The 144,179-nt window shown below is 39.9% G+C and overlaps 1 protein-coding gene across 2 annotated transcripts; it reads left to right on the plus strand.

Annotated features, from left to right (window-relative positions):
• The first annotated feature begins 610 nt into the window (after nucleotides 1-610).
• On the plus strand, nucleotides 611-118,255 carry LOC121864114. Of its 2 annotated transcripts, XM_042363029.1 has the most exons (8): nucleotides 611-1,109; nucleotides 75,182-75,387; nucleotides 87,157-87,292; nucleotides 110,266-110,399; nucleotides 112,797-113,028; nucleotides 113,806-113,955; nucleotides 114,615-114,756; nucleotides 116,268-118,255. In XM_042363029.1, exons 1-6 carry the CDS (start codon nucleotides 1,034-1,036, stop codon nucleotides 113,877-113,879), a joined length of 858 nt encoding a protein of 285 aa, XP_042218963.1. In that variant the 5' UTR covers nucleotides 611-1,033; the 3' UTR covers nucleotides 113,880-113,955; nucleotides 114,615-114,756; nucleotides 116,268-118,255. The 2 variants fall into 2 exon arrangements, with proteins under 2 accessions (XP_042218963.1, XP_042218962.1); XM_042363028.1 differs by having other exon boundaries at nucleotides 114,615-118,255.
• Nucleotides 118,256-144,179: the final 25,924 nt, after the last annotated feature.

Raw genomic sequence — 144,179 nt, forward strand, 5'->3', positions numbered from 1 at the left:
AGAAGTTGTCAGTGAAGCTGTATTACCACCTCCCACAAAGGACATCCACAAAACTGAGTAAATATTGACAGCATCGCTCTCCGGATATCTGAACAAAGTCACATTTTTATGCTGAGGAACATCAGTTGCAGGAGGTTGTTGAACTTCGTTAAAGTCTTGAAGGTACATGTGTGTGTGTGTGTGTGTGTGTGTGCGTGTGTGTCTATGAATGGTGCAACCGTACCTGTCAACATGTGTCTTCAATTCAAAACAATTAAACATCAAGTTCATCTCAAATAATATATATGTGCTTGAAGCAGCACCTGGCCAGCTGGAGGCTGCCGCGGCGCCTGCGTGTGTCGCCTCCTCCTCGCTACCTGTGATGAGTTTCTTATTCTTCCATATTTCCTATTTCACAAACGGCAACACAGATAATAAAATAAGTCATAAAATCCTCAGAAGAGAGCCTCAACGTGAACGACGGCCGGCAGTAAAAGTCACGAATTCGTGATGTTCAGGTGATATTTGGTGGGTGGAGGACTGACACGGTAACACCTCCGTATCTGAGGGACTCCACGTGCTGGCACTCCAGCAGCCTGGCCAGCTCAGTTACCCCTCAGCGGTGGTGGAGGGACGTTACCTCTCTTCCTCTCGCTCTCTCCCTTCGCTCGCTGCATCGACGCTGCGTAGCGGTGCGCGCATGTGTTACGTTATTGTCAAGAGCTGTTTTCAGGATCTCAGTGCTTAGATATGCAGAACTGGTACCGATCTCTTTGATGACCATTTAATATATATATATTTTTTATAATAATTCACAACGACCAGGGATTAATGCACGCAATAAAATATCGAGAGGCAGTTTTGCAACATCATAACGATGAGATGACAGGATGGGATGTAGCTACAGTTCTGGAAGGGTTATTATCTGCCAGGTGGACACACAGTGTACAGTAACCAACAACTTCTGCCACAACAGACGATTAATGGGGAGACGATACGGACTTACCTGCTGCCTCCTCCCTGAACTAAACAAGAAACAGTGATAAACAGGAATATGGAGATCAACAGAGGAACTCAAAAATTAATCCGTTTGGTCTTATTGCCCGTGGTGTTCCTGGCCACCATAACAGGTAAGGACAACACCCAATACCTTTTTTTTATTTCTCTCCCCCATTTTCCGACTAATAACCAAAATAGAGAGACGCCATCATAATTCTTCACTCAAGTGTTCTCCTCGACCCTATTGTGTGTGTGTAGCGATTAATGTCACTCCCTGGTAAGTGTGGCAACTGCTATAACTTGTTGATGAAATAAGTGGTTGCGGATAATTACAGGTGTCAAGGTGGGGAGGAGGAAGGGAGGGTTCCAGTTAGTATTTGTACTTGTGAGAGACAAACTAATGGTGAAGGGTTATCAATTAGGCCAGCGGGACACCTGAACTCTTGTGTCCAGCTGTTGGTGCTCGTCAAGTTTATACACAGCAGCACAGGCAGTCGTCAGGTACTGTCCTTCCCTCAACCCTCTATGTCTGTGAACTTTTCAAGACCGTCCGTAAACTATTTAAACGTCTGTAAACTCTTTAAGGAAAGTCTGTAAACCCTTTCAATTTTGAAAGAAAAAGATTCATATCTTTAAAAAGTTTGTAAACTGCATAGAATTAAAAAAAAAACATGAAAACTTTTGTAAAATACTTAAAAAAAAAGATCGTTTATATCACTTTAAACTGTCCGAAACCTCTGTAAAGATCTTAAAACTTTATAAAGGTCTGTAAACACTACAGAAACTACAATCAACACCCCCTCCCCCGCCAAAAAAACCTGAACTCTTTAAAAAAAATTAACACAGTAAAACAATGATAAATTCTTAAAACGTATCTGTAAACATTGTAAAACATTCTCTAGGTTCCATAAACGCTTGTAAGCATTGTAAAAAAATGAGTCCTGGACTTAATCACACACATTGCTTGACGCGGGGCAAAATCTAAGCTACGATATTAGCAGGTGATTAAGAGTGTAGCTTCCGGCTGTGTCTGTTAAGGTTCACTGACTAGACTGACAGGTCATCTGCCTCAAGCGTTGACCACTAGGGTTTTTCTTTACATTAAAACAACGTTAATCAAATTTTTAACGTGGATATAAAAGTAGAGGTAGAGAGAGAATCGTATAAACGCAGAAAAAGAACAATAACACGAGTTTAATGGAGATAATAAAGTGCAACAGTATAATTCAATAAGGTCGATCATCCACGAGGAGATGGACAGTAATGATGCCCTAATCACTGTGAGAAATATACATTTCTGCAGTTAAATCTACCCCGATAGAGGCACAAATACAGAGATATTAGTGAGTTAACCTTCACCACACAAGGATAATAGTAAACTAACTTTCACCACACAAGGATAATAGTAAACTAACTTTCACCACACAAGGATAATAGTAAACTAACCTTCACCACACAAGGATAATAGTAAACTAACCTTCACCACACAAGGATAATAGCAACTAACTTTCACCACACAAGGATAATAGTAAACTAACTTTCACCACACAAGGATAATAGTAAACTAACTTTCACCACACAAGGATAATAGTAAACTGACGTTCTCCACACATAGATAATAGTAAACTAACTTTCACCACACAAGGATAATAGTAACTAACTTTCACCACACAAGGATAATAGTAAACTGACGTTCTCCACACATAGATAATAGTAAACTAACTTTCACCACACATGGATAATCGTAGGCTAAGTGCTACCATACATGGATGATAATAATTAGCAAACTTTCACCACACGTATATAATCAACACAGAAGAACAGAGACTGATTCTCTCTGTGTTACTACTGATCATATATTCATTGAAGTAATTTGCCACATCTAAATTGCCTGGATACACATGTTTGTGTGGTGACTTACCTATCACTTGCAGGCGTTGGTAGCGTGTGGCGGCTCCCCTGTGAGTATCTGTGGAGTTAATTGAAAAACAAACAAAAAACATTATCAGTTTTGTCTTCGTTCAGTAGAGATATAATGTTTGTTTTTTCAATATTTATTTTTTCTCTGCTTATGGCAGCATAAAATCACAAGTTATAATCAAGATTTCCTTTATTAATTATCGCCGACCTGACGTTTACTTCTCATCCGGCAAAATTCAGGAGAAAACATATAACCAAGAAAGCAAGAAATGAAAAAAATCCACAAAAATCACAAAACTTACATTAAGTTAATCTCCGGAAAATAAAATAAAATAAAAGTAAATACTCTGATAAGTGAAGCATATTATGAACTAATGTATATGTTTGTATTGGTGTTTGTCATTATAATCAAATCACTGGGGCATTTAGCGAGAGAGAGAGAGAGAGAGAGAGAGAGAGAGAGAGAGAGAGAGAGAGAGAGAGAGAGGACTTAAATTTAGCTATGTAAATGGACAGAAAAAATAGAACATTACCCCAGGAGTCAAAAGAGTGACTAGTCTGCCTTTCTGAATATCTTCTAATCTATTTAACAATATTTCTCCCCTTTTTTAATTATCCAATCATACCAAACATTTTTTTTTTATTTATCTACCAATTGATTTTTTCTATATATCAATCAAACTACTAATATATTCTGCTGTATGTCTATTAAGTATTGTTTAACTGTATTGTCAATATTAAGGAAGTGATGGATATCTTCCTTCATTGATGCCTTGGCTGTATTCTCAATGACTCTTGGTTAACGTTTACAGTGACTTTTTGTTTACATTGACTGTTTACGTATAATGTGAATCTCTGTTTACGTTTACAATGACTCTGCTTACGTGTACAGTGAATATTTATGTTTACAATGACTCTGCTTACGTGTACAGTGCTCTTTCTGTTTACATTAATAGTGCCTTCCCTTTTACATTCACAGTGACTCTACGCTTACAGTGACTCATTATGTTTACAAGTACAATAATTCTCTCTGATATGCTTTGACTCTTCAGGTTTACGTGTACAGTGACTCTCTGTTTACAAGTACATTGAATCTCTCTGTTTACGTTTACAGTGACTCTTCGTGTTTACGCTCACGTGACTATTTCGTTTACAGTGACTTTATGTTTACAAGTTCAGTGACTCTCGTTGCTTAGATATGCACTAACTCGCCCCGAATACATGTATTGTACACCTGAACGTAAATATTGAGTCGTCTTCAGTTCATGTTAATTAACTTGTGCTTGACACACGTACACTAAACGTAAAAGTACTGTAGAGAAACGTCTGAACTGAGTCATAACAAGTTTCTGTACACTCACTCGTCCTTGATGCATGTACTGTACACTTAGACGCCTGTACTGACCCATAGTATATGGTCCAGGACACACACACACTGTACACTGAGACTGTACTGGTTCGCCCTAAATGAAAAAGTGAAAGGTGGTCCCATAAGTATGACTGCCCGTTAAGGACAGTGTGGATATATTACAATGTATACTAAGCCGTCAGTACACAAGGAGACAGCATGGCCGGTACTGGTCTCGACCGGTGTCACTTCCCCAAGTTGTAAACTTACTGTAGATACCCATTTACAGCTGGGTGAACTGGGAGCACCCGGGAATCGAAACACCGACCCCTGGAACAGGAGGCGAGCGCTCTCGCCATAGATACATGTACTGTACATAAGAAATACATACAACAGGATCTTGCACTCATTACAGGTAACACAAAACAGGTACAAACTCCCACTCCCTAATTATTCCATTATTACGGCACATTTTTGTGGGCAGTGGGATAAACTTTGTAACGGAACTAATTTAATTAACTTGTTTCCTCGCTGATTAAACTCTGTCCTACACACGAACGAAAATGCCAATTTCAAATGAAACCAGTCGAAAAAAATGCATAGATTGAAACTGCATTGAACGGTGAAATTGATTCTGAGTATTGACGGAGAAACTCAACGGACAAGAGTGGTCGTGTAGAGGAGAGCTGAAGGTGTACAGGAGTGGTCGTGTAGAGGAGTGCTGAAGGTGTACAGGAGTGGTCGTGTAGAGGAGTGCTGAAGGTGTACAGGAGTGGTCGTGTAGAGGAGTGTAGAAGGTGTACAGGAGTGGTCGTGTAGAGGAGTGTAGAAGGTGTACAGGAGTGGTCGTGTAGGGGAGTGTAGAAGGTGTACAGGAGTGGTAGTGTAGAGGAGTGTAGAAGGTGTACAGGAGTGGTCGTGTGGAGGAGGATTGAAGATGTACAGGGAGTTGGGTGTATGGAAGTGTTCAAGGATAGGGATATATGAAGAGGTATTTGCAAGCCTACAAAGACAGGCATGTAAGGAGGTGTCCGGGATTAGGGGTGTATGGAGGTGTACAAGGATTGAGGTATGTAGAGGTGTATTTTAAGGTGTACAATAATTATGTGATGTAAGGCGATGCATTTGAAGGCATCTATAAGAGTAGGGGTCTACAGTATATATCATTGTGAAAGCGCTACTATATTACCTTACGTTTATTTTCCCATTGATCGGCGTTTTTGTTCATCTTGGGGTAAGGGACACAAAATCTTTCTACTGAACTTCCTCCGTCTCCACCAACCATGAGACACCTCAAGCATGCGTATATAATAATAATAATAATAATAATAATAATAATAATAATAATAATAATAAACGGTTTATTAATAGAGTTGCAGCCGGTGGCTGAAAATATACAGACTTACATTTGATTTAGACAATGATATAATATGCATTGAATACATTTACAGGGCTGTACAGTACATAAATCAGGAGTTGTTTATTATTTTAACAATAGATGGGATGGTGCTGTTCTTATATCTATGGGTGCGGGCTCTTATGGGCTGAATTTTGTTGTAGTGGCGGACTGCGCGAGTTGGGTGGGGGGCTGCAGGAGGTGGCGATGGAAAGGGTGGTGCAGTAGTCCCCTGCCAAACCTTTCCAGTGCTTGGTGGTGGAGGTCACTGAGGGATGGCATTTCCAGGGTGGAGAGAGCGTTGGTGTAGCTGGAGTATTCTGCACCGAGCATGATTCTGCAGGCCCTTTTCTGTACCTTCTCTAGCTGACGTTGTTGGGTGGAGTTGAGAGAAGACGACCAGGCTGGTGACGCATATACTGTACCGTTGTCTCATAACCTCAATGTTATTATACGAAAATTACACACACACACACACACACACACACTGAGGCCCTCCACATGGCATCCTGGATATTCTTGTTGCTATAAACCCAGTTTTATGATCCCCCCCTAACTCTCCCCTCCCCCCACCCCTACACGGCAAGTTTTATTTGAGGCGTCGTGATTTTGGTCACCTGGCGACGACTTACTTGAAGAAGGTGATGATGATAAGTCCTTTCTTCTTTCAGGGATATATATATATATATATATATATATATATATATATATATATATACACACACACACGAGTATATATATCCCTGGTCTCCCTACGAGGCACAGAAAAACTTTCTTTTAAGGAGAATACTGTAAATAATGGAATAAAGCAATATAGAGGTAAGAATAGGAAGGAAAACATTAAAATGGGGTGAGGGGGAGGTAGCGAAGACTTTATGTTAGTGTTGTGTCAGTATTCTTGATACACAGCTGCTTGGTGATTGCCGAAGTGGCAGTGTGAGTGTTAATATCAGTATTAGTGTCAGTGATTATTTCAGTGTTTATGTTAGTATTTGTGTCAATGTTAGCGTAAATGTCAGCGCCAGAGTGATTACTACTGTTAAATTCAGTTTATGTATTAGAGATTATTTAAATGACAGTGTCAGAGTTAATGTCAGCATCAGTGTCAGTGGGAAAGGAACAAGTGTTACCATTATTTACCCTTGTTAACAAGTCACTATTTCCTAAAGCCAGAGGCAAAAACAAATGAAAGTAAAAACCAAACAAAATATCGTAGGTACAACAAGCTCCAATTTTCTCAATAATTACTGTTGCCACCCAAGTGTTGTTTATATCCCCGCTGCGCTTTACGATTATCTTTTGTTTTTGTTGGTTGGAGTTATTTTTGCTTGTTTATGTGTTTACGAGATAAATGTTGAAGGTTTCTTTCATTCACTTGTGCTGGGTTTGTATTATACTTCCTGGTTTACGATAAGAAGAATGATATCGGATGCGGTAGAAGTGACGCGCTTAGAGTAAATTATTGGATTAATAAGTATAAAATAAGATGTACTGAAATTAAACTGGTTTGTGGATACGAAAGAAATGTAGGAACGAGAAGTGACGGAGGTTGGCTAAAGTGGTATAGACATATTGAGGGGATAGAAAGTGAAATATTTTTAGGTTAAATTGCGCAAATAAGTAAAGGATGGTAGGAGGGAAACATGATGACTAACGAGATGGAAGGATGGGATGAAGGAAGAACTAGAGATAAGGAGGAATGGATAGCAGCAGGAGTCGTGCATGATAAAGGGACAACGGCGCCAAGAGTTTTATGGAGCATGTCATTGCAGCTAGTAAATATGTGAAGGTGAGTGAGAGGAAATGCTGATAATGTTCTAGATCTCGTCCTCCCCCCCCCCCCCCTGCCCACGACCCCCTCTACCTAGTGGAGAAATGCTCGCAAAATTGAAAATATAAATAGAAGAATTATATATCTAGGCTAAGTTCAAGGAATAAGATACAAATATTCCATGGACGATCCTCATTCTTTTCTCTGAGGCAAAGGGTCTCCTAAACAAAGCCAGTCAGAGGTGGTACACACACACACATATACACACTACATCCTTGACCACCGGAGGGTAAGTCCTACCAGGCGCTGCTGCGCAGCGGCCCCCCCCCCCCCTTGGCTATGTGAGGCCCCATTCCTTAAGTCCCTCTTCCCAACCCATCCTCACCACCGGGATATCAACATAATCAAAAGTTACAATTTCGTTTCGGAAAGAAGTAGGACCAGTGTTGAACAGTAATGAACAGTTTTTAAGCCAGTGAATTCAGCATTAGACAGTACCTTAGTTCTGTGTGTGTGTGTGTGTGTGTGATTCAGTGGTTCTTGTGCTGTGTGTTGGCGAAGGTAAGTGTATAATATTTATAAAGGTGATGGTCAGGTGAGGCGTCGAATGTTGATGATAATGTTGGTGAGTGTTGGTGAAAGAGGTGGTGAACGACCTAAAATAAAGATCATGCCGTAACAAAGGATGTGGTAGTGTTTAAAAAAAAATGGTGATTGTAATAATAATAATAATGTTGTTCTAATTTATTCCCACTAATCGACAGTCCACGATATGTTTATACGGGCACAGAAAGTTCGGAGAGATTTTAGAGTTTTCGTTTCCAAGAGATGGGAGGAATTTTCTCTCGTCTGGAATAGTTTAGTTTGTATGCAAATTGGTGTGAGTTATCTATCTATATATATATATATATATATATATATATATATATATATATATATATATATATATATATATATATATATATATATATATATATATATATATTTATGTATAGAAAGAGAGAGATGTATGTAGATTTAGTTATTTATAACCTTGAGACGCCCACCCCTAGAGTTAAACTTAAAGCTGATTCATCTATCACGCCCACATGATATAATGGTTACCTCTCGTGTTAGAGGTTGACCGGTCCATGGTACACCGAGATGTGAATTAGTTTAAGATGTAGAAGCTGTCACAACCAAACTTTAAGTTAACGAGCTGTATCATCTGTATGAGGCAGTGTCAAGGAATAACCCAAGAAAACCGAACACCTGCACGGGTTAGTCATTACCCCAGAACACGACTCGCAAATTCATTAACACTCAGGTTTCCAATTACTACTGGGTAGACAGGCAAATTACGCAAAGAAACTTGCTTATAGTGTCACTCTGCCTGGGGATAGAACCAAGGACAACTCGGTTGTGAGGCGAGAATGTTGTCCCCTTAAACCACAGATAGTCTCTCTTTCTATCACACACACACACACACACAGTCTCTCAGAAGACTTAAAAAAATCAGCAGGTGTAGAACATTAGATATCGAAGTACTTGGGTACGTCTGACTGTCTTGGTGTTGCTAAGTTCTGGGAAATCATGTGAAGTGTTGGGGAATGATGGGAAATGTTCAAGGGTGGTGGGTATTTGGGGGAGTTCTTAGAGAGGTGTTGTCGAGTAGTAGGGACTCGTGAAATGTTGGAGTTTGTTAGGAATATTAGGGGGTGTTGGAAATTGCGAGGGAGTATTTAGGAAAGTTGGAGGGTGTTAGAGAGAGTTGATTAGTGTTGAGGAGTATTGGGTAGAGCTCGGGAATGTTGATTAGCATTGAAGAGTGATGGAGCATAACTGAAGAGAGTTAAAGTGTGTTGGAGAATAATGAGGAGTGTTGGAGGTGTGCCTAATGAATGTTGAAATGTGTTGGAGAGTGTTAAAAAGTATTAAGGAGTGTTGGAGAATGATGAGTGAAGAGAAGTGTTGGGCAGATATGATGAGAGTTTTGGTGTATTAGAGAACGTTAAATCTTTCTGTATAGGATTACAAGAGGCTTTATAAACCTTTAACAAAAAAACATGGAGAGTTAACAGGAAGGTGAGCCTTCGATGACAAGTTAAAATATTAACATAAGCTTCAAATTATCATTAATCACACCTTAGAAAAACGAAAGATCAAAAGAAAGTGTCGAGGCAGAATAGAGTTATACCCGATATCTTGTTATCCAGAACCTTGTTAACCCACAAACCTAATTAACCACAGAATCAAAATTTGGATATTTATGGTTAATATAATCGCTAATTTGTAAGTTATGAGAGGACGAGCAAAAATAATATAGATTTGAAGCATAAACACTGATTGAATTTATTCTCGACGGGCATTTAATAACAGCGAGTAAATCGTGGATATTTTCCCCACTTTTGGATAGTATCTGCTGGAGCCTGGCTGATATGTAGACTCCTGAGGTTGTGGATAAGACTTACTGAGATTGCAAATAAATAGTTTAGTAAAATGTTCTTAAATTGAAGGTCAGAGATTAAACATTCAGTTGAGAAAATTTGGAGCTTGATATCTACAAAAGACAAAATTCACAGTGCATGATATATTGAGATATGCAGTAATTGAATTTCAATGTCTGGTCATGTGTAAAGGGGCTAGGGTAAAGAAACAGCTTATTACTTTTTATGAGGAAATTATATTATCTTAAGTCAATAATATGATGTTAAACGAGACATACCGCACTCAGTGAAAAATTAATGAATATTAAAAATTACAGTTATGGTACAAATAAGTAAAAGGTCAATAAGAATGTATGTCTTCCAAATTATACACCTTAATTTTTATACACAGACACACTATAGATGTCGTACTTACACACACAAACACACACACTAATACTACTACTGTACTTTGCTGACACTCGGAATCGAGTATGACGATCATCCAGCTGTGATAGAATGATACGAGCTATTAGGGATGTCACCTAGGTTGGTTACTTTTGAGGTGACAAAAGAGGCCGATACGAGACCAGCAGGGTCGTAAACATTCGTTGCACATGTGGAGGGCTGCATCTAGTGCGAGAGGGTCTGTGGCAGTGTCTTTCCGGCGTTGGCGCTTGTCTGCCTCGGCTTGCAGTCGGGCTAACTCGAAAGTATTGACACCTTCTCGGGGTGTGCTTCTCCAAGCGTTACAATGTGGAGTAATCGACTCCCAGGTGAGGGGGTCGATTTGGCACTTTTTGAGGTTTGTCTTAAGACTATGCTTATACCTTTTCAATTGGCCGCCGGCGTTACGTTTACTATTCGTTAGGTGACTGTGAAGTAGCTGCTTTGACAGTCTCCTGTCGTCCATGCGGGTAACAGTTGGTGTCAGCAAAAATACTGGCATTTGTTCTCTTGTCTTCCCAGCAAACTCGGAGGATGGAACGTAGACTAGGTTGGTGAAAGTTTTCAAGTGCCTTGAGGTGCTTCCTGTATGTGACCCAAGTCTCACTGCCATATTGCAGGGTGGGGAGGACCACTGCCTGATATACATGCAGCTTTGTAGATAATTTCAGCTTCCTACAGCTGAAGACATGGTTTTGAAGTCCGCCAAATTCCTGAGATGCACATCTGATCCAGTGCTGAATCTCTTTATCGATGTCTGCGGTGGTAGACAGGTAGGAGCCAAGATACCCAAAGTGGGTAACATTAGAGAGGGTAGTACCGTTAAGCTGGATGGATGGTGGAGGTGTGTCTGAACCTTGGGTAGGTTGAAAGAGAATCCGAGTTTTAAGTACATTCACCTCAAGGCCGAAGTGCACATACACATCTGTGTAGATGCTTAGGATCTCCTGTAGGTCGTGTTCAGCGTGAGCAACAAGGGTGAGGTCGTCTGCATACTGAAGCTCAGTAATGGAAGCTGCCGACACCTATGTTCTTGCCTGGAGTCGTCTTATGTTGAAAAGACCCCCCTTCACCCGGTACTAAATTGGCACTGGCACTGGTAAGGAAGGCGGCCAAGAAAATGGAAAAGAAAGTTGGTGCCAGTACACACCCTTGTTTAGCCCCTGTTTAGATGGAAAATAACTCAGACTGGGTACCATTGTGCAGGACACTGCCGTTCATGCAATCGTAGAGTTGCTTCACAAGGGCGATGAATTTTGGTGGGCAGCCAAAATGGCTGAGGGTCCACCAGAGGGTTTCCATTTTGACCGAGTGTAAGGTCTTGGTTAGGTCGACAAAAGCCCAGTAAAGGTCACGACGTTATTCTCTGCACTTTTTCTGTATGTGGCTGGCAGCAAAGGTCATGTCAGTGGTGCCACGTGATGGTCTAAAATCACATTGAGATTATGGGACGTAGTTTTCCGCCCCCAGGAAAAAGTCTGTTTAGGAGGACTTGGGAGATAATCTTGCCAGCTACGGAGAACAGCAAGATCCCTCTGTAGTTGGCACAGCCTGACAGGTTTCCCTTGTTCTTATAAATATTGATGATGGAGGCGTTTTTAAGAGCTTTGGGCATTTCCTCCTCTTCCCATATATTCTCCAGGAGGGAGACTAGAGACGGCTGGTAAGTAAAGGTTCTCCTGCTTTATACACCTCGGCTGGAATTCCATCAGGCCCTGAGGCTTTGTTATTTTTCATCTGTTTGATTGCAGTAGCTACCTCATCCAGGGATGGAGGATAGCCGAGATGGGTCACCTCAAGATGGTGAGGGACTTGCTGGTTAGTCAGGACATCCTTCTTCGTCTTCAATTAGGGAGTTACCGTCGGATGAGCGGAGGGCGGCTGTGCCATGAGTGATTGGCCCATAAAACGTTTTAGTAGAATTGAAAATTCGCACTTCTTGTGTTGGTTTGCAAGTTTTTGCGTTTCACATGCTTTATTTTTAAGCCAGTCGTTCTTTAATCTGGGAAATTCTCGTTGGGACGCCACTTTCTTTTTGCAGAAGGTATTAGCTTTGGTCAGCCAGTCAGTTAAAGCAACACGTTTCTCATAGACGAGCACATTGTTTTCCGGGTCATTTTCATCAAACCAGTCCCGGTGTATTCTTTCGATCTGGCAGAAGGTCTCTCTGTGAGGTTTTGTCACGACAGTGTCGAGAATACCCCATTCGGCACTGGGATTTTGGTTGTTTGTTGTCGGGCTGTTCATCAGCTCATTTTCGAGTGTTAAAATCTCTTCTGGAGGCTTGTTCCTTCACCGTTTTGGGGCGAGGTGAAGTGAGAGCTTGGCTCTGACGAGCCGATGATCAGTGTCGCAGTGGTCTGAGCCACGCCTGGCTCGGGTGCGCGCGCACACACACACACACAGAGGTGCCAAAAAGATTATCGTCACAAATCTGTAATCTCAGATTATGACACCTTAAAATCTCTTTGTAAAATAATTGATATAATTCAGAATGATTAAGAGGTTAAGAATGTATCGATCGTAAAGTTTACGTGTGTCATACAGGGCGTTCGTGCCGTAGGAAGTCTCACACGGTACCTCCGTATATTGTTACGGTGTAAACATTTTTGACCTATTTTATCACGCGACTGAGAAAACTTTTTTCCTTCGACGTTGCGTTCCTGATGGTTGTTATCTTTGTTCTGAGTGTTGTTGGATGCACTCTCATAGTCACTGGTAGTAGTTAGATATTTACTGGTTGTACTCTGATAGTCACTGGTTGTACTCTGATAGTCACTGGTTGTACTCTGATAGTCACTGGCTGTACTCAGATAGTTACTGGATGTACTCTTATTGTCACTGGTTGTACTCAGATAATAATAATAATGGATGTCCCTCGAAATCGAGGATGGTTGGCCCTAGGGCCACCTAGGCACGAATTTGTTTAAGGTGTAGTAGCTGTCGTCAACACAACGGCCACACCCCACGTTAACGAGCAGCATGACCCAGTGTCTAGGAATAGTCCGCGAAGACTGGACAACTCGCTTACAGCCCTGGCTAACCATTAACCCGGAGCACAATTCGCAAATCGATTAACATTCAGGTCAACAATTGTTGCTGGGTAGACAGGCATCTGGCGTAAGGAAACTTGCCAATAGTTTCACCCTGCCCGGGGATCGATTCCAGGTCCACTCACTTGCAAGGCGAGCATGCTGACCATTACATCACAGGTCGCCTGCACTCAGATAGTCACTGGATGTACTCTGATAGTCAGTGGTGTGCTCTGATAGTCAATGTTTGTGCTCTGATAGTCACTGGTTGTACTGAGATAGTCACTGGTTGTACTCTGATAGTCACTGGTTGTGTCCTGATCTACCTGTGCCATTTACCATTACCGACTCATTTCATCTGATTAACGAGTGTAATTTGGGCGTCAATTTGAGGATCTGATGACACAGCGAGCACATCAGTGTTAATTACACGTGTGTGTGTGAGAGAGAGAGAGAGAGAGAGAGAGAGAGAGAGAGAGAGAGAGTATTTGCGTGTGTGTGTGTGTAAGTTTTTGTTCAGCTGTTAATGTTGGACCATTACACTACAGCAGGTGCCAAAAGGCCATTACAGTACACTGCAGATCAATGACACTCATTAACTACGTGCAAGAAGATGGCATTATGTGGTATATCATAATTATCATAGTCTATTATTTACCGTCATTAGTCATTGGTTATTTTTGTAGATTTATTCATTCATGAAAATACTCCTGCAGTTACTCACCACCAACGTAACCAACATGACGTTAGTACAGGCATACTTTATTAATGTACAAGATTCAACCAGTAAAATATACGTAGGGTAATTTCTGACCAAGTTAAAATAATGTTTTTTTTTAATTGTCTACAATAAATTATTCAATACAATACTCCACAACCATTCATTACCAACACAACACTATCAGTCGTTTTCATTGTGTAATAATCATTCATATAAATGCTACGACAATCATTCATTATCATATTACCACAAATATGACAATTCAACATTCATAAGCCCTCATAATTAATTCAATACAAAGTCATAATTTAATGAAAATACTCGGCAATTAGGCCCTAATAGGGAATTATACTAATATAGAGTAATAGAGAACACTAAAATACAATCAAAACTCGGCAGTGAGTTAAGGAAAACCTGTCATGATAACACAAAATCATTGTAGCATATTACCATGATTATACAGTGCCAACTTAACAGTGTCATGATAATACAGTGCCAATATAACACAGTGTCATGATAATGCAGTGCCAACATAAGTGTCATGATAATACAGTGCCAACATAGCAGTGTCATGATAATGCAGTGCCAACATAACAGTGTCATGATTATGCAGTGCCAACATAACAGTGTCATGATAATGCAGTGCCAACATAAGTGTCATGATAATGCAGTGCCAACATAACACACTGTCATGATAATGCAGTACCAACATAACAGTGTCATGATAATGCAATGCCAATATAATACTGTGCCAAGATAACACAGTTCCATGATAACTCAGGAGCAAGATAACACAGTCACTATAACACATTATCATGAAAATAAAGTTCCATGATAACACAGTGCAATGATAGCACAGTGCTAAGATAATACCACATTGACATGATAAATAGTGTAATGCAAAGATAACACCGTGCCAAAATATGGTGATATCTTAACACAGTGTAATGATAACATAATAACCAAAATAACAGATGCAATATAACGCAGTGTCAAGGGAACATATTGCCAAGATAACACAGTGTCAATATAACATAGTGCCAGTATAACACAGTACTAGTATAACACAGTGTCATGGTAGCACAGTGCAAGATATACAGTATCATCATAACACAGTGCAAGATGTACAGTGCCAAAATAGCACAGTTCAAAGATAATTAAGTGCCAAGATAACACATTAACAAAGTAAAACACTGTGCCAAGGTAAACATTACCAATAAAATACAATGCCCTGATAATATAGTGCCATGTTAACACAATGCCCTGGTAACACAGTGCCATGATAACACAATGCCCTGATAACACCGGGCCATATTAACACAATGCCCTGATAACACAGTGCCATGTTAACACAATGCCCTGATAACACAGTGCTATGATAACACAATGCCATAATAACAGTGCCATGTTAACACAATGCCATAATAACAGTGCCATGTTAACACAGTGCCATAATAACACAGTGCCATGTTAACACAATGCCATAATAACAGTGCCATGTTAACACAGTGCCATAATAACACAGGGCCATGTTAACACAATGCCATAATAACACAGGGCCATGTTAACATAAATGCCATAATAACAGTGCCATGATAACACAATGCCATAATAACACAGGGCCAAGTGTTAACACAATGCCATAATAACAGTGCCATGTTAACACAATGCCATAATAACATAGGCCATGTTAACACAATGCCATACAACACAGGGCCATGTTAACAATGCTATAAATAAATACAGTGCCATGTTAACACAATGCTATAATAATAGTGCTATGATAACACAATGCTATAATAATATGTGGGCCGTTAATACAATGCTATAATACAGTGCCATGTTAACACAATGCCATACACAGTGCCGGGCGATAACACAATGCCATAATACAGGGTCAAGTTAACACAATGCCATAATAATAACACAGGCCGTTAACACAATGCCATAATAATAACAGTGCCATATTAACACAATGCCCTGATAACATGAAAATATAAGAATACAATGCCCTGATAACACAGGCCAGTTAACAATGCTATAATAACACATGGTGCCATGTTAACACAATGCCATAATAACAGTGCCATGATAACACAATGCTATACAACACAGGGCCATGTTAACACACATAATAACACAGGGCCATGTTAATACGTTATAATAACACAGTGCCATGTTAACACAATGCCATAATAACACAGGCCATGTTAACAATGTTATAATAACACAGGCCATGTTAACACAATGCCACAATAACAGTGCCATGTTAACACAATGCCATAATAATAGTGCCAAGGATAACACAATACAATAATAAGTGCCAGATAATACCATATAATAACCGTGCTTATGCTAACATTAATGCCATAATAACATGGAAATGGCGTTAACAATGCCCTGATAACACAGTGCCATGATAACACAATGCCATAATAGCTGTTTCATGTTAACACAACACATAATAATAGTGCCATGTTAACACAATGCCATAATAACATGCCATGTTAACACAATGCCATAATAACAGTGCTAAGGCTAACACAATGCCATAATAACACAGGGCCATAAGTAACACAATGCCCTGATAACACAGTGCCATATACATTATAATAACAGTGCCAAGGTTAACACAATGCTATAATAAGAAAATAAGGTTAACATAATGCCATAATAACAGTGCCATGTTAACACAATGCCATAATAACAGTGCCATGTTAACACACGCAATAACAGGGCCATAAGCAATACAATGTCTCTGATAACACAAGTGCCATGATAAACACACAATGCTATAATAACAGCTATGTTAACAATGCCATAATAACAGTGCCATGTTAACACAATGCCATATTAACACAGTGCCATGTTAACACAATGCCATAATAACAGCTATGTTAACACAATGCCATAATAACACAGGGCCATAAGTTACAACACAATGCCTGATAACACAGTTAAGGATACGCAATGCCATAATAACAGTGCTATGTTAACACAATGCTATAATAACAGTGCCATGTTAACACAACAAACAGTAATAATATGCTGAAAGTTAACACAATGCCATAATAACACAGGGCCATGTTAACACAATGCCATAATAACACAGGGCCATGTTAACACAAATATAATAACACAGGGCCATGTTAACACAATGCCATAATAACAGTGCTTAGCGTTAACACAATGTTATAATAATAGTGCCATGTTAACACAATGCCATAATAACAGTGCCATGTTAACACAATACTATAATAACAGTGCTAAGGATAACACAATGCCATAATAACAGTGCCATGTTAACACAATGCCATAATAACACAGGCCAAGGCCACAATGCCATAATAACACAGGCCATGTTAGCACAATGTTATAATAACAGTGCCATGTTAACACAAATGCCATAATAACAGTGCCATGTTAACACAATGCTATAACAGTGCTATGTTAACACAATGCTATAACAGTGCCATGATAAACATAGCTATAATAACACAGCTGTTAACACAGTGCTATAATAACACAGGGCCATAAGTTAACACAATGCCCTATAATAACACAGGGCCATGTTAACACAATGCCATAATAACACAGTGCCATGTTAACACAGTGCCATAATAACACAGGCCATGTTAACACAGTGCCATAATAACACAGGGCCATGCTAACACAATGCCATAATAACAGTGCTATGTTAACACAGTGCCATAATAACACAGGCCATGTTAACACAGTGCCATAATAACACAGGGCCATGCTAACACAATGCCATAATAACACAGGCCATGTTAACACAATGCTACAACAACACAGGGCCATAAGTTAACACAATGCCATAATAACATGGTGCCATGTTAACATGAAAATGGCAAATAACACAGAAAATATGTTAACACAATGCCATAATACGGTGCCATGTTAACACAATGCCATAATAACATATGCCAGCGATAATGCATGCCATAATAACACAGTGCCAAGCGTTAACACAATGCCATAATAAATACGCAGCCATGCTAACACAGCGCCCCTAATAACAGGCCATGTTAACACAATGCCATAATAACACAGTGCGCCATGTTACCATAATGCCATAATACGATACAGGGCCATGCAATAATGCCCCAATATTAGGGCCATGTTAACACAATGCCATAATAATGACAGGCCATAACACAATGCCCTAATAACACAGGGCCATGTTAACACAATGCCATAATACCATGCGCTATGTTAACACCGCCATAATAACAGGTAGCCATGTTGGGCACAACAATGCCCTAAATAAATACAGGGCCATAAGCACACAATGCCATAATAACACTGTGCCATGTTAACACAATGCCCTAATAACACAGGGCCACAAGCACACAATGCCATACAACATGCGGGGCCATGTTAACAATAAATATAACACAGGGTCAACTTAACACAATGCCATAATAACACAGGGCCAAGGCGTTACACACAATATAATAACAGTGCTATGTTACAATGCTATAATAACACAGGGCCAAGTGTTAACACAATGCTATAACACAGCCATGTTAACACAATGCCATAATAACACAGGGCCAAGTGTTAGCTACAATGCCATAGTAACACAGGGCCATACAACATAATGCTATAGCACAGTGCCATGTTAACACAGCCACCATACATAAATACAGGCCACAGTGCCATAATAACACAGGCCAGCAAGTAACACAATGCCATATTTAACACAGGTAAAATATGCTAACACAGTGCCTAATAACACAGGCCGCTAACACAATGCCATAATAACAGTGCCATGTTAACAAAATGCCGCTATAATAACACAGGCCATGTTAACACAATGCCATAATAACACAGGCCAGCGTTAACACAATGCAAGCCATAATAACAGTGCCATGCACACAATGCCATACAACACAGGCCAGGCACAATGCCATAATAACACAGTGCCGCTAATAATGCTAATAACCGGGGCCATGTTAACAAAAATATAACACAGGGTCAACTTAACACAATGCCATAATAACACAGGGCCATGTTAACACAATATAATAACAGTGCCATGTTACAATGCCATAATAACACAGGGCCATGTTAACACAATGCTATAACACAGCCATGTTAACACAATGCCATAATAACACAGGGCCATGTTAACACAATGCCATAGTAACACAGGGCCATAAACACAATGCCATAACAGTGCCATGTTAACACACACAGTGCCATAATAACACAGGGCCATGTTAACACAATGCCATAATAACACAGGTGTTAACACAGTGCCTAATAACACAGGCCGTTAACACAATGCCATAATAACAGTGCCATGTTAACACAATGCCATAATAACACAGGCCATGTTAACACAATGCCATAATAACACAGGCCATGTTAACACAATGCCATAATAACAGTGCCATGTACACAATGCCATAAAACACAGGCCATGCACAATGCCATAATAACACAGTGCCGTTAACAATGCTAATAACACAGGCCACACAATGCCATAATAACAGCCACGCCATATAACACAGGCCATGTTAACTGCCATAATAACGCATGTTAACACAATGCCATAATAACACAGGCCATGTTAAATGCCATAATAACACAGTGCCATGTTAACAATGCTATAATAACATAGGGCCATGTTAACACACCATAATAACATTAAATGTTAACACAGTGCCATAACAGCCATGTTAACACAATGCCATAATAACACAGGGATGTTAACACAATGCCATAATAAAGAGAACACAATGCCATAATAACAGCTATGTTAACACAATGCCATAATAACACAGGGCCATGTTAACACAATGCCATAATAACACAGTGCCATGTTAACAATGCTATAATAACACAGGGCCATGTTAACACAATGCCATAATAACAGTGCCATGTTAACTAATGCCATAATAACACAGGGCCATGTTAACACAATGCCATAATAACAGGGCCATGTTACCAATGCAATAACACAGGGTCAAGTTAACACAATGCCATAATAACAGCCATGTTAACAATGCTATAATACAGTGTTAACACAGCCATAACAGTGCATGTTAACACAATGCCATAACGTTAATGCCATAACACTAAGTTAACAAATGCCAACACAGGGTCAAGTTAACACAATGCCATAATAACAGTGTTAACAGTGCCATACAGGCCAGACACAATGCATAATAACACAGGCCATGTTAACACAATGCCATAATAACACAGGGCATGTTAACACAATGCCATAATAACACAGGGCCATGTTAACACAATGCCATAATAACACACAAGCACAATGCCATAATAACACAGGGCCATGTAACACATGCCAATAACACAGCCATGTTAACACAATGCCATAAACACAGTTAACACAATGCCATAATAACACAGGCATAATAATGCCATAATAACAGTGATGTTAACATATGCCATAATAACGCTGGGCCATGTTAACACAATGCCATAATAACACAGGGCCATGTTAACACAATGCCATAATAACACAGGGTCAAGACATGGCCATGTTAACACAATGCCATAATAAACAGGGTCGTTAACACAGTGCCATAACATAAATTTAACACAATGCCATAATAACAGGCATGTTACACAATGCCATAATACACAGGGTCAAGTTAACACAATGCCATAATAACACAGGGTCAAGTTAACACAATGCCATAATAACAGTGCCAGCACAATGCCATAATAACACAGGGCCATGTTAACACAATGCCATAATAACACACAGGCCATGTAACACAATGCCATAATAACAGGGCCATGTTAACAATGCTATAATAACACAGGCCATAAGCAAACAATGCCATAATACACAGGGCCATGTTAACACAATGCCATATACAGGGCCATGTTAACACAATGCCATAATAACACAGGGCAAGTACAATGCCATAATAACACAGGGTCAAGTTAACACAATGCCATAATAACACAGGCCAAACAATGCATATAACAAGGCCATGTTAACACAATGCCATAATAACACAGGTTAACACAATGCCATAATAACAGTGCCATGTTAACACAATGCCATAATAACACAGGGCCATGTTACACAATGCCATAATAACACAGCCGTTAACAATGCCATAATAACACAGTGCTGTTAACAATGCATAACACAGGCCATAATAACACAAGGGCCATGTTAACACAATGCCATAATAACACAGTGCCATGTTAACACAATGCCATAATAACACAGGGCCATGTTAACACAATGCCATAATAGCACAGTGCCATGTTAACAATGCTATAATAACACAGGGCCATGTTAACACAATGCCATAATAACACAGGGCCATGTTAACACAATGCCATAATAACACAATTTGCCATCATTAACAATGCTATAATAACTTGAGACCATGTTAACACAATGCCATAATAACACAGGGCCATGTTAACAATGCCATAATAACACAGGGCCATGTTAACACAATGCCATAACACAGAGGTCAAGTTAACACAATGCCATAATAACAGTGCCATGTTAACACAATGCCATAATAACACAGGGCCATGTTAACACAATGCCATAATAACACAGTACCATGTTAACAATGCTATAACACAGGGCCATGTTAACACAATGCCATAACATAACACAGGGCCATGTTAACACAGTGCATAATAACACAGGGTCAAGTTAACACAATGCCACAACAACACGGGCCATGTTAACACAATGCCATAACACAGGGCCATGTTAACACAGTGCCATAATAACACAGGGCCATGTTAACACAATGCCATAATAACACAGGGCCATGTTAACACAATGCCATAATAACACAAGTCAAGTTGCTGATATAATAACAGTGCCATGTTAACACAATGCCATAATAACACAGGGCCATGTTAACACAATGCCATAATAACACAGTGCCATGTTAACAATGCCATAATAACAGTGCCATATTAACACAATGCCATAATAACACAGGGCCATGTTAACACAGTGCCATAATAACACAAGGTATGTTAACACAATGCCATAATAACACAGGGCCATGGTAACACAATGCCATAATAACAGTGCCATGTTAACACAGTGCCATAATAACACAGGGCCATGTTAACACAATGCCATAACACAGGGCCATGTTAACACAATGCCATAATAACACAGGGCCATGTTAACACAATGCCATAACTGAGTGCCATGTTAACACAATGCCATAATAACACACAGAGACCATGTTAACACAATGCCATAATAACACAAGGCCATGTTAACACAGTGCCATAATAACACAAAAGGCCATGTTAACACAATGCCATAACACAGGGCCATGTTAACACAATGCATAATAACACAGGGCCATGTTAACACAATGCCATAATAACCTGGGGCCATGTTAACACAATGCCATAATAACCTGCAGGCCTTATTAAGCACAATGCCATAATAACACAGTGCCATGTTAACACAATGCCATAATAACACAGGGCCATGTTAACACAATGCCATAATAACACAGGGCCATGTTAACACAATGCCATAATAACACAGGGCCATGTTAACACAATGCCATAATAACACAGTGCCATGTTAACACAATGCCATAATAACACAGGGCCATGTTAACACAATGCCATAATAACACAGGGCCATGTTAACACAATGCCATAATAACACAGGGCCATGTTAACACAATGCCATAATAACACAGTGCCATGTTAACACAATGCCATAATAACACAGGGCCATTTAACACACAATGCCACTTAATAACACAGGGCCATTTTAACACAATGCCATAATAACACAGGGGTCAGGTTAACACAATGCCATAATAACACAGTGCCATGTTAACACAATGCCATAATAACACAGAGGTCAAGTTAACACAATGCCATAATAACACAGACTACATATTAACACAATGCCATAATAACACAGGGTCAAGAGATTAACTTTAATGCCATAATAACACAGTGCCATGTTAACACAATGCCATAACACGGAGCCATTTTAACACAATGCCATAATAACACAAGGTCAAAGTTAACACAATGCCACCAACGCACGCACGGGGTGAGTTAGCACATGCCATAATAACACACAGTGCCATGTTAACACAATGCCATAATAACACAGGGTCAAGTTAACACAATGCCATAATAACACAGGGCCATTTTAACACAATGCCATAATAACACAGGTCAGTTAACACAATGCCATAATAACACAGGGCCATTTAAACACAATGCCACTTAATAACTGGGGCCATATTAACACAATGCCATAATAACACAGGGCCATGTTAACACAGTGCCATAATAACACAGGGTCCATGTTAACACAATGCCACCATAACACAGGGCCATGTAACACAGTGCCACTAATAACACAGGGCCATGTTAACTGTTTTCCATAATAACACAGTGCCATGTTAACACAATGCCATAATAACACAGGGCCATGTTAACACAATGCCATAATAACACAGGGTCAAGTTAACACAATGCCATAATAACACAGGGCCATGTTAACACAATGCCATAATAACAGTGCCATGTTAACACAATGCCATAATAACACAGTGCCATGTTAACACAATGCCATAATAACACAGGGCCATGTTAACACAATGCCATAATAACACAGGGTCAAGTTAACACAATGCCATAATAACACAGGGCCATGTTAACTAGTGTAAATATGACACAATGCCAAGAGAACAGTGCCAAAATAATACCGTGTTAATATAACACAGTGCCAAGAAAAAAATGTAGAAACAAAATTCACTGTGGAATGATAACTGAGTGCCAGGATAACACCTAACTCAGTAAAAGGTTGTGGGGTCCATGCGTAGAAAATCAGAAGAAACCAAAGACTTTTCTTATCAGCTTTATTATCGTTAATCTTCATACCATAAATTTAAGAGTCCAGAAGATCAGCTTTATTTTAAGTTTAGAGGAGTGCAAGGCAGAATTTAAGTTTATGCGGGCGCGGAGTCGGCTCCATATTTTTGTATAGGAGCGCTTGAGGTCTATACTTAAAATATATGAGTGAGCAATTATATTCTAATTATGAGTTTAGAAGTATGTGGAGGGTCGACTTACTTAAAATTTACGATTTTGTAAGGTCTACTATATCTTTATTTTAACAGCGTATGATGTCTTTACTTAAAACTTGAAAGAGATAGAGATCATATTTACTTAAAAATTTTAAGTTCACGAGATTGTCTTTAGTTTGAATTTAGGAAGCTCTTTGAAGTTGACTTTATCCTAAATTTAGGAGAGTGTGACGCCCACTTATGTGCCTGACAGGATTACTGACACAAGTTTTCTTATCTTTTAAAATATCACTGACAAAACTACTCAGTGTTAGTGCCTATAAAATTCTTAAGGAGACTTCCTTATTTTTTTTTGTCTGCGATGTGTCGGTGGGTCGAGGGAGGATGAAGGATTTGTGGAGGTATTAAAGAAAGGTGTATGTTGAGTCAGTGGGCCGTGGTAGGATGGAGGATGTGTGGGGGGGTCACATCGTGTTGCAGGATGTGTGGGAGGGATGGGGTAGGATGGGGATGAGTGGAAGCGTTATGGTAGGATGGAGGATGTGTGGGAAGGTCACATAGTGCTGTAGGATGTGTGGGGGGGGTTGTGGTAGGATGGGGATGTGTGGACGCGTTATGGTAGGATGGAGGATGTGTGGGAAGGTCACATAGTGCTGTAGGATGTGTGTGGGGGTTGTGGTAGGATGGGGATGGACGCGTTATAGGATGGAGATGGGAATATAGTGCTGTAGGATGTGGGGGGTTGTGGTAGATGGGGGATGGGTGACAAGTTATGGCAGGGGATGGAGGATGGGTCACATAGTGCTGAGATGTGGGGGGGCTAGAAAGATGGGATGTAGACGCGTTATGGTAGGATGGAGGATGTGAAGGTCATAGTGCCAGGATGGGGGGTTGTAGGATGGGGATGTGTGGACGCGTTATGGTAGGATGTAGATGGGAAGGTCACATAGTGCTGTAGGGACGTTGGGGGGTGTGGGTAGGATGGGGATGTGGGACGCGTTATGGTAGGGATGAAGGATGTGTGGGAAGGTCATAGTGCTGTAGGATGTGTGGGGGGTTAGGTAGGATGGGGATGTGGGAAGCAGCAGTGGTAGGATGGAGGATGTGTGGGAAGGTCACATAGTGCTGTAGGATGTGTGGGGGGGGTTGTGGTAGGATGGGGATGTGTGGACGCGTTATGGTAGGATGGAGGATGTGTGGGAAGGTCACATAGTGCTGTAGGATGTGTGTGGGGGTTGTGGTAGGATGGGGATGTGTGGGAGTGTTGTGGGAGGATGGAGGATGTGTGGGAGGGTTATGGTAGGGTGGAAGATGTGTGGAAGGGTTATAGTAGATTGGAGGTGTCATACTAAAATTAGGAGATGATTTTTAAAAGTCTAAGTTTAAAAAAAAATAGAGACGTCATGCGTTTGTCGTCATAAACGATGAAACATGACACATTTACTCGCGTCATACAACACTGAGAACACGGCATCATATTAACTAGGTGACCCGCGATGACACATAGCACATTTCTAGGGTCATGTAGGACTTGGGGATATTAAGTGACACATGAAAAATTTCCTGGTGGCAAATAGCACTCGGAAAATCTGGTGTGGTGTTGGAGGAAGTGTCAACACAGTTTGTTAGTGTCATCAGAAGCGTTTATTCTCGAGGCCCAGCGAAACTCTCGTTGTGAGTGACTGCGTGTGTGTGTGTGTGTGTGTGTGAGGGGGAGAGAGAGAGAGAGAGAGAGAGAGAGAGAGAGAGAGAGAGAGATCTTAAGGTGAAGATCGAGTTAGAGTGGCACAGGAACTATGCAGCACCGGGTGTCCAAGCTGGCTGATATCTCATTTTTTTATATTTTCCATTCGTCTCCTTAATGCCGACTGATGGGAAGAAAACAGTAAACTAAAAGCCCGTTAGAAATGCAGAGGATTACCTTCTTTTTTTTTAGCGATATCGGTTTATTCAGATTTATATATTTTTTTTTTTTTATATAATTATTACTGTAAGAATGGAAATAGAGAAGCATGGAAAATATTCTTGTTCATTTTTCGTGGGTCCTCTGTGCATAGATTCTCCTCCTGTCACTCTTACATATCACCCTTTTATTCATCACGCTTCTCTCACATCCTTTACTCTTTCACTCCTCCCTCTCTCTCCTCTCCCTCACTCCCTCAACCTTACACCTCTCTCTCTCTCTCTCTCTCTCACTCCACTCATTTCTCTTTTTCATCCTCACTCCTCACTGTTTCATTCCTCTTTATTGATCCTCACTCCCTATTCCTTCTTGACGCTCACTCATTCAGTCCTCCTCCTCTTCCCTCTCCCATCCTTTACTACGACTCCCCCTCCTCTTTTTCATCCTTTCAACCGTTAGTCTCTCTTTTTTTCTCCTCACCCCCTCCCTCTCCTTTAGCCCCATTCTAACCTCTAACTCCTCACCCCTTCCATCTCATCCTCTCACCCTCCGTCACCCCTTCACCCCGCCTCCGTATATAATCCCAGAAAACTTTTGTAAAAGAAAGTTTTGAAAGTTTGGAAAGTTCTGATTCAACACTGCATTCAGCTATTCACGAAATGTCTGTGAATGCTCCTCCGTGTCTGAGTAGCGTGTCGTTGGTATTGAAATAAAAAAGAACTGCATTCACACTGGGGCTGTAACATGTGAACCTAAGTTTTAGCTGTTGACATACTTACGACCGAGCATTTGCAAATTTTTCTCGAGCGAAAGATTAGTTTTCAATTTTTTTTTTTACTCTGCAATGAATTGGAGATAAATAATTGGTGCATTTATTAATTACATTGATACAAATACTTTTTATCGATAATATCATATCGTGGTAAGTTTTATTCTTCTATGTTATTCTAATTGATCTCTACTTTTGAATTACTTAATTCCATAGGGCCTTGGGAAGAGGAAAGGTGTCCAGCTGTATGTGAACATAAACTATCACTATTGTAACACTGTATTACGCGGATGTCAAATGAAATGGGTGTTTATCATGACAAAACCTGGACGCGTCTAGAACACCATAACAACTCACTTAAGGGGATTAGCAATTACGGGTCCATAACTTGTATATTAGGGCTAGTTTTAAGGGACTAGTTGATAATATTTAAAGGCTTACTGTTAGTTTTTTTTTTAGGGTCTAGTGCTTGTAATTAAAGCAATAGTTTTAGTAATTTAACTTCTAGTATTGAAGGAACTAATACTAGTAATTTGGGGCCTACTTCTAGTTCTTAAGGATATAGCGATAGTATTATAGGATCCCGTAATAATATCTACAGTAAATGTCTAATGCTAGTGTTTAATTTCTTGCCTTAGCAGAATTAACAGAAATGGACTAATTCAAAACAAGGTTGTTACCTCTGAGGTTAATTTGATCAAGGATAGTGAGAATATGAGAGAAATGACGGAGAAACTATGCATTGTTTGTGGTAATGCTTGACCTTTTACCTCTATAATAGTAATAATAATAGTAATAATAACGGCAAGAATTATAATCATACAGATGGATGACTGGAGGAGAAATTAAGCAATAACACCCGCGTGGGTTTTCTTAATTAAAAGGATCACTTCCTAGGGGGCCACTGAGGGGGTAAACGCATGACCCGCCTCTAAATAAACACATACATTTCTCTGATTTGTAACTTCAAATTAGTTTCAAAATTGCCTCATCTATCAAGGGCAACTTCCTCAATTAACCCACCTCGTACTACTGTACCTCGCAAGTTTAAAGAGAAGAAAAAGGTCTCGGGAGGCCACTTGAGAATTAGGAACTATTAAATGTCTTCATCAAGTAATATACAGAAACAGTAAAACGTGGTTAACCTCTCTCCTCCTCCCTGCCGCCGTCTGGGCTATAACTTATACTAATAGACTTGGGATATCTGGATGACTTTGTTATTTAACGAGGGATGGATGACTGGGATTAGTTGGCTGTGTAGTGATTATCTGGTCAGGTAAAAAAAAGAGGTTATTTAACGAGGGATGGAGGACTGGGATTAGTTGATAATTTAAAGAGGGTTGGGTGATAAAAAATGGTAGGTTGTGTAGGGATTAGCAGATCGAGCAATAAGGGTAGAGTAGTGGTATTTGTTGGTTGGTGACTGGCATTGGTTTGTCATTTACGGGTTAAGCTGATCATGTAACGTTCTTCTATAACTGGTTCAACTGTTTAGAAGATTTACGACTTTTTATTTTTACAGGGATTAGCCCACCCGGGCACATGTCAATGACTCACATCGGGGCCTGGGGGACGAAAATGTAATAGTAATAATAATAATAATAATAATAATAATAATAATAATAATAAAGAACCATAAAGAAATAGAAAAAAGAAAAAAGATCAGAAGTGAGAAACAATATATGTATGTTGTGTCGTCATAGTAAGAGAAACAATTCAGACTCTGAAATTGTGTGTAAATGAGGCAGAAAGTCGCATCAGCAACCTGGGACTTGGTCACAATTTTTGTGATGCCATGTGGCAGCAGGGTCTACCGTGGACAACACATTATGCTTCCAATATCTTCCCAGGCGATATTACCTCCCTGTTTGGTAGCTGCCTAATAGATGGCGTCAATAGTTATTGTGTGTCACATGCGTCCAAGGCACAATATCATTAGTTATGTTACATAAATTTATGGCGTGACTCACTAGTTATTGTGTCACATAAATTCATGGGGTGAAATCATTAGTTACTGTGTCATGATGGACAGGCTACTAAGGCAAAACCCAACAAACTGGGCTATCGGTAGTCCATTGCAACTCTCCCTCTCCCCAGTCCTTCCAACACTTGCACCACTGGATCAGGAAAAGGGGGAGCCAAGATGTGTGGTTGCAGCCTGCATTCCTGCCTCTCCACATAAATCAACTCCTGCGGAACCATCATGCAGCTCATCATACTACTCATCATCATCTAAACCTCTATACCCCCAGAAGTAATGTGGCGACGGACGAGTGGCGACGGGGACAGGCAGAGATGACTGCCGGGAGACTTTAGTCACAACTCTGCAAATGGGCGGCAACAAAGATGGTGGTTTATACATTGGGATCTAGGTAGCAGTGCAATCCGGTCCCGTCTGTGCAACTGAGCAGCCCTTTCGAGGACCCACTCTGCTCACCCCACATGGGGAGGGGTCTAGAAAAGATGCCCTAAACATAGCCTGCCTAAAGAAGCAACCTGACTAGGCAACCGTACCCAGTAAGGTCATCCTTATGCGGTCGGAAACACATTCATAATCACAGATCAAAACAAAAACAAACTATACATCCCTTTATGGTCGCTGCATGGAATGTCAGGGCCCTTCTGGATACTGGCACAAATGAGCGTCCTTAAAGAAGAACCGCCCTTGTGGTCGACTTACAGAACGGAGGTCTGGCTCTACCTTCTTATGGAAGGGCAAGCCTGCTGCAGAGAGAAACCGCCTTTATAGGGTTGGCTCTGCCATCCGCCAACGCATCCTACACAGGCTAAGTGAAATGCCTGTTGGGATCAACGAGCGCCTCATCACGCTCAGAGTCCCACTGAATCACTCACTTAATGCCTTTTTCATCATTTCATACGCCCCAACATTGGTTGCAAAGAAAGCCTTTTATGCCGACTTTGACAGAGTGCCCATCAAAATTCATCGCCATTGTGAGACAACTCCACGATGGCATGAACGGCAGTGCCCTGCACAATGGCATCAGCCTGAGTTCTTCCCAATCTAAACGGGGGTAAAACAAGGATGTGTAAAGCCACCAACTCTGTTTTCCATTTTCTTGGCTGCCTTCCTTACTCGTGCCAGTGCCAATTTAGCAGGCGGGGTGGACATCCAATACCCAATGAAGGGTCTTTTCAACATAAGACGACTCCAGGCAGGAACAAAGGTGTCGGCAGCTTCCATTACTGAACTTACATTACCTAGAAAGACGAAGAGTGCGGGGAGATATGATAGAAGTATTTAAGTGGGTGAAAGGAATCAATAAAGGTGATATAGATAAAGTTCTTATAATATCCGAACGGATTTAAGTTGGATAAGTTTAGGTGGGAGATAGGAAGGAACTGGTTCATAAATAGGGTGGTAGCCGAGTGGAACAAGCTTAGCAACTTTGTAGTAAGTGATGGAAAGCTGGAAAGTCTTAAAAGGAGGTTAGATAGATTAATGGATGATAGAGAATAGTAGTAACTCTCGACAGTAGTTGACATGCCCAGGCCAACCAGCCTATTGCAGACTCTCTCTCTCTCTCTCTCTCTCTCTCTCTCTCTCTCTCTCTCATCGCTAATAGAGAGGATAATGAGAAATAACGTCATAACTCACTCGACCATTACGAGGTGTCAGGGAGTGCCCAGCCCGCCTGGCTCACCCGTAAACATGGAACAGTTTTTATTATCAACAAATAACACGCTCGCCTTCATAATGGCGCTCCTCTCATCCGTGAGGAGGAGGAAAATGTACCGGCTACCATTCCCAGTCTGGCCGACATCATACTATCTTTCTCTATTTCGTTCTATTATATTCCTGTTTACTTCATTCTCAAGGATGTAAGTGACAACAAAATAAAAATAAAATATATATACGAAAATATATAATTAGTAAAACGCATAATTATTTTCGAATTAAAAGTTTCACAAATTTTCAAATGAATGAAGACAATAGAAAAACCACCAGGCAACCAGAAAAATATCTGTATTATATGAATATTGTAATGTTTGTACAGTATTGGGAATGAACCTTTTGCCTACAACTTTCACTAACATATTGATGAACACTTGACATCGTTTGCCCGTTCTTCTGCCCCCGATGGTGTTCGTTTACTAGACGAACATTGGTGTGGGTGAGTGAGGGCTAGTAAGCTACTTTTTTTCACGAGAGAGAGAGAGAGAGAGAGAGTGAGTGAGTGAGTGAGTGAGTGAGCGAGCTACTCTTGGCCATGCGAGTGAGTGAGTGAGTGAGTGAGTGAGTGAGTGAGCGAGCGAGCTACTCTTGGCCATGCAAGTGAGTGAGATTGAGTGAGTGGGTGAGTGAGCAATTTTTTGCCATGAAAGTGAGTGATCAAGCTCCTTTTAGCAAGGAAAGTGATTGAGTAATTGAGGTACTTTGGCCAAGAGAGTGAGTGAGTGAGTGAGTGAGCTACTCTAGGCTCGGAGAATGAGTGAGAACTCGTGAGCTATTTTTGACCAGAACAGTGAGTGAGTGAATGAATGAATGAATGAGTGAATAAATATGAGTGAGAGCTTAGTGAGCTACTCTTCGCTTGGAGAATAAGTGAGTGAATGAGTGAGTAAGTGAGTGAGTGAGTGAGTGAGCTACTCTTGGCAGGGAGAATGAGTGAGTGAGTGAGTGAGTGATATATTTTTGGCTGGGAGAGTGAGTCAAATAAGGGTTAGTGAGCTACTCTTGACCATTAGAGTGAGTAAGTGAGCTACCCTTGACGAGGACTGTGAGTGAATAAGTAGGCTAGTGAGTTACTCTTGACGAGGAGAGTGAGTGAGTGACTGAATAAATCGTTGAATGAATGGATAAGGTTTTGATGAACTTATCTTGGCGAGGAGGGTGAATGAGTGAGTGAGTGAGTGAGTGATAGCTAGTGAGCTTCTCTTGGCCAGGAGGTCACCATCACACTCGACACCACGACTAAGGCAGGATCAAGGCGCGGATTCGGTGGGACTTTCTATTTTAAGGACTGGGACTCGGAATTAGATCCAGGCTGGGTTTGGGTAGGTCAGGATAAGTTATTTAATCCGAGTCCTGAAAATGGCACCCAATTTGCATCCGAATCTGAGGCCAGATCCTTAAAATAAAAGGTTTCTCAAAGATGACGCCATTTGTACTGTGCTGGGTCGTGGCCTAGCGGTCATGATATAGTCGCTGGGTGACACGTTAGCCTCTGGTGGATGGCGGTGCGTCAAGATAAAGATTGTTGCATTGTAGCAATATAATGAACATGAAAACATTAAAAACCAAGAATTGCGTTTGTGAAACGCTCATTAAGTAATACAAAATGTGTATAAAGAAACTTACTTCCCACTGGGTAATTCTTGCATAATCCTGATAATAATCTTGTGAAGTACAAACAAGTGTAGATCAATTATCCTCATGTATACGCATTGGAGGCCATACAAATTAAATAAGATAAAAGCATACATGTTGTATGGTAGAAGAGTTTCCAGTCCTTTCTCTTGTTAGTCAAACATTCAGTAATCCATGAGATTAGACGGACAGCGTGTGACCTTGCTAGTCAGTCGGTTAATCAGCCAATAGACAGCTAACCTTTTAGATAAATAAATTGCCAGTCAACCAGTCTAGCAACCAGCAAGTCAAGCAAACAGACTGCCAAATTATTGGAACTTCTTAAGGTAGGGTAGGAAGGCAGGAAGTGGAGTGTGGTGATGGGTCAGGAAATCCGGCGAGTCTCAGGTGCTTTATAATGTTAATAACTAAACGTATTCATATGTCATTTAATCACAACTCTCTCTCTCTCTCTCTCTCTCTCTCTCTCTCTCTCTCTCTCTCATCAGTCACAGCAAACTCCAACTATTCTCAGTTATATATTTAAAAAAAATCTACAATTCCATTCATCGAATTGTATACCCTTTCTCCACAATTACAGTGAACTTCAGCGAGTCTCACGCCATTCAGTGTAAACAAATAAATTCATCAGTAAATCAATTCAACGTAAAATGTATTCCTTCTCCGCCATTCACCATCAATACTTTACCTTCAACCAATCTTGATATTGGCCAAGGCTGCTAGTGTCAATATTTACCAAGTCCTCCATTTCTATTAATTATTATTTTTCGCTGATTTTCTGCTTCGATTTTCATTTTATTTAATATTGGTTCTGTCTGTCTGTCTGTCTGTCTGTCTGTCTATGTGTCTCTGTGCCTGTTATTTCCTAGTATTTGCCAATGACTCTGTATTTATGATTTCTCGTCGACTTTCTTCTTCGATTTTATCTTTTCTTATATTGAATCTTGAGTATTTTTTACCTCTCTGTCTGTCCATCTGTTTCCCTGTCTATCTGTCTCTCGGTCTCTATTCTCCGTTCATGCCTCCTATTTAACGATTATTCTATGCTTTCGTCGACTCTGGTTTTCCTTAATCATCCTAAACATTGATTCCTTCTGGCCCTATCTATCTGTCCGTCTATTGATTAATTATCCTGTTTTTGCACCTGCCTTTATATTTATCCTTCTTACTCTTCTCTCTCTATCTCTCTCTATATCTTTATTTTCTTTTTCTCTCCTCCCAATAAAAACCCCATTCCGCCGACGGACCAGAAGGAGAGAAGACTGGGGAAAGAGAGAAACACACTGGTGCTCTGAGGGACTTTATCACCCTCGTATGGTATTTGGAGATTCCCCACATCCCGAAGGACTGTGGTCGTGGCCATCTCTTCCCCCCCCCACCTAAGCCTCATTTTTTCTTTCATTTCCACTTTTAACTGATATCTGGAGGCGGAACAACGGGAGATTTAATGTGTATCGACGTTTCCTTCTTAACGGATTTATTTTTGTTGTTAGTTATTAACTTTACAGTAAAAAAAAAATATTAATAATTTGAAAGCTCTTTTCTTCACGGGTGTCTTTTTCTCGATAACTGATTATCTTAGATGGAACAACGGAAGATCAAAGATTATCGAAGCCTCTATACGATTTTTTTTTGTTTTAATAACTGAAATAAAAATATATAAGATTTAGGTATATTTCGACGCTTCTTTCTTAGAGTATCCAATTCTTATTGCTTGGTTATCTGTGGAAGAAAATATGAAACGTTGAAGAATTTTCACCGCCTATTTTTTCCTACGATTGTCTATTGCTTACCATTCACTATCCAAAGGTGGCTACTCGAAAGATTAAATAAATGTCAATGTATATTTCATTATAACCTTGTTTTTCACATATTAAAACGCATTCTGATTTATTAAAGATATATTAAGTGTAGCCTACACTAACATCCCTCCTCTCTCCTCTCACCTGGCTTAATATATATTATATAATTTTTTACTCAATTTCTACCCCTCGTCATGTACGTATTTGCAAACTGCCTCCCGTAATCCACTTATCACTGGAGTATTTCATTAACAGGGGTGTATAGATAGTCATAAATATAGGTTTTAGAAAGTAATATCTAATAAAATCATTTTAAAAAGAATGTCGAAAATTGGTGAACAAGGACCAAAAAGGTTAGTTAAGTCTGAGGTACGATACCATGGAGTAAGTCTATGGTGGTTTCTAATATCGTAGCATCAGTTATTTCCCATATTAATCAACCTTCTTCTTGGACCAATTACCTTCATTTAAACTCATCAACTTAAGTCCCAGAACCAGTTATCTTTACCTGCTGTATTGTAATTCATTATCGTAAAGTCTTAACACTAAAATTTTTCACCATATCAGAATCCCAGAACTTCATATTCGTAACCCATGCACACACACACACACACACCAGCCAGTCAGTGAGTCCATTTGTCTACTGGTTGTTGGCTGCAGCAGCTATTTGTACCTCTCACACCACCGTCAGGGTCTTGGACAAGTGGCAGGCGCTCCTCAGTGACAGTTGGAAACCAAGAACTCGCGAAGTATTTTTGGTAAAAGCCTTAGGGGTTTCAATCGAACCTATGACAAGTATTTTATTATCTAAAATAACTTTTTTAATGATTTTAGTGAAATTCCCACAAAACTGAGACGAAAGTGACTTAAAAATTCAACCGAGAGAATAATTGCTGTAATTAGATTAGTTATTTCACCTAAAGCTTATAAATAATCTACGAATCATTGAGAAATCGGTGCCAAGCCCTGTTAACGGGATGCGTTCATCAACAACTCTCACAGTTCATCTGTTATCGGGAAGAAACGGCCGACAGAGTACAGAGATACTTGGGCATTAATAACACGTGGCAATTATCAATATCAGTTGGTAGTGGACAGACAGACAGACAGACAGACATATGTTATCACAAGAATCATCTGGTCTGTAGCTCGTCATTGGGAATCGTCTGATACAGCTCCGGTGAATGTTAAAGAGATAGGAGTGATGGTAGTGAGCGAGAAAGAATAATATCCATAATACTAGTATAGTTACTAGACCTATAATAATAATAATAATAATAATAATAATAATAATAATAATAATAATAATAATATCAATAATAATAATATCAATATCAAGGACATCAGGAACAGGAGTAATAACAATAACAATTACAGTAATGATTTCAAATTCATTCATTAAGAATGAAGAAAAAAATGACAATAAGCACTTGATTTGCATATTTGAAACTGCTTTGTAATAGAGTTGGCAAAATTTAGGACCAGCGTGGCTTAACACCCAAAAGCACAATAATTGAAAACAGACATTGTGCTTTTAAAGGCAAATGTAGCAATTCCTAGTTGGGAGAATTTGGAACTTATGAGTTACATTCGACTACCCCGTGTTCTGCCGCATCTCTTTGTAATGAACAATTAATGTGGTAATTTTTACTTCGGTATGCGAATACGAATTAAAACACTTGTTAGAGTTTTAGATCTTTTGTTTACATTCTCTCCTGTAAACGATAAATTCCTTGATAATATGTTTCCACAGGACACATGCATTGTTCTTTTCATTTAATATTATCTAGATTATCTAAACTTAGGTATTATATGTTGCCAAGGTAAATAGAGATGAGGATTCCTTGTGTGGTTGACGTGTCTTTGTTTGTGACGTGCAGCCCGCCACCACCTGCTACACTTGATAAACTAACTCCAAGAAGTTTTCCAGCAGTCTGTTCAAGCGGCCGTAACAGAATTCCAAGTATTATTATATCACGTTTTCCCCCTGAAGTGTTGTTTGGAATGTATAAAGTATTTTTTGTGTAAATAAGGTGAAGATAATGTTGTGTCCATAGAGTAAAGTAAGTATTGTTTAAGTATGAGGAAGAGGATGATCATTCTAAAGTACGTCTTCTTAAGTGAATATTGTATAAGTATAGTGATGATGGTAAGTGTAAAGCGTAGTCTTCATAGTGTAAAGTAATTATAGTATACTCATGGTAATGAAGAAAAATTTATATATAAACCAGACGCAGAATTTATCATTAAAAAATAAAAGTTTCTTGAGTCTATAAAGACCTACACAACTCAGCAACAAGCACGTCGTTGTCTGATAGTCACGCGTCCGGCGTGTCCTGGAGATGAACGTCTATCAAAGATGCTGTTGGATTTGGGTTCTCTAGGATTCGTACGCTATGTAGGAGCACAATTAACGTGAACGGCGACGCAAAACTGACAGCTATAATGGTTTCGAATGTGTATTGAGACTACGGGAACCAGAAACGCTCTATCATTCCTAGCCGAGAGACAAAAAATATAGTTTTAAAGAACTCACCTCCAGGACTAGTAACTGAGGATGTTGTAGGTGATGATGCTGACACTACTCCTGAACTACTCCAACAGAGAAAAATACCAGCCGACGACTTTTATTCAACATCTAGCAGTAGATTTATGGCCTCAATACACTTGGAAGAGTCTGAGGAGTCTGGGGTTCCTAAAAACTTACAAAGGATCTTAATAATCTTTTTGTAAGTACATGAATAATATGATCACAGGGTCTCAAAAGCTTATGATGTCTCAGAAGAAACCAAAGGATCCCAGTAACTTCTTCATGCATGGGACCAACAGTTACAATGAACTGAGCAGGCTGATGATAATTTTACAAGAGACTTATAAACTTTCAGCAGTAGCCTAACAAGCTTAAAAATAACGTTAAGGAAGTATTTTGACATCGCCCATTAGAGATCCATGAATATCAAAAGTGTTTTGAAAAGTTCCACAAGAGACAGAGTTCAAATGCCTGTTGACGGGTCCCTCAAGAGCCTTTCTAATAAACAGCGAGTCTCACCGTCACCTGAGGCTGGCGAAGGTCCTGAAGGGTGACGCAAGTGAGAAAGGAGGATAATTAAGAGTGTTGTACAGGTGTGTGGCCCGGGCCTCAAGGGACCATTGTCTTGGTCGACACCTGCTGTAGGGCGTCTCATGTTCATTTGTCAGCCAGGTGAAGGCGGCGCGCAGCGAGCATCCGCTCGAGAACATGAGTTCACTTTTGGTGTTGCCACCTGCTGTTCTAGGAAGGGGTCTTAGGGAGGCTTGTAATCCATCCAGGTAGTGTGCGTGTAGTGGGGTTCATGAACACAGTAGCTTGAGCAAACAACAAAATCTCAAACAAACAGATCTCAAATACGCTCGATAGTCGGTACTTTATTGACATTACTGGCTAGTTTTATGGTCTCTTGGTATCTGGCGTGTTGTGGTTGGGATATTCCTGTGAACTTTAAGTGGCAATTTTATTATTCTTGCATCATTATTTTACTAAGTTTACTGAACGTCGTTGTCATCATGTCTGCCCAATTTTGATAAAGATATCAACACTTTCCTCTCAAAATATTAGGCAGATTTTACGGCATTCAAAAGTTATCGTAAGAGTATTTGACGGATTTTACGATATTAAACCATTATTTGATTTCGCATCTGATCGAGTTTACGATTATCGCATTGATTTCATCGTCTTTAATAAATTTTGCGATAAGGTAACGTTTCAACGTCATTATATATGACCATTTTTACCATATCCAAATATCCACATCGTCGAAACTGACAGGTTTTACGACGATAAAATTGGTAGTTAATTATTATATTTGGCTAATTTTAAAATCTAATTTTCATCCTATATAATTGATTTTACGGAAACCAAATAATGTATTTTCCTTACCTGATTCATTGTACGCTATCATGTTTGGTTATCAATCCTATTTAACAGGCTTACCGATCTCACATACTCCACCTATCTTACCAATTTTGCCATATAGAATTCAATTTTACCTTCCATCTTACCAAACCGATTTCACGAGAGGAAATATTGCAATCGACTATCATTGACCGATTTTATGCCGTTATAACGATATAATTTCTTTCAACACATTTGACAAATTTTGCACAATCAAGTCTGTATTGTTGGTTGTGTTTACGCAAGGGGGCGCAATTTCTTTTTATTTTATAATAGTTTGTTTACCTGTAGAATTAATTAGCTCTCGGATATTTCATCGTTTTAATTAATTACAGTATTTGTTGATATATATTCATTTATTTTTGCTGTTGTTGCTGAAATGCGAATGTAAATGTTTATTCAGCTTTGATATACAAATACTTTTTTCCGTGTCATCCAATATTTTTTGCCAAGCTATTATCATTGTTTTAAAAAAAATCAATACAATATCTATTATTAATGCTTTCATTAATACTACTAATACTACTACTAATACTACTACTACTAATAATAAATAATAATAATAATAATAATAATTATTATTATTATTATTATCGCAATTACATTAATCAGAGTATAAGTGGACTACCTTCCAGACCTCAACACTTTCCACTCTACTGCTTCTAATCTAGACGTCTTTCATGTGTCTCAGATGATATTCTCTCGTCTCTCATTATCTTGTTACAGGGACCTCTTGGTCACACCTTCCCTACCTCCCCTCATCCGCCTCTTCCTCCATCCTTTTCTCGTTCACTGGCAACCCTCAGGTTTTGTCCAAGGCTAACTCATTTACTTTCGCTTCATCATATTTATTTTCTGTGTATGTGTGTGTGTATGTGTGTGTGTGTGTGTGTGTGTGTGTGTGTGTGTGTGTGCTTAGCCTCACACACGAGGCAGCAACAAACACAACACAACATTATATAAATGCCTCACACACAAAGCAGCAAGAAGCACAACCTTAACCTCGAGTCGTCTAATATTAATGAGAAATGTTGGAGTGGCACAAGTCGGGGATAGACTCATTATTAATTTACAAAGACCAACACTGAAGCGGAATTATGGCGTAATTCAGCATCATCTTGGTGGGTTAGTTCTTGTCGTCACGCCACCAAGTTTGGCCAGCTGCTTGTTGACTGTTGAGAGTGGTAGTGATGTGCCACCCCTCACAAGTTACACCAAGTTACATCAAGATTCACTGAGTTACATCAAGTTAAACCAAGATCTTCACCACTTTGGGGCCTTGCTTCTGTACTCGGTGTATTACCCCATTAAAGTAATTTTCCGTCTAGTTTAGGCTACAAACACACACGCTACCACCTCCCCTCCCGCACTAGATGCAGCCCTCTACATGTGGAAGACTCTGCGGGTCCCGTATAGACCTTTTTTAGTCACCTCAAAACTCACCAACCTGGGTGATATCCCTAGTAACTCATATCATTGTATCATAGCTGGATGATCGTCATACTTGATTCCGTGTGACAGAAAAGTAAAGTAGAGTAGGTATGTGTGTTGTGTGGTGATGTGTGTTGTGTGGTGATGTGTGGTGATGTGTGTTGTGTGGTGATGTGTGGTGATGTGTGTTGTGTGGTGATGTGTGTTGTGTGGTGATGTGTGTTGTGTGGTGATTTGTGTTATGTGTTGATATATGTTGTGTGGTGATTTATGGTAATGTGTGTTGTGTGGTGATGCGTATTGTGTGTTGTAAGGTGAAGAGCAGAAGCGTTTACAGCGCCCAACAGGGAAGCATGCTAAGTTCATGCTTGCCTTTATGTCTCATGAGTTAAGGGCGTAGAAGCCTGAAGAGTCAATGGTTTTATGTCATCAAGTTATTGGAAGCTCCAACAACTCCCTGAATACGAATTCGCAACTTTCGATTTACAACAGGTACCTACTTTGCTGCTAGGTGAACAGGGACTAATGGGGGCTAGGAAGTATGTCCAAACAACTTCCACCGGCCCGGGAATCGAACCCGTGATATCTTGCTTGCGAGGCAAGAGCGATACCGCTTCTACCACCGGAGCAACCAAAGGTTTCTGAGGAGCCAAAGAGTTCAGAGGAGCCAGGTGTTCAGAGGAACTAACAGATTCAGAGGAGCCAGGGGCTCGGAGAAACAAAAGGTTAAGAGGAGCCAGGGGTTCAGAGTAGTTAAGGGTTCAGAGGAGCCAGGGGCTCGGAGAAACAAAAGGTTAAGAGGAGCCAGGGGTTCAGAGTAGTTAAGGGTTCAGAGGAGCCAGGGGTTCGGAGAAACAAAAGGTTAAGAGGAGCCAGGGGTTCAGAGTAGTTAAGGGTTCAGAGGAGCTGGGGGTTTAGAGGAGCTAGGGGTTCAGAGTAGTTAAGGGTTCAGAGGAGGCAGGGGTTCAGAGAAACCAAGGGTTCAGAGCCAGGGGTTCAGAGGAGCCAGGGGTTCAGAGGAGCCAGGGGTTCAGAGGAGCCAAGGGTTCAGAGATGCAAAGGGATGAGAGGAGTAAAGTGTTCAGTTAGATGTTATCCTGGTGTTGTTGACGAGTTAGTCTAAAATAATTACTGTGTACTTCATTTTACAATTAATATCTAACTAATTCTTAGTCATTATCTCCAAGGAATATCACTATTGCAGGTAAATTTTTGTATTCTGTTCTGTCAAAAATAGGTGCCATTGCTTGGATAGCCTATGTAATAACAATTGGAAATTACCATTACAGGGAGACGGTCATTTATGGTGTAATCCTTAAATTCAAGAGAAATGAAGTTAACTTTGTGGTCCAGAAAACTTTATTAAAACATTTCATTTCATTACAACTTGTTGTAAGTAAATAGAGTTAAGTACGTACAGTCAACCAAAGATGCATCGACCCAACCCTGGCTCTCGTACTCGCAATTCTACCTGGCAACACTTGGTGAAGTAAGGCTGTATGTAATGGTGATTGGTGGATCTATTTTCGGGTGTAACACTGTCAGGATAAATATTTAAAACAATCCCAAGGTAACATTTTTATAATAATAAGCTATTCATTGTTATCTAAGATCATGGCAATTTTTAAAATGTTTGTATATTTGCTTATATAATGAAGAAATTATATTAATGAACTGGCAACTTCATTACAACCAAGGCTGACACAAGACTCGCACATCAAATTTCTTTCGTCATTTAGGCAAATATACGAATATTTAGAAACTTCTCACGCTCTTAAATAACAATGAATAATTATTACTATAAAAATGCTACCTTTGGTTGACTGTACATATAGTTGCGTATGTCTGGCCGTGTCTGAACTGGGGGCAACACAGTGCGATGCTACTGCACATATAGTTGCATATCCCTGGCTGTGTCTGAGCTGGGGGACAACGCAGCGCGACAGTGTTCTCGTATTGTTCACCACGATTAAAACGCTCCAATTACAGGTTCAATTTCGATGAATTTTTATCAGTTTTATTCTATTTCATTTCAAATTTTATTTCGGTTCAACTAAAGAATTCTGATGCTGTTGTCTGAGTGGTTATTTAATAATTCGTTAAATTATATTTTTTCTTTAAACTATAAATTTCGTCTGCGTTACTGACATGAATTTTGTAAAATATTTAACAAAAATTGGAATATTGCACCGGGGTAACTTTTAAATTAACATGAGAAACGATGTCCCAAAGAGAGAGAGAGAGAGAGAGAAAGCGAGGAGAGAGGAGCTGAAACGTACAGTCGAAAAAGTGGTCTCAATTAGAAGCACTCACAAGGAACTCAAAGTGAACACAGGAGCTCGTAAAGCGTCTCAGAGATCATACTCACGAGCACCGAAAATTAATGACGAAGGAAAGTGACCTGTTTTTCTCTATCTCAGTGTCAAATTATCCTTTTCTCTTTATCTACATTTCTCTATTTTCCCTCCTTCGTTCTCTCCTTTTTTCTTTTTCTCTTTATAGCAATGTTTCTCCTTCTCTCTCCCTCTTCTTTCTGCCATTATCTGTATCTAATTTTCACACTTTCTCTTATATGAAAATGGGTTCTACTACACCTTAACGCTACACTGAACAATAAAGAGAGAGAGAGAGAGAGAGAGAGAGAGAGAGAGAGAGACTAATATGCCTTATATTCTTCACTGAGCAAATATGATTGACAAATGGAGTTTGGCATTTTATACCATCACTTTTACCAATATGTCACATTACACGATTTGTATTTTTGCAAAGGTTTTATCAGTTCATTATAACATTATATGCAGGATTATTTTCATCTAACTCTACGACAATTTCATAGTATCTGCATGATCATTTACCTGTATACGCGCCCTTGTTGTTACTGAATATTTGATAATTTTTCTGTATATTCACGATAATATCTCTACTTTTTTTATAATTTCTCTACAAATGTACGGTATTTTTTCCACCACTGTCCGACATTATCTTTACCAACGTGCATTTTTTCTGCGTCTGTACAATAATTTCTCTACCGATACGATGATTACCTTACCACAGTGATGCATCAACAGCAACTTATTTTGTGACAGTAGACAATAATTCTGACGGACTCCGACAACAAACCAGAATACCGACTGGCCTCACACCATTTTATCCGGTTAAGGGAGAGCTGCAGAGATTATTGTATATTCATTTTCTCATTGATGTATTTCTCTCTCCCTTCGTCGTCACTTCTCTTGAGTCTTTCTTTCGTATTTTTCGCGTCCTAAGATAACCTCTTGTGGGGGGTCATTCAGCGTTATGAGAGACGTCGCACGCTAATTCAAAAGATTTCGGCAAAAAGTCAACAGGAACATTATGTCGAGTGCATTTTTGGGTTTAAGTTGAGAACACGTAATGATGACATATGATGTATTATGCATGCAAAGCCTTGCCTCTTTATGTTCTGTGTTTCTCAGGTATATTCAGAGAGTCCTAGTCATCCTTCCCTCCCCCTCTCCCTTCTTGTCTCCATCTCCCTCCCTGTTTCTTTCCCTCCTTCTCTCCCTGTCCTTCTCTTTCTGCCTCCATCTCTCTCTTCCTGCCTCTCCCTCCCTCGATTCACTATGGTTAATCTGCGTTACAAAAGCGCCAGGAAAGTGTTTCCTTGGAGTTCACAGACTTGCTGAAGGTGTGACTTCTTCTTGACCTTCATAGTCATCTTACCTGAGTTACAATATTATCATTATTATCATTTTATGTCATAGAGACGATCTTCATTTATGTCACACAAGTTCATCTCCTCCATGAGGACTTTAAATATCTTAGCTTTGCTGGTGAGAGTTTTTGTTTAAGGTGCTGCAACTGGTGAGGTTATCTACACTATCTCTGAAGTAACATGGACAGATGGATACTTGTCTAGATTTTGTTTTCTATATTTTTTTTTTCAATATTCTCAACAGTATAAAAACGTCTGCCATTCTGTCAGGTCAGGTCAGTTTATTTTAAATTCTATTTCTTGCGTATCTTTGTCCCATACGCTTATGCTTCTTCAAATTTTCTGGCGTCCAAAGTCAAATAAAAACACATACCTTGGGCCACAGCTCTCTCGTATTTTGTACACTGAAGGTGAAATATGAAACAAACAAACACTGACATCTCCAGCATAGGAAGGTTGACTGACTAAATGTTTATCATTATTTGTTAACTTTTACACAGGTCAAAGGTTGATAAGTTATATTAGAATTAGTTTTGTGTTAATTTACGTACCTTAACTACGTTAAAATCTAAAACACACACGCACGCAGTAATTGCACGTACAGAGGCGTGTGTGTGAACAATACGACTAATCAAGTGAACTGTGACGCCCAACCCAGCTCCTGCATGTTAAGTGGTAGCGTGTGTACACTGATGAGGGAGGCAGGGGAGCCGGGGAGGAAGAGAAGGGACGGGAGGGTGAGGAGGGGTGGTAGAGAGAGGGTGGGGCATGAGGGTGAGGCTGGGTGGTGAGGAGGGTGGGGTAGAGGGTGAGTATGGTAAGGAGGGTGTCAGAGGAAGAGGGGGGGGGGAGGTTGGAGGAGGAGGAGGAGGAGAAAAGAAGATGAAGAGGCAAACGGGCGGAGAAGAGGAGTGCAGAAGAGAGGGGGAGGAGAGGAGAGGAGGGAGGTGGAAGTTATGAAGGTGCATGATTAGTCAGCTAAACCAATGAACTAGAGGGAGATGAAGGTGAAACAAGAATATCAGGGAGAAATTGAAGACACTGAGGAAGAGGTTGAAGAAAGGGGAACTATGATGAGAAAAATAAGAAAAATAAATGCTTTTTTGAAGGAGAATAGCATGGTGACGAAGATAAATGACTCAACAGGGAAAGCAGAAGATGAATATGACGATGAAAAAGGATGATGAAGGCATACCATAGAATGAATAATATTATTTAAATGCAACACTGAAATTTGAAGGTAATACAGGTATAATGTAGCTAGATACCTTAATGAGAGACTCTGCAAAAGGCAATCAGTGTCCTTTCAGAGACATTAACATTTTATTTAAAAAAAATTTTCGGCATCAAACGACATTTTACTTTCTCTATAATTGCTCACAAGAGAACCATAATGGTCACCTGAACAGTTGTGAAGATTGAGCGCCATGACGACTATCTGTACAGGAAGAATGAGAGCCAACTGAACCACCCGTCAGAGGTGTAAAAGGTCGGACGTCGTCAGTACCACCGGTACAAGTGTGATGGAGGGGTGAGGGCCTTCAACACCACCTCTACCGGTGTGTATGAGCGGTTAGTGCCCTGCGCAAAATATCTTCAGGTGTGAAGTAGGGATGAGAGCCCCAGCACTGTCTACAGGAATGAAGGAGGGGTGAGGGCCCTCAACACTACCTCTACTGGTGGGAAGGAGAGGTGAGGGCCCCCAGTACCACCTTTACAGGTATGAAGGTAGGTGAGGGCTCGGAGTACCACCTGTACAAGTGTGAAGGAGGGGCGATAGTCCTTAGTATCATCTCTACTGGTGTGAATGGATGGTGAGGGCCCTCAGTGCCACCTGTGCTGGAGTGAAGGTGTAGTGAGGGCCCTCAACACCATATATACAGGTAGAGTATAAAGATGGAGTGAGGGCCCTCAGTACCACTGTACAGGAATGAAAGAGTGAGGGCCTTCAACACCATCTGTACAAGAGTGAAGGTGGGATGAGGGCCCTTCGCACCACTTACAGGTATGGGGGATGACGACACTCAGGACCACCTGGGGGACGTGTTAATGTATGTGAAATAGACATCTTTGGTAATAAACACGAAGTTCCAGTTATTAGTTCATGAAAGTTAGTGAAGAATTGTAGCGGGGTAGGAGTCGCCCGAGGGAGCTGTTTCAGTGATCAATTTCAATTTGTAAGTCCTACAGGACCTTACCCACGACGTACGTTAGTTTGTCTGGGTTAATCAGAACATCACGTATTAGCAGGGAACTTTGCTCTCTTCATAAGGTTGTTCTTTTTCGTCCTTTTTTATTCCGATTTGAATTGCTTAGCGCTCTCTCGCTCTCTCTCTGATAACTATACAGGAAAAAATAGAACACGAAGCTCCCTAGCTCTCTAGTGTAATTCACAATTTCAAGGGAAAGTAGTATACATGGATCACGTGCACCTACAGTGATTTACTTGCATACACACACACATATATATATATATATATATATATATATATATATATATATATATATATATATATATATATATATATATATATATATATATATATATATATATATCTCAGACTATGAAACACATGCAACAGGTTCTTAATTGCCAACGTAATAGATATGTATTCGCAGGTAAAGTGTAATACATCTTCATCGTCATAATGTAAATATCAAGTAATGAGCGGTAATTAACACGGGCTAATGACCTCTTTTAGGGGAAAGTATAAAAACTGTGTACGATTGTGTTGCTCATGTTAAAACATTTGGAGCATTTATCAAGCCTAGTGTTTCCTTCTGCAAAACGGAAATTATATATATATATATATATATATATATATATATATATATATATATATATATATATATATATATATATATATATATATATATATATATATATATATATATATATAATTGTTCGCCACGAGAGCTAGCCAGCGGCTGTAGCTGAAAGCGAGAGGAAGCACGCAGTGCTTGCACCTTAACACACACGCGCGCGCACACACACACACACACACACACACACACACACACAGACAGACACACACTACAAAAATAAAACATTCTTTGACTATCATTAAGTTGATTTGGTTTGTCCTTTGGGTTACATTATAAGTCATTTTTGGTTGCGTTCTCGGCCCAGTATCCGCTTTCGCTGACTGGCTCATTAACAATGTTTAATATCCTCTTGAGGAAAGAACCTTAAAAAATTTTGTCACTCTTATTTTCTGGAAAAGACTCAGACAAGTGTTTTATTATCTTCATTACATGACATATATTTTTTAATCCTAAACGATACGCCATTAACGCTGTTTTTACAGACATACACAGACACTTGGGTAAAAATAAAATGTATCAAAGTTGAATCCTTGTTATGAACCCTTGAGTCCCCTAACCTTCTCAGTGTCTCCTCTCTCCCTTTACCTCACATCCCTCCACATACACACACAGACACGTGCCTCACATATTCGAGAAATTATGCAAATATCAAATCATTAATCCAGGGCTCATCCACCAGCTTGTGTTTTATTAATCCTTCTCTCTCTCACCTGTAGTTAAACTCTCTCTCTCTCTCTCTCTCTCTCTCTGACACACACACATTAACCTCCTCTGTTGGTTAAGACACCACTAGGTTCATGGCCAGAGGAACACACACGTAGGTCACAGTTCCGGTAAAATTAAAAAAGCTAGTATCTGACCGTGTGAGGGTTATAATATTGTATTTGCTGTATTTTGCCGTAACGAATAGAATAAAATCGCCAGTAACCGTTCGTGTGAATACCTTTTGATACTGTTTATTACGGTACAAATCCGTAACTAAAAACAAATGTAGTAATATCCGCCCATGTGAAGTGGATAATAATATTGCCCTTTACGTTATTATTGTTTTTCCTCACATATATAAATAAATATGATAATATCCGGTCATATGCTCTGGTTTGATTTTATTTGGTAACATACAGAAACAGAGAGTAATATATGGCTGTAGGAGGGTGATCTGCCGGGTAGTTTAGCACCAAACGCCGGAAAGTTCAGACTAAAACACTACGTTGTCAATTTTTATGGTATTTCCCCGGAGTCTCAGCAGAAAGTATTTTTACGACAAAACTTCAGAATTTCTTATTGTTTCAACATCCTGAGGTAAGGATAAATGAATCTACTTACTTCTTACTACTGACTAAGCTCTTATTCTTATCTATCTTAAGATATATTTAGGTTTAGTTAATATTCGGTTCGGTTTTAATTGATTTTAATGATGAATTAGAACTGAAGTGATTTAGTGTTGCCTCTGATATAATCTTTCAACAAAGTGCTGTGAACTATTTCCTGTTTTGTAGCTTTTTATCTGTGTGGATGAAGTCGGCTTACAAAGGATTTGTTTCTCCTTAATATTCGCGTCAATGTTCTAATATGAGAGAGAGAGAGAGAGAGAGAGAGAGAGAGAGAGAGAGAGAGAGAATATACTGAATAAATATCGCATTTCCTTAAAAACAATGTTACTAAAATCAAACAAAAAGTCACCAATTTTTTGTAAAATTTATCTTATTCAATATATCACCAACCGTTGTCGTAACTCAATAGAGTAAATATACCATTTATGAAACTATGTATGTATGTATGTATGTATGTATGTAAAATAATATATATAATTTATTCTAATCTTTTGGTATTCTTTTTGCTTTCCCAGGTAAAGTGTGCGCGTGTACCACATCATGGAGACGGGCCAGTGATAGTTCATGAATGCGCTACGACGTAAAGGGAAATGGTCAATAGAGGAACTGTAAAAAAACAAGTTAGTCTAAGAAGAGCGAGAGATACGTTGGAGTACACGTACATATATGTGTGTGTGTGTGTGTGTGTGTGTGTGTGTGTGTGCGTTGTTTCTGTGGGACGTACAGTTTTCACGTATTAAAATTCAACACTTCCCTCGATACTTTTAATTTCCGATAACTTCAATACAGAGAACAACTTAAATTATTAACAAATGAATATGTGAAGAGAATAATAGGGAAATATATATATAAATGTAAATAGACAGAATAGATAAAAGGGATGAAATGCAGGACAGATGAAAGGTAGAAGCTTTTCCAGATAAAATATTTTGTCATCTGAAACACCAATATCCATCCGAGGTCTCTAGGCCAGTCCCCCCTCCCTCCCTCCCTCCCTCTCTCTCTCTCTCTCTCTCTCTCTCCCTTCCGACCACCCTGCACCCTCTCCACCTCCCTTCCCCTATGTCTCCCTCCCTCTGTGACACCTTGCCTCCTCCTCCTTTTTCTCCCTGTCTCCCGTCCTCCCTGTCTACACCCAAAGAACGTCCTGTCACCACTCTGTTGCTTTGTTCCCACGTCACACCTGTCATTGTTACCACTCTGTTCCCACGTCACACCTGTCATTGTCACCACTCTGTTGCTCTGTTCCAACGTCACACCTGTCATTGTCACCACACTGTTACTGTTCCCACGTCACACCTGTCATTGTCACCACTCTGTTGCTCTGTTCCCACGTCACACCTGTCATTGTCACCACTCTGTTGTTCTGTTCCCACGTCACACCTGTCATTGTCACCACTCTGTTACTCTGTTCCCACGTCACACCTGTCATTGTCACCACTCTGTTACTCTGTTCCCACGTCACACCAAACGTAACTGTGTTCAGATACACTATGAAAGTTAACAAGAAAAAACGATTATATAGCTACCAGTGGTGGATTGGACCAGCGAACAGAGGCTCATCAGTTAACTGTATATTTTAGGCACTGTGTGAGTGAGGGCGACTCAGCTGAAACACTAACAACAAGGTTACATTAACACCACTGTGAGTGGATACCAAGCAAACTTCTTTATATTGTTCAGGGATAAATGCAAAACCTACCCAAAGAGCGACAACGGCAACGATGATGATGAAAACTACGACGAAGGCGATACTTACACCAAGGTAGCGACAATATATCTAACTTTACTTCGAAAACAGAAAATCTAATTAAACAAAAAAAATACATAAATAAAAACTGTAATTTCGGTATATATCAGAGGTAGGTACATTAGGTAAGTGGGCACCTGTACCCTAGCCTCCAGTGTGAATGTTTTATCGTCATTTTAACAGTGAGAGTTTAGGGAATCCCCACGGGCTAAGGTTATTGTATTACACATTCACCAGAGTAACAATGAAGAGATTTGCAGCACCGCCGTAATCCACCTGTCTCACAGCGCCCACAAAATTTGCAGCTTAGTGAGCGGGGTAAAGTGGAGTATGATGCACAGGAACAATCATCCTGGACCTTAGTTCAGGTTCACAAAGGATCACACCCTGAATATTCCTCGTAACTGAATGTGTTTACGAATCCAACTAAGTTGGTAAATGAACCCAAACCCCTTAAACAACCTCCAATTGTTGCATGATAATTGCACTGAAGCTCTAGCTAGATACGTTCACTTAGCATCAATTGAGAGATATAATTAAGATTCAGGAGCTTTTAAATAACGCTCTTTAATTTTGTCTTCTAATTATTGCTTAAGTGAACGCAGCTAGTTAAGATAGAATCTCGGTATAATTTTCAAAGCTATTTTTTGGATATTATATTCGTGGTTTAATTCCAATCAACCAATTATTTGTAATAGCAAACGTTTTCAGGTAAGAGGAATAACATTCATCGTACGAATCTTTGTGAATTCAGAGTGGCCTGTGTAGTTACTGGTTCAGAGGTGAACTACATACTGTAAGTACCTGAGGACTGTGAGGATATCAGAGAGGGAAACTCTCTCGCTCTGGCGCTCTCTCTTATTTTCACTACCTCTCTTCCACCTCGTATACACTCTCTCTCTCTCTCTCTCTCAACACTTCTATTTCTCACATTCACCTGTCATTTCTCTTGCTTACTGTTTCCCCCTCTGTTCTTTCGTTTTTTTTCTCTCATTCTCTTCCTCTGTTTTGCTTTCCGTATCGCGTATTATTTCTTTCTTGTCGTATTGTTCTCTCGTTCTCTCCCTCTTACTTTCATGTTCCCTCGTTGTCTTTTCCTTTCCCTCGTTCTCAAGGTCCCAATCTCAGATACACTGTCTCCCGTGTGCCCAGGAAGCATAGATTCTGACATATAAGCGTATACCCACGACCATACATAACACTGCATGTATGTATACACATTCATTCGCAGGTTTAGACACCATCCTGCATACACGTAAGGGCACACATGAACAAACACATACCTACAGTAAGTGCGAAACTTTCTGTGCCGTGGGAAGGATCTTGTTGACGTCACTTTCAAGTCACAATACAGTTTACAAGACCGGTGTGGCGTGCTGAGATTATACTACGCTGAAAATGTTCTGGACTTACGTAGTTCGACAAAAACATCTTTATAAGCTTTAGGCGTGTTGAGATTAGCCCTCGGAATAAAATATTTGGTTAGGTTAGGTTAGGTTTTGATTGAACTGCGCATTCCCAGAACATTTTTAGCTCGTTACAATCCCAACAAGTGGCATAGGTTCCCCTCTAGCCACCGAGAATACTACCAGGGCCGGTATCCATAAATATTCCTAGAATATCCTTAAGAAAATTCCTAAGTTAGTAAAATTGCTCTCAGTTAAGAGTTTCTCCTCGGAGTGGACCCTGTGAGTATCTCTTAAGGTAAATTCCAAGCTGTTGCAAGAGAAATCACGTGATGCAAACACTTGAAACGTTTTCAAACATCGAGTCGTCAGCTTCAAGCAAGCCAATTTCCAAAAGAAAGCCCAACTGGACTGACGATCAAAGTTTAGTGTTGGTGCAGTCTGTTAATGAGAGGAATGCAGTTGTTATAAAGGGAATGTGTAGATAGAAGGTAACTTCGAATATGAGATGAGCTCGGAAACAGTGGCCGCTCACCTCAAGGTTTGCCTTCCCCGACGTACCCGAACTCAGAGGACACTGTAAAGTGGTGGTAAAATGTCCAATCCAAGTGCATGCAGGAAATTGCTGCGTTTAAAAGACGCAGCAAAATGCCACAGGTAAGGAATATATAGTTTGGAACAGACTACAGTATAATGGTGATCATCAACAGATCACTAGGCTATGATATACAGTAGATGTGAGCTATTCCCGCTTACAAATTCATAAAAAAATACCTATAGATGGTACAAATTATTACTACACACTGCTGTCCCTAGAAGGTCCAATATAAAGCACACACACACAGCATGGCGCTCCCACAGGTTACTTCCAAACGATTCACACCGAAGACTGACGTATATTACTCTTGCAAGACGTAAAATGCTCGAAAATTATCGTGTAGCAGCACCTTCGAGCCACTACTCCATCGGCATTTAAATTGTCCTGTTGTTAAGAGCTATAAATCTTGTACAGTATGATGTGAACTATGAAGCTGACGCACACCAGACGTATCGAACACACTCGCCTGCATATCTTATCAGCAGAATTCGGGAAGATATATTGCAGAGGAATTTTACTTCTATTTAAGTATTCAGAGCCGACAAAATCTATATTTATTTATTAGGGAGCTTTTTACAGACGACAGGAAACTCATGATTTTTTATTAAGCGTCAATTTCTTCTGTGGCTCATTTTCTGTTCCATCGCCATGGTTGACAACGGATGAAAGCCTTCTCTGACGTGTTTTACCATTCTCGCTCTGTCTGAAGAACAGAGAGAGCGAGAAACTCTAAATTAGCCATTATTTGGTCGAAGACTTTGCGTAGATGGAAGAGAAAGGTAAGGGTGGGGAGGAGTGGACTAGACTTATGTTTATAGGCATGCGGTCCTCAGTACTAGACCCGAGCAAGGTGTGGACGACATCGACAGGAAGTTGGTCTGGTGAGTAACTGAAGGAAGGAACACGAGACGGAGAATCTGTGAAGGATTTGGGAATTGCAAGGTAAGATACGCAGAATTTGGTGAGAAGTTGGAGGAGTAAATCTCACGATACACAGAACTTCCTGAATTATTGCACGACGGGAAATAGAAGAGAAATCTCGCGGGAAATTATGGCAGTGACTCGTTGAAAAGAGGATTTTTCGAACACACTTTGGGAGAGATTGAACGAGGCGAATGAACAGCATTGGATGAAATATTACTTTCTTTTTACATATCCTGTATATGAAATTTTATTATGAAGAGAATTTTAACATCTACAAAAATTTTGATATTCAAATTTAAAATGGAGAATATTGTCAGATTTTTTATACGTACAAATAAGATGAACTACAAGCAATGACTCGCCCTCTCAATACTCTCGGTAATGAAAAGATTGACATTGCATAAACAAAGAAAATAATGAGGATTATTGATGTAGTGAGTAACACCAACACTCATTCATATTACCATTAATCTATGTAATGAAACAAGGATGAAAAATTATAAGGATACTTCCATCTTAATAATCAACATATATTTCTATGGTTTCTTAAAACAAATATTATGTAAGTTGCGGTGAAATAATATGGTAAGGCCAACTTAATATACACGAAGTTCATGGAAACACTCGACGATGGATGGTGGAAAAACTAAGATTTCCCCCGAGGATTATGGATGTACTGGGAAGATACACAATGAGTCTTGAAGTATCGCGGGGGATAAGGTGAAACTTCACCTACAGACAGAGATGTGTCATGTGGCAGAGAACTTTGACTACGAGGCAACAGTCACCAAATGGCGCAAAGATCTGCGGCTCAACTAACGCAACACAGCCAGGGTAGCTACTTATGCATTAGGATAGTTAATTTTAAGGTAATAAAATGGCGGCGAAGGTGTGGCAATTTGAGGAGGCTGGAGGCCACGTTAAAAAAAAAGTTATATTAGTAGTAGTAGCAATATGTTTTTTATGCTAAAAAAAATCCCCCAAATCAATTTTACGAAGAACCCTTTGCAGGTTACGATAAACCATATAAATAAACGGTGGAGGAATAAAGTCCCGCTTTAAAGTGACCGCTGCTTGGCCTGTGTGTGTGTGTGTGTGTAGTGAATACTCTACCTCTTTAGTATTCAACAAAAACATTGGTGTAATATAGACTAGAATATGTTTCAGCGCACATTAGACCACGCCTACTGTTGGAAAGATACATTAATTCATATATAATTTTCTCTTAGTGTCTGGCTCTCAAGGTAATTTCTGAGTCTATAGGCATTTGGAACTAACATTTAACTTCAGATGCATATCTATATTTATAAACACAAGTCATTTAACTTGTGTCAGATTTATGGAAGATTTTTCTCTATTTCTACAAAAAAAGAATCACTTATCTTATAATGAAATGTCACAAGTCGCATAAAATTTATTTCTTCACAAATTCACGAAATCAATGTTTATTTTCTAAAAATTTTAATAAATTCCAATATCATTCATTAAGTCAGGAACTCTAATATATTGCACTAATTCACTGGACTGATATTATTTCACTAATTCAGTAAATTCCAATACTTATCATTAATTCACTGAAAACCAATATTTTTTGTTTTCCACCCTGATTTACCACCGTCGTTATGTCCCCATTAATATTACCGTAATTGGAGGCGGGGATATTTTTAGCCAAACCAGTAGTGGGAGATCAACAGGTAATTTTTATGTTATATTCCACGTTCAGTATTTTGGTAGTGATGTTCGGTGACGGTGTATGCCGAGCGGGGCTTAATACAGCGAACGTGTTATTTTATGGCGCTTGTTCTAAAATTCAATTTGGATGGTTGGGAAATAGACGAGGTGACAGATAGTTGGGAAATGGAGGAAAGGAGGGAAGATGGTTGGGAAATGGAGGAGAGGAGGGAAGGGGATTGGGGAATGGAGGGGAGGAGGGAAGGGGATTGGGGGAATGGAGGGGAGGAGGGATAGTTGGGGAATTAAGGAGAGGAGGGAAGGTGGTTAAGGAATGAAGGGGAGGAGGAATGGTTGGTGAATGGAGGAGGAATGGCTGGTGAATGGAGGAGGAATGGTTGAGGAATGGAAAAAAAAGAAAGGTTGGGGAATGGAAGGGATGATGATTGGTTGGGGAATTAAAGGGAAGAGTGATGGTTGGAAATGGAGGGGAGGGAAGATTGGGGAAAGGAAAGAGGAGATATAGTTGGAGATAGTTACGAGAGATATAACAAAAGCAATATTTTTAGAGGTCATGTTTTATAAACTGCCATGGAAATTATAGTAATAATCATCATTCTAGTAGTAATGCTCCACTACTACCACCACTACTATTTGGTTTTGTCTCCAACCTCCCATAACAACCATACCTTCTCCACACATTTTATTGCCTAACTATCCTAACACAAATTATCTACCCTGGCTGAATTAGTTAGTCGCATATCTATGCGGGATTCCGTGACTGTTGTCTCGTAGTCCATGTCAATGACTGATGTTGGTTTAGGGACCAAAGATCTTGTTTCCCCAAGACACAGGAGTGCAGACCTGAGCATGGAGGAGGGTGCTGCTTCTGTTCTGATAACACCTCAGCCAGTCTGGCGTAGAAGCACCTTGCATTAGGTCTCATTCCACCCGATGTTGTGAGAACCAAAGGAGTGAAGCTGCCTTGGTCCACATTTCGGATTCTCTCTGCTCCTACTTTATTCTTTTCATTCTCGTTCCTAGATGTATGAAGACTCGAGAGACAGGACACGGTGGCATGCGGCCAGAGGATAGAATATCCTGATATCAAAGAATGTTCGCTCGCCTCTCGTCCAGAATCCTCGATAACTGATGTCCACTCGAGCTTCGTTGGTTGTGTTAGCTGTCCTGTGAGTGAAGCACTCACCAACCAGTGTGGGAGGAGGGTCAGTTCCACAGTGACGTAGCATATCGCCTTCAATATTTTTGCTGTGAGGTCCCTTACTTCGTGCCTCATGCACACAAAAGCATTGGGAGGGCAAACCTTCTACTGGCCTACCGTACCTTAGAGCATTGGCATCTGTAAATTCTTGTTTATTGAGACAAACCATTTGCCCTTATCGGTAACGTAGTTAACCAGTACAACTACTACTACTACTACTAATAATAATAATAATAAATGAATGCATTCTTAGTTGATCATGAAGGGTTTAAAAAATTGACTTATAATCAAAGAAATAACATAAGTCATGGGGCAACTGATAATAAAAAAGCAGCGCAGCAATAAATCAAACATACACCATATATCTCGTGGCTTGAGAAGTATAGTACAACAGAGTGGCGGAAAGTAGCGGTAAATCTGGTGGAGACGTCCATAATCCGATATACGCCCAGGTCTCCATGTTGGTGGTGCTCACGATGAATAAATCAAGGTGTTGTGGGCGATGTCTCGGGAGGCACTACCAGCGTTACCGTCCCTCTCGCGATTTTGACTTCTATGCCGCCCTGCTACAACACCAAGGTTTCTCCTCTGAGGCGCCTATGGTTTTGGTCCTTCTTATTTTTGTCTCTTACCTACTGAAGTCAAGTCTTGGCTCTTCAGCGTCGCCGACGAGGGTCCAGGGTGTTCATCTGTGGCAAGGAGCTGTCCAGGGAAAAAGGTAGCCAGTTTGTTTATATCTTTATATATAATGTACCTCGTTCCTGTATTCAGAAAGACTACTACACATTGTAAACTCTAGCAAAATCTCCTCCATTGTGTACGTGTTCTTGCATAGATACAATATTACTATTTGATTATCTATGTTCGTATAACACTAATTGCTTCTTAAACTATTCCTACAGCGGCGCGACTCTAAGCACTCCTCCCTGTATACTTATTCCCATACGGCTTAGAACAATCCTCCACCCTAACACGGTTTTTAGGTAAATACTCATCTTTACGCACGGAACCCCTCTCACACGCGTACTCCCTCTCATCTACTTATCCCTCATACACACAATCCCACTCACCCACACTTCCTCTCATCCACATACTCTCACCATCGATCTCCACGTCTCATCATTTTTTACTTTTTCTCTCTCCTGCTTCGTCTTCATTCTTACTTACAACAATTATTTTCCATAAGAATATTTAAAAAAGTTATCAATAGAATAAACAAACTAGCACTTATATTATTCATGACATCTATGTAGCGAAATGTTTGAAAAGATAGTACGATTTTTGTGTCATGATTGTGCACCCAAAATAAACGTTTCAAGTTGTGTTGAGAGATTTATGCAGGTGAAGATAATTACATTATAATGCTATAGACATGTAGAGGACCATAGGGAATGGTCAGTGACCATAGGAAATGGCCGCCTTGGATCGTTGTGTTGTGGGGGAAGAGGGACGGTGTGTGAGGAAAAACGACCCCCGGCCACTCTGTTAAGTCAGCTGGAGCAGTTGAGGAGAGAGATAAACGTTTTAAAGGGGGAAAACGAAGCCCTCAGGACTGAACTCCTTCAGGTAGGTGTCCTGCCTAGCAGGACACTTGCGAAAGAGGGTCAGGAGGAGCAGGGGTTGAGAGTGGTTGTCTCCAAGGGGACTAGGGTCAGACTCAGGAAAGTTGACCAGGGTGTGGAGTGCAGTAACCCCTACCAAGTGATGGAGGAAGCTGGCGAGGAAGAGAAGAGGAAGGATGGTGTGGTGCCAGGAGAGAAAAGGGCAGTTGTTCAGACTCTGCCCAGTGGTAAGGTCGTGGTAGTTGGGGACAGCTAGGTGAGGTTCTTAGATAGGACTTTTTGTGCAAGAGATAGGAAACGTAGGACTAGGGTGTGTTTTTCTGGAGCTGGGATAGGGCATGTAGCTGAGAGGATAGAGAGGGTTTTGTCAGGGGAGGGTACCAAGCCAGTAGGGTGTCTTAGTGTAGGAGGTAACGCCATTATTATCATTACTATCAACATCATTTTCATCATTACCATTATCATCCTCATTATCATTATCATAATGATCATCATTTTTTTATCATCATTATAATCATCATTTTACTTCAATAATAACTCCCTGTAAGTGGCCATTTCCCTAGCGTGGCGTGGCTTAACAATACCCATTCAGCCACAGTAATTATTAATTAACCAAACTGAATAATCAACTATTAACCGTGATATACTATTAAGATGAGCATTGTGTACCTGGTCGCTGTCCATTCTCTCCATTAGAGGCTTTTTCTAAGTGGCGAATGAACGTCGAGAGTAGTGTGAGCTGATGAGCCTAGTGATGGTGAAATTGGTGTCACGTGATATAGGGAACAGTGAGATGACTTAGGTCTCGTTATATTCATGGTATAGTGAGATTAGGGATATGTTATGGTATTAATAGGTAGATGTTCGCATCGTCTGGTGAGATTAGGAACATACAGTATTCTGATATTAATAGGTAGATGCTCGTATCGTCTGGTGAGATTGGGAGACCTTGTAGAATCAGTGGTGAGATTAGTGCCAGTTTGTGAAATTAATTGGGGTGAGAATAGTGTCAGTATAAGATATTAAAGTCAGCTTGAGAGAGTAGAGACAGTTTGAGAGATTATTGCTAGCTTGAGAGATTATAGAGACCGCTTGTGTTAATACCAACTTGAGAGAGTATTGACAGCTTCAGAGAGAAGAACCAGCTTGATAGATTTGAGACAGTTTGAGAGGTTAGAGCCAGCTATAGAGATTAATACCAGTTAGATTGGGTTAGGTTATGTTAGGTTAGGTTAGCATCTAATATTTATGCTCTAATTTGGTAATTCAAAAATGTATTGAAATATATTAGAAACCAAAACTCATTAATTTCAAAAGAGCCAAACCTAAGCCTTATTTTTCCATATGATTATACGAATTTCATTAAAATATATAAATCATATTTTTTCCCTTTATCAGTATATAAGTCAGAAAACACTAAATATTTGTTTTAATTCGAATCTAATTAAAATAAACTTTTCATTATGAAATTTTACTTCTTGATCGATGTTTTAAATAACAGGAATATTGGTTAATTATTAAGTTTATAAGCGGACTTAAAAACTAAGAAATGATTTAAAAGATAACTACATCAGGTAAATGAATAAGTGTATGAGATGAGAGGGGAACAGACGAGCCTACAGTGAACCATCAGGAGGAGCAGATCAAGAGGTGGACAAATGGTAGTGTGGAAACACGACTAAGAGATGGAGCTTTATCTTAGTCGTGTTTCCTTCACTATCACCTTACCATCTATCCATTATTAACAATGTTCATGGTGAGCAGATATTAAGCTGGAGGGACGTGCTTGAGACACAAGCAACATCGGTCAAGACTGAAGACGTATTCAGGACAAAAAGACGAAAATAAAATTTACAAAATATAAGAATAACCAGGAGTAGATATATAGACCTAGATCTAGATCTAGATATATCTATATCTATATCTATATATCAATATATATATATATATATATATATATATATATATATATATATATATATATATATATATATATATATATATATATATATATATATGTGTGTGGGTGTTAGGTATGACTTGCTAGTGATAGATTTGTTTTTAAGGGCACGCCTCACGCAAGGCGCGGGAGATTAAACCCCAAGGCGGAAGCGCGGATCGGGTTACCCTCGTGTTGGTGAGACAGTCAGCAGGCACCGAACTCGCAGCAACCTTAGGGTTTAATCTCCCGCGCCTTGCGTGAGGCGTGCCCTTAAAAACAAATCTATCACTAACAAGTCTACGGACTTGGCGCACCCACATTCAACCACAACAATTTTTATTCTTTGTCTCTACTGTAGTTATCTTCGATTCATTCTTTATAAAAAAATGCTTGAAATATAACACAGTATGTACCGAAACATCATTAATCATAATTTTTTCTCTAGATGGCCAATATATTGTTTTATTTGAATACAGTTAGTTTTATTATACGTGGCATAACTGTTTATTAACATTCCCAGATACCATTTCCATCCCACCAGAGTTCTGACGACACGACACACTGCTTCTCCTATTCGTATGTAAAATTATTTACAATTAATTACATGCGCTATTTGGATCATCTTAGTATGATGATGATGATGGTAATTTAACTATTTAACAAGTAACATCCTGAAGTCCTGCTTGTAGGTGACATATGCTTCAGTCCTGAAAGACCTATAAGAAGATAGAAAATGTAAATAAGAAGAGGAGGAGGAGATGGAACTGGGTAGGAAAAAGAACAGGAGGAGGAACAAGAAGAGGAGGAGGATGAACAAGAAGAGGAGGAGAAGGAAGAACGGGAAGAGGAGGAACAACAGGAGAAGGAACAGAAGGAGGACGTGAGGATATAACAGTTGATTATGTTGCATAAAAAAGTCTAATTTTGAGAGAGTTGTCAAGTCACTACACACAAGATGATGTGAGGAAGGATCGTAAGGCCCTTACTGAGGACTGCTCTTGCCGTCACTGAACTAAACCCCTCGCCAGACAAGCGGAATCAAGGTGCTGGGGCAGGATGGAGTCGTCAGCGCTTGAGTGAGGTGACCAAAAGTTGAGGAAATAGATGGATGGTGGCAAGTTACAGGAGTTGGCAGTGCATTAACTCAATTTGTGGGAGGAAGTGTGAGATGGATTAGTGCAAGTTGCCGGAGTGTGGTGAGGTGTAGCTGGTGGGACCTTAGTGGTGGTAGTATTTGTGGTAGTGGTTGTGGAGGAGAGGGGAGAGAGGGGAAGAGGAGAAAGAGGGAAGAGAAGGGAGGGGAGGGAAAAGAAGAGAGAAGAGAGGGGAGGAGGAGGAAGAGAGGGAAAGGGGGGATGGTGGATGGGTGAGTGAACACAATGAGGAAGAAATGGATTGGCAGGGAGAGGAAATGGGGAAGCGATGGTTTGAGAGAGGGAGGAAATGAAGGGTTAGCACAAGAGGTGGGGGTAGGGGAGTGGGACGATTGAAAAAAGCAATAGCAAAGAAGGGATAAGAGAGATAGGCGGTAAGGATAGAGGGATAAGGGAGTAACAGGAAACGTACGAGATAGAGGAGAGTTACACATGATTGAAACTCTGCAAGTACTTAAAATGGGATGATACTGCACATTCATTAGTACAACTCTCTTGCAGACAGTATAGGAATCATGTCATTTAAACAAAATTCAAGCTTTGTGATCTCTCTCTCTCTCTCTCTCTCTCTCTCTCTCTCTCTCTCTCTACTTTCGCGGCTTTAATATCTCGCTAATGTCATCTAAACTATCCACCAGAGCAACTGTGACCCATTTCGCTTTAGAGTCGCGAAATGACCTCAGATGATTCCTCCTTGAAGCAATATTATGTGGCATTATGAAAAAGAAAAAGAAGAGGAGAAAGAGGAGAAGCGAGAAATCAGAATGAACAGGAGGAGAAGAGAGAAAAGGGGAAGAATGTAGAGGTTGAAGAAGAAGACGAGGAGACGATTCTAGAATGGCAAGTAGGAGGAGGATAAAGAGCAGGAAAAAGAAGTGGTGCAGGAATAGGTGGAAATGAATGACAAGGAGGAAGAGGAGAATAGTCTATTGACGACGAGGAGGAGGATGAAGAGAAGGGACAAGAAGTGGAGCAGCAAGAGCTGGAAATGAATGACGAGGAAGAAGAGGAGGGGGTAAGAGGAAGGCGTAAGAGGACACGAAGAAAGCGTTAAGGAGACGACATAGCAAGATGGGTGGTGGCGATGAAGTGACACACACACACACACGCACACACACACACACACACACACACACACACACACACACACACGCACGCACACACACACACACACACACACACACACACACACACACACACACACACAGGCACATCGGTGTGTAATGGTGTCCAAGATGCTTCCCTAAGGGTGTCGCCCATGGTAACACGCTCTCTTGGAACACAATCTGTTCAATACCTGAGACAACGCCTTACCAGGACCTTAGCTAAATCACCCAAGGGACACACACATAGTTTTCCTTTTGAGAGAAAAAATAGAGATATCAAGAAATATAGAGGGAGAGAGAGACTTAATATTCTTACCAGAACTGAGGCAATTTTTCAGTATGTCACCAGAAAGGAAACATTGTGGTGTATCCCCACTGGATATATCCAATACAACCATCTAGGTATTGGTATAAAAAAAAGATGATGATGATGTTAAGCTTTTGTGAATGTCTTCCAAGACGTTTTATTCGGATTAAGTCGAAAATTTGGTTGATTAAATATATAAATTTATTTATTTATTTATTTTGGAAAGGAGATGATTATTGAGTATAATCCACGCTGATAAACGAAATTTTCAAATCTTTGGGGTAAGTCATGTACAGTATCTCAAAAAAGTATTTGCCTGGATGGGTCTGATGCCTTCCGAAATTTAACTCGTGATGTCCCGGAAGGGTTGGTGCGCGTGGTTCTGTGGCGTACTGATCCTGCTACATATTAATTACGCCGAAATAAATACACATTGCATTACTAACCTTTTGTTAAACAATATACCAAAGTAAATGCGTGTCCCAATCTATCATCCGTGGTCTCTTAATTTTTTACACGGTGTGGACAGATACTTTTTGGAGATACTGTACTTACGTGTAGTAATATCCAAGCTGGCTCGTGATGGATCGGAGCTGGTTCACTCTTAATTTAAACTTTTGTACCAGGAATTGGTATAACCAAGCTATTTCAACCTGTCTGTGATACTTAACGCCAGGTCTAGGCGGATGACGCAGCGGGTTGGCCTATCAGTGCTCACGGTATCAAACCTTGACATGAACACGCGCACACGCCTGTACACGCATTCATGTATACATCCATATACTTTACTTATACACGCAAACGCATGTGCACGCTCACGCAGAACCATTCTAGCCAATGTGAATATCATCAATGATTCATAGACGCCTGGAATTTTCTCTCCACTTTTTCCTCTTTTGTGCTAAACCTTCACTAAAAGCTTTAGTTTAATCCCCTCCCCCTAGAGCTTCCTGTTATATTTGTTTCATATATGTTGTTTTGTATAGTTTTAGCTTTAGTTGCTTTAATTTCAGCAAATTGTTAACCACATTATCATCATTATTATTATTATTGTGTTTAAATGTGTGTTCAAGCACAAACATCAATACAAACCCTCGGTCCCAGTCATATATTATCCTCGCTGCTAAATAATAAAATAAAAATACACATATACGAAAGAAAATAAACAAGCAAACAATGTACACACAAACACACACATCCAATCTTTCTTGCACACACACACACACACACACACACAGACACAGACCGTACGACGATCAGTATTACCGAGAAATATTATAATATATGCTGAAGTGAAACTCAAACACACACAAATATAGCACGCGGACTTCATGTACAAGCAATACCTCGCTAGTCGGGAGTCGAACCTTGGACCTGTGCTTGTTAATAGGGATCGCTACCACCGCGCCACAAGGACAACAAAAAGCAATCCTAGGCTTTGTTATATTCCACACAAAGCCTGTTCATCGTGCTTGTTCAGCGCCGTGAACCTCCATTGGTTTTTGCCCGTGTCAACTATGTGGTCGGAGTAGCATTTTACCGAATCTAGCTTGGAAACACGAGGGGATATATATATATATATCAGTCCATATAGCACGCAGATTTTCTTATACAAACAATTCCTTGCCTGGCGCCGTGGTGGCGATCCATTTTCACACGCAGAGGTCCAGGGTTCGATTCCCGACTAGTGAGGGGTTGTTTATATATGGAAGTCCGCGTGCTATATGTGTCTGTGCGCGCGCGCGCGCATGCACGTGTTTTGTTCATTGATATCTTAACCATAACTTAATACAACTAAATAGATTACTGTACACTCAGTCATCAGGAAGTGAAAACTTAACTTCTCGTAAGTCGGGTCAATAATTCCTAATACCTCTCCTTCGTCCAATAAAACTCCCACTTTCTGTAGCTAGAGTCAATAATTCCTCGTCCAGTGACACATTGTCCATTACTCAGGTGTCCCACGGCGTCTCAGTAAGTCACTCTCTGATGGACAGGTAAGAACCCGCTCCATCACGTTAATGGTTGGTCACACGCCATCTTCTTGGCTTCACCTGTCCTATCCTCCACCCGACCTACACAGCTGTAGTTCTCCTGTTTTGGTGATTACTGTTGCTGAGTTATTGCTGCTACCGAGTCCTTACTATGGCGGTTATTGCTGGTGTTGAGTCCTCCCTATGGTGGTTATTGCTGGTGTTGTCCTCCCTAACTGTGCTGGTGTTGGTGGCGGTTATTGCTGGTGTTGGAGTCCTCCCTATGGCAGTTAGTCCTTCCTATGGCGGTCATTGCTGGTGTTGTCCTCCAGTCCTATGGTGGTTATTGCTGGTGTTGAGTCCTTCTATCGGTTATTGTGTCCTCCCTATATTGCTGGTGTTGAGTCCTCTGTTATTGCTGGTGTTGAGTCCTCCTATGAAGTTATTGCTGGTGTTGAGTCCTCCCCTGGTGTTGAGCTCCTATGTGCTGGTGTTGAGTCCTATTGACTATGGCGGTGTGTTGAGTCCTCCCCCTCTTCTATGGCGGTTATTGCACCTATGTTTGCTAGTCCTCCCCCTCTTCCTGTGCTGGTGTTGAGTCCTTGTTATTGGCCAGCTGGTGTTGAGTAGTTTCCTATGGCTGTTATTGCTGTTGGTGATTACGGTTGCTGAGTTATTGCTGGTGTTGAGTCCTCCCTGGCGGTTATTGCTGGTGTTGAGTCCTCCCTCCTTCCTATATTAGCTGGTGTTGAGTCCTCCTCTGGTGGTTGTGAGCTATGGCTGTGCGGTGCTGGTGTTGAGCCTATTGCTGGTGTTGGTCCTCCTAGTTATTGCTGGTGTTATATGGCTGGTGTTGTCCTCCCTATGGTGGCAGTATGGTTATTGCTGTGTTGCTGGTGTTGTCCCCTATGGCTGGTGTTGATTGCTGGTGTTGAGTGGCGGTTATTGCTGGTGTTGAGTGGTTATTGCTGGTGTTGATTCCTCCCTATGGTGGTTATTGCTGGTGTTGATTCCTCCCTATGGCGGTTATTGCTGGTGTTGATTCCTCCCTATGGTGGTTATTGCTGGTGTTGATTCCTCCCTATGGTGGTTATTGCTGGTGTTGAGTCCTCCCTATGGTGGTTATTGCTGGTGTTGAGTCCTCCCTATGGTGGTTATTGCTGGTGTTGAGTCCTCCCTATGGTGGTTATTGCTGGTGTTGAGTCCTCCCTATGGTGGTTATTGCTGGTGTTGAGTCCTCCCTATGGTGGTTATTGCTGGTGTTGAGTCCTCCCTATGGCGGTTATTGCTGGTGTTGAGTCCTCCCTATGGTGGTTATTGTTGGTGTTTTTCTCGTCTTATAACAGAGTATTTAGTGTTGTTGTTCCCTTCCCCCGGTGTGGTCACTGTTGTTATTATCGCTGCTACAGTTGCTATGGAGGGCTTGTGTCTTGGTGCTTCTGTTCTTTGTTCTTGAGGTCTTGAAAGAGATAAATTGATTGATTGTTGGAGTTGAGGGCGAGAGGGAAAGTCCCCTCTTGATGATGATGATGATGATGATGATGATGATGATGATGATGATGATGATGATGGTTATTTTTATTGTTGTTATTGTCGTTGCATCTGTTTTTCTTATTGGTGCTGTTGCTGTTCTTGTTGCTGCTGCTGTTGTGTTTACTGTTGCTACTTCAATTTAGGTTGGAATCCGTGGGTTTAATTTACTTGGTTCCGGGTGAATGGGGAGGGAAGAGCTGGTTACTCTTGGTAGAGCTTTCCATTTTGGTGTTTGGGGGTGAGAATATTGAGGGGGTCGGGGGTAATTTTACGAGTATAGGGAGTAGATTGTTGAGGAGTAGGATCTCTTCAAGTACTGCCTGAAAGCAACCTCGGATAATAGCATTCATTGTGTCGGTCTGCATAATTTATACATGTGTGGGCCTTGAGTATGGATTCGTGGTCTAAGAATCTTCTGGCATTGTCAAAAATATTCTAGAGAGAGAGATATATATTAGTAGAAATGCGCACATGAAACGATGAGAAATATTTACTTGAATTATTAAGATGACACACTAAGGCACTTTTCACGCTGTACTACTCGGGGTCACTACCCGCCTATAGTTAAGCAATATTTAATTTGGCATAAGAGGGATACGTGGGATGAGATATCGCCGGCATCAGCACGATGCAGTGATTTAACTAAGGGGAGGGCGTTTATGTACATTCCCGGTCAAAAGTCCTGTGCCAGCCGGCAGTTTTGGCTAACCCGGTTATGTGGCATCCTCGGAGAAACACACGCACGAACACACATGGCGAGTGCCAGAAACCCCGATTATGTGAACAATCTACTATATGGTATCTATGTGCATATCCTCTATGAACTACACAATTTACCAATGATCAATGGTAAAATGTTAAAGACTGTATCTTATTCTGTATTGCTTTTAATTTAACATTATTAATGATATTGGCTACTGTCAGTTAGTAGCTAAAACACAATTCTTCGATCACTCATGTCTACCACACCATAACTTTAGAGTTTTAATATAATACTTATATCTATGTAAAACAACCGTGCTGCCGTCGGCATGCGTAACGCTGGGTTAGGTTTCAGCGAGATCGCAAGGCAGATGGAAGTCTGGAGATCAACGATGTGTTGTTGGTTACAGCGGATTGAAGAGTCTGGCAATTTAACAGATCTTCCCAGCACCACACATTCGCGACCATCCTTTCACCAATGTGGTGGTCACTACTGAGCTACTGCACTAGAAGGTCTCGGCTAGTATAGTTAGGCGACGACTCCATGGAACTGGGATCCACCACAGGGTCTCTGCTGTCAAGGAAAGGTTCGAAGAACAACACCTGGTTTGAGGACTGCAGTTCCCTGAGCACTATGTGGGGGAGTACCTGGACTTCTGGGCAACCACGACCGTCTTCACTGCTGGAGACCTGATAACACCCGTTACGACCAGTAGCATGTTTATCAAGAAGCCAGGAGCTGCCACGTGACAGTAAACATGGGGGGATGGATCAATCTCAACAGTGTGGGCGAGTTGGCACAGATAATATGATTTTACCTTCTATTTGAGTTATAAATATATAGCTATATTTATTATTTCTTAAGGATAGCATGATTTCTTCTTATCCTCCTGTGAAACACTTATTTCACCAAGTATTTAATACTTAGTTCAACTTAAGAGTAATATAAAATAGTTTACTGGAAACAATTTTACTAAAGTAACTCTTACTCTGTGTGTGTGTGTGTGTGTGTGTGTGTGTGTGTGTGTGTGTGTGCCGGTATGTGTGTCCCTCTTCTTCTACTTATCATTCTTTCTCTTCCTCTACATACTCTCTCAGTCCACGTTCAGGTAACACTAGTCACCTGGCCTCTCAATATCCCCCACACTGATATATTTACCTGCGATACTTCAAATCTCTCGCTTTCTTTCTTACTCTATTTCTCATTCATCTTCTTTATTCTTTTTTATATTTTTTCTCTATTTTTATGTGTATCCTTTTCCTTTACTTTCATCTCTCTTTGTTTGTTTGTCTGTATGCCTGTCTGTCTCTTTTTAAATGAATCCTCTCTCTCTCTCTCTCTCTCTCTCTCTCTCTCTCTCTCTCTCTCTCTCGTCTGTCTTCCACATTACCAAATAATATACCTCCCCACCCCTGGGTTAAGGCGGCACTAAACCACCTCTGTAGATACATGAACCTATCCACTTCAAAGAAAGAGAGAAGGTACAGTAGAACAGATTGCCAACACTTATAAGCAAAACTAAGCCAGTGATAACCTCCTGGCATTCCTCAAAGCTAACGGAACATTTCGTGAACTAAATCTATCACTAGCAAGTCTACGGACTTAGCGCACCCACATTCAACCACAACCACAAAAGGTCAGGTGAGAAACACCTATTGGGGAAAATTTTTACGGGGGGATTAATAGAACAACCACTCTAGCAGAAGTATGGAAGAAAATTAGAGCCATCACCAAGTCACCCACCCCAGTCCAACTGACATGTTATTAGACCAATAGTTTAGTGTGTCACAAATCACTTCCCTACCTCCTGACGTATAACAATATCTTAAAGCCAAACACATTACTAAAGTCTTCAATATTAAAATGGCTTGTTCGTCACTAGATTTTACTGACCAGTTTCCTACAACTCACCACGAACTAACAACAGCACTAATAAAAGGTGAATCTTCCTCCCCCGGTGACGATGGCATAACCTATAACACCTTAAGATTGTTGAATGAGATCCCTAACCATCCACTGCTTGACCTGTATCAAATGAGCCTTACACAAGGTATTCTGCCTAAGACATGGACTCAAGGATACATAGTACCAATCCCTATAGCTAACTCTCCAAACTTCAGGCCCATTTCACTCACATCTTGTATGTGTAAAGTCCTTGAAAGAGTTGTTCTCAACCGTCTCATGTTTCAAGTCAAAGTCACATTGGCCCCTAATCTGTATGAGTTTATGCCTGGGCGCAGCACACAGACATGCTTTGCACAAACAGCCTTCATAGACCTTAAATCAGCCTTTGATGTTGCTAATAGAGACATTATACTTGAGCAACTAGCTAATTTTGGCATCCAAGGTAACCTCCTGACATGTGTATCGACCTACAAAGCTCGTGGTAGTAATTCATTAAACTGAGTTACTCCTTCCTGTACGCTATGTTTTGTTTTGGGGTTCAACACCTTATTGATTCTGACTCTTAACAATGAAGTGGTAAATCTTTAACTGTCAACGCCTTCCCTAACTGACTGGCTGACTGACTGATTTACTCTCCGGTCCACGAATGTCTTTTTTAGCTGACTGATTCCCAATTAACTTATCTGAGTGGCTTATTGGCGGACTAGGTGAGTTACTGTCTGGCTGAATGAAAGTGTTTTTGCTTCTACGTTCCCTTGCCTACTTTCACTACAGGCTCCTCTTGCACATTATGAAAAATTCTTCATCAAGTTGTTTTATTTATCAATCTTAATACATTACTACAGAAGAGGAATCAATTAACATTACGGTGTGTATAAAAAAACAGGAACGGTTTAAAATCTTATTCAGGAATATTTCAGATTTTAACCAAGGAGATTTTCAATATCTGAACTGGAAATACTTGAAAATGTAAACCAGAAATCTAAACTTGTGGAATATTAGACAACTACAAATAATTAACTTGAGGTCGAAGGGGGACTGGGGCTCCCTCGACCTCAGCCATCAGTGTGGGCCAACGATTACACCGGGAGCCAGCCATGGTGACTTTAATGTCCGTGTTTAACTCCTGAGGGCCAGTCCCAATGGTACCTAATCTTAAAGGTAAAGTTAGTTTAAATCGGAACTCATTATGATCGGTCCTGAATCCTAGAGGTATGGTTAAGTTAGGTTAGGTCAGGTTAGATTGCCAGGTAAGATAGAAACAGACTAGGTTAAGTTTGGTTAGGTAAGGTTAGGTTAGGTTAAGTTACGTCAAGTAAAGTTAGTCAAAATTTGCCTCTTTTTAAACTGGGACCTGTCTGATCAGTTACCCATAAATCCGAGCTAAATGCCGTTTAACTGTGAGTGTGTAAACAAATCGATGAACTGGAGTAATGTGCGTTAGTAATGTGGACATTTTGTGCTGGATGATGACTTATTGCACGACACTTTGTACATACCCGGGGGCTTACTAGCGATTATGTGGCACATTATCCACGGTGAAGTAATAAGGGATGTTACTGTTCATTAATTCTGTATTTGCTTCTCTGTTTATTTAATGGTGTCAGGCGTTGTGTAGTTTTGAATTAATTAACGTATGGTTGTAAAATAGAGTTAAAGGAAAGGAAGTGTATTGGATTCCCTCAGTGGGAGCACCAGCATTTTTAACATTGTTTTTAATTAATGGAGGAATAGTTTTTAACCGAAGAATACAGAGAGAGAGAGAGAGACCGACCCAGGTGTGCAGTGCCATAGATCACAATGGCATCAGGGGTAGATCCGCCCTCTTAAATGTCAAACAAGTATTCTTACCTAAAATAACTCGCTAACTTATAAATGTCTACCAGGGCTCGAGTTGTCAAAGCCCACATATACACCATTCACCAAAACACGCTGCCTCACCAACATACACCTGCACTCACCAACACTCCCCTTCACCAACAATCCCCTTCACCAATGCACTCTCCCTCACCATCACGTCCCCTTACCAAAATACCCCCTCACCAACACACCTTCCATCACCAACCCACCCTCTCTCACCAATACACTTCCCTTACCACCCCTTACCAAAACACCCCCTCACCAACACACCCTCCATCACTAACACACCTTCTTTCACCAACACACCTCCTTTCACCAACACACCCCTTCACTACCATACATCTTCACCAATACACCTCCCTCACCAGTACATGTACAAAACAAGAGTTAATAATTTACAAAATAATTTACCTAATATCAAAGCAAACAAATATTTTCGGTTTGCTTGTGAGAATGACAAAGAAATTGTTTTAAAAAGCACTTCCAGGTATATATGAACATATTTTGTATGCACCCAAACATAGAGGAACATAAGAATGGAGGAAACTGCATCGGGCCCACTGGCATGTACTAGACAGCCCCGCTTACACCCAACCCCTATCGCTCATATACATGTCCAACTTATATTTGAAGCTTCCAGTGAGCTCGCTTTAATGATAGTATGTGGTAATTTATTCCATTCATCCACTTCTCTATTTCAAAACCAGTGTTTACCTCTCTCACGTCTAAATCTACATTTGCTCAATGTAAAACCATGGCTACGTGAACGGTCCTGGTTGGATAGTTTATGTACTTTTGTTGTTATAGCACCTTTGTTTACAACTGACTTCCATTTATACACCTCGATCACATCGGCCCTCACTCTACTTCTCTCAAGGGAGAGCAGATACAGATGAGTTTATGTCACATATTGTGCATTGTACATATCAATTATTTTTATCTATATCGATCCGTTTATACATCTTCCAATCTAATATATATATATATATATATATATATATATATATATATATATATATATATATATATATATATATATATATATATATATATATATATATATATATATATATATATATATATATATATATTGTAGTGATATTTAGTATACGTCTGAACAAGGATTACGTCACAAGAGTTAATATTTAACAACATTAACCATTAGCGTCCGAGACAGAGGCTCTCAATGTCTAGCGCTACAACCTTAAAGACCATGTGGTTAATTATTTTATGGAAAGGAAGAAAAAATAAAAGAAAGATGAAAAAAAGAAACGTAAAAACAGAAAATGCTAAAGTGTATAATTATGATCGGGCGAATGAGTGGGTGAGACAGCCCGATAGTCATAGAACAACAGACTATTATATATTAAATTCTTAACGTAAAACAAAAAAAATTGTATTAAACAACTGACCTAAGCTACGTAACAAATTATTAACACCAATTTTAATGATTTACTTCAATAAATTAATCCGTAAAAACTATTCTAAGAGAAAAACAAATATTGGTTCTGAACTAATTTACATAAATGCCGAATGGGGAATCAAATAAAAGAATGAATTGAATAAATTTCTTTACTAAGTTTTAATTTAAAAAAAAAATATAAAATCTTAAGGACTCTACAATTCTCGAGATTATTAACTGATAAACTTTCCTGTAAGGGAATGAGACAACGAGGTGAAGCTACAACTTAAGAACTTTTTTCGTTTTTTTTCTTTTGTTGAAACTTTGTCGTGAAACTTTCCAAAGTGGAGGAAGCTGAAGAAGACCCTCTGGAGATCCTCACTTGAATTGCGATTCGACTGAAAACTTTTGATTGGACACACGCAATGGGATGTCAGGCGGTGCTGAAGTGAGATCATTACCAGGAGAGGCACAGTTGTTCTGCTGCAGGTTAGGTCAGGTCATTACCACAGAGCGAGGTCAGGAGGGGGAGTCTGGTTAGCTCAGGTCATTACCAAGGAGAGGTAGTTTGGTTTGGTCAGCTAAAGTCAGTACACAGCGTAGACAGTGAGTGACACAGAGCCTCCACTTGGCTTGAAGAAACCAAATGGATATTCACTTAATGAGTCAATTCGTGAGTCACTGAATGAGTCAGGTTAAGAGTCAATTCATGAATCATTTAATGAGTCAGTTCATGTGTCATTTAATGACTTAGTTCATAAGTTAATGAGTCATTTCATGAGTCACATAATGAACTAATCAGTTCATAAGTCACTTATTCAATCTCTTTATGATCACTAAATCAGCCAATGACTCAAACATACACGTGGAATGACTTTATTCACCAGTCACCGGCACCGGGTAATATTTCTCTTCTTTCAGTCAATACCAGTGATATTTCCATGTAGCTAGTCAATGCCCCTAACATTTGGACAAAATTTTTGAATCCGAGTGAACTCTCGATGTTGTAGATTAATTCTGGAAATACCAACCCATCACTTTTTTGTTTTTGTTTTTCTCTATTCCAGCGATGCCTGGATGGTGCTCTCAAAAGCTGGCAATATTTCGATTTTTTTTCTCACAAGCTGCCGAAAGTTCGATAATATATCTCGGATGTTTTATCAAACTCCACCTCATAGTAAGTCCTAACCGATAAACAATATTTGCATTATGTAGACACCGTAAGAACACGTACAACCGAACACGCAATATATCCCTGAACGGATTCAGTCCTTGGTTATTAATATGAGTGAAAGCGAGTCCCATTGACCGGTTAAGGGTAGTATGAACACTACACACAGATGTATATATATATATATATATATATATATATATATATATATATATATATATATATATATATATATATATATATATATATATATATATATATATATATATACACACAGGGCGATTCAGCAAAGAATACGTTAAATTGGAAAATGGAATCCTTGGATAATTCTAAACCACAATATCTCTATGGTAAAATGTCAGATTCTGCAGAGTTTCCATATTACAATATATTTAAGATGTTGTATAAATGAGAGTGAATTTGATGTGAAACCCCTATAGGTTTTTGTAATCATTTATCTCATTCCGTCGTACACGGTCCCTGTCTCACTGTACGTGTGTCAGCCATATGTATCACGCTGTACTGAAGACATCTGTGAATAAATGATTACAAAAACCTACGGGGGTTTCACTTCAAATTCACTCTCATTAATACAGCATCTTAAATGTATTGTAACATGGAAACTATGCAGAATCTGACATTTTACCATAAATACATTGTTGTTTAGAATTTTCCAATGATTTAATCCTCCAATTTAATGTACTCTTTGCTGAATCACCCTAAATATCACTAGCCAGGAATCGAACCCCAGACCTCTGCGACAAGTGAGGTATTGTTTGTATATGGAAGTCGGCGTGCAATATGGACTGATGATATAATGATGTGTTATATGTGGACTTTAGCAAAACCATAGATAGAGTCCCCTACAAAAGACTAATAAGAAAAGTGGAGGCTCATGGCATTAAAGGAAATATTCTAAAATGGATTAGGGCGTGGTTACAGGACAGGAAACAGCGAGTGAGCATTAACGACACTAAATCCGATTGGAGCAACGTCACTGGTGGAGTTCCCCAAGGCTCAGTACTTGGACCAATATTATCTATTATATCCATAAACGACATAGATATAGGCATAGACAGCAGCAAAAGTAAATTTGCTGATGACACTAAAATAGGGCGTGTAATTAAATCTGACGAGGACTCTGCAAAACTACAGGAAGATCTAAGCAAATTTTTCAAATGGTCTGAAAATTGGCAGATGAAATTCAATGTGGACAAATGTAAAGTACTCAGTATAGGATATGTACACAGGGAAACCAGATACCAGATGAACAACGATGTTATTGAGAAATCCGACTGCGAGAAGGATTTCGGTGTAATGATAGGTAGGAATCTTAACCCAAGTAAACAATGTGTATTTGCTCGAAACAAGGCTAATAAAGTACTTGGGTTCATACAAAGGAGTGTTAGTTACAAGACTAGCGATTCACTGTGTCAAGTGTGTGTCAGGGGATGTGTATCAACCAACAATAAGTTATGAACCTCATAAGAAACATACCACCAACATGCTACAGGGAGGAGTCACATGGAATTAAATATTCACGACACGAGTAGTTTGTGTTTATTATGTATGTTAGTTCCCGTGAGGTTAATTATACATGGTTTAACTTTTGGTGTGTTTACAGTATATCGCTTGGCCAGATAGAATTAACAGAATTACTGTCTACCTGTGAATAATATTAAGATTATTTGATCAATAACTAATAAAAAAATAATAATGTATAGTTATGTTATATGCGAGTAAACTTTATTAAGACTGCTTTGGTAACTTTGATAAATTTCAATTTTGTAACTCTCGTCGAAGCTACTTTTGTAAATTTCCTCCATACTACTTCTGTAAATAATACTTTTCCAAGTTCCGTTTGTAACTTGAAGTTATTAGTTTATAACTTTTGTAAATATTGCTTTTGTATCTTCCGAAAGTATAATTTTTTCATAAATTTCGTAAATATTACTCAAAATTGTCTCTGTCTGTCACTTGTTTGTGTATCCTTCACTTTGCTGGTGCGAGTGAATCAAGAAAGTGGGAGGATGTTGTCACCCCATGTCATGGGTTGCGTTAGGCTTACCCATGCAACCAATTCCAAAGTTTGTTTTACTAGAGATAAGGTACCCGGCGAGGCATAACTGGGACATATATTTTCCATTAGTGGTATGTTAGCCAGCTTTTAGGGGTGGGGGGTGGGGGGGGGGCAGTGAGACAGTGTTGTACTGTTCATCGTCTCACACCCAAAAACCTCATTTTAAGTAGTATCCCCCGTGGCCATGGGTTAGTCAAGACGCCCACCTCCTCCCTCCTGAAGGGAATGGGACACCACACAAGAGTCCTCCACCGCCACCCTGTCCTGTGGACAGTCGTCGACACGAGACTAAGTATGTTAACCTAGGTTGTTATCCCCGTGGAAATATCACTTGTGGATGCCTGGTTGCAACAAGAGCAATCCAGGCGGGCCTATCAAACCTACAGTAAATGGTTAATCAATTCACGCTTAGAGTTCTCCTGCACGACACCCGTCTACAGTGACCGTGATCGACACGAGACTAAGTGTGTTAACCTAGGTTTGTTATCCCCGTGGAAATATGACGTGTGGAAGCCTGGTTGCGACAAAAGCAATCCAGGCTGGTCTATTGCACCTAAATGGTTAATTCAAGTCACGCTTACCAGTTCTCCTTGCCGCGACAACCGTTTACAGTGACTGTCAGTGACGCGAGACTATGTGTGGTAACCCAAGAGTACTTTTTGTTGTTATTGCCCGTGGAAATAAGTCTTGTGCGGAAGCCTGGTTGCAACAAAAGCAATCCAGGCTGGCAGTAAATGTATCACTTTAAGAATTAAGGCTCTGTTAAGTCATACCCATAGTAGAGTAATCACATGTGTCCCCAAGATGAAAATTCCCTCTTTTATAAGATTAATTTTATACAGTGTGAACGTGAGTGAATCATATATCCATGCAAATTGTAAATCATTGTATGGAAGCTTGACGAATAAATGCAAGTGCAATTATCTGCCCGTATCTGTGATCCTATCTTATTACTACTAAAGGTAATGACTGACTGGTTATGACAAAGTATAACCAATAACTTAGATGGATGTTGGAAATTAATGGAATTCATTAAATCATCATTTATCAAGTATAAATCATGGAATGTCGAGTGGTGGAGTGAACTTCTACGTAGATACGCCATAATCTCCTGTAAGTACCAGTGTGAAGGTATCAAACTCTACGGTAAGAAACACAACATATTATAACCTTTATATAATATAATCCACTCATACTACCACTACGAAAACCACAAACCATGACACCCCATCAGCGCCATTTCTTAAAAATTTCGTCAAAAAATACAATTCTCTTCTTACCACCGCCTCTTCTTGTAGCTCCTGTGGGTGTGTGAGTGGCGGTGGAGGTGGTGTCGGCTCAAAGAACCAGATTAACCCATTAAAATCATTCTCTACACACATTCCTTGCTCCTTACTGACACCTCCGCCTGTGCTTCCTTCTGGGTGGGTGGCGTGCCGTGGTAAGATGAGGGGTTACAGGGAGCGACCGTCATCCATATGTAACTTCATCCGAGAGTGTCACTTCTGATCAGCTAAACTCCTCCGTCACTACCTCTGACAGTCACTACGAGTTTATATGATAGTACTGATATTACGGTACAGTATTGTCTTGGTGCTTAGAAATTACCTTTGATAATACCATTCCAAAATTGTTAAAGAAATATATATGCCTCCCACAGATTAGCAAGTTGTCTCGGTTTGTGGTGCCTCACTACTAACACACAAACACCTCCGTCACCACCTCCCATGGGGTACCAGGGCCTTAAGGGTGAAGAAGGTGATAGTACATCACTACTAACCAACTAACATCTCCGTCATCACCTCCCACAGGGTGCCAGGGCCTGAGGGTGAAGAAGGTGGTGGTGCCGCCCCATGAGATCAAGGGAAAGGGCGTGGAGCTGGAGTGCCAATACGAGCTGGACGGAGACCAGCTGTACTCCCTCAAGTGGTACAAAGGCATCAAGGAGTTCTTCCGTTACGTGCCCGCAGACACACCGCCCATACAAGTGTTTGACCTCCCCGGCGTCCACGTAGACGTGAGTACTTGAGTACTCTGATGCATGTTTAGGAGGGGTCATGGGAGTATTTCATGTGTGATGTTAATTGTTTATGTGGGAGTCATACAGGTGTCTGATCTACCCTGCGTCCAAGTCCATGTGAGTAATGTGTTGGGAATAATAATAATAATAATAATAATAATAATAATAATAATGATAATAATAATAATAATAATAATAATAATAATAATAATAATAATGTCAACGACAAAGAATCAGACACCAAAAGTCAAAATAAAAAAAGAATGGGACAATGAAAACGTGGAAAAACAATATCCATAAAACTCTACGGTGTTATCCCGCCGTGTTTCACTTACTCTACCTCTAACGTTAATAATAATAATAATAATAATAATAATAATAATAATAATAATAATAATAATACTAATAATAATAATATAATAATAATAATAATAATAATAATAATAATAATAATAATAATAATAATAATAATGATAATGATAATAATAATAATAATAATAATAATAATAATAATAATAATAATAATAATAATACAAATAATAATAATAATAATAATAATAATAATAATAATAATAATAATATTCTCGACTCTGATTTTAACGTACGGTATGAAATATTAATCTCGACTAGAAAGGTTATGAATATTTGACGATCTGTAGTACTGAATGTCAGGTAGAACTCTAGTAATCATGAACATCACGACGGGTCTCCGGTACTCATGTCTTCACCCACACGTGCAGTGAACTGATAGACTTATTCTGTCTTGTTTTAAAGTAATTTTGTAATACTTTCTTATTATTATTATTATTATTATTATTATTATAGAATGCTATTAAAGACTCTCAATAACTATTACTCGACAAATTGTGAACGTATTATCTATCATGTTCAGAAATTGCAATATACCATAAATGAATTATTTACAGGTATATCAATGATATAGTAAACATACATTCGATTACAGAAGCATAATATAACGAGATTTAAGAAATGAACAAACGAGAGTTAATACATTTATCACGTATATTTTGTCATCTTTCTTTACCTTAGTGATAAATTAACTTGTTTTTATTTCAGAATTTTCTCGATGTTTCTTTTTGTGCTAAGATGATGAAACTTTTATGCTTAATCTGATCGAGTATACTGACTCATAATTGAGGGAGTATACTGACTCATAATTGAGGGAGTATTTTGAATCCTAACCGAGTATACTGACTCTTAAATAAGAGAGTGTACTGACTCATAACTGAGGGAGTATACTGACTCATAACTGAGGGAGTATACTGACTCATAATTGAGGGAGTATTTTGAATCCTAACCGAGTATACTGACTCTTAAATAAGAGAGTATACTGACTCATAACTGAGGGAGTATACTGACTCATAACTGAGGGAGTATACCGAGTCATAATTGATGGAGTATTTTGAATCCTAACCGAGTATACTGACTCTTAAATAAGGGAGTATACTGACTCATAACTGAGGGAGTATACCGACTCATAACTGAGGGAGTATACCGACTCATAACTGAGGGAGTATACCGACTCATAACTGAGGGAGTATACCGACTCATAACTGAGGGAGTATACCGACTCATAACTGAGGGAGTATACGGACTCATAACTGAGGGAGTATACGGACTCACAATTGAGGGAGTATACTGACTCATAGCTGGGGGAGTATACTGACTCATAGCTGGGGGAGTATACTGACTCATAGCTGGGGAGTATACTGACTCGACTGTGTTAATAATTTACGATGTCCTTTGAAACTGTAGAGGTAAGCTAGGTTAATTCTATAATTCACTGGCGTTGTTTCCCTGACTGATGGAATAATTATTCACAGATCGATAATAGTTAATGGCGAGTAGAGAGAGGGGGATAATGTTGTGTACTTGGTATCAGAACGCGTGGGGATCGTGGGATAATTATTGATGTCTCTTTATGACGTCAGTATAAACCATAAGTATAATAATGGAAATTTTCAATCATTTTTCCACGTCAATATCATTTTATTAAAAGAATAAATGGGAGATGAAACGGAATAAGAAAGTAGAAGAGAAAATGAGATGAATGATAAGGAAGATGAAAATGAAAAAAAAGGTAAGTAAAAGGAGAAGAAAAGGAAAAGAAGGAAATGAAAAAAAAATGATAGAAAAGGAACAGACTGGAGAAGAAAAGGATGAAGAAAAAAAAAGAAGTAAGCAGGAGGAAGGCAATGAAAAATACCCCAACTTCCACATCATAAAATATTGTAAGACTAACCTTAACTTATAATCTCTCTCAGTCTCTCATAGGATCAACCTATCTATAAAACTTGACGCACCTCCTCTCTCCCCCCCCCCTTTACATCCAAGACAAAAGTACTACATCTTATTGGGTACTTTGGATTAGTATGTCTGAAAGGTAAGTGTGGTAGGTTCAGGTGTTTAGGACTGTTGGACCACAGATCACCGGTATGAAGCTGATTAGATAGTGTGGAGTAGATGCTTATGGGTCATAGTGATGAAAACAAATAAATACAATAAAGGATAAAATGGCTTCAAAACAGACATTAGCAAAAATACTTAACAAAAAACAATAATTTAGGTATAGCCTACATGTGACCTTTACTGTCATGTGGTAAAGAGGCTAAAATCCATCACTGTCTCCGCGGTATTAGAGTGAAGGTGTTTCTTCGTGTTTATAAACAACAAAGTCGACGGAGAAAAAGTTGAATAAGGAAGTTGTTGACGTTCGAAGCCGTGAGACAGATTCATGCCAGCCGAACTAAAATATGCAATGTGTTGGGTCGTGAGTCTGATAGTTAATAATGAGAAACTGAAGACGGAGGAGGAGGAGAAAGAAAGAAGAAAAATGTGAATAAAGAAACAGAGAAGGAAGAGGAAGATAATTTAGTGTTTACTTTATATGTTCCCTATTTACTGTTTGATGGTTCTGTCTTCCGAGTCTTAATAATTCTCTTTGTCTTGAGTCTGGAAGAAGATTACTGCCTCAGGTCTTGGCACAATGTTTTCCTGGGACAATATTATGTCTTTTTTCTCGGTATAAGACTATGTGTTATGAACTGTGATAAAACACACACACACACACACACACACACACACACACAAATACAATACAATACAATAATTATTTTTTTCAAGCAAGTAACATCTAAAAGTCAATAATGACGTTCCTGACGTTTTTGGGGATATATGATCCCGTAGAATGTGAAATAAAGTCTCTCGAGTCTCTCTAGTCACCTGTAAGAATACGAACAACATTGGTATGACTGTTTTAACACAGAGGGGTCATTGGTGCCTCTTAACTGCGGTCTTTTATCAAACAGAATCTCATCTTCTTTGAGAATTAATCAATTTAAAATAGATTTCAAAGAATAAATAACATTATTTCCATATCTGGCTGATGTAAATATTGGATACCTGAGTTTACATTTACGGTGAAAAGGTACTACATTTACATAAGACTATGCTGCCAGGATTTCCAAGGAACACATCTTTTCTCCACAGACTGGCGCATAATAAAATGTGTTCCCTTCCTACCTCACAAAAACAACACCGAGAAAATTTAGTAAACGGTAGTAAGTGGTTAGCCATTTTTCTGTATTTTCTGTTCTGGTGTTAGTTACGGTATGTTTTTTACTTAATCTCTGTCGGTGATAGAGCAGCATATATATACCACACGAGAGGATATGCTCATTACTTTATATATTCAGCTGTAATTATTATGAATAATGTATGTTTCTCTCTACCTTACTTGTGACATTGAATTAAAATTAACTGCCAGAAGCTTTAGATGTGTTTTGACTTACGGTCTCTCTCCAGAACCATTGTGTCTTTGATAACGTTCGCAGTCACTCTTGATGCTGTCCATTTTAATTCTAGAAAAAAATCCTTCCTGCCTTGCACAGAAGCAATGGGTGAGAGTGGCACTTCTAAGCTACCTTTGAAGAGCTTATCACCCACGTGTCATTTATACCCCCCTCCCCTCACCTTCCTTCCTTCCTTCCTTCCCTTAACCTTTCCCACCCTCCTTCCCTCCCTCACTCACACAGGAATTTTTTTTTGTGGATGCGAAGGATTGAATATTATTTTACCCAGAGTACGTTTCATGTATTTCTGAGGTGAAATGAAGTCATCTTTTGCATTAGCATATTTCACGAGGGAACTAATTTGTACTGTAGTAAGTTGTCTGGTGCGAATTGTCTCTTTGACAGACTTTATAGCGAGTTGAACCCAGACTTAGAGCTGTTTTGAAATCAAGTGATTTTACAGGGTATTAGCTGCAGTCATACAGTGGGCGGAGCTTAGTTATCCCTCGACTCCCTCCACCCCACCAGAGCCCCGCCCTTCTTCCGCCATCCCAAAGCCATGTCATCCTTCCATCCTCCCAAAGCCCCGCCCTCCCTCTACCCTCCCAAATCCCGCCTCCTTTGCATCCTCCCTAAACTCCACCCTCTTTCCATCATCGCAAAGCCTCTCCCACCTTCCATCCTTCCAAAGCCTCACGTCTCCTTCCATCCTCCCAAGGACCCGCCTCCACACCTTCCATAGTCCCTTTACTTATTCACTCATACTCTCCCTCTCTGCCCTTCCAGGTCTCTTTCATCCAGACTTTTGTCTCTTGTACTCCATCCCGACCTCCTTCTCCTCCCCAGCTCTCCCCATTTCTCTTCAGCCTCTTTATATGCTCTTCCTTCCACTTCTCTCTTCGTTCTCTCATTCTTTCCCTCCCGATTCCCTTCTACAGCCTCCCTTCCTTCATCCTCCACCATTTCCTTCTTCCAAGCCTCTCTCCCTTTCTCTTCCTCCAGTCCCCCTTCTGAAACCTCGAAACTTATTTCCTTTCCTCTCCCTCCAGCCTACCATCAACTGTCTTTTCCCTGCAAATTTCCTTCCCTCCTTCCCTCCTCCCCTCTTCCTCTCCCTCCAATCTCCCTGCATTTTTCCTCTCCATCTAACCTCCCATCCTACCTTGTCTCCCTCAAGCCTTTGATTTTCCCTTTCTTTCAATCAACCTTCTCACCCCATATTGTCCCTTTTTCTTGTACATTTCCCTCCTTCTCATTCACACTTCTCTCTCCATGCTCCCTTCCCTCTCTCCCTCCATCCTCCAATCTCTCCCTCCACCCTCTTCCTTTATCTCTCTCTATCTCTCTCTCTCTCTCTCTCTCTCAGTCCACCCTTCTCACTCTACCTCCAGCCTCTACTCTCCCTCCAACCCTTCCTCCACTCACCCCTCTCTCCTTCCACCCTCGCCTCTCCTCCTCCACCCACCCCTTTCTCCGTCCATCTATATCACTGTCCTTCCATCTTCTCTTATTCCCTTCTCTCTCTTCCTCCAGCCATCTTCTCTCCCTCTAACCCCATCTCTCATCCCCTACCTCCCTTATCTCTATCCACCCAGTCTCTCTTATCTCTCTCTCTCTCTCTCTCTCTCTCTCTCCCCCCTCACCATGGTACGGGTCTTCACTAGGCTGGGGCACTCACAACCTCTGGGCTTTCAGAGTGTTTAACAACTTGTGGTAACTCTTCGCCACAGTGATAAAGAAACAGTCTGGTACTGACTTCTTTCTCCTGGTTGACCGTCTCCTCCTAATCCTCCTCCTCCTCCTCCCTTCTTTCTCCTAGTCTTCATTCTCCTAGTCTTCATTCTCCTAGTCTTCATTCTCCTAGTCTTCATTCTCCTAGTCTTCATTCCCCTCCTCCTTTCTTGATTTCTTCTTCTTCTTCAACAGCTTATACGGCTTATGGGCTTTTGTGTGTGTGTGTGTGTGTGTGTGTGTGTGTTCTGGGGAGGAGATAAGACACAAAGTGGGTTACTCGAAAGATTGTAAGACTAAGTTCCTCCCACTTGATGGTGATGAGGTACTGTACGTTCTCAGTGTAATTCTACCACCTGTTTGGCTATCCCCAACTACCACGACCTTATCACTGGGCAGGGTTTGAACAACTGCCCTTTTCTCTCCTGGCATCACACCGTCCTGCCCCTTCTCTTCCTCGTCCTGCCTCTTCTCGTCCTTGCCAGCTTGTTCCAACACTTGGTAGGGGTTACTGCACTCCACACCCTGGTCAGCTTATCTGAGTCTGACCCTAGTCCCCTTGGAAACAACCACTCTCCACGCCTGCTCTTCCTTCGCAAGTGTCCTGGCTAGACAGGACCCCTACCCGAAGGAGTTCAGTCCTGAGGGCTTCGTTTTCCCCCTTTAAATCGTCTCTCTCTCTCCTCAACTGCTCCAGCTGACTTAAGAGTGCCCAGGGGGTCGTGTTTCCTCACACACGGCCCCTCTTTCCCCACAACACCATGATCCACGGCGGCCATTTTCTATGGTCACTAACACGAGCACTTAGGGCATGTCCTTCCAGGGTGCGGCAGTGTCTCTCAGGGTATCGTTGGTGAGAAACGCTACAGGTGAGCGTACAGCTTGGCATCGGTCACTGAGAAAGTCTGTGTGTCATGGTGTGAGATTTCTCCATAACCAGGGGTCAATAACTTTGTTGATAAATATATTGTGTCGACTAGGTCGAGTGCCACTCTCACGCTTTCCCTACTGACCCAGTCCTACACCCCTAATCCTTTCTCCTCTCCACTCTTTTCACCCTTCTATCACTCCTCTGCTTCCCTTTCCTCTTCCACAACTCTCTATCTCTCTCCCCACCATTACCCGATCTTCCCACCATTCCACGTCTCTTCCTACTCTCACTCTCCTAACTCTTCCTATCACCCCCACTCTTCCTCCCTACTCCCCACTCCTCCTCATCCCTCCCCACCACTCTCCCACATTTGAATATTATTACTGGCGAGAGAGTCAGTATTTAGGGCCGCACTATTTTACCTCCCTCGGCCCTAAAAAATCCAGAGCTGGTATAATAGGACGGTAAATTACAGTATATTGCGAGGTGTGCTTATTGTCGTGCTCGGAGCTGACACTTGGCTGACACTTGGCTGACACATTAACTGTTTATATGTTTTGTCAATTGTGCTTAGGGGAATGGCGAGAGTGTGTGGATGTGGGGAGGAGGGGCTGGGGGTTGGGTGGGAGAGGGTGGGTGAAAGGATGGTTGGGTGAGAGTGTGGTGGGAAGGACGTGGTGAGAGTGGGGAGGATAGATTTAGGAATGTGGTGGAGAGAGTTGGGTGACAAAGTAGTAAGAATGGCTGAGTGAGAGTGTGGTTGGGAGAGATGAGCGAGATCATAATAAAAATGAGTGTGGTGAGAGAGGTATGGATATAATTGACCACTCTGATAGTCTGGATAAAGGAGTGATAAGTGGCCATATAGATAGCCTTGTCACGCGTGATATGTGGTCACTTAGAGAATCTTGCCAACTTTGCAGAAACAGAGGCAGAAGGAGGAGGAGGAGGAGAGACGAGTGTTGCAGTGGCCAGAGAGTCGTGAGAGCCAGGCGTTGAGAAGAAATGATGTGAAGACAGGTTTTGGTGTGAAGCTAGACAAGGAGTGGGTGAGGACTAGATTGTGGCCAGACAGGAAAAATGAAAAGCGCATGGGGCAAGTGGACAGGGATAAATACTTGGCCGAGGAACGATTTGAAGAGGATATGGGGAATATAATAAGGATAGGCACAATAGAGGGAAGTTGATAGTGTTTTGTTTAAGAGAAAAATGCCAAGGAAAATGAATTTGAAGTTATAGAAGACAATGATAAGTTCAGTGATGATGTATGGACAGGAGATATGGGTTATCAAGAGGTAGGAAGAGGAAATGTTTGGGAAACTAAGATGAGGATGTTGTGGTGGATATCAGGAGCTTTGTTCTCCTGATGGTTAAATACCCTAACGTCACCGGGGGGGGGGGAGGTTAATGTCAGGTTAGGTTAGCGTTAGGGTGTTTACTCATCAGGCGAAATACACTCAGGTGTCTAATCTTCAGGTAAACCAGAAACGAAGATATTTGAATGACAATAGAAGGGACACGTATAAGTAGTGAAATGAGAGAGGCAGAATAGAAATGAAGGGGAACGCAGAAATTCGGTGGGAGAACGTGACTGAAAAGTATGTAGCGATACATCAGGAGTATAGTAGAGGTCGCTGATAAAAGAAGAATATGATGTAAATGGACTTTGGAATGATGAAAAAGATGAAGTAAGTTTAAAGCCACGTGTAATATATGATGACGAAAACAGTCAAACCATGGATGGATAGATAGTCTCTCTCTCTCGTGGTGATTCAATTAAGTGCATATGACATGGGGCTGCCTTAAATTCCTGTCGGACATACATGACCGCTTATAAGGTAACCTCTTCTGGGACCAAATAAACGAGAGGCATCATCCTCGACCGTCGGAAATCATTTCAACCTTAAATTTATTTGGTGTAGCAACTATCCCAAGCCAGAGCATGACGTTATACACTTTGCAATCAAAATTTATATAATTCTATTGAATTTATGGGAAGCTACCGAACGGAAATCAAACTACCTACGGGCGGGCAAGTGGAGGAATGACCAAGATGATTAGAAAAGTGCTCTCAGTAAGTCAGTTAAGTTTGGGAGTGATAAAGGTGACTGGAGCAAATAAAAAAGACTAGTTAAGGTCTCTGTTTAAAATATACCGATCGAACTCGACCGACTTTGCCCTGGACCGAATTCTTAAAGTTCTCGGGTGATCGGTTGAGCGTCACTCGTACCTGTTATCTCCGAGGCAAGTGTCACGTCCTCAGCTGGCCAATATGACCTGTGCACCGGAATTAATATTCACATTTTCGCTTCCCGGTTTCCATTAAACTAAAGTTATATTTCCAATTGAGTGATATTGGATCCCGGGATCAGTGACGACATATTTGTTCCCACGCCGAGACCACCTGTGTGTGTGTGTGTGTGTGTGTAGGGCGTTGAATTCAGCTCCCAGGCACTGTGGCCATTATGCTGGATGTGAATATGTTACATCCTTAGACATGCATAAGCAACATCTTCATTAAATTTTGTTTGTTTCGTCAGTTCATTCGGTTAGTCTCGCGTAAGTGTCTCATTAACGATGAACACTTCGCCTAAATTTTGCACGTGGAAGAACAACGATCTGTTATTGTTTTTTGTTTTTTCGTTTTTATTTAATTCGGAAGGGATAAAGCCAAGCGAAATTCATGGCAGAATGTCACTTCAATATGGAAGCAATTGCATCAGTCGCGCGAATATTTACAAGTGGGTTGCCCAATTCAAGAATGGTCGAACAAGCATTGTGGACGAAGATCGTGCCAGGACTACCTGTCGAAGTTTTCAACACCCACTTTGCACCAGAACATTGAGCGGAAAATTTTAGGAAACCGATGCATTACAATTGAACAAATTGTGACAGATTTAAATGCCATTGTTGGTACAGTACACAACGTCGTTCATGATATTTTGAAACATTTTTCGAATAACTTAGAGATGAAGAAAAATCCGAAATGGTTTACGGAGTCATCCGAAAGAATTTTTCGCCACATGAAAAAGAAAACTCGTAGAAATATGGGACAAGTGCATAACTGAAGTGGGAGATTGAGGAAAAATAGGTATTTGATTACTAATAATAATTATTTAAATAATGACTTACGCAGTTATATTCATTTGACCCATCAAGAATTGAATGACCCTCGTGTATATATACATATACATACACACACACACATATATATATATATATATATATATATATATATATATATATATATATATATATATATATATATATATATATATATATATATATATATATATATATATATATATGCAAGTAAATCACTGTGGGTGATAATGTGCAGAAAGAAATGGAGTGTGACGAGGGAGTTAGGAGGACCAAGAGTGGAAAATTTGTTTCTATAATGTTATCTCCTAGCTGAAGTTAAGTTGAACATGTGTATCTACTTAGAACAGAGCGGCAGTGTACTTTTCATTTGCATTTTTAGTTGTTATTTTTCCTGATCACTTTAATTCAACCCGTAGCGTGTATATTTTACCGATTAATTTTCGAGGAATATTCATCGTGCAAACCCCTATGAATAGCTCGCTCTGGTATAACTGTGGCCAAGCATTGTAATTACGATGGTCAGATGGCAATCACTGGCCGGAAACCACTGTGCGTGATGGAGGTAGAAAATAGAATGATCGGCCGATTTTAGGTACGATTTAGTCAGTGTTTCGAATAACTCCACAAAATATTCGAATTTGGATGGTCGGTGTTTACAGCGACCTGTTGGTGTTCTGAATGACTCGATGATTATTAACGTTATCATCATCTTCATTATTATCATCATCATCATTATTATTAGTATGAAGGCCTTTGTCCTGTCTTCGACCAATGAGAGAGCAGCGAGATGTGACGTCCTGAAAGATATGGCATCCCTTGTGGGCTGAAGTAGTAGCGGAGTCTGTGTTGGAGTTTTGTGTCGGGAGGTGTGGGACGTCTGTGGTGGCGACATGGCAGGTATTTGGGTGTATTCTATCTGGTAAATCCTTAAGTTCCCATTTGTTGTGAGATACGTGGTTCCCAGCTAGGAGCATAGGATTATTATTTTGAATTGTAACTGTTAAACCCTAATATAAAGTATTCAATAAATACAGAAGCCGTTAATAAGAGTCCTAATTCACCCCTCCCTTATTGAGAAAGAGTGATGTGTTATGCAGTAATACGGTGAGTCCTATATTTAATAACTATCCCATATTTCCCCTTTGTTAAGTGTGTATCTTAGTCCCCAGTTATTCACCCCCTAGTCGTAAAACCGCTAGAAAAAACAAACAGACAAACACAAAAAAGTGCTAAGGGACATACAGAAAACAATAAAACACAAAAACACACAATAGAACACCGAAACTCAAACACAACTCATAAAAAAGCAGTGAAACATAAATTACAGAAACAGACCCCCCCCCCAAAAAAAAAAATCCCGAAAAAAATATATAGTAAAACATCTGAAACCAAAACTGAATCTAACATAAACGCGTAAATTCATTCAGAAAAAAAACCCGCCATATGTGAAAAAAAAGGAGCAGAAAAATAATTGAATAAAGAAAAAATCAAAATAAAAACGGACAAAAATCCATATATAGGCTACTTGGTTTTACTTAAGAGGTTGGTTATTCTATCTCATAATTTTTAATTGTTGATGAAATACTGCATTAATAACCTTGTTACGCACTTAAAGGTTCTTGGTTGTTGAAGTACAGTAATAACATGAAAACAACAAGTGGTTATCATTGGACTGTACTCAAGGGGTTAAGATGACTCACTTATGGGACTAATTCATTGTAGTTAGGGGGTTGGTATTGTACTCAAGGGTTTAAAATCAAGCGTTGCAATCTGTCTTCAGTATGGAACCCTTTATGCAATCATCTAATCTGGCCTCACAAAGATAAATGTGTCTCCAACCTTGGCGCCAATTACCCTCTGACAAAGTGACTGAACTTATACAGTCATCAAGAAACTTGTATCAGTCATTATCGCTCGGAACATGTTAAACGTGATCTTCTTTGTTGTTCTTGGTATCCAGTCTTAATATTGTATCAGTTGTTGCTGATTTATATGGATATAAGAGTGAGAGACTCGAACCAAACTCAATTTTAATATCCACTGATGAACTCAATGCTTGACTTTTTTTCCCACAATAAAAAAATCTTTATCGGAAAGACATACAACCAGAGCAAACATTCACATCTCTGTTGGACATTTTCCTCCCAGTGTTATGGTTGCCCCACACATAGTCCTCTAACGTTCTTATTTATACAGTAAAACACGTATAGTTCAGGTAAACAAAAGACATTTTTCTCTCCCTCACAGACGGGCAAGAGCAGCGACAGGAAAGTAACGTTGAAAGAAGTATCGCTCAAGACGTCAGGGAAGTACAAGTGTGAAGTGTCAGCCGAGTCGCCGTCTTTCCATACTGATTCAGGGGTGGGGGAGCTGCTTGTTGTCCGTAAGTACCTCTACCCCACACCTGCCGTCCTTGTTGCCCTTAAGTACCTCTACCCCACACCTGCCGTCCCTTGTTGCCCTTAAGTACCTCTACCCCACACCTGCCGTCCTGGAAAAATTTTCGGAACCCTTGCTCATCGGTGACTGTTTACGTTGCTCCAACTCTGACTTAAAAAAATGTGTTCAACCTATCGCCTCTGTCTGTTCAGAACTCGCATCCTTTTAAGTTTAATTTCGCCGGTAACTCATATTCACAGAGGTTCAAATGCTCTACTCCGATGTTTATAATACTGCTGTCACAGGATGTTTAAAAGTCCTATCTCACGGAGTTTAAATCCAATTTATATTCTTAAGTTCTCTCTACCTATCATGTTTTGTATTTTTGTACAGCTTCAACGTGTTCAATGGTTATATCACCTCATTCTCCAAGAAAAAAAAAACACATCGAAAACTTTCCTCCAACTCGTTTACCTTTTCTGCTTAAAAGTTCTAACCTCAAAATGCTAAACGTTGCCAGCATTTTTTCTTCATATTCTAAAGTTCTTTCCTAACACTGTTTGCTCAAAATTTAAACAAAACATAAATCGTACCTCACCATTTTACACTCCCCTGCCACTTCATGTTCAAAAGTTCAAAAGTTCTGTTCCTCCACGTCGAGTGTTGCCGCTTGCTTCCGTTGGAGGTGAACTGGCGCTTGCTTATATTGACTTTGATGTATGATTGCTTGCCCTCCTTTCCTAGCTTCATGTTTTTTTTAAATAGTTGTATTTTTTCAAGAAGCATGAACGTTTAGTACACCTTTCAGTGCAGGTGTAACTGAGAATGGTCATGACCTGCGACAGTGTAGGTTGGTGAATAAGCGAATGTTAAGTGAGTGAGTGTTGAAAGAGTGAATGTTGAGTAAGTGAGTGTTGAATGGATGAGTGAGTAAATCAATGGGTGAGTTGTGAGTAACAGAGTGTTGAGTTAATGAGTGTTAATATAATAAGTGAGTGAGTACTCAAGGGGATAGGTCATCGTACTCAAGACTCAAGAGATTAATTATTTCACTGTACTTAAGAGGCTACTGTAAGTAATCGTACTCAAAGGGTTAACATATCTTAATTAATTGGACTAATTATTATTTGTACCCACAGAGTAAAATGAACGGAATAAAGGGATTAAATGTACTGAATTAGTATCGAGAAACTCCAATTCCTTCACACACATCCAAGGTCTTTCCAGTATACTCTTGTAATGGCCCCTGTCTCATCAACAGAAGTATTATATAAATGGGTTATTTACATCCGATTTATATTCAGATTCATCCCCTATAACTTTCCACTGGCCATGAGGTGACATGTTCAATGCACGTGATAAGGTGTGCCCACGGGAAGCTGCGTCATACTATGCTGAGTAAAGGCATAAGTAGCCGGCTCTCTGGCCACCTGAAGCGAGCAGTACAGTTCAGCCTTGAGGTGAATGTACGTAAGACTCAAATTCTCTTTCAGCCTGGCCCTGGTTCAGCCTCACCTCCACCATCCATCCAGCTTAACGGTACTACCCTCTCGAATGTTACCTTCTTTCAGTATCTCGGCTCCCACTTGTTCCTCACTGTTGACATTGATGAAGATATTCAACATCGGATCAGATGTGCATCCCAAACCTTTGGCAGACTCCGTACCCGTGGCTTCCGCTGTAGGGAGTTAAAATTATCTGCAAAGTTGCACATATATCGAGCAGTGATCCTCCTCACCGTGTTATATGGCAGCGAGACATGGGTCATATACAGGAGGCACGCCACGGCATTTGAAAACTTTCACCAATGTAGTCTACGTTCCATCCTCTGAGTTTGCTGAGAAGACAAGAGAACAAATGAGTATTCTTGCTGGCACCAGCTGTAGGAGCATCGAGGCTACCATTAGCCATGAACAACTACGTTGGACTGGCCATGTTATATGCATGGACGACAGTAGACTAGCAGTCATTTAGCGAATAGTAAACGTAATACTGGCGGGCAACTGAAAAGGTATGAGGCTAGTCTTAAGACAGACCTGAAAAAGAGCCAAATCGATCCCCTCACCTGGGAGACGATCAATCCACGCCGTAACGCTTGGAGGAGCACCACACGAGAAGGTGTCAATACTTTCGAGTTAGTCTGACTGCAAACTGAGGCAAACAAGTGCCAACGCCGGAAAGACGCTGCCTCTCCCGCACTAGAGGTATCCCTCCCCATGTGCAACGTCTGTGAACGACCCTGCCGGTCCGTATTGATCTTTCTAATCACCCCAGAGCTAACCAACGAAGGTGACATCCTTAATAACTCATAATTTTATCATAGCTGGATGGTCGTCATACTCGATTCTGAGTGACAGCAAAGTAGCAGTTGTGTGTAATCAAAGAAGACGTTTTCATTCACTTTTGTTTGGATATATGTATATAACCCTAATGCACGAGAGTTTATGTACACTATAAACGTCCTATTTACACACACACACACACACACACACACACACACACACACACATTCCAAACTCAGAGATGTGCTAACTTTGAACATCTATTATGACCGGTCAGGTGTATGGAAAGTCTTTTAAGAACAAACTTGACTTTCCAATTACACCTTTATCTTAAAGACGACACAAAGGGTCTCTTAGTACCTCATGAATCAACAACCCCTCGAATGTTGCTACTATACCAAGGGTCTCTCGAAGGCTTTATGCCATCGTCCTTCTACCATTACATATTATTCCAGATGTCTTTGGAAAATATAATCTTTCCGCTAATAACATAGATAATTTCTTCCATGCCAGGAAACTATACAAAATGTTACACGAGAAGTCCTTAATTAAACCATCAACCCCTTCGAACAGAAACTTTTGTGCCAATGGACTTAAGAAAAACAAAATCATCTCCCAGCAATCAGTGAGTCGTAAACTTCACGCCAACAAGCAAGATCACTGTCCGCTGCCTGACACCAAAGGTAGGCAGGTATAGACAGGTCTGTCTGTCTCTCTCTCTCTCTTTATCGACAACTGAAAGGTTAGAAAGATTCATGCGTGCACCTTTCACAACTAGGACCAACTCCCCTTCGTCACAGGAAGTTTGAAAAGCCAACTTTGGTCTTTATTTGGTTTGCCAGGAGTTATATGTTACGGGCGCAGTCAAAAAATATATTGGACCGGACGGCAGGCGGGCTGCTGTGTGTGTGTGTGTGTGTGTGTGTGTGTTGTGTGGCTAAGTCTAGTGCGTGTTTTATATGTGCTTATATAATCATGTGTGGATACTCCGACAAAGGTGTACAGTTGCATATTCATATGATGTGTATGTGTATATATATATATATATATATATATATATATATATATATATATATATATATATATATATATATATATATATATATATATATATATATATATATATATATATGCAAGCAAGTCACTGTAGGTGCGCGTGATGCAAGTATATGCTGATAACCACAAGGAAACAAGAAAACACGACGTTCCCAAGCGCTTTCATGTAATTCACATCTTCAGGGGTGAGTACAGAGTAAGGAGAAATACTTGACAAGGCTAATATATACAGTAGAGGAGAGTGAGAAGGTTAGCTCATCTTACCCAATGACCTGACTACGGACAACTGCTGTGCTTAGAGATGGCATGGTCATTGTTTTTTTTATTAAGAAGATTAGTAAGGGTCACTGCCTTATGACCGGAAAATTGTGGACACCTTCTGTCCCCTAGGAACTTTATCTCACTCTCCTCTACTGTGGTTATCAGCATATATATATATATACAAGCACAAGTTAAATTAATATATCTAGCGTCACATTATTCCCTCTAGCGTGATAACAGTCAACGTGAACGAACATGAAGTATAACAACACAAACTCGTACCCACGATAACTTAACATTATATTCTCCAGAGAGAGATAATGTTAACCTGGAAGTAACATCACACTCTTACGTACGATAACTTAGATCAAACTTTGCTTTGGGTCTCATCTCAGTGCGGAGTGAGAACAACGTCAAAAATACTCTATCTCTTTCGAATTAACTGTGCGAATCTATATGAAAGCATTTGTCAATAAACCAATGCCTGTGCTTGCTGTCGACAGTGACTATACTCTGTACAAAAAATTTATATGATTAATGTTAGAAATAGATGCCATACGCCATGTGGGTAGAACAGCACTCAGCCAAATCAGAAGGGCAGAACAAAATAAATACCTATTTTTTTAACTAAAGAAATATTAGATAAACTTATTAATTGGAGACTTTGTTTACTTTTGCAGTTTATATTATCTTTTGATTTAATATTGTAAACAACATAAATTCAGCAGTTTATATGATACTGAGGTTTCCTACATATAGTTGGTAATATAAATAATTTCACATAGACTGTGTGTGAAAACCAAGCCTGTGTTAAATTTATTAACTTAAAATCGTAAATAAGATAAAATTAATATTAAATTTTAAATTATAATATATTGTAAAATAAATAAACTATGAATGAAAATATAATTATAAGTAATTCATCACAAAAAATAAACTTCAAAATATATTAAAATTTCAAAACTACAACACAAAGTAAACTCTACCTCATTATTAGAGCTCTCTTACGTCATGGCCATTAGCGTTCAACTCAATAGGGTAACTAACAACGTTTTACAACTTAATGATCATCCCGATAACAATTTCTGTAATCAGTAATTAATCCATCTTGTAATGATGGTTTTGGGGTAATCCCTTGGTAATCCTCACTGTAATGAACATGTACTGTAAATCCCAATTAAAATTTTGGGTTTATTTTACGGGTAATTAAATTGTCAGTTTTATCGTGTATTCTGTCAGAATTAAACCAGACGTTGAATAATTAATAGTAGATATGATTAATAAATTAATTACGTGTGTGTGTGTGTGTGTGTAATAATAATAATAATAATAATTAACGGTTTATTGAAAGAGTATGGCAGCCGGAAGGCTGAAAATATACAGTACATAATTGGGGAATGGGTCTCTTGACTTACAAACAATATACAAGCAACATAAGCGATACAAATATGATATATAATAACTAGGTGGGGAGAAGGTCAAACAGTACAAAAAGTAAGATTGACTGGGAGTGAATACGCTGATTAATTACAAGTTATTGATAATTTTTACAATGGTTGGGACTGGGCTGTTCTTATAGCGACCAGTTCGTGCTCGTATGGGCTGGATGCGGTTGTAATGTCGAACAGCAATTCTCGGGCGAGGGGTGTGTGTGTGTGTGTGTGTGTGTGTTCTTTCTCTTTGGCTATTCACTATCTGTCTTCTTCTTCTTCTTCTTCTACGGTTGTTGATGGTGAGGTGGGTGTTAGAGAGGAAGGAGGTGAGGAGTGGTGAGAAGGTGGGTGGTGAAGAGGAGGTGGGTGGTGGAGAGGAGGTTGGTGGTGAAGAGGAGGTGGGCGATGAGGAGGAGGTGGAGGGTGATGAGGAGGTGGGTGGGGGTGAGGAAGTTGGTGGTGGTGAGGAACAGGACAAGGAAGGTGTCACCATCATAGCAAGTAATCAATATTGAATTTCAGTTTCAATTTATGCAGAGGACAAAATATACGAGGATAGATAATCCGCCTTATTCTACATGTAATAAATAGTATTATACATGTATATTTTCCCTGTTGGTGGCAGCAGTTAGAGATGAGAACTGGAAATATAATTTATTCTCGGCCAGACTCATTATACATAACGACATGCTGTAATGAAGGAGTTGGAAGACTGTGGAGATCATCTTTGGAGATGCCATTATCTCTCTCTCTCTCTCTCTCTCTCTCTCTCTCTCTCTCTCTCTCTCTCTAGGAGATTTTGTTTTTGATCTTTCACAGTCATAATTGTGAGGTATATTCTCTCTTTTTAGAGAGAGAGAGAGAGAGAGAGAGAGAGAGACGTTTAATCTCTTAATCATCAGGGCGAGATATTTTGAATAATACACATATCAACGTTAACAATTAAACAAGTAGGACCTACAATGTGCAGTTGCGGCCAAAAGTAATCATCCATCCCCTTGCTGCTACTAACTCAAGTTAGTTATTAATTGAAGAATAAAACAAATACAATGAATTGTTGCTTGATCACTTCCACCATTCTTGAAACAAAAAATACTACTTATTGATAAAAAAAGAATGAATTGTTGGCTAGAAAGTGGCTTGTCCACCCTGTAATATGTTTATCGAGTTGTGAAAATCAATGCGAGGTAATGAGGTGGTAGTGGCGATGGTGTTCGGCCACTGCTTCACACCCAGCTCAGGATGGACACTAAAGAACTTTGATTGGCGAGTCACAGGCAAATTATTGGTTTGCGCGCGGCTGGCTATAAACGTGTCAGAAATTGCAAGGGAGGTTGAGGTCACCAGGCAGACTGCGAGACGTTGGTAAACACGCTGGGAGAAGTCTGGAAACTTGGGAAACCGGCCGCGGTGAGTATTTTTTATTGTTTGCTGCATTTTATATATTAAAATGGCCAATTTCGGGTGTGTAATGTTAACTAAACATATTTGAGGAGGACACTGGAAAGGCTCTCGAGATTTTGTATGACCTGTGTTGGTAAATGTATAATATGGACACGAAGTAGTACCTTAAGCTGCGTATTCTTATATTACTCTATTAATTATGTATAGTAAAGTATTACAGAACATGTATTAATCCTATGTAATATTTCCATTTATTATGCACCATGTTATGTATGTGAATTATCATATTTACATATTATGTATTCAGCTTGTGAATGCTGGCATCTGTACATGCCAGCGCAGAGTGATACAGAGAGTTGAGATCGCTAGTCCTTATGGTGTGGAAGCCCACTGTCTATTTGTTTCCTCTGTATATCTCCCGTACGAGAATAAGAACCTATTTTCAAGATAACAAGTGTTTGCGTACACCCTCCGTAGTGTAGAACATTTTGGGGGTATCAAAGACAAACAGAGTAAATATTAAAAATAAGTGATTTCCACCCTCGTTTTCAATATTTCTCCTCATATCAACGTTATTATAAATATCTAATTACTATTCTTTAAAACCTGAGCAACAACCCGAGAAAATGATAGTGAATTATAACACATTATAATAATCATAAATTATGGGTCCTCATCTATTACTCTTTCAAGCATATAAACCTAAGATAATATAGAGAGAAAAAACTTACATCCGTCCTTCCTTTCCTTCTTTCTTGAATTTCCCTGATTTCTTCAACCCCCTTCTCTCTGATGCTCAACTTGCATCTCACGCCAACCGTCCACACTCTTCCACAACCCCAACAAATGGCCCTTCCCCAAGTCGAACACTCCCTCTCTCCACCCCACGTGACTTACCGCTCAGAAAGGACCCGGCCAGGCTCAGGGGTTAGGTGGTGGAGTGGATGACTACTTTTGACTGCGACTGTACATGGGAGTAGTTTACGTTAACGAATATCAGTTTAATGTACAGTAGGTATTACTAGTTCAATATATATACTAAAGCCCTTGAACTATCAAACATCAATATACGTTAGGTAACTAATCTTTTGGCATTAATATCTCCTCTTGACGTTTCACTAACTCCCCCCCCCCCCACCTTTTTATCGCCCTTCTCCCCTTTTTATCGCCCTTCTCCTTCCCCCTTTTCATCACCTTTCTTCTCCTCCCTTTTTCACCATTCCTCACCTCCCCTTTCTTCTTCCTTCAGCGTCTCACTCCTCCCCTCCCACCACCCCTCTTCCTACTCCTTTTGTTACCACTCACTCTCACTCCCCTGCCACCCTCTTCATCACTCACCACTCACCTTCCCCTCCCACTCTCTCAAATAATAATGACACCAGTTAACCATAAAAAATATATATGTATTTATTGCTTGCAGATCACCTTTGCATTTATTACATTCATTAATTTCGTGTTTTTGTTGTTCACTCCGAAGACTAGTGGTGCACGTACTGGCAAGGGACAATCGGCGATCATAATGACTCACTCCATGCACTCACTCGGCCTCTTGAACGCAAACCAATGAAAAGATACGAAATTTAATCTTTTTTTTTTATGGTGGAACTGAAAATTAATCACTGCCAAATTATGATTTAAATTAGTGTCTCCATTATCCAGAGGGATAAAAAGAAAAGTCATTATCATCATTATTATCATCACCACCGGTACTTCTTCAGTCTTCTGTCTTTCTTGCAAGTGAGCGGTTACAACTTTTCAGTTTCATTAAACAAACGAGCATTTTTTTTGTCTTTTTTCTCTCATGGGGTTCAGTTTAGAGTCTCCTGGATCTACCTTCGATGTCTTCTTTTTGTATTATTGTGGAGATCTACCAACCTCAGTGGAAAAGCCCAAGGGTAAAAATGTTCCCTATCGCGCTACTCACACGGTCCTTACAGCAGAGTAAGCAACAACCCCCGCACTGCTCCAGAGAGCCAGGCCAAAACATGGAACAGCAACATTCATCTAGGGACTCCCTGTTATTAGGTGGCGTCCAAGCCCTTAAATAAGTTATTCTCAGACGTGGCTTTGATCTTGGTGAGTCATTATATTATGTGAATTGGCTTTGTAGTCATCCCCATCTTTCCTGTTTATGGCATATTAAATATAAGTACACCACAAATGAGAAGAAAAATCTGCCAACCTTTAGAAGTTTGTAATACGAGCATATTATAGGTTTGCTGTTGGGTTGTTTATAAGCCCATGTTCGAGCTGCTCTCTGAAAGCATGTGCTACCTCTGGATCCTCCAGACGCTTAGTATAAAATATCTCTTCTGGAGGCTTGCTGCCTTCGCTGTTTTGGGGTGACGTGAAGTGAGAGCTTGGACCTGACAAGTCGATGATCAGTGTCAAAGTGGTTTGAGCCACGCTTGGCACGGGTGATGGGGACATTTCGGCGATCTCTTTCTCTGACAATGATGTAGTCAATGAGATGCCAGTGTTTGAATCGTGGGTGTTGCCACGAATCCTTGAACTTGTTGGCCTGACTAAACAAGGTATTGGTGATAGTGATGTTGTGTGTTGGACACTTGCTGAGGAGGAGTAGGCCGTTCGGATTACACTTGTCTCGTCCATTTTTCCCTATGGTTCTCTGCCAAATGTTAGCATCTCTGACAACCTTGTCTTCTCTGGGGATAGAGGTTAGCACTATGTCAAGGTCTGCGTAAAAGGCCTCCTTCATATCATCCTCTGCATCCAGTGTTGGGGCGAATGCACTGATGAAGAAGGCAAGTCGTGATTGATTCAGTGGGACTCCAAGAGTCATGAGGCGCTCGTTGATCCCAATAGGCATTTCAGTTAGCCTGTGTAGGATGCGTTGGTGGATGGCAAAGCCAACTTCATAAATGCGGTTTCTCTCCGCAGCAGGCTTACCCTTCCAGAATAAGGTGTAGCCAGACCTCCGTTCTGTTAGCTGACCCTCATCTGGGAGCTGTTTTGCCACAATGGCAGTTCTTCTTTCAGGACGCTCATTTGTGCCAGTATCCAGAAGGATCCTGACATTTCAGGCACGACTATAAGAGGTTGTATGGTTGGTTTGTTTTTGGTTGGATCAGTGATTTGGGTTGTGTTTTCGACCGCATAAGGATGACCTTACTGGGTGCAGGTTGCCCAATCAGCATGTTTTTTTGGGCAGGCTATGTTTAGAGCACCTTTTCTAGCTCCCTCCCTAGATCCCAGTGCATAAACGACCATCTTGTCTTTGCCGCCCATTTGCAGAGTTGTGCATGTCCCCTTCGCCACTCGTCCGTCGCCATGAAACTTTTGGGGGGTATAAGGGTTTTGATGATGATGAGAGGTATGATGAGCTGGATGATGGGTGCGTATGAGTTGATTTATGTGGTGAGGCTGGAGCGCAGGCTGCAACCACACATCTTGGCTCTCCCTTTTGCTGATCCGGTGGTGCAAGTGTTGCAACAACTGGGGAGAGGGAGAGTCGCATTGGCCTGCCGATATCCCAGTTTGTTGGGTTTCGCCTTAGTAGCCTGTCCATTAGGCATTGCATTTGTCCGCCGGTGTAGTTGTTGGGTTTCCATGGTGGTCACCTCTTCCGCCTACACCGCCGTTGGGGTCTTGGAGGTCTGTAAGCATGTCTTCCTGATGCAGGGCTCCACCGCAGATTTTTCGTTCTGGGTTTACTCCCGTTGACTTCTACCTGCGAAGGTTAATCCACAAGGCAGCGGGGCTGTGGTTGGTAGGCGCAAGGACGTGTCCAGAAGCCAGTGGGCCTGTGCGCTCTCCCTCTGAAGTCCACTGCTACTCAGAGAACACCTGCTGATCTAGCCTGGGCCCACGAGGCACCCAGTTATCGTGTGTTGCCACGAGGAGGAACAGCAGGAGTCTTGATGGTGAGGAGGCTGTGTACTGGCAGAGGAAGACTTATGTAAGTTGCTTCCCTGTTCGCCACGAGGGCTAGCCAGTGGCGACAGCTGAAAGCGAGAGGGAGCAAACAGTGCTTGCACCTTAAAATTAACATAATGCTGCCACTCTAGACGCATTCACCACCCTGTGTGTGACTATACACACACACACACGTAAGGCAACTGTTTAATATGCGGAGTACAATAATACATGAGCTAAATGTTACGTGTAAATTAGTAGAAAAAATGTGTTTATAACAAACACGTCTGCTTTTAAAATGTGAAGTCTGTATTGATTTTCCTGCTCTCAGTTTTTTTCTCGACTAACTGACTGGCTGACACACCGCCTGGGATTTATTTAGAGAGTGTAATTAAGATCCTTGGGGTAAAATCTCAATCGCTGCTGAATAATGTTTATCGAGATCATCCCGGAAACAATATGACGACTCTGCTTTCATGTTTCCCTGGGAGAGGAAACCTTGAGTGCGGTTTGATTTTTCACTTATATTATTTTGTAAATAGTTGATGACAGATATGTTATCCATAGAGGGGGAGAGAGAGAGAGAGAGGTGTGGATGGACGAATCGATATATAGATATGCTGATAGATGGACAGATGGTAATAAATTCGATAGATACTTATAGGCAGACACATTGAAAAAATGCTGAGATATAAGCAATTACATACACACAGACATAGAAAGTGAGAGAGATGAACTACAATGACAGACAAGCAAACATTATGACACATACCCTGTACACACAGTTGGTCGAGTGATCCCGCCCCACCACCAGCGAGACACAAGCTTGTTTTACATATTATTGCAAGTTTAACATAACAATTATATTTGGAAGAAAAAATATCAGGAAGAGACGACTCTAAGTTCATTACGGTTGTGACGTGCGGCCTATTAGGACCCATGAAATACAAATACAATATCAAATGGGTATAATTTATTTTGAAAACTGTAATATTGAAGGAGTATTATATGTTACATGGATATAAGCAAAAAGGGTTTTTGCGTAATCCCTAAAATGTTCAGGAAATTCTTGTAATTATTACGACTATCAGCATATGTAACCTAACTTAACCTGATATGGTCAATGCGTAGGTTAGATTAGGTTTGGGTGTAGTGAAATCCTTAGTTATGTAGATTATCAGTAACATCCTATACAATACAGCATATCAATGATTCTGTACGATTTAAAAAACACACGAATTTGAACATGTTGTCACACACACACACACACACACACACACACACACCCCTCCATATCACTCTCACTACCTCCCAACCCAACAACCCGAACCTTTCCTACATGTTTTTAAAACTTTTTTTTTTAGAGGAAACAACAACAAAACTCCACCATTTCATTTTCTCAAATACTAAAGCAAAATATGCAAGTGATTAAAAAAACGGAACGCTTATTAAACACCTTAAAGCAGACAGCTCTTAGGGAATTAATTACCAGGCGACCTGACCCCTAGCGGCCGTGGGGACGGGACTTTCCCTGCTGTATATATTGGCGGTGGCAGGGAAATCCCCTCACCGATCCCCGGGTGACGCGGCCAGGTAATGGTGTGATCATTCTCTCTACAGTATTTGTGAAGGAGAGAGAGAAAGAAGGAAAGAGACTATTACACATTTGCTCCTACTCTCATGTCATTCAAAAAAGAACTAGAAGGATGTGGATAAAGGGAAAGAAAGCCCAAGAAAATGGTAAAATAATAAGTAATAGGAAGGCAGAAATAAGGATGAAAGATGGAAAGAGACTTTGGAAAGAGCATCCAACTCATCTCTTCTTGTTCTTAGAGGAATGGAAAGTTAAAAATAGTTAGCAAGAGAAAGAGAATTAAAGAGAAAGGGAGTTAGTAAACGAGGAAGGCATGAAATAAATATGAAAAGAAAGCAAAGAGGGAGATAGAAAAAGAAAGGGATGAGGAAATAAGAGAAACAGAGTTTAAGGATAAATACATGAACGTACAGGAGAATGTAAGAAAAATTCAAAGGAGGGGAAAAGGAGATGTATTAGATAAAGGAGACGTTAAAAGCGAAATGGAAGTCAAAAGAGAAAGAAATATATAAGTGAAAGGAAGCAAACTAAAATAAACTATACAGGAAGAAAAGGCAAAGACAGGGGAAAGAGATAAAAGAAAGGGAAGCAAATGCAAAAGAAAAACATGTTTGTAATAGCACCCTTGTATTATAGAAAATTGCATAGCAAAACACACACAGACACACACATATATGTCTCACAACTCGGGTTGCTAGCTGAGAGGTAGCAACCTAGTAGCAAGCCCGTTTGAATACAAGTTTGAATACATTGACCTCATTATATACATGGTACAAGAAATGGTGGAACAAGAGATTATCCAGCCTTCCTCATCACCCTGGAACTCGCCTCTGTTTCTCGTTCCCAAGAAAGATGGAGGATGGAGACCAGTCATAAACTTCCGGCAAGTCAATCAAGCAACTGTAGCAGACAGGTTCCCAATGCATCTTCCTAACTGACTTATTACAGTTCTTAGGAAAAGACAATGCCATCTTCAGTAACCTTGATCTACTAAGCTGGTACCAGCAAATTCCCTTATAAGAGGAATCCCGGAAGGTAACAGCATTCAGTGCACCCATGGGACACTTTGAATCCGTAAGAATGCCTTTTGGCTTTAGGAATGTACAGTTCCCTTCACTAGTGCGTTTACAGGGGCTCGTCATATAAACATTACACAAATCATTATAGATATAAATGATTCCATATACGTTTGATTGTGAGTTTCCTTCTGTCGAATGTAAACAAACACAGAGCTGCCACACTGCACAAAACCTGACGAGCCCCTGTAAACGAATTAGTGAAGGAGACTGTACCTCTAACATTGAAAAAAAATATATAAATTTATTTACTGAAATGATAGGTAGCACAGTTTATGTCTATCTAGATGATCTTATCATAGTAAGCAAAGATGTACAGAAGCATTTCAAGAAACTACGAGAAGTGTTCATCGTGCTTCTGATAACTGTATTGAAAGTAAAACTTTCCAAATATAAACTTCTTAGATCTAGAATCCAATTTCTAGAACACTTAGTGGATAGCAATGGTATACGTATCGTATATTGTACGATTAATTTAATGCAGTGTAGCAATTTCATTGTCCTAACAATGCAATCCAACATCGTAGTTTCCTGGTATAAACAGGATACTACCCTTCTTTAATTTAAAGCTATGCCAAGTTAGCCTCTCCCTACCACAGCTAATGGCGGAACAACTACAGGATCCATCGTGGTCCAACATAATATATGCCCTAGAATAGGGAGACGAGGTAAATCTACCAAATTTACCTCTACCACAGTTTCAGCTAAGGCACGATATACTGTATCACTCAGTAAAAACACAGCAAGAGTCAATCTTTCAAATTGTGATTCCTACGTCACTAAAGGAAAGCATTCACACCTTCTTTCAATATGCCCCGCAAGCAAGCCATCCAGGGCGAGACAGATGTTTAACAAAAATAAGACAAAAATATTAATGGAAGGTTATGAGAACAGGACATTGAGAAACACATTGCTAAGTGTTTATCGTATACACAACACAAGAGAACAATGATGGGTCCCACTCCAAAACTACTGTAGAATACCCAACGCCAGAACGTCCACGGGATACAGTCGAGATCAACTTTTTACATCTCCCAAAAACCCAGCAAGGTTCTAACTACAGACTTGTGTCTGTTGACCATTTCTCCAGATTCGTGGTACTAGTACTATTGCAGAACATGTCTGCCCTTTCTCAATGCCAGGGACGATACTCTCGGATAACGGGACAAATTTTGTGAATCAAATCTTAACAGCAATTTGCCAACAGTTCGGAATCACACAAACCTTCACAATGGCCTACCATCCGTCCTCAAGTGGGTTGGTCAAACTTACAAATCGTAGAATACTAGAGGTTCTCTGATGCACAGTTCCTGGGAGGACTGGCTTCCACAAGAAGCCGCATCCATCAATGGATCACTCAATAGTTTTACAGGCAAATCACCATACTACATGATATATGTAGCAGGGCAAATGCTTTCCTTATGAGCAAGTAACAAGAACTCCACAACCAGTGTACTGTACAACATGGATGACTGAGAAAAAGCAGATCAATGTTTTCACAAGCATCCATGGAAAAATACGAAATATTTAGAAACCTCACGAGCAGAAATGATCTGCAAGCAACGTAAAAACACTAAGCCTATAAGTCTAGAAATAGGTGACACGGTAATGATTATAGCACCCGAACGCATATCAAAACTTTCGCCCAAATTCTCAAGTCCAAATAGTTTAGCCAACAACAAACGTCCCCGACATAGTACATGTAGATATAATATATAGAAAGGCAGCAGAGACTTAGTAGGAACCCCTAATGTCAGTCAATTTGACCCTATTTCTACAACTGCTGCTCAACAAAACACAACAATAGACACTATTCATCGTCAAAAATTACGATCAGCAAACAAGAATTTATTATCCTAGCCCCTTGCAGGCATGGCTTAGATATCACTACTCCTGTTGGCATGGAGATTTATAGCAGTTGCGGCATCCCCATCAAACCGGGAGCTTCAATTGTTCCATGGGGCAAAGTACTTGTGGAAGACGTCGTAGCTATCAGTTACCAGCTCCATGGTTTATTACACATTCCTGTGTACCTGAGATGAATACCTGTCCACACTGAAGCAGCTATGCACACCCTACAAGATCTCGGACAACAACAAAAATTATATACAACCCTTCAACAAACAATCTCGCTACAAAACGTCCGTACGAAGAGTCTTAAGAAATTCACGCACTCCAAGGATAAAATAAAACGTCTCACGAAGGTAAAGGAGAGAAAGAGTGGCAAAAGATAAAAAGGTAAAAGAAAGAAAAGAGAAAGTAAGAAGCAAAGAGGACAGTATAAAGAAAAAAAGTAGATTGAAGAGAAAGAGACATTTTAAATTGGATATTACAGCTGAAATGAAAATAAAGAAAGCAAAAAAAAAACAGAACTAAAGAAAGAGGGAGACAGTAATAGAGAAAGGAAGAGAAAATATAGAAATGTTAAATAGGAAAGAAGATATAAACAAGAAAGATAAAATGCAAAGATAAAATAGAAAAAAAATAAAGTGGATGATAGTAACAGAGTGGAGATATTATAAAAGAAATACGAGAGAAAGTTAAAGATAAACGAAATGAAGGTAAAAGAAAATAAAAATGAAAATAGAAAGGAAAATAAAGTAAAATAAAAAGGAAAGGGGTAAAATAGAGGAAAATAAAATAAAATAGAACGGGATAGAAAGTTGGAAAAGAAAGGGGCAAGAAAAGGAGCAGGAAAGTCTTGAGACGGCCGACTGTGACGCCAGGTGGACGACGACTGCAAAAAAAAAATGCATCAATCTTAACGCTTTCGTCGCAGGAGTTTTTTTTCCCCTCCACTCCTGCTGTAGAGAATTTATTTGGAGAAAAAAAGACGTTATTCATTACTAGGTTGAGTATTTCGTGGCGTTTCATGAAGTTATTCATCTCAGGGCTAAGTATTTTGGAAGATTCATTTAATTTAGTCGTCTTTGAGGTAAGTATTTCGAGCGACTCATTAACTTATTCATTTCTGAGTTGGATATTTCGAACGATTCGTTAACGATACAAATTTTCGAATAATTCAGAGAAAAACGAAAATTAACTTATTCATCTCTACAATGGATTACTCGAAGGTTTCATTAACTTACCCGTCAACTAATTAAGTATTTCGTATGATTATTTAACGTTAAATATATTTGCAAAATCGATAAAAATTATACACTAAAAATCATTCATCTCTCAGGATCAATTCGGTGATTCATCAACGTAACTCATTCCTGGGCTGAGTAATTCAGTGATTAATTTACACTACAAATATTTGAGGAAGGAAAACGTCTGTCACCTGGAGCTTGAAGACGCCATAAATTTCCACCTTAATTAATTTATCGGTCATTAACAGCCGTAAGTCAGCCATGGTGTCCTCTTCACCTGTACCCGAATTCTCGATTATACAAACGTTAATTAGTTTTCGTAACGGAAGATATTATTAGACTTTATTTAAGTGGATATATAATTTTAATGAAAAATTTAAACAGTGAAACAAAATAGCCGGGGAGCCGTACCGAGACTAGATACGTAATCTTAAGATGAGCTGGGAGACAAAATCATCCTAAGGCAAATTTGTGAATACGACTACCGGTTATTTACGACAAGGTCTCATTATCATTTGTCACACGTGATGGATGGAGGTAATTAGTGTGTGTGTGTTTATATAACACCTGTGTTAATTAGGTAACCCTTTACCAGGTAAAGATTCAATTAAGAAATTTTCTTCTTAATTGAAGTGAGAATTTTGATTAGAGAAGTTTTTATTTACTAAAACCTTTTGATTCATGTTTTATTTATTAATTTTGTATTAATAGACATATTATGAAGATTTGTGATTCACTTTAGAGATTCATTAATTTAAGTTAGACATTTTAATAAAAAATATTCTTATTAATTGAAATGTTTTGTGAAGACACGTGATTCACACTTAAGACTTTTGAATCATCTTAAACGTGTTAACTCAATATTGTCTTGAATTCTGATTTAATTAAGGCTTTTGATTCAATACATCGTTGATAGTGTTATAACGCCAATAAGTATGAATAAGAAACACCCCAACATACTTCTCAATAACGCTTGAATTACCGCAGGGACAAAGATTAAGTGCGTGACCTCTAAAGTGCAGACGTAAATGCTTACCAGTTGGGCGCTGTAGATGTTTCTGCGCTTCGCCTTGCACAGAGGGCAAGAGGGTGCCCAATAAACTAGCCCCCTTGCGGGGCAATTTCGATAAAAAAAATTATTGCCGACTCCACGCCCTTAGAGACGGCAGTTAGTCAGTGCACTTATGTGAGAATACAGTATCTCGCGAGTGGTGCTTATAACAATTACTTCCTGTAAATAGCTATATGTACATTGTACTGTATGCATGTATTTACAGTTCCCTTCACTAGTACGCTTACAGGGTTCGTCAGGTTTTGTACTATGTGGCATCCCTGTGTTTGGTTACATTCGACAGAGGGAAACTCGCAATAGTAAACATGCTATGGAATCAAATGAAAAAAAATATTAAAACAAATATATCAAATATAATGATGTGGGAAATGTTTATATGACGAGCTTCTGTAAACACACTAGTGAAGGGAACTGTATGTCTGTAATAATAATAATAATAATAATAATAATAATAATAATAATAATAATAATAATAATAATAATAATAATAATAATAATAATAATAATAATAATAATAAATGGTTTATTAATAGAGTTGCAGCCGGTGGCTGAAAATATACAGACTTACATTTGATTTAGACAATGAATTAATATGCGTAGAAAACATTTACAGGGCTGTACAGTACATAAATCAGGAGTTGTTTATTATTTTAACAATAGATGGGATGGTGCTGTTCTTATATCTATCGGTGCAGGCTCTTATGGGCTGAATTTTGTTGTAGTGGCGGACTGCGCGAGGTGGGTGGGGGGCTGCCGGTGGCAGGAGGTGGCGATGACGAGGGTGGTGCATTAGTTGGCTGCCAAACCTTTCCAGTGCTTGGTGGTGGAGGTCACTGAGGGATGGCATTTCCTGGGTGGAGAGAGCGTTGATGTAGCCGGAGTATTCTGCGCCGAGCATGAATCTGCAGGCCCTTTTTTGTATGTATGTATGTATGTATGTGCATGGCGACCTGTGGTGTAATGGTCAGCATGATCACCTCGCTAGCGAGGGGACCCAGGTTCGATCCCCATTTGCCTCTGTCTACCCAGCAGTAATTGGGAACCTGGATGTAAATCGATTTGAGGATCGTGTTCCGGGATGATGGTTAGCCATTGCAGTTGGCGAGTTGTCCAAGTGATGGTCATTAGTGATGGTTGTTAGTAATGGTTGTTATTAGGGACTGTTGTTAGTGCTGGTTCCTAGAGATGGTTGTTAGTGGTAGTTGTTAGTAATGTCATTAATAATGGTCGTTAAGAATGGTTGTAAATAGTAATAGTAAGTGATATCCGTTAATGATGGTTGCTAGTGGCGATTTTTAGTAATGTTTGTTAGTGATGGTCGTTAGTGGTAGTTGTTAGTAATGTGTTTTAGTAATGGTAGTTATTGTTGATAGTAGATGGTGGTAGTTACAGGTTAGTGATGATGATGGTTAGCGATTCTTCTTGGTGACGTACGTGCGTATCTCTCTCTCTCTCTCTCTCTCTCTCTCTCTCTCTCTCTCTCTCTCTCTCTGCATGTGTCACCTTCCCTAGTTTTCTCACGGTCCAAGTTTTCCTCTCTCTTTTCCTACCTTTTACTTTCTCTCAACGTCATTCCTTGGTCTATTAACCTTTCCCCTCGTACACTCCGTCCCTCCAATACTCTTCCCTCCTCTCTCTCCCTCCCTCCACTCCCATTACATTACAATAAACAAACATCAACACTATCACAGATATTCCCTTGGCAGTATTATTATGACCCACTCGTTCACCTAATAAAGGGCTATATAATCGCTGGTGTGGGTGTATGTTTGTTTTAGGTATGTTTGTATGTTTAGGATTACCCGGTACCTCTCGTATGTTTGTGTATTATTTGCTGTGCTATATTTATGTACGCAGTGTGTATGTGAGTGCAAGTATTTGTGTTCACCACCTACACACACGTGTGTGTAGAGAGAGAGAGAGAGAGAGAGAGAGAGAGAGAGGACCAGGGAAAACACAAACATCTTGACTAAGTTGGGTTTCTTTAGTTAGTAACGTTTCGAAAAATAATTTCCCATCACCAGATCCTAGAAAACAGAAAGTAAAAAAATTACAGGTAATATACAATTAAAACGAAACATTATTCTAAAATTTATATATATACTAGAGGCAAATTGCCTAGTTTCACTCGGGTTAGGTATATATCCTATATCACCTTGACTGCCCCCCACCCCCCGACACGGGTACCTCAGTTGGGAAAGATTTTTTGTTCCTGCCTAAACCCCCCGGAGTCCGTGGTCAATAGTAATACCAAAGAGCATAAACCTTGTGTAATATGTGTGTGTGTGTAAAGCTTCAGGTCTCTTACTGCTTCCTTTTTGGAACTATTGCTGGAACAGACAGACAGACAGACATCTTTTTTTATCATAAGTACAGATACATACGTATCACACGAACTATTATAAAACATGCAGACTTTTCCAAACAAAAATATAATCAGTTAGTTTCCAACAACCAATATCCAATCTACGTTCTCCTACACTAACACCAGCAACCAACAACCATTACGCATTCTTCTAAACTATTATCAACAACCAAGATAGAATCACCTACAATACCATCAACAATAACATCTATGATACATTTTCCTACACTACCACCAACAACCACACAACCACACAACCACATTTATACCTCGTGTGAAAACCAAACATTTCCATCTCTTGGTGCCCGCCCTGGGCTCTGTTCATCCTGGATTATATATGAGAAAACACTTCCTCTATTACAGGTAGGGGAAGGATTAGTGTTCGTGTTATGGGAGCTTGGGTCGATTTTTTCCAAGGGTTGTTGGAGGAGGGTAGTGGAAAAATGTCACTGAATTATTTATGTTATTAGCGGGACTATTGGGAGTAAAGAGAATTTAGTAGGAGTAGTAGTAATAGTAGTATTAGTAGTAGTAGACTTTGTATGACTAAACGTAGAAGTAGAGAAGTAGACTTTGTGTTACTAGTTGTAGGCAATGGAGGTGTTTGGCGGAAGTGAGGTCAAAATAACAATGGAAGACCAAAGACACCAAGGCGCAGTAATTGGCACGACTGACTTCAAGACCGAGTATGTAACGGGAAAGGTGAAACACCTTCACTTAACCCCAGCAGAAAGATCACTCCTTGCTCTACCACCGAGACTGGGAGGAATGGGATTGACCAATCCAGAGGAGATTGCTGCCACCGAACATCAAAACTCAGTTAAGCTCACGGCAGCCCTCACGGACCACATAATAGCTCAGAACACAACAGGGGAGGTGGATACCAGCGAAGTAAACAAGATTCGAAGGTCCATTACGACAGAACGATAGCACAGCCAAAGGGATAAGTTGCAGCAACTGTTGTTGCAAGTACCAGAGAATTTGAAAAAAAAAGTAGCTAGAGTGCAGGAGGTGTACGCCTCAAACTGGTTAACTACGTTACCGATATGGGCAAATGGTTTCAGTCTCAATAAACAAGAATTTACAGATGCCAATGCTCTAAGGTACGGTAGGCCAGTGGAAGGTTTGCCTTCCCAATGCGTGTGTGGCTCTTCCTATGACGCCGATCACACCATGGTGTGAAAGAAAGAGGGCTTCATATGCATGAGGCATGACGAAGTAAGGGTTCTCACAGCAAATATGTTGAAGGAAATCTGCCGTGATGTCAGGGTAGAACCGACCCCATTTCCATTGGACGGTGAGATTTTCCAACATTGGACTTCAAACACATCCAACGAAGCCCATGTTGACGTCAGTGCTCGAGGATTCTGGACGCAAAAACGGCGAGCCTTCTTCGACATCAGGATCTTTGATCCCATGGCCGCATGTCACCGTAACTTAGCTCTCGATGCTGCACACAGGAGGACCGAGAACGACAAGATAAGGGCATATGGGGAAAGAATTCTGAACGTTGATCAAGGCAGCTTTACTCCACTGGTGTTCACAACCTCCGGTGGGATGGGACCAAGTGCAAGATGCTTCTACGGAGGTGCTCTCCGAACAGAAGCAGTAGCCCAGAAGTTATGTTACAGCCTGGATGAGATATCGACTGCCCTCTCTCCTTCGGTCGGCTTTGCTCTGCCTCAGAGGAACGAGAGCTTCGGCCCCAAAGCCGACAACAGCTGCAGATATTGACTGAGGTTACAGTCACTGAATGCCGCATAGATCTGCGGCTCAACTAATTCAACACAGCTAGGATAGCTACTTATGTATTAGGATACTTAATATGAAGGTAATAAAATGGCGGCGAAGGTGTGGCTATTGGGGGAGGCTGGAGGCCATTAAAAAGAAAAAAAGTGTTAGTAGTAGTACGTACAACATCTAGATCAAGTGATCAAGTGTCTATGCTTTGCAATGTAAGTTGAATCACTTACAGGAACCCGACAAACCTCTATATAACTAGCTTCAAGACCATCAAGTCAACTGAGGGAATAACACAGGCCTATCCGTGCTCCAACATAAAATATGAAACAACCCAGGTCAGCCAAGTGGCATTTGCTAATGACTTTACAGGAGCAAGAAAAGCGGAGGGCATCAAAAAGTGGTGGGACCTAGTAACATCACGTAGTCGACAAATAGGGTACCCAAACGCTAGCAAGTCGTTCCTCATTGTGAAGCCAGAATACCATGACCCGGGCTACAGAGGCGCTCAGCGGAAGTGAAGTCAAAATAACAAAGGACGGCCAAATACGCCTCGGTGCGGTAATTCCACGAATGATTTGAATAATGAGTATGTAACTGGAAAGGTAAATTAGTGGGTGAACGAAATCAAAGCTTTGTCTCTTGCTAAAACCGAGCAACATCTAGCGTTCTTTCATGGAGTCAAGTATCAATGGAACTACCTGATGCGCACTATCACCGATATCGAACCTCTCCTATATCCTCTGGCAGAAGCCATCGGGATGACCTTCGCTTAACCCAAGAAGAAAGGTCACTCCTTGCACTACCACCGAGACAGGGAGGAATGGGAATTTACTAATCCAGAGGAGCTTGCTGCCACTGAACATCAGAACTTTGTCAAGATCATGGCAGCCCTCACTGAGCCCATAGTTGCTCAAAATGCAGCAAACGAGGTGGATTTCAACGAATTAGACAAGATTTGACGTTCCATAATAACAGAACGGCACACACCCAAAATGAAAAACTCCAACTGATGCAGGAATTGTCAGGGAACTTGGGAAACAAAGTAGCTATAGCGCAGGAGGTGGGCGCCTCGAACTAGTTAACATTACCGGTAAGTGCAAAGGGCTTTAGCCTTAACAAACAAAAATTTACAGATGGCTTGCTCTAAGGTATGGTTAGCCATAGAATGTATGCCCACCCATTGCTTGTGTGGCTCATCCTACGAGACTGAACACGCCATGCTGTCACTTGATTTTACTACACTTCCACTTGATATATTCTTTCTGAAGATGGGTTCTGCGTAGCCCGAAACGTTAGAGGACTAAAGAAATAGCTACTTTCATTTGTTTCCCTTCCCCCCATCAAATCCACTTGTCGTCGTGGATCGAGCACAAAAGTTATTATATCTTAAAATATCAGAATATAAATATGATAGATTAAATACGAAAGAGCTGTAGGGATTCTTTGGGTGTCTGTCCGTCAGCCAATCAGTTGCCATGCTATAAACAGACCCTAGGCCTCAGTTCCAGGTTTAGAATGAACAAACTATAATTCATCTAAGGGCACCCTCAGTTATCCAGCTGGCAATGGTTACCTAACTCTGTAGTTAAGAAAGTGAAGGCAGTATGGTGGTGTGACGGCCACACTGCCTCCCTGTGTAGTAATAAAAGCTAAACTAAGAACTACAGTTTAAGGCACTCGCTATCACCTCTATACTGCATAAGCTCTATATCTCTCTCCCCAGACACACCGGAGAGCGACCCTCACATATCTGGTACCCGCAACAAGTACCACGCCGGGGATGTGGTACAGGTGAATTGTACCTCCTCACCCTCCAAGCCTGCCGCTGCCCTCATGTGGTACGTCAACGACGATCAGGTATGTATGGTACACCACAGTGCACTGGAGATAGGTGCGGTACAGCTTGTGGACCGTAGGTAGATATTTTTGGTATGGTTTGATGATCAGGAACACTTTGAAAATCTCAGTTACAGGAACGTTACACCCTGGTGGTCGTAGGTAAGGTACAGTACACCTTGATAGTGATAGTTGCATGTACGGTACACCTTGATGGTGATAGTTAGGGTAGGGTAGACCTTGATGGTGATAGTTAAGGTACGGTACACCTTGATGGTGATAGTTGCATGTACGGTACACCTTGATTTGTGTATGCATATTGGTGATAGTTAAAGTACGGTACACCTTGATGGTGATAGTTAAGGTACGGTACACCTTGATGGTGATAGTTAAGGTACGGTATACCTTGATGGTGATAGTTAAGGTACGGTACACCTTGATGGTGATAGTTAAGGTACGGTACACCTTGATGGTGATAGTTAAGGTACGGTACACCTTGATGGTGATAGTTGCATGTACGGTACACCTTGATTTGTGTATGCATATTGGTGATAGTTAAGGTACGGTACACCTTCATGGTGATAGTTAAGATACGGTACACCGTGATCTTTATAATTACATTTTTATATTCAGTTTAACGTTTTAGGTATCTAACTTTTTGGGGTCCTCTAATTGTCGCGGGCTGATGGTACAGTTGATTAATATTCTAAAAAGGAAAGAAACACAACGCAGAAAAGTTCGACACACTCTCAGACAAGGATTATAAATGTTCAAATCAACTACGACACGAAATTCAACGTCGAATCCACAACCAGAATCCACAGAGAGGTGAAGAGGGTTAGCGTCTTCTCTACTCCAATATTACGTTATAACAATTGCATGAACGCAACGTAGCTCGCTTGCAGCTTTCAATATTGTTATATTCTAAGTGGACATTAAAATCGACGAGAGGTTCTTTCAATGCAATTAGAAAAAAAAATGCTAAAGACAGAAACGATGAAAAGCAGAGGTAAGTCATGCATTCGAACAATAAACAAATTTAATCCTCGAGGTAGTCTCAATTGTAGCATAGCTTTACTCTATCAGAGTCACAGCATTCAAAGTCAAAACCATGAGCATCATGACCCCAGATGAGGAATGGGTCACCTTCAGCAGTCCTGCTTGTGGGGTTCACTAAAAGCACCATCAGCCAGCACCGTGATGGACGGATGTCACCAACTTAAGCCATAGAGTGAGTTCATTATTTGGGCGCTTCATCACGGCGCCGTCCAGAGAACCCGGGAAACTTTGTCTGGTAAGTTGAGCGAGAGAAGGTGTTATTAAGACCATCTCAAACTTCATAACCACCGGAGAAAGGCGATGAAATCTCAAAGTGGGAAATTCCATCGTCCACCTCTGGCAAGCCTCTCAGGGTTTGTCTCGTTGGGTGGAAGCTTGAAGAAGGGAGTAAGAAAGGGAGAGAGAGAGAGAGAGATCTAGGATAGGATAACAAATATTAGAGAGAGGAAGTGTGCAAACAAAATATGGATATAAGTAGAACATAAAGGATGTGCTATAGATGGTACATGTGGAAGAGACGATCTGGATATGAGAGAGAGAAACAAGGGGAGAGGTGGGAGAGTAAAGCGAATGGTAGTGGTGAGGGCAGGAGAGTGTGAAGGATGTTAGAGATTAATGAGAGAGGGTGTGGGAGAGGGGCCACAACCCAGAGCCTTCTACAATTGAACCAAATTTGGAAGAAATAAGACCCGTTCGTTTACTTCGTTCATTTGTTGAAAACAAAATTTTCCTTTCTTTTTTGGCCATTAAAAAGCACCAAAATTTTAATTTTACAAAAACAAACCACAAGGAACTTAGCATTATACTCTGTATAGTACACTCGTCGTGTGGATATTGCAAAAGAAGAAGTGAAGTGACTTACCCAATACCCGGCTTATAAACGGTCTTGAAATGGTATTTGCCTTTGTATATGCAGTTGTGGGTTACTTGATTAATTTTTTATACAGTACATTTTAAATACAGGTGTACAGTACATATCACAAACATACAAATAGTCTCCGAATTAAAAAATAGACTAATTACATTATGAATAAAAATAGATAGTAAACATGACGGTAACAGAGTAATTTATAATGCAAAGATTTCGTTGTGATGTCTGGTGGTCTCCGCTCCCATGGCCACACAAGACCTCTGTACCCTGTTCTCCTGGGCATCTGTCCTCTTGGTACACCTCTGGCCTCCGGAGCTTTTCGCCTTTTTAATAACTTCAAGTCAGTAACACCTGTTCTCATATTTAAGTAGAATTGCTCTCAGACTCAATAATACAGCGATTTTCAGGTCAATGGCACTTGTTCTACAAGTCTAAGGGTTGTGTATTTCCCATATTAATCTGTTCTCTCATTTCTCCTTCATGACCAGGCAGACAGCGCGTTCCTGGTCGACTACGCTCCAGTGCCCAATGGTGAAGGGCTGGAGACCTCCATCCTGGGGCTCCACTTCCGCGCTAGGCCAAGTCACCTACGCCAGGGACGTCTTAAGCTTCGCTGCACCGCCACCATCGCCGCCGTCTACTTCCGTGAGAACACCATCTACGCCCGCGCCCATCTTACCCCCCGCCGCGACCCTCTCGAGAGCCAGGGCATGTTAACTGGTAAGTCTAGTCATGGGTCGTTCTGATGGGTTGCTAAGTTAATGTTGATGGTCTTTCATTATCTGATCACCTTAGTATACCCCAGTGGTAGAGTATGCGTATAACATTAAGTTAATGGTAGTCTGGTGTTTTACCTGTCAGTCTATTTTCATGACCTATGTTTTGTTGTATTGTGTTGTATTACTGAACCATGTTGTATTGTATTACTGAACCATGTTGTGTTGTATTGTGTTGTATTACTTAACCATGTGTTGTATTGTGTTGTATTACTGAACCATGTGTTGTATTGTGTTGTATTACTGAACCATGTTGTGATGTATTGTGTTGTATTACTGAACCATGTGTTGTATTGTGTTGTATTACTGAACCATGTTGTGTTGTATTGTGTTGTATTACTGAACCATGTTGTGATGTATTGTGTTGTATTACTGAACCATGTGTTGTATTGTGTTGTATTACTGAACCATGTGTTGTATTGTGTTGTATTACTTAACCATGTGTTGTATTGTGTTGTATTACTGAACCATGATGTGTTGTATTGTGTTGTATTACTGAACCATGTGTTGTATTGTGTTGTATTACTGAACAATGTTGTGTTGTATTGTGTTGTATTACTGAACCATGTGTTGTATTGTGTTGTATTACTGAACAATGTTGTGTTGTATTATTGACCTATGTTTTGTTGAATTATTGATCTAAGTTGTATTGTATTGTGTTGCATTATTATTGACGTATGTTGTGTTGTAAAACTGACCATTATTTCTCTGTGTGTTGCAGGCGTGTCAGCGGGTGTATTGGATGTGCAGGTGTGGGTAGTGTTGATGGGTGTGGCTCTTGTGTTGCTGAGGTAACACCCGCCTCCTGCCATCCTTTCAACCCCCACCACTACCCTGACCTGCCTTGAGTCCCCACAATCCTTCCAGACAGGTAAGGTGACTGCTCCAATCTCTCTCTCTCTCTCTCTCTCTCTCTCTCTCTCTCTCTCTCTCTGTTAGTAATTATACAGTTGAAATGCGATAAATAAACTAGTAAAAGAAGGCTGTGCTGATTGGAAGCATTTTAGTGAAAACTAAAATCTCATGAGTCATGAATGAACACTTGTTCAACTTAACCAAATAGATGGAAGTGAACAGAAGGCTGTCTTCAATGAATAAAGAAAATGATTATTTGGCGATCGGTTCTAACACGTATTATAGCATCTGTGCAGTACCTAGATGAGCACAACTCCGCTTTGGACAAGTCTTTGAGTCATTAAGCCGAGATGTTTTCGGAGCTTCGAGTACTCCGAGAACTCATTCCCAAAGAAGAAAAAAAAAAGCACTTCAAGTCCTTCAGTTTCTAAAATCCTGTAAAATTACTACCTCTCCAGGACTTTTGTTTAATTTCGCGACTGCATCCTATTGTTTATATATATATATATATATATATATATATATATATATATATATATATATATATATATATATATATATATATAATAACCATTCGAGTTCAAAGCTGTAAAATATTATTGACTCTCTCTGTCTCTCTCTCTCTCTCTCTCTCTCTGTCTCTCTCTAGTTTAATCAGGTTTTTTCTCTTTACAGGTGTGTGTTTCCTCTCATCTTCCCTCACCCCCTTCCACCACACCTCGCCACCAAGCTACACAGTGCCAAATATCACACACTGTTTCACCAACCTGAAAATACAACCCGAGTGAAACTTGAGAGAGGAATTCAAAGATGCAATGTAAGCATGTAAGCGTATAAGTGAATATGCAACCTGAACTGCAACTTGATTATACTGTATATCCTAAGAGTGCAACTTGAGAACAGAACTTAGGAGCATAGCCACTAACACTTCTTTAGTGTAATACAATATCTGAATTTACGGTAATCCAGAGAAAACTTGAAAATGGCTGAAAATCTTGCTTAACATTGTTTGCAAAAATGCAACGTTTGAGTATTGTGATGATGATGGAGACCAGTATTTGTAAAGACTAATGAGCTTTTGCGTATTATTGAAAATTGGTCTTGAAAAGTAATTTTATATCTGGATTTTCTCTTCCACTATCACTTTACGTCGCCATAAGCTCTTGCAATATCCCCTTTTGGGGGAATTGATCTTTCAGTGTCACTTAAGTTCACAAATTTCTCTTGTTATCACTTTGTCACCCTCTTCTCTTGAAGCATCAATGAAAAATATATATAAAAAACTACGGAAAGGAGAAACCTCATTACAAGGTCCTTCTACAACTTAGAATCAATATGAAAACTCGTTAAATGTTCACGAAATATAAGAAGCTCCTGCACGAGTCTCGTTACCATTGATTGATGCAATGAATTTGTGGTGGGTGACATAGGAGCAACATTTACTGCAGAACTCTGTTGATCTCTAATTAACTGTCATTATCAAGGTACTAGGGAGTCTCAAGAATCTTTTCTATTATTAAGCTGAAGGACATAGACAATAATTTGAAGGGTTGGGTTTCTTATCTTTCTAAGGAACTTGGTGAATGTTTGCATACTTCCATGAAGAGGTTAAGATTGAGGTGCGAACAGATAGTATGAAAAGTTTGGAGAATATCGGTAAATAACTTTTGAGAACAAGCGGGGGAGAGTATTATTCCGACCTGCAGTGTTCTCACTTATCAAAACGTGCATTACTTTTCTATTTATTTTGTTTTAAATTTGATAGCTAAAATTTCAGGAACTTCCAAAAACAAAAATGGGGAATAATTCGCTCATCTTCCTGTAGGGCTAAACCTGAACTAATACTAAAACTTGAGCAGAGTAGAACGACTTTCTCCTGAAAAAAAGTTGAACTCTCAAAACCGCCAGGCGAGTGACCTTAAGAACGCGGGCAAAAACTTTTCTCATGTTTTATAAAATACCAATCAGATGAGGAAGGATGGACATTGAGCTGACCAAACACACATATAGTTATTAAGTTAGTTTAAAGTTACCTTTAAGCATTGCTAAAAATTTATATAACCTTTATTTTTCAAAGGCACTTCATTGATGTCTCCAATTTACCCATTGTCTCCACAACAATATTTGAACCTCTGAATGAACTGGCCCGTAAATTTTAACCAGAAAAATTATTTATAAACTAAAGAAAGGAAAAACTAAATCAATATGAAATGATAATTAATTTTGTTATTGAATAATAAACAATTAGAAACAATTTGAGCTTTTAACCTCGAGGAAATTTTCATTTATGTACCTTAAACTTTAACTAATTTGCGGAAATTTACACAGATTAATGGACTACAAAGAGCGTTGTATCAACATAGATCAGTTTCCTGCATAACGAGAGTGGAAACTACACACATAATTATCTCTCACGGCAGTTGTCGCGACAGGGAAGAGGAGAAATAAGTTTGCATTATCGCTTAGAGGTAAGATGTATCTTGGCAAAAGATAATGCATAAAAATTATATTGCAAGAGAAGAAGAATATAAAACAACTATTACATAATAAACCTGTTCAACAAAGGTGATATTTGACGAGATGTAAGCAAAAAGCAGGTGTGAAGTAGCAGGAACAAGTACACTTACAGCAGAATTAGCAGTAACAGTAGTAACACCACCGAAGGCAGTAATGTCAACCAGAGATATTGTCGCACTAGCAAGGATATCAAGAGCAGCAGCAGCAGCAGAACGTGGTAACAGCACTGTCAGAAGTAGTAGCAACAGAGGTCTGGAGTTAGGAACAGCCTCTCTGGAGACAACAGCGGCAGAGGTAATGCAAGTGCAAAATTCTTACAATGTATATGATGGTGATAGTCTGCAGTGTTTCCTCTCAGTTGCAGCCGCTGTGTGTGTGTGTGTGTGTGTGTGTGTGTGTGTGTGTGTGTGTGTGTTTGTGTGTGTTTATCTCAGGCTGGTGTGACAATGAGACACACCCGTGCCACACCCACCCTACCACGCACTCATCTCAAGGCTCATTATCGATTCTGCAAGCCACCGTGTTGAGGAGCTTATGAATCCTTACGTAATTAAGAGGAATGTGCAGTTTAACGCCGGGAGGCGCCGGCTGGCAAGGGGCGTTTGTCGCTCAGTTTAGTCAGGGAGCAACAGCAGTGGCAACAGCTGTTGTCGACCTTGTGCTGCTGTTACCGTGATTCATTGTCCAGCAGCGGCAACAGCAGAAACAGCAGGTGGTGGAGGCAGTGAGGCTGTGATTGGATGGATGTTCCCGTGTACACACGATGGCCCCAGATATTCCAGTCCTTAGAGAGCTTAGTAATGCCTCCCTGCTCCGCCACCGCCTCGCCTCGCCTCGCCCCGCCCCGCCCCGCCCCCACCCCATGTGGAGATGTGAGATGAAATATGTCAAGTGTACCTCAAGAATAAACAGTAAATGTAGTTTTCTATGGAATGTTATCTGCACCGTCTAAATATGTTAATATAAGCAAAACACATTTATTTTTGTTTTTGTGGGATGTCACGAGTGAGGTAACCAAGTTATTGCATAGTGACATCACGGGGATGTTACCATGCCTTTGTGCAGTGACGTAGTCAGGGTATGGCGACGTTACCAATATTTGCATAGTGACATCACAAACTCACTTTGCCATGATATCACCAAGTCACTGTACATTGTCAACACCAGAACACTGTGCAATGATATCATCAGGCTATTATAGAGTGACATCAGCAGGTCATTATATCGTGACACTGTACATTGATAACACCAGGTTATTGTACATAATGTACAGTGATGTTTGACTAGATGATAATTCTGATGTCTCCGCACTCTGTATGGTGATTCTGACATCAATTACTGTATGATAATTGTATGGTGATTTTGATGTCATTAAATCATTGTATGGTGATAGAATGGTGATTATGTCATTAACTCATTGTATGATGACAGTATAGTGATTATGATGCTTTTAGACAATATACTGTATAATGATTATGATGGCGATTGTTTTGTCACTAAACAATTTCGTGGTAATTCTGAAGTTACTAAATCACTAAACGGTAATTATGATGGTGATTATGACGTCATTGAGTTACTGTAGTAGTGTCTGAATCACTGTAACATATGGGTCACTGTATTATTTGAGCTACTGTATGGTTTTTAATTTTCTTTACCTTACGAAGTTCAATCACATTAACGATAGCAAATAAAACTCTGAAAATGAATTAAAATTTTCATTACGAATAAATGTTTTTATTAAAAAATTCCAATTTAATTTTCGGACCACTCTTGTTTGCCTCCTCCATTTGACTCCACGTTACTCCAAATATATATATATATATATATATATATATATATATATATATATATATATATATATATATATATATATATATATATATATATATATATATATATATATATGCGCCTCGCCCTCCATGTGTGTGTCTGTATGTCCGTCTGCACTCTTGTATAGATCACTCCACTTGTACGCCCACGCACGCTTCGATCTGAAACGCATTTGTTCTGCTAATTATCTGATCTACGGTTCCAAGTCTCTGATTGGCTGGTTGAAGGTAAATCTGCAGACGTCAAATATATATATATATATATATATATATATATATATATATATATATATATATATATATATATATATATATATATATATATATATATATATATATATATATATATATATATATATATATATATTGTCAAAAGTTTCAACCACATTTTCTTGCTCACTTTAAATTAACTGTTTCGACCCATTACAGTTATTGTGGCTAGAATAAAATTTCACACATATTGGGCAACTCTTTATCTTATTTATATGTTTATTTGTTACTCTCACGCGTCTTGGTCCTCATATAGCTGCTGAAGTTTTGTGTTATTAAATCCTCACACGTTTCTATCTCTCGCTCTTTCGATATTAGTATTATTTTATTTGGCTTACTTGTAAAGCAATTCACTCCACTAAATATTGGTATTTGTTTTTTTAAAGGTGGAGCAACATTATGATATCGGAACGTAACCACTTGTAGGTCACCCAACACAATCTGAAATACACCACATTTGTCTATCTTTAATTTACGCCTTACCTTAAACTTAATTTAACCTAACGTTATCCTAGCATTAATCTAACCTAACCGAACCTAACCTAACCTAAACTCAGCCCAACATACTAAACGTAATTCAAACCTACAAAAAGAAACACTGATATCGTAACGTCAACCACTTGGTCCGTATCATCAATCAGTTTTAGTAAAAGTTAAACAAATCTTACTTGTAACATACATTGGCAATCTTTTTTTGTTTTAAAATTTTAACATAATTAATTTCAACAGAGTATTTTTGTTATTCAGAGCTACAAATCCGTATATGTTTCTGTCAGTTATTATACTGTGTAACTTGACTTAATAAATATGTTAAAAATTTGGGACCACAAAAAAGGGTTCAATTTGGTTTAAAATGTTGCCCAATTTCTTAGCTGGTCGTTGGGTTGTAAATTATAAATAGTTTATTCTTCCCTTCAGAGCAAAACAAACCTGTATTTACACAACAATTCCCGTATATAATATTCCTTAAAAACTAAAATATTAATGTAATTGCTATTTGTTTATAACCTCAGTTTGGCGTAAACAATATGTCTCTCTTATGTCTCCAAATTCTACATTCTACAGGGAAGTTTTAATATACAGTACATTGATATTTTTAACCCAAAGTTTACTACACCATGTTAATGATATGATGAAGGTTAATAAATATTATTATATATGATAAATTTATTCCTTACCCCAAATATCTTATATATATATATATATATATAAAATGCAAGTAAATCACTGCAGGTGCGCGTGATCCAGGTATATGCTGATAACCACAAGGAAAAGGAAAACATGAAGTTTCCAAGCGCTTTCGTGTAATTCACATCTTCAGAGGTGAGTACAGACTAAGGAGAAATACATAACTAGGCATATATATACAGTATGGTGTGGTACAACTGCTTCGGGGTCAATCATGTGGCGAAATACTGTCACAAGACAGTCACCTGCGGCATCTGCACAGGAATGCATAGCACGAGGAGCTGCCCCACCAAGGAAGCTGCCTCTCGGGAGGGGAGAGAGTAGCCCCCCCCCCCTCACCTGGGAGGCAGTGTCCCAGGTGCAGGGAGGAGGGTGTGATGGCCTGGCACCCAGGTTGTCCTGGGAGGCCACCCCCACCCACAATAGCGGTCCCACTCAGTGATGCCAACGCCAACACTGCCGGGTCGTCTCCATCGCCTGAAATCAACAGCCACACCTCCCCACCCAGGAGGCAGTGTCTCGGGTGCAGGGAGGAGGGTGTGACGGCCTGGCACCCCGGTTGTCCTGGGAGGCCGCCCCCACCCACAATAGCGGTCACACTCAGTGATGCCAATGCGGCCGGATCGCCTCCACCACCTGAAGTCAACAGGCACAGTGACTCTCTTTCGTTATCCAATGCAGGTCAGGTTAAAGCCTGCCAAGTAAGTGTACCAGTAAACAATGGCAGTGATAGTGTCAGTGGAGCTGCTGAAGGAGCTGGTGACTCCTCTCATAATGATGCGAACTTGAGGGTGAGTAGCCAGAGCGAGACCGATGGTGAAGGAAGCATGAATGGGGAGAATGAGCCCCAGACAACTAGCGTGGTCTCTTTAATAACCCCAGGTCTGAAAACTGTCCATAACCCTGTACTTCTTCCAATATTTTCGGAGGAGGAACTCGCGGGACTAATGAAGGAACCTGTGTATAAAAATCCTACTGGAATAAGCGCTGTGAGACGCATTATCAAGAACTCCAGGGGTAATGAATTTGAAACGGTTAACTTATTGGTCAGGTTGATCTATGAAGCCAACACGCGACTCTATACTAAGTTCAAGGTGGAACGAGTAACACGAACGATTAGGTTCATTTCATGGAACATCCGGAGTGTTAACCGCAGAATTAATGACCTACAATGATTTGTTAAAGTTTTTAACATTGACGTAATAGTTTACAAGAACCTTACACGTCCAGCACCCAGAAGAAAGCTGCACCCAGGATAGCTGGGTTTACAGCATACAATAGTGGAGCAGGAAGTGGCCTGCTCACTTATGTAAAGAATGGTCTGATCTGTAAATGGATCAAAACTCAATGATGTATCAACAATTTACAGTAAAGACAGCAAACAGTCAATTTTCGCTGTATAACATCTATGTTTGGTGTAATGAGCTGCGAGCGGACATGTTACCAAAGCCATCAGGTAACAATGTTATGCTGTGTATGGGTGACTAACACATTATACCATCTGGGTTAAGTCAGGGAGGACGGGGGGGCACCACTAAACCACCTCTGTGGACACATGACCCCACCCTCATCAAAGAAGGAGAGAAGGTAGAATAGCTTGCCAACACTTATAAGCAAAATAAAACTAGTGACAACCTCCTGGCATTCCTCAAAGCTAGCAGAGCATTTCGTGAACTCAAAGGTCAGGTGAGAAACACCTATTGGGAACAATTCTTACAGGGGATTAATAGAACAACCACTCTAGCAGAAGTGTGGAACAAAATTAGAGCCATTACCAAGTCACCCACCCCAGTCCAGCTTCATCACAGCCCTGCAGAATATGCTGACATGCTATTAGACCAATGGTCTAGTGTGTCACAAATCATTTCCCTGCCTCCTGACATACAGCAATAGCTTAAAACTACACACGTCAATAGGGGGTTTCAATGTTGAAATAGCCTGCAGACAGACAGATAGACACAGACAGACCGACAGTGAAGAAAATTAACCGACATGAAGACAGACAGAGCAAGTGAGAAGACAAAAAAACAGACAGTTAGACCGTCAAACAAAATGATAAACAGAAGAGAGTGAAAGATAATGCGTGACACGTGTCACGTTCCGGAGCTCGACAAGAGCTCACACGTTTACATTATCGAACCTATCTTGCAAGACCGCAATGGCCCACTCCGTAATAAAAAGTCAGCGTGGTTCCACCTCACAAGAACGAGCAAGTGTCATTAACCAGTATCACTGTTGTCGATCACTGGTAAACTCGGGAGTCATTAACGTTCAGGCTGATTGAACTGTTCCTTGACGATGGCTGACAACTGATTGACAAACGATATGGTTAGGAAAGGTCGGTCTTCTGCCGCTATAACCTTCTGACAGTGACAAAATTAGCCTGGCACGGTTAACATGAACCACTAACTTCAACCTCACCCTGCGCCTGTGTCCGAAATGTAAATGCGTAAATACATACATTATAATGAGTTGATGCATGTTATCCTTACCCTCTCTGTTGCTAATGAATTAAAGGTAAAAAGTGATCAAAACGTTGTGAGTCTAATATCCTAGAGAACCTACTACAAGTGGCACCAGCATCAGGCACTTGATAACAGTGCTAGTGCCTGTTGTTTAGTACATGAACTGAATTAGTTACTTAAGTACAAAAATAAGTAAAACAGCAACACTGGACGTTAGTGGTGCCCTCAGTCGTCTTTGTCACCAAGATTAGTGCTTGTGTACATTAACTCAGAGAAGTGCACGTTATTGATATCTTGAAAGTGTTGCCCTTCTCTCTTTTGTCACCTCTATATTTCTCTCCCTCTTTCTCCATCTTCGTCTTTCTGTCTGTCTTTCTACTTCATACTTTCCTACGTCCTTTCTGTTGCTCTCACTTGTAACCTGCCCACATTCACCCTCTTCCTCTGCCTCACCTTCTCTCCATCAGACCATTATCACCAGGCACAAACATCCACAGGCACCTGACGTCTACTTTGGGGTTTCATAATGTCCCGCTGCTACTCCAGCTAAAGTCTCATATGCATAAAATATTCTCGTAGGTAATAGCGCCTCCGACCGGGTGAAAAATCTCCTCCCACCTCTCTCACTCTCAGGCTCACTCCTACTCTTTGTCTGTACAGCATCTTTATCGAATCTCTTACCATTACAGCATAAGTGACACTCACAGATTTTTCATCTTATAATGCGGCTCTACTCTTAGGGCTTACTGGTGAAAATAATTCCAGTTATTTTTCACTTTAACGTTATGTAGCACAGTGAGAATAACAATCTAGGAGACATTGTATTCATATTTGATCGTTTCCTTTTCCTTGGGATGATGATGAAACTGCTGTAAATGAATGCTCTAAATAAATTGGATAGAGCTGTAAATAATATGAAATAAAAAATAGTTGCATACTTATATAAAATAATATAAGTATGAGGACTTTTAGGAGCAGTTACTTGAAACAACATTAATTCACCACCAATGATAAAAACCTGGAAGAGTTAAGCTCAGGTCGTACCTTAAATGTTATATAATTCACTGACACAGAATACGAGATGGTTTCAGAAAGTTAACAATTACGACCTAAGGAGTTTTCTTCTCATGAAAAGGTCAGTGAAGTCTGTTAGCCAGAGTCGGATTCAGTAAGTATTTTTCTTTTAAATCTCCTCTACCAGCCTTGAGAATAACAATTTGAGTGACTAAATGACTGACCGACTGAGTTGCTAACTGGCCGAGAGAAACCTTTATAACCATCCCGCGCTGACGCAGCTCATAAAAATTTTCCTATTTTTTCTGCCATTTCTTAATTATTCAGTGGCCAAGTCGGAACATATGATCATTTGTCACCTGACGTCTAAGTGACATTGTGGGATCTTGCTGAATTATATATCCCAAGATCTCATGATGCTTACATTTGGTTTTGAGTTATATGATAATTTTGGGGTATTCAGAATATAAATAAGTCTAGCGCTTATAACATAAGGATTCTGGTTGTTAATACAGAAGAGGCATTGCCCGTGACTACTGAAACTAGAGATTTATATCTATCTCAGCATTAAATGGGATTCATTAGGACTGGGGGCCTTCAGGGCTGGTGCTAAGACCTAGGATCAATAGAAATGGGCCAATTAGGACTGAAGTTCATTAGGATTAAGGCTCGTTTGGAATATAGGTCATTTGGATTGGGGTTATTTAGAAATAGGGATCATTCGGACTGAGGTCCATTAGAGTAGGGGCTAATTAGGACTAAACGCGATGAGACCCGGGGTTCATCAGCGCTGAGAACCAATTAAGAATACCATTGTGTGATCACAGTCTAAGGCAGTTCCTTCGTGATATATTCCTTGTACCATCATGGACATCTGCATCACACACCCATTTATTCAGACGATCTTCACGACACGAGGTCTCCAGCCAGGGTGAGATGCTACACTGTACATCAAGGGCGAGGTGATTACAGAGGCTCAGTGTTCGAATGTGAATTTGAATACTTAATATTTTCATGAATACAAATATTTTATATTTTCCTGGACACAAATACTTTATTATGTGACTATAAACTGTAATAGATAACAATAAAATGACGTTATATATTTATTCAGTGTTTATTCTTTATTTACTTACTCTCTCAAAATTGTTATCAGTCAGGAGATTTGGCTTCGATACAAGCCCAACACTCGAGGGACAAGGCTGAAGCAGCACTGGGCAAGAGGGGGCGGGGGAGGCGAGTCTTCTTAAAATATATTTCAGCGTTACAGAACCAATAACAGTAGCAACATGCCTGATGAACACGAGGATGGCAGTGTTGATACGGGCGTCATAAGTGTACAACTATTTAATAAAGTGATGGTGAGGGTAATATTGAGGGTGGTTGGTTGCTGAGTGGGCAGGATAGTGATTGTGATGGTAAGATGAGACAAGTGGTGGGTGTCGCTTGTTTCACCCTTTGTTTTAAGGAAATAAAGAAAGGACAACTGAAATTTCAATATTCATGTAGCCAGAAGATGTTAACTCATTTTTAGATGTAATACAGCTTTCTCTGTTTTTACCGACAAGTAATCCCCCCCCAAAAAAAAACACGAAGTCTCCAAGCAGCTACACCGCCCACCTGTGTTAAAACGTTCACTCACCCAATAGAATATCTTGATACCCTTAAAAGTATTTAGTCCATTTTGCTTCTCAGCAATTATTGAAGTAAGTCATTCATATAGTAAAGTTTATAAAATTACACTATCAGAAAAGGTGACGTTTTATCTCTACTGAAAATGAGCTCCTGTAATCTTTCCAAAAGTTATAATTTTTAACGCCGTAATATCGTTCACTTCTTTAATGCCGTCGATAATATATAACTGGCAAAGAATAAATACAAATTATTATTGGCTCCACTCACTGGCAACAGTCGGCCATTAATCCTCCACATCAATTACTGGTTGTATAAAATGAAGTTAGAAAATGTTTTTGTTAATTTTAAGTGATAATCAAACTTTGCATCATGTTGTATACCTGTTTATATATCTTGGGTCACTGATAACCAAGTGATCAAGAGATATTATATAAAAGGTAAGTGCAAAAACCTTAGCACGAGGCTTAATGTATAGTCACTGAATGAGAACAGACCGCCACTACCTGCAACTATGATTTAATATTGTAGTAAGAAGATTAAAACGTATACATTTACTTTGATTTGTTCGTCTCAGTTATAATTCAGAATGTTTATCAAATAATTTGTGTGTGAATCCCGAGCATCTATCAGTTTCTCAAGCACTCTAGGTAAAATTCTTCTACCAATTTTTTACATATATTTTATCATATTCCTGACAGATCTTTGCGATCTCCATACATTATACACACTGTTTAGCTATTGTTGTCTAATTCTTGTCATATACAGGATACAGTAAGTCCCTTTTGTTTATCAGTCACGCCCAGAACGTTACTCTGGGCTTCAGATCTGGTGACTGTCAGTGCGGGCTATATCTGGGTGTTGAAGAAACCAGGGACTCAACACCTGGCCATGGTGGACTATAGTATCACCCATTGTGATGTATGCATATTCCTGGACCACCAAATCATAATAACTGTTTATTAGTCGGTTAAGTACAGCCATTTATCCATCACACTAACCACCAGCCCTGCCCGTATTGCTACTTGAGTGCAACAGTTTCGCCTCTACTTGGTTTTATTAATGAAAACGGTGGTACGACAAAAATAATAAATAATTGTTTTATTTTAAGAAAAATTTCCGTATCATTAACAAAGTAATAAGACATCCACACTAATAACAGCAGTGTATTTACCATAACCTGTGATTTAACATTTATTCGATCGTGATTAAAATAACACGAAAAACATTGATTTTTATCGTACACCAAATTGCCAACCTCACGGTGCATTTCATAAAAGGTCATGTCTGGAGCGATATACAGCTTATATATTTCCCATTTCCATTTTCCTTGTGAAAACACTATTTCTAACAATTGATTTAGTACCAAATATTGATAAAAAAGGCAGCATTTATTAATTGTCGACATATTAGTATCTGGTCGTAAGGAGATATACCTGCGGATGTAGCGGCTGTATCACTTAATCCGTCTTAGTGTAATTATTCATGTCAACATATTTGATCACTATCACTAGGTTAGTGAAATGGACGAATAAAAAAAGTTTTAAAACTTCAAAAGTGAATCACGCAAAGGATTTATACGTGTATCTTTGGAAGAAATGACCTTTATCCTTGAGAAATTTACAGATCATTAACTAACTTGTTTTCAAACTTTGCGAAACTCAAGCCACTGATGGCTTCACGTGACCATTTTGGTTATCTGTAACTCAATATTGACTATTCTCTTTTGTGATAATAAACATTCACGGGAAGTTTGTGATAGTTTACGAATGTGATTAATTTGTCCTTTCCTTTTCGTGAATTCTAATGTAAATATAATAAAAAAGTATATGCTTGTGAATTCGAAGACCAACATAGAATACGAATATCACACGCACACTGCTTCACTCCTCCTCCTCCTCCTCCTGCTGCTGCCCACACTTGTGCTGTAAAACCATTTTAGTATCTCTTGCACCCGATGAAACAGAGGCAGGAGCACCACTAATGCAGCTTTACGTCCCACGCTTATCAGTGTAAAAGGAAAGTGGAAGAGACAGGTACGTCTTAATACACGCGGCCGAGTGTTGAGGCTCACAGACCTGTTGTTATACCTTCCTTAAGTGAAATGAAGTTTTCACCAAGATGATTGATGTTCTTTCCCAAGTTGTGCTGGAACTTTGCCCAAGTTATTTGTTGTTCTTTCATAAATTAAGTTGAAACTTATTACAATAAGCTACTTGTTTCTTCTCAAATTATGCCGAAGCTTTTACCCAAAACAATAATTTATTCTCCCACAAGCTCTGGTAGGAAAATCTTATACTCAATAAGTGTGTATCACCGGACAGAAGACATCCATTCAAGGTTTCTAACTTAGGCATAGAGAACAAATAGGAAAATATAAATAACCGAACCTTTGAGAGTACGAAAACATAAGAAAATATAAGAAAATAAGGAGTCTGCAATAGGCAGGTTAGCCTGTGCATGTCAGCTCCGGTCGAGAGTTACTACCACTCTCTATAATCAATGAATCTATCTAGCCTCCTTTTAAAACTTTCCAGAGTTCCAGCACTTACTAGAAAGTTGCTAAGCTTATTCCACTCGTAAGGCGAACCGTTTACAGTCAATTCTTATTTAAAAATATTTCCGTGCATCAATAAATAGGATCTTGTAGCACGTAAACTATGTCGTATAACACACCAGACAACCATTGAAAACAATGATGTTGTATCATCCTTTCAGCACTACATACTGTGTGTATATATATATATACACCTTCCACAAAATTTAAAGAAAGAGCACTCCAATTTGAAACCAACAAAAATGACGAGAGACCTACGTACAGTACAAAGCCAAAATCAGGAAAAAAAAATGTGAAATGAAAATATACCGGGGGTATTTACCTTAATTTAGATGAGCCTTAGTGCGAAAAACACAACAATTCACAGGAAGCCACATCACAAACGGATGACCTTACTTTATACTGACGCAAGGCTTCCATAATGAGGAGGTCCGTCTCACAGTTGCTCCTGCCAAGAACTGAGAAATCAGACGGTGTAAACGGGTGGTCATGTTGGTGGGCGTGGTTACAGATAACTGAATGTGGTGGTTGTGTGATTAACTGGACTGTTCGGACGGAGCGGCCCAAGTGTTCATGGATGCGAGTTATCAAATGTCTTTTTGTTTTACCTGTATATGCTGCCCTACAGCTAGCACACGTAAATTGATAAACAACTGAGGATTGCAGGTGTGTGGGTATGGTGACTTTAATTTTAAATAATTCTTTAATTGAACTCTGGGTTTTGAAGACTAGTCTAAAAGAAATTGGTGGATATACTGTAATTCATTGAAAAGCTTCTTAAGTTTGTTTCTAAGGGTGTAACTGAGTGGGTCTGTGTAAGAGATGGTGAAATAGATAGAATATTTAGGAACGTTTCGGAAAAATCATTTTCCATCATCAGAGCCCAGAAACCCGAAAGTTTTATAAAAGTTTTAAAAATACTGGTGATATACAAAAAAACGTAACATTATACAAAAAATTTTCCGAAACATTAGTGATTAAAGAAACCCAACTTAGTCAAGATGTTTGTGTTTTCCCTGGTCCTCCTCTTCATATATATATATATATATATATATATATATATATATATATATATATATATATATATATATATATATATATATATATATATATATATATATATATATATATATATATATATATATATAGTATGTTTGTCCATATATATATATACAGCTAATGAAGAAGGAGGAGGAGGAGGGGATGACACTTCTACACCATAACGAGATAAGCCAAGGGAATTCTTACCTCTCCCCTATTCCCTCTCTCTCCTTTCCCGGCCCTTCCCCTTCCTACTTACCCCTTCTCCTTCCGCCTCTTACAACCACTCCCCTTTCCCTTACCTTTGTTCATCTCCTCCCACCTCACCCTCCACATGCCTCCCTTTCCTCCCCCAAAGTACCCCCTCCCTTTCCTCCTCTAGAGTACCTCCTCCCTTTCCTCCCCCAAAGTACCCCCTCCCCTTCGCCTACATATCTTTATTTTTCCCTCCCGCCTCTCCCTTCCCCTGCCTCGCCTTCCCCCGCTCCTCTTTCACAGCTAACCGTGGCTAACCCAGTGCACAGATCCGGAGAGTATTATGAAGTCTTAGCGCCAAATCCTTGTGATCGGAAGACTCGCTTCGCCGGGGGACGAGGCTGATGAACATAGCCTGAACTGGAAAGAAAGTGGGCGTGGAAAGAGGGGAATAGAGAAGGGAGGATGGAAGAAATGGAGGAAGGATGGGGCAGGAAAAGGAGAAGAAATGAAAGAAGAGTGGAGGAGGGAGGAGGGAAGGAATGGAGGAAATGATGGGAAGGAATAAGGGAAGGAATGGGAGAAGGATGGAGGATGCAGGCAGGAAGAAATAAAGGACGGATAAGAGAGAAAGGAGGGAAGGATGCCGAACGTAATAAATAGTGAAGGATAGGGAAGGAAGAGGAAACATGGAGAAAGAATTGAGGATGGAGAAGGGATGAAATATAGGAAGGATAGGGAAAGAAGGAAGAAAATGAGGTAGAAGGAAAAAAAAAGAAGGAATAACGAAAGGGAAAGCAGGAGAGGGATAAAGTCTAAAGAAGAAAGAGAGAAAGGGCGAGAGAGAGAGAGAGAGAGAGCATGATAATAACCTTTACCATACAACAGGAACTTACGAACGACCTGTGTCTAATCTTATGGTCATGGCGGACTAAGTAAAAGAAACACCAATGCGATAGAGTCTTATATTTATCTAAACAAAAAGAAGAAGAATGCACTGGAGGAGGTGTATGAACAGGGCCAGGTGTTTGGTATACTAATGGAGGTGTTTGGATAGTTTCGTAAATGACTTAGTTACTAACCCTATGATAAATCCCTCCACCCACACCACCCTAATGATACCCACTCCTCCCATGACACATCCTTTCTCCGTCTCTTTTGACACATCCCCCCTCCATCACATGGCAACTTTCTCCAGTATCTCTCCATGACGCTTCCTCTCACCACCCATGACACCACTACACCACTATCCACTATTCTCCATGAAACCCCTGTACAGTAAGTACCCACATTGATACCATCTCAACCATTCCCTTGACACCCGCTCCTCCCATGACACCTCTATCCACCATCCCCCATAACACCTCTAACTACAATTCCCCATGACACCTCCAATCACCCCTTTGACACCCCCAACCAACCCCTTGACACCCCTTATGACTCTTTATGCCAGCCTTCAACTTTAGTTTTCTTAAGACAAGGGCTTTTAATTAATTACACGTATACATAAACAAGATATTCTCTCAACTATTCTGCCAGTCAGGAAGTCAGTCAGGTTTGGAATTCATAGAGCTGACGAAGCAGATAAACCAATTTGAAGCGATAGCGGTAAATAAATAGATACTATGTGTAATACACCCAATAACTTATGTATAATATAGATAATATACTACACATGATCCACTCTGTTAAATACACTAAACACATTATGTATAATCCACCCGACATAATAAGTTAAATATCGTAAATATAATACTTTCAGTACATTATACATAATACACATATACACAATGTATAATACATAGTACACTATGTATAATACACATAGTACGCTATGTATAATACACACGGACGCTATGTATAATACTCACGGACGCTATGTATAATACTCACAAAATATTATGTGTAACACTAACAGCTTTTTTGTTTAGTTTAACACATTTATTGACAAAGCTTGTAGTACAGTTTGCCTATTCTGAGTAAATCAGTCAGGTCTTGACACTGAGGGTGGTATCACTTCTCACTGCCACGCAGGACAGAGGTTCATACACAAAGGAATATATCATATACATAAGAAGTATATACTGTATAGGTCAGATTCATGTGGGTGATGTCACTGTTCACTGCCATGCAGGACATAGGTTCATATACATTGGAAGTTATATTCCAATTGCACACTACGTAAAAAATAGAAATAAGATGTGGAGTTGCCAGTTTGCCAAATATTTCTTTCTTTTCGTTTTTACTATTTATTCTGTTTTATTTTCCTAAATTTGTTCAACTTCCGGTTCCTTTTTTCTCTCCCTCAGCGGCTACCAGACGTTCTGCCTCACTGATTAATTGTCTGCCAGTTTTATCCCGAAACACTTTGGGAAAGAATATGTCAGCGTCACAGTGGTGGAGGGTGAGAAGGGAGGGTGAGGGAGGAAGAGAAAGAGGAAGAGGGAAAATGAGTGAACATGAAGAGGAGAAGGAGGAGAAGGTCGGTGAGTCAGAGGAATAAAGAGGAAAAGGAGGAGGGAGAGAAAGGGGAGGGAAGGTGAGTGAGAAGAAGGATGAGGAAGAGGGAGGGCGAGTATAAATGATGGAGGGTGTGAGAAAGAGGGAGGGTGAGAGAGAGGATAGAAAGTGAAAGAGGGTAGAAAATATCGTCTCTTCTCTCTCAGTACCAAAGACATTTTCAACACAAACTATCACCATACGATGACCTTCCTAAACAAAAGGTTCATCTATAATGTTTGCATCCATCTATATATATATATAAAACAAAGAAGTATGTCTGTGTGTTTGTTTGTTTGTGTGTGTGTGTGTGTGTGTGTGTGTGTGTGAAGTGAGATAGTGAGCGAATGTATCATTTGGTGGAAACGTCATGTTACAGTGTCTCGTGCATTAACACTGAGAAAACGTTTGTTAAAAGAAGTCACTAATTCCTTAATTACTGTACTGAGAATAATTCCACGCATGGTCAAAACGAACTAAATTGACGGTGTTAATTCACTATATAATGCTTCCTTGAAATTAAGAGATATCAAGTTTCTGCATTATGGACTCAGTTACGACCGGTGTAAATCATTTTAAACAAAGGATAAGTGTCCTGGTTGAATACATAGAGAGAGCAAATAATAAAGAATAAGTGACAGTGATATAACGGCGAGAAAAAAATAGACAAACCAAAATGGAATAACGCTGCATGAACGAAAAATTAACCCAAAACCTAGTATTTGAAATACTGTATACTGGAGGGGAAATACATGTTCCCAAGTCTTATTCATCTGGAGAAACACTGAAGACGGTGAACAGACAAGAAGTCCATTCTGCTTCTCAGGATTTGAGAGGGTTGGTGAGAACACTAAATATTGTATTGGATGAAGTATTACATTATGATGTGAGTGAACGGTGGTGACTAGTACAGGATAGAGTGGATGGAGAGGCGACAAGGTAAGGATAGGTTGGAAGAGAACAAATAGATGAGGATAGCTTGTAAAGGGGACTATATGCTCAGGATAACTACCAGTACTACACGGAAGTCCTGGGTAACGACAACTGCTACACGACAGCCCTGGGAAGAGACAATACGAGCCCCATACATCATGCACGAGGCTCCTACATATTGGATACTTCATTACCACGTCTCGTCTTCCCCTTTCTACGCTGTATCAACAATTCACATTGCCTCCTTCTATCTCCTCCTGTTTCGTACTTCCGTTCTCTTGTTTCTCTTCTCCTTTCCTCCTCTCACATCTTTCCTCCCTCGTTTTCTTCCTTCTTTTTTCTCTCCTCCCTCCCGCCCTTCGTCAATCATTCAGAAGTCTAGAAAGACGTTGATGTGTGGGAAATAATACTCCTGTGTGTTTTCCTCATTCCTCTTCTCGCTCCTCCACATATTCAATCCCCTCCTCCTATCCATTTTCTTCATACTTATTCTTCTTCTTCTTCTTTCCCTTCATCCTCCACCTCCTCGCTCCAACAGCCACTCCCATATCAGGAAAAGTCGGAGGACACGGGGGATTTAGGACACATTTCCACATGTCATTGCGTTATAAGAAATGGTGGTGGTGAGAGTGACATGGAGTGGGTGTGAGTGGATGATAGAATGAGAGTCGACGATGGAGTGAGAGTGGATATTTCTCACTCATTACGTCTCTTTTCAGTCATGTCATATATCTCTTATGTCACATTTCTACAGCAAAAAGTGACATAGTTCTCATGTTACTCATGTCATAATTCTTACATATGTCATGTCAGTTTTCTTACATAAACCATGTCGGTTTCTCAGTAAGTCATGCCGCATTTCTCAATAAATCACGTCATGTTTCTTACGTGAGTCTTGTCATATTTTTAAATGAGCCATGTCATGTATTTTTATATCAATCATGTTATATACCTGTATCACGCGCACCTACAGTGATTTACTTGCATATATATATATATATATATATATATATATATATATATATATATATATATATATATATATATATATATATATATATATATATAATAATAATAATAATAATAATAATAATAATAATGGTTGCCCCTCGTGTAACGAGGATGGCCTGCTCAAGGGCCACCTAGGCGTGAATTTGTTTAAGCAGTAGAAGCTGTCGCCAACTCAGCAACCACACCCTAAGTTAACGAGTTGCCTTACGATAAGATGATAATTATATGGAATAAATTTACATCCTCATGAATTCTATTATCAGAAAAATCATCATTGTCATATTTCTGTGTTCCTTATACTGAAGCTTCTCGCCTGTCTGGTACGAGAGGTGACTGGTAACCTGGTGCTGGGGGCTACCTCGCTTCACTTCACTTAGCGTAAGAAAACCAATTGCCGAGTGACCTGAGATGGTGGCAAAAGATTGTCATAAACAGGAAAAAGTGTGAAGTAAGAATCGATGATTTCAGGCAAATTCTCCTTAAGTTCCCAGTTATCACTGAAGCAATTGTGAATAAGAGAGAAAAAAAGGTTAAATTAAAACGAAAGATAATAATTCTGGTATCATGGTGGAAATATTTTTTAGCGGTATTGATATCTTTTACTGTGAGGACTTTTTACTCATTTTGTGTAGACCAGTTATGTAACGATTCTCTTCCTAGGCCGTCTATCAATCAATCGGAGTACAGTCCTCATATCTGGACTGCTCACCGGCTAAGGTTCTCTGCTGGGTTCTCTGCTTAGCTCCACTGATTGGTTTCTGAGTCCCTAAACTTGGTCGACTATCTTGTGCCGTTAACTTGGTGGGCCAGAACAAAGATTAACTTAATGATGGTTGCCCTAGCCTATTCGATAGGAAAACCTTACTTTTTTCTCCTCCTCCTTCTCCTCCTCCTCCCCTTCTTCTTTCTTTTCCTCTGCCTCTTCAACCATAACCTCCACCAGCCACCCCTCCTTGTCTACCAACTTCTCCCTCCACCACCTTCACCAGAATCACTTCCCACTTTAGTACTTCCTCATCCACCTCCCTCATTCACCTCCAGTTCCCCGTCCTCTCCCTCCCCATCTATTACCTGCACTTCCTCCTCTCCTTTTCCACCTTAACCTCCACCATACAGAGAATGAGAAGAGTATATGGCAAAGAGATATGTGTAGGTTAGAAAGAGGTGTGTGTGTGTGTATGCATGGAAGAAAGTGTGTGTATGAGAGAAAAGTATGTTTACATTGGATAGAAGTGTGTGTGTACAAAGGAGAAAAGTGTGTATGTGTGGGAGAGAAGTGTGGGTACGTGGGAGCTGTTTGATATAAAAATTATATGTCCCTTCTTCTATTCTAGACTTCGACTTTCTTCCCTTCTCAGTCTTTCCTCTTCCTTCTATGGTCTATCCAATATCTCTTCCATTACTATTCATTCTTTCTACAACCCTTTCTATATCTCCCCCATTCCTCTTCTTACCTCCCTATTCGGTCTCTCTCTTCTCCCCTTCCTTACTTCCCTTCTCTTCCTCCCCCCTTTCCTCTTCAATCCCTCACTCCGAGAGAGAAGTGGGGGAGAGAGGGAGAGGAGAGAAGAGAATTATAGGAGGATGAGAGAGAAGCAGAGGTTTACCGGTGCGAAAGGTAGTAAGTTACAACTATAAGAGGCAATAAGTTAGAGGTGTGAGAGGCAGTCTGTTAGAGGTGTGAGAGGCAGCAAGCTACAAATGTGTGAGAGCTGAAAGAGGAAACAGCGAGAGGTTACCATGGTAACCATCACGCCTCCGGGCATCACAGGTCAACATCAAAACAAAGATCAACAATTACATCCATACACGACACACTCTAGCTGATGAGTGGACTGATGTTGACACGTGCCGGTAAATATGCCCACTGACTCACACCAGCTTACAGAAAAGTCTACACATACACACATCACACACATACATGATACTTAAATGTGTACGTGTGAACAGGGAGTTATGAATATGGAGAAAAATTTGATTATCACGCAAACTCTCTCTCTCTCTCTCTCTTTATATATATATATATATATATATATATATATATATATATATATATATATATATATATATATATATATATATATATATATATATATATATATATATATATATATATACAAGGTGCTCCTTGCCACACGATGATAATGAAATATCTTCATTTTCTCTGTGCTAAAAACCTTTTATTCTAGTGACAGTACCTTTTTTTGGTAAATTCTTTTCCATCTATTTTTTGTGAAGTCTTTTGTTTAAAGCAACAGTCGACAACTGTGTGTCTACTCTCAACTTGCATTTTTCTAACATTAAATGTGAAAATGTGCCACTGAACGAACGTATATAACAACCTTTTTCCTCCTAAGTAAAATTAAATTATTAATATTTTCAATTTAACTATTTCTAAAAAAAACATGAACCGAAGAAATTATTTTCAAGGTTATTCTTATTCTGAAGAAGTAAATTAAACTGGATAAAACTGAATATAGAGCCGTTAGGGGTAGTGCGGATACAGCACACTGAATACTACGATATTCCCGTACACAAGGAAGCAGTGTGACGGCGACATTTACACGGTACTTTCCCAAATGAAAAGTTAGGTATCCATTCACAGCCGGGGGGAGTTCAGGCACTCCAGGAGGGAAATAGCAACCCTTAGGACTGTAGTCAACTCTGTAGCCACTCGGCCCCTGCGTATATTGAGTATTTTTTTGGGGGGGGGGGACTTTAGGGGACTTTAGTTGACATAAGGACAAATTATTGATCAGTATCCAGTCAATCATCAGGAGAGTAAACAAGTCACATACCACTAATTAGAGAGGTTGAACACTGGGTCTTGTAAGAGTACCTTTTCTCCAGTACCGTATGGTTGTGTGTGTGTGTGTGTGTGTGTGTGTGTAATAATAATAATAATAATAATAACAAACGGCTTATTAATAGAGTTGGAGCCGGTGGCTGAAAATATACAAACTTACATTTGATTTAGACATAATGATATGTGTTGAATACATTTACAGGGCTGTAAGGTAGATAAATCAGGAGTTTATTATCTCCTTGTAGCGATGAGTAGTCTGGTGCGGTGTTGTCCACTGAAACCCCCACAGTGCAGTCATCCACGTACTTCCACCTGTGAGGAGTGTCCGATAGAGCGTCGTTGATCAGGATGAGGAAGCACAGTGGTCCCATCTTGGTCTCCTGGGGAACACCGCAGGTGAGGTGTTGGAATGTGGAGACAGAACCCTGATACCTCACTGCCTGACGACGTCCACTCAAGAAATCAGTGAGCCATGAGACCAGATTGGTGGGCAGCCCTAGTGAATGGCCTTGTTGATAACAGTGCAGTGATCAACAAGGTCAAAAGCCTTCCTGAAGTCAACAAAGGAAACGGTCAGTGATGTCTTACGTTTCTGCAGGTTTTTGTGCAGGAAATCCAGAAAACTAACTAAGCAGTGTGATGTAGAGGAGGCCCTCATATTGCTAAATTGCTGTGGATCAATTGACTGATTGATTCTAGCAAATGCCCACTCAAAACAAAGTCTTCACAGAGTAGACTGGGTATGGGGGTAATGGCAACTGACCTGAGGTCGTTAGGGGACTGTGGGGTGGTGACCTTGGGGATAGGGGTGAGAAATGCGGTTTTCCATTCATTAGGGCATTTGCTTTGTCTGAGGGAAGCATTAATAATAGAACAGAGGGGGGTGGCAAGTTTGACTGCAAACTCCTTGTATATTTTGATTGGGAGGTCAATTGGGGTCTTGGAGCGTTTGGATTTAAATATCAGGAGTTTGTTGGCGATTTCAAATGGAGGGGGGGAGGGGGAAGGTAAGAAAGCTGGGAGGAGAGTGAGGTCAAGACTGGGTAGGGTATGACATATGGTAGCAAAGTGGTTATTAATTATCTCAGATGCCTCCTCACTAGGTAAATGTGAGATGAAAGGAAGTGTGGGAGACTGACGGTTAAGACCGCAGAGATCTTTTACCTTGGAGTACCACTGACCGATGCCGACTTCCTTGAGGCCGTGCACTTTCCTGGGATAATAAGACTTCTTGGCCGACTTGATTTCCCTGATGACCTGGTTATGTAGACTTTTGTACAGGCTGTTGTTGGTGTAGTATGCCTTGTTGCGCTGCTCAATAAGTCTTTTTATGCGAGGTGTAATCCACGGGACATCATCGGGGTGGGTCCTCAGTGTCTTGGCTGGAAATAAGTGGTGGTAGGCTTTGGTGATAGTGTCCAGGTAATTATCCCACTTGTTCTGCACATCGTCTAACGTGATCACTTCAGTCCAGGGATACCGGGTCACCCATTGTCCGAAACGCCGCATGGCAGAGTAAGGGGTAGGTCGGTAAGTCCTGGTGGCAACTGGCGGTCGTGAGATGGTGGGTGTAGGTGACCACAGTAGGGACAGGTGGGGGCTGCGCCCCATGGGAGGCAGCTGCTGGGGGGGAAGGTAGTGGTTGCCGAGATCAGTCATGATGAGGTCCAGGGTGGCATTCCCATGTGTGGGAAAGTCAACTATTTGTGCAAGGTGGAGGTGTTGGGTGATGTCACTGATGTCTAACTCATTAAAGTCACCGCATATCACTAGTTTAGCACATGGAAATCTGGATCTCAGGGAGTCAGCAGAGTCTATTATATGAATGAAAATCAATAACAGTGACGTTCAAGATAATGGCTTGAAATGAATGATAATGGCGTCAAGGAAATTAGTCAATATACATGACACGGACGTTAAATTGATGAGTCGAAATAAATAACAATACCGTCAACATGACAGAGACGTCAAGATAGTGAGATGAAATCAATGATAATGTGACATCAGGATGACAGGTCAAAATCTAACACAGATACGTCAGAAATCAAAGAGATAGACTGTCGATATAGTGAGATGAAATGAATAACAGTGACGAGGTATGCTTCACATGGATGGGTATGTCAGGAGATGAGGAACAATCACATTGTTTCAAAAATTAGGGGTTGAAGAGTAATCACCGCCATGCGATAATCAGTGGGCTAGAACCAATCACAGCTGACGTGAAAATCAGCAAATAAAATTCTGTCATAATGGAGAGATGATTATAGTTAATCACATAAACAGGAACGTACATGAGTGCATTATTATCAACAATGATAAAAAACACAATATTTACCGTAATAATGTAATATATTAGACGGATTTAAAATGGAGTCCAGTTGACGTGAAAATCCATCTATAAAAATAAAACCTGATAAATTGAAGATTAAAGTTAATGTAATGACACGGACATATGCAATTCACTGTCAATTGCAATAAAAAATAAATAAATATTTACGATAAAAATGTAATAAAGTCGAAGGATTATCATTTAAGATCCAACTAAGTCATCTACGGTGAACTGACACAAAGACAATAAATCACATTGAAAAAAAAATGATTAAAACATTCACGAGGATGTGTAGATGAAGTATCATAATGAAACTGATAAGTAAAACGAAGAAAAGTCTCTGAATGATGTATAATGAAGTGGCACGAAATGAAAAATCCTGTATAGTATAAAAGAGACGATATAATAGAAATGAAAAAGTCGACATTTACATATAGCTCCCAGTTATTGACTCCTGCAACGTCAATAAAAAAGGACGAATTCTAAATTAGTTTGTATTTCTCAGGTCAAGTTACCAAAAAGTAGAAATACAGATACTATAATTTCCATACGGTAACAACACAATAAATATACTCCCTTTACATGAACGTGATAGTTAAGTACATAGGCGTTAACCTATGACTGATTCCTCAACCTAGATATGATAGATATTCTCATACAATTTATCCAAAGTGCCTTGAGCTATAGGCAATAAAAATGTATACGGTAAAAATCTATACAGTAAAAAAGCTGCACTCCTGTAAAACATTCATCACTGTAAGAGCTCTTCCCTCCCTCCATCTCTCAATCCCTCCCTCACTCCCTCTGCTCTTGTGTTCAGCTCTCGTTCACATGAACTCCGGATCACAACAACACTAACACATTTTTAAGTCCTTTTCAGATCTTTCAGTCGTATTTTTTTTTTAGGGTGAGGTAACGTCACAAAAGGGCGTGGCTGGCTGAGCTCCCCAGCCATGCCACGAGTCGGACCCAGCCGGAGTATGGACCCAGATATATCGAAAAAGTAGTTATTATTATTATTATTATTATTATTATTATTATTATTATTATTATTATTATTATTACTATTACTATTACTATTCCTATTATTATTATTATTATTATTATTATTATTATTATTATTATTATTATTATTATTATTATTATTATTATTATTATTATTATTATTATTATTATTATTATTATTATTATTATTATTATTATTAGTATTATTATTATTAGTATTATTATTATTATTATTATTATTATTATTATTATTATTATTATTATTATTAACGTTAGAGGTAGAGTAAGTGAAACACGGCGGGATAACACCGTAGAGTTTTATGGATATTGTTTTTCCACGTTTTCATTGTCCCATTCTTTTTTTATTTTGACTTTTGGTGTCTGATTCTTTGTCGTTGACATTATTATTATTATTATTATTATTATTATTATTATTATTATTATTATTATTATTATTATTATTATTATTATTATTATTATTATTATTATTATTATTATTATTATTATTATTATTATTATTATTATTATTATTATTATTATTAACGTTAGAGGTAGAGTAAGTGAAACACGGCGGGATAACACCGTAGAGTTTTATGGATATTGTTTTTCCACGTTTTCATTGTCCCATTCTTTTTTTATTTTGACTTTTGGTGTCTGATTCTTTGTCGTTGACATTATTATTATTATTATTATTATTATTATTATTATTATTATTATTATTATTATTATTATTATTATTTTTATTATTATTATTATATCTCGCCATCACATTTTGGCGGGAAAACCAATACCGCCCCTCGGAAGCCATACCCCGGCGTCTTCCTATGCACCCTCCCCCCCTCTGGGAGAGAAAATTTACCTCACTACTTTACTCCTTACCAAGGACTAGTATTTTATCCTTGCTCCTTACCACATCATTGATAATTATGACAACTCTTCTAGAACTTCAAAGCATATCACTCAGAGAACTTCCTCATAACGTGAGGAAATTTAAAGAAAACACTCCAGGGGTTACAGGCATAACAAGAAACAGGCTATTAAACGTACCCGAGAAAGTACTGGAAGCACTGCTTAGTATCTACAATGCCTTCCGAGCTGTGGTATATTTTCCAGAGACACTCAAAAGAGCCAAAATAATATTTATTCCAAAAGATGAAAAAGACATACAAATCATACTAAATTATAGACCCACATCACTATTGGAGATGACAGGAAAACTCCTGCAAAAAATAATAATCGCAAAGACTATTGAAATTTCATGTAAGCAGAGAAAAAAAAGGTCAGACAGAGACACCCATACATCTATTGCTACAATCACTGAAATTATAGCCCCAAAAAGAAAAAAATCAAGTAAACGTAATACTTAGATACGTGGCAAAAGCTTTTGACAAAGTCTTGTATCTCGGTTTACAAATTAAACCTCTAAAATTAGGTCTCCCTCCCAAAATCGAAAACAAATATTATGTAGCTATCTTGACAGTAGAACTGCCTGAATACAACTAGGAAATAACAGGGCAACCGATTGAGTTGGAAAGTGGAGTTCCCCAGGGAAGATGCCTGTCACCCATACTTTACACAATATACTATCACGGGTGGTTAAAAAGTATGGTTAACTAATTAAATAGGTACTTAAACAGGATATACAAAACTCTAAACTTCACTAATACTAAAAATTACACTGATGTCGATATCCTGACCACCCAACAGAGCCTGATGGAATCCCAGCCGAGGTGTACAAAGCAGGGGGACCTCTGTTTACCAGCCGAATCCACTATCTCTTCTAAAATATAATTATAGGAGAAGGAGGAAATCTGCCAGAATCTCAATGTAGCTTTAAAACCATAATGTGGAACCACTGTCACGATCTTTGCTACCTGCCAGATACAGGAAAAGTGCAGAGAACAACGTCGTGACTTGTACACACGCCAATAAAATTATGTTAACCCTCACAGCTTCAAACAATGACACAATATAACAAACTGGGCGAAATATTATGAAAATGAGTGTTTCACATTAGTTATTTCTCTCATTAAAAGTTTATATATCAACAATATTTGTATCTTGGAGAGTAAAGCACGACCATGACCTCATTAACCGTGGAAATGTGCGGCAGCTTGGCATCCCCAAGTCAACTGTAGCGAAGTGGATTCGGCGCAGCTTGGAGACTGGCACGACGAACAACAGGCCTCGGAGCAAGAGTCCGCAATGCACATCTCGGGAAGATGACCAGGTATTCATATTGATAAAGTCAGGAAATAGCTGAAATACTAACATACTTCATCATTTACGACATTTATATGTTTTCCTTCATCTCTGGATCAGTCAATACTGGCGACCATTGACGCCAGTCCATTTGCCTGACAATGATAAAGTCAATTAGATGTTTGGATCGTGGGTGTTGCCAAGATCCCTTGAACTTGTTGTCCTGCCTAAAGAAGGTGTTGGTGATAGTAAGGTTGTATTCAGCACACTTGCTGAGTAGGAGTAGGCCGTTCAGATTACACACGCCTACTCCGTTTCTTCGTATGTCAGCATCTCTGCTAACTTTGGCATTAACACACACACGCACACACACACACACACACAACACCAGCGTTCATGGACACTGCGATTGCCCGAGATGCCCTTCAGCAACCAGACCTTGACATGACAGCTGCCAACACAGTCAGTAATGGCGTGTTGAAAAGGCCCAGGACACAGGAGTAAAGCAGAATTTAAAATTGTTAAAAAAAAACACCAAACAGGCAGAGGAGGCAGAAATCGAGGTTCCAGGTGGAATCCCAGGATAAGCCAGACTAAGGCATATGCCAGTAAGATTCAGGTACAGTTCCACATCTGCTACAGAGTCTGGAAGAGCACTACAGGAGAAAGGTGTACATCACCTTCTTGGATACTATTATCCAAGAACTCCAGAGAAGGTTCAAGGGAAAAAAAAGACGGTGTGAAAGATAAAGTCCTGAAGTCACTTTGCTGCTTGACCTTACCATCTAACTGGAAGAAAGGAGGAGACTCACCAGCAGTGCAAGCAGTACACACCCTCTGCATATTTGATGGGTTTGAAGTGCAAGCTTTTAACGACGTACAGTAGCTGACCATAGAAAAGTACATTGGCATTGAGAGTACTGAGGTCATCAACATTTTCAAGCTAATGGCCAACAGGGGGGATGCTACTTATTTAGGTTGTGTCACTTACTCACTCACTCACTCACTCACTCACTCACTCACTCACTTACTTACTTACTTACTTACTTACTTACTTACTTACTTACTTACTTACTTACTTCGTCGCCTCACTTTTTATCTTATCTACTTATCTGTTTAGTTTATTCGTCTTGGTCTTTGTTTTACCTACATGACTGTTTTACCTACATGACTGTTTTACCTACATGACTGTTTTACCTACATGACTGTTTTACATACTTATTTACTTAACTAGTTTAGTTTCCTTAGTCTTTACTTTATTTGATTTACTATCTAGTCATTTTTGCCTTTACTTTACCTCATCGTCTTACTCTTTACTTGGGGTAAGCCAAGTAAGGTCGGTCTAAATGATAAGATCGACCTAAACTTTGGTCAACACAGTTAGTCACTTCCTCTACCTAAACTATTCACCAAGACAAACGTCTCTCTCTCTCTTACTTCACCACTGTACTCTCATTCCTCTTCCCGTTAATCTCTACTTTCTCTCCTGTCTCACTTTCTCCCAACCTCTCTATAAACTTATTCTTATACTGTAGTCAATTTCGGAAGGTGTGGTAGACTTACAGTGTCACTTTCAACAGGAGAATGAGGCTTACAGGTGTGTCAGATCTACTTTAAACAGGTGTGTCAGATCTACTTTAAACAGGTGTGCTCAGAATAAATAAGAATAAATACACCTTCGTCAGGTTGTTGGCCACCTCCCTTGAGACTTGGGCGGGACAAACCTTTATACGACAACCCAAAATACTAATGACCCATGTTAACATAAATTTGAATACATAAGCAACTCACTCCTCTGAATAATTTCAGCATAATTAAATGCTTGAATTTATAATAAGGGTTTATAATTGATACTCTGATGTATTTATAGTGTGGATAGAGAGAGACAGAGAGAGAGAGAGAGAGAGAGAGAGAGAGTAAAACTCGGATCGATATGAGGAGTAGGATATTGTAGTTTGTTATTTATTTTAATAGACGTCAACACGACACAACCAGACGCCCAAAGTGTGATGATGCTGGAGCATAAACAGAAACGCTTGAGGGTGAAAGAGTTAAGTCTCGCTACGGATCCCAGGTCATGTCTCTAGTTCTAAGAAAAGATATTCAGAAAGAAAATGGGTGTGAGTGCAAATCTTGGGAGAGGGCGGAAGGAGGATCTCAGGGTAGGTTGAGATTCAATCTAACAATGGTGTAAAGGGTGTAAAATTAGGAGTATAAGTGGGCATAGCAAATTAAAGTAATACAAGGCTCAGAGCAACAACGTGTAAATGGTGTCAATAAATGATAAGGCATCGCGGATAGGTCCAGCCAGCTCTACCACATAATGTATGAAGCTCGCAATTACCACATAGTATATAAACGTGGGTTTTTATATCCTTACGAACTACACATTTCATCAATCATCGTCATACTTTAATACCTGTTGGGGGCATCCTATGTTTTGAATAACCTCATATTCTGGAATACTAAAGGTTGCTTAATAGTTGTCAAAAGTAAGTGTGTGTGTGTGTGTGTGTGTGTGTGTGTGTGTGTGTGTGTGTGTGTGTGTCTGTGTGTGTGTGTGTGTGCGCAGAGACAGTGTCATCCGTACTCAGGGATTCCTATTAATTGATTAAAGCAAACGCACACCTACGATACTAGTGTCAGACGAGATCCTTCACCACAACCTTGCAAGCGGGAAGCTTTCAAATTAAAACTCTACGTTCGTAATTTTCTCCCCATAAAAATTCTCAAAATTATAAAGGTCT

The sequence above is a fragment of the Homarus americanus genome, unplaced genomic scaffold, assembly GCF_018991925.1.
Source record: "Homarus americanus isolate GMGI-L3 unplaced genomic scaffold, GMGI_Hamer_2.0 scaffold26351, whole genome shotgun sequence".
NCBI lineage: Eukaryota > Metazoa > Arthropoda > Malacostraca > Decapoda > Nephropidae > Homarus > Homarus americanus.

What these genes read in the sequence shown, in the direction of transcription:
- LOC121864114 (XM_042363028.1), top strand. Translation starts at nt 1,034, where the DNA reads ATGGAGATCAACAGAGGAACTCAAAAATTAATCCGTTTGGTCTTATTG. An exon ending in GTTCCTGGCCACCATAACAG is followed by an intron (nt 1,110 to 75,181) that starts GTAAGGACAACA and finishes CACCTCCCACAG; the next exon opens with GGTGCCAGGGCCTGAGGGTG. An exon ending in GAGCCAGGGCATGTTAACTG is followed by an intron (nt 113,029 to 113,805) that starts GTAAGTCTAGTC and finishes TGTGTGTTGCAG; the next exon opens with GCGTGTCAGCGGGTGTATTG.